The 144,179-nt window shown below is 33.4% G+C and overlaps 9 protein-coding genes and 1 pseudogene across 11 annotated transcripts; 5 read left to right on the forward strand and 5 right to left on the reverse strand.

The window, feature by feature from the left end:
• Positions 1 to 15,916: 15,916 nt before the first annotated feature.
• LOC108202604 (alpha,alpha-trehalose-phosphate synthase [UDP-forming] 6) lies at positions 15,917 to 21,351 on the reverse strand. The gene is made up of 4 exons (XM_017371077.2): positions 21,057 to 21,351; positions 18,514 to 20,675; positions 18,122 to 18,395; positions 15,917 to 16,343 (listed from the first exon to the last, which is right to left on the reverse strand). The coding sequence occupies exons 2-4, from the start codon at positions 20,520 to 20,522 to the stop codon at positions 16,047 to 16,049; spliced, it is 2,580 nt and encodes an 859-aa protein (XP_017226566.1). The 5' UTR covers positions 20,523 to 20,675; positions 21,057 to 21,351; the 3' UTR covers positions 15,917 to 16,046.
• A 9,309-nt stretch (positions 21,352 to 30,660) lies between these two features.
• Positions 30,661 to 32,263, reverse strand: LOC108201484 (caffeoyl-CoA O-methyltransferase). The gene is made up of 5 exons (XM_017369765.2): positions 32,182 to 32,263; positions 32,001 to 32,083; positions 31,647 to 31,791; positions 31,104 to 31,235; positions 30,661 to 31,026 (listed from the first exon to the last, which is right to left on the reverse strand). Exons 1-5 carry the CDS (start codon positions 32,218 to 32,220, stop codon positions 30,766 to 30,768), a joined length of 660 nt encoding a protein of 219 aa, XP_017225254.1. The 5' UTR covers positions 32,221 to 32,263; the 3' UTR covers positions 30,661 to 30,765.
• An 11,672-nt stretch (positions 32,264 to 43,935) lies between these two features.
• LOC108202076 (caffeoyl-CoA O-methyltransferase) lies at positions 43,936 to 45,792 on the reverse strand. The gene is made up of 5 exons (XM_017370452.2): positions 45,627 to 45,792; positions 45,446 to 45,531; positions 44,790 to 44,934; positions 44,531 to 44,662; positions 43,936 to 44,376 (listed from the first exon to the last, which is right to left on the reverse strand). Exons 1-5 carry the CDS (start codon positions 45,678 to 45,680, stop codon positions 44,086 to 44,088), a joined length of 708 nt encoding a protein of 235 aa, XP_017225941.1. The 5' UTR covers positions 45,681 to 45,792; the 3' UTR covers positions 43,936 to 44,085.
• Positions 45,793 to 50,935: 5,143 nt separating this feature from the next.
• Positions 50,936 to 54,092, forward strand: LOC108200934 (inactive TPR repeat-containing thioredoxin TTL3). 3 transcript variants are annotated; one of them, XR_010287326.1, is made up of 5 exons: positions 50,936 to 51,061; positions 52,286 to 52,444; positions 52,735 to 52,907; positions 53,023 to 53,454; positions 54,005 to 54,092. XR_010287326.1 is itself a non-coding variant. In XM_017369206.2 (4 exons), the coding sequence occupies exons 2-4, from the start codon at positions 52,340 to 52,342 to the stop codon at positions 53,261 to 53,263; spliced, it is 519 nt and encodes a 172-aa protein (XP_017224695.2). In that variant the 5' UTR covers positions 50,936 to 51,061; positions 52,286 to 52,339; the 3' UTR covers positions 53,264 to 53,623. The 3 variants fall into 3 exon arrangements, 1 of the variants encoding a protein (XP_017224695.2); XR_010287327.1 differs by having other exon boundaries at positions 54,038 to 54,080; XM_017369206.2 differs by lacking the exon at positions 54,005 to 54,092 and having other exon boundaries at positions 53,023 to 53,623.
• A 1,054-nt stretch (positions 54,093 to 55,146) lies between these two features.
• On the forward strand, positions 55,147 to 56,940 carry LOC108200935 (ubiquitin-conjugating enzyme E2 20-like; annotated as a pseudogene).
• A 2,104-nt stretch (positions 56,941 to 59,044) lies between these two features.
• LOC108202908 (WD repeat-containing protein 26 homolog) lies at positions 59,045 to 67,949 on the forward strand. The gene is made up of 5 exons (XM_017371515.2): positions 59,045 to 59,180; positions 61,055 to 61,957; positions 65,426 to 65,527; positions 65,943 to 66,572; positions 67,577 to 67,949. Exons 2-5 carry the CDS (start codon positions 61,163 to 61,165, stop codon positions 67,811 to 67,813), a joined length of 1,764 nt encoding a protein of 587 aa, XP_017227004.1. The 5' UTR covers positions 59,045 to 59,180; positions 61,055 to 61,162; the 3' UTR covers positions 67,814 to 67,949.
• A 2,411-nt stretch (positions 67,950 to 70,360) lies between these two features.
• Positions 70,361 to 73,736, forward strand: LOC108201485 (PHD finger protein At2g01810). Its single transcript, XM_064085395.1, has 3 exons — positions 70,361 to 70,643; positions 71,521 to 71,767; positions 71,897 to 73,736. Exons 1-3 carry the CDS (start codon positions 70,361 to 70,363, stop codon positions 73,578 to 73,580), a joined length of 2,214 nt encoding a protein of 737 aa, XP_063941465.1. The 3' UTR covers positions 73,581 to 73,736.
• A 2,361-nt stretch (positions 73,737 to 76,097) lies between these two features.
• LOC108202686 (protein RGF1 INDUCIBLE TRANSCRIPTION FACTOR 1) lies at positions 76,098 to 78,285 on the reverse strand. The gene is made up of 4 exons (XM_017371203.2): positions 78,136 to 78,285; positions 77,431 to 77,709; positions 76,764 to 76,919; positions 76,098 to 76,638 (listed from the first exon to the last, which is right to left on the reverse strand). Exons 1-4 carry the CDS (start codon positions 78,136 to 78,138, stop codon positions 76,387 to 76,389), a joined length of 690 nt encoding a protein of 229 aa, XP_017226692.1. The 5' UTR covers positions 78,139 to 78,285; the 3' UTR covers positions 76,098 to 76,386.
• A 1,554-nt stretch (positions 78,286 to 79,839) lies between these two features.
• LOC108202685 (protein POLLEN DEFECTIVE IN GUIDANCE 1-like) lies at positions 79,840 to 88,406 on the reverse strand. The gene is made up of 11 exons (XM_017371201.2): positions 87,272 to 88,406; positions 86,158 to 86,309; positions 85,581 to 85,684; positions 85,243 to 85,331; positions 85,022 to 85,095; positions 84,551 to 84,701; positions 84,293 to 84,460; positions 83,775 to 83,872; positions 83,525 to 83,647; positions 82,602 to 82,670; positions 79,840 to 80,528 (listed from the first exon to the last, which is right to left on the reverse strand). The coding sequence occupies exons 1-11, from the start codon at positions 88,221 to 88,223 to the stop codon at positions 80,328 to 80,330; spliced, it is 2,181 nt and encodes a 726-aa protein (XP_017226690.1). The 5' UTR covers positions 88,224 to 88,406; the 3' UTR covers positions 79,840 to 80,327.
• Positions 88,407 to 128,923: 40,517 nt separating this feature from the next.
• On the forward strand, positions 128,924 to 130,117 carry LOC135149631 (uncharacterized). The gene is made up of 2 exons (XM_064085396.1): positions 128,924 to 129,252; positions 129,376 to 130,117. Exons 1-2 carry the CDS (start codon positions 128,924 to 128,926, stop codon positions 130,115 to 130,117), a joined length of 1,071 nt encoding a protein of 356 aa, XP_063941466.1.
• Positions 130,118 to 144,179: the final 14,062 nt, after the last annotated feature.

The following is a 144,179-nucleotide window of genomic DNA, read 5'->3' on the forward strand; positions in this document are numbered from 1 at the left end:
TTTTGTGTCTGATTCTTTCTTCTTCTTTTTTCTTTCTTTCATCATCTTTTTCTCTCCCTCTCTATTTTCTTTTTTTTTACGAATTTTTGTCTTCTGAATTTTCTTTTCAGTCATACCTAAACAACTCACAACTCCATTAACTCAATCGTTCTCCTACAATTTGGGAATTATTCACCAAAATTTTATGGACACCCCACGTCGTCCTTCAATTGTGTACTTATCCGTCCTTTGTATTAAAATTTCTTTGTGATCTATGATAAATACATGATAATGTAATTTTGATGATTTTGTTTCGATCTTGGCATATTTTTTTGCGTCTGATTCTTTCTTTTCTCTTCTTTTCTCTCCCCCTTTATCTTCTTCTTTTTCACAGATTTTCTGTCTTTTATTTGGATTTTCTTTTCAATTATTAAAATTTTGGGTTTTATATCAAACTGGTCATCCGCCAAAATATTTCATTTAACCCACTCATCTCATCGGGACTCATTTAAATCGCTATAAATCAAATATATATCATTTTACCCACATCATTATTCATACCTCTTCAACTTTAAAAATCAACCGTTTGTTTTTTTTACTATGAAACCACTTCGAATACTTTCATAATTATCTCTAGTATTTATCAAAATGATTTGGAAATTCATCAAGCAACATATTTAGGTTGATCACATAAATATATATTTTTTAACTATATAGTTATGTTGCTTCATATAAAACCCTTAAAATTTTATATATTGTAAAATATATTGTTCACCGAAAATATTTGAATATCTTTTCAATCCAATTAACTTATCTATTATTTTTTAATACAAAATAAATTATACAGTTTAGTGATTATTATGATATTATATCATGATAATCATAATATAATATCACGCGAGCATTTTTCTTATTTGTGGTCATAATATCATGATTTACAACCATATATAAATATCACATCACATATGCTTGGGAGTGTGTAATAAGAATTGATATGTGTTTCTCAAAAAAATAAAAATTGATATCATTTACGACTGACTACATTAAATGCTTGATTGAAAATATTTTTTATTATTATAATATTTGATAACCTTTTTTGATGTCATTATAATTTAAATATGATATATTAAACCAGCTGCGTCATGCTAAAACTGAAAAAATACGAGAGGACTTATTTATTCCGAGAACTATTTGTCGGTTGAAAATCATTTTTTGATTAGTATTTGATACTCTCAGTGTTTTGATGATCACACTGCCAGCAAGCTAATAGCATAAAACTGGTGCTTGTTAGCGAGCTATAAATAATATATGCATGTGCTAAAAGCTTGATATTGCTTAGTATTATGTTTAGCTGTCAGCAAGCTTACAGGTTGTCATTCAGGCTTATCAGCAAGCTCACAGCGTGAACAGAATAGCAAATGGATAAAGATTGAAGTCGAAAAGCAGGGAGATTTATTAGGAATCGATTTGTAAGGACTTTAATATTTATATATGACTTATATAAATATTAGAGCTCAGTTTTAAATCAGAATTTCAAACAAAAACGATTTCCTAACTTGTAGGAGTGTTTATCTCTATCTCGATCTTATCTAAAACAACTCCTATCCTATTTCAAATTATAGTTTTTATATAAACGTTTTACTGAGTTTTCTTCACAACGTTTCTACGCTTTTTACTCAGTAAACTTCACAAGTTTAAACGTTCAAATTGAGAACAAATTATACGTGAGTTCGGTTGGAACAAGAACGTTGGAATTTGTTAGCAAATTGACCGTTGGATCTTTGTGTATATAAACTTGAGTGTGGTTTCCGTTTTGGTAGAGAACAAGAACACACATCAAGCTTCTGAAATACAACACACTTACATTGCAAAATCTTCACTTGAGCTCTAGTACTTATATTCGTATATATATCTATATTGAGAGTTCATAGTTTCGGTTGTATTACACTTATTCATTGTATTGTTCAAGGTGTAATGTTTTGTTGCTGTGTATCCAGCTTGTGAAACAAGGGAACAAGGGGACTAGTTAGCTTGGAGAATATACTTGGGAAGTATAGGTCTTAGTAGGCTTTTGGTTCGTGGTTCAGGGGTTTCAGCAGGCTGATAACAGGAACAAGGGTTAAAGGGAGTTATATTATTGAATCATTGTAATCTTTAACATTATTGATTAATAATATAATCTCTTACCAGTTGGTAGGGGACCAGGACGTAGACCATTAGGGTTAGGGGTCGAACCTGGCTAAAATTCTCTGTGTTGCTAGCTTACTGATTATATCTGTTTTGCATTGCATCTGCATTGTTAGCTAGCTGACTGTTTACTCTGAAAATTAACAGCAAGCTGTCTGTGACAGTATAACTATTCGGTAACATTAAAAATCGGGTATATTAGCCATAACACCTATTCACCCCCCTCTAGGTGTGTAATTTCAATTGGTATCAGAGCTGTGTTTGTACTAATACTTCTGTAACAGGAATAGTATCGATCGATATGGCTGATAACTTTCAGGGAAAGTCCGATTTTAGAGCTCCTCTCCTCACGGGTTCTGACAACTACAATTGGTGGAAAGGCCAAATGGAGGCTCATCTGTCCAGAGATCCCCTAATGCAAAGAGTTGTGCAAAGAGGTCCTTATGAATATCTTGATAAAGATGGCAAAGTCAAGGACGTTGATGTTCTCACAGCGGACGAGCTATCAAAGGTTGCTGCCAATGGAAAAGCAAGGAGTACATTGATCAATGGGCTGAATCAAGCTGAATATGACAAGGTCTCATCTCTCAAAACAGCAAAGGAAATTTGGGATGCATTGGAAACGTATCATGAAGGCTCACAAGGTCTAAAGAAGGTCAAGCTCGGAAAGCTCATGAAAGAATTTGGAAGCTTTGCTATCAAGAAGGGAGAATCCATTCGTGAAAGCCAAGCTAGATTCCAAGTCACTCTTAACAGCCTTGAAAGACTTGGCAAAAAGATTCCTCACTCGGAAATCAACATGAATATTCTTAATGCAGCTCCATTCGAATATGGTGCCAAGGTCACAGCATTGGAGTCAGCTCTCAACATTGATACTATGGATCACCTGGCTATATTTGCTGAGTTGGAACAATTTGAAGCTAAGATTGAAGCTAACAGCTCAGAAAGCAGCAAGCTGCCAACAGAGAAAATGAAGAATCTTGCACTGCACTCCTCTGTCAGCAAGCTGGAAACAGATGAGGAAACAGAATCAGATGAGGATCTAGCTCTTATGTCCAGAAAAATCAAGAGAATGATTGAAAAGAAAAACAAAATGAAACGAGAAAAGGGAAAAGCTTTTGGTGCAAAGAAAGATCCAAAGGATGATGCATGTTTTGAATGTGGCAAGAAAGGACATTTCAAAAGGGATTGCTACAAGCTGAAAAACAAGTCAAAGCCGCCTAGACAGCAAGCTGATTTCAAGAACAAAAAGAAATCAAAAGCACTTCTAACATGGAGTGATGATGAGGATGAATCAGCTTCTGATGATTCTAGTGATGAGATGGTGAACTTGGCTCTTGTTGGTCTCGATGGCTCAATTGATACAACGGATTCAGATACGGACACTAATAGTGAGGTAAACTCTATTAATTCTGAATTACATACTATTGATACAACTACTTGTGAACTAACCATGCAGGATAAGAGTTGTTCATCAATAATGGAACTCATTGATCTTAAGAATGAGAATTATGAGCTCGAGAAAGTAAATGTTCATTTGAAGAAAGTCATAGGTGATTTCTTGAATGAAAAGAGTGCCAAAGCTAGTAGTGGAATCATTGCTACCCTCAAGGAACAGATCTCACAACTTGAAGGAAACAACATGCAAATCCAAAGAAGGAATGATACACTCATGAAGGAACTCAGCTCGCTGAGAGCAGATCTTAAAGCTAAGGATGCAAGCTTGGAGGCATTCGAGTTAAGCAAAACTCAAAGCTTAGCCGAAATCTCTATTCAAGCTGAAAAGATCAAATCATTGGAGCAAGAAGTCAAAGATCTTCAGAAAGCCATGGGAAAGTTTGTTCAAGGAGAAGAAAGTCTCAAATCTATGATGAAACAAGCAAAAGGTTCTGATGACAAAGGAGGCATTGGTGCAGCTTCTACATCCACATCTGCGATGAAATATGAAGGGAAAAATGGCATTCCATACAATTATGCCATGCCTTGGGTGACTTGTCACAAGTGTGGAAAGAAGGGCCATCTTGATAATAATTGTCCAATGAAGAATACTCAATCAGCAAGCTGGAAAAGGAAGTCAGCTCACAGACAGTATGCTGACAACAGAAACAGACAGAAGACAGCTCCAAGACAGTATGCTGATAAGACCAGCAGAACATGGAAGAAGGCTTCTAAAGTGATCCAAATGTGGATCAAGAAATCTGATCTTAATGTTCTATATGTTTTATCATCTAACACTGCTGGACCCAATAATATATGGGTACCAAAACGTTGAGTGTCTTGTGTTTGTTTTGTAGGTTTGTCTCGTGTCTAAAGTAAAGCCAAATCAATGGATATTGGATAGTGGATGCACTAGGCACATGAGTGGAGACAAATCTCAGTTTCTAAGCTTAAAGATGAAGAAGGGTGGACGTGTCACAATTGGTGATAGCAAGACTCTTCCTATTCTTGGCAAGGGAACTATAGGTAATAGTATCATTTCTATTAACAAGGTACAATATGTCAAAGGTCTTACTTATAACTTGCTTAGTATAAGTCAGTTATTTGATGATGGTCATATTGTTAACTTTGGTAAGGATGAATGTACTATACTTGTTGGTGCTAACAAAACTCCTCTAGTTGCAAAACGAGAAGGAAATATATATGTTTTGAACTTTGAAGAACAGGAGGCAGGTGTCTGTTTAGCAGCTGTGGATAATAATCCAGAAATTTGGCATAGAAGGCTTGGACATGCTCATATGGATCATCTCAGCAAGCTATCAGCAAAGAAGCTTGTTCGAGGACTACCAAAGCTTAAGTATGTCAAGATGGAGACATGTTCTGCTTGTAAATTGGGAAAGCAAACAAGGACTCCACATAAGGCAAAGAAAATGGTATCTACTTCTAAACCTTTAGAGCTTCTTCACTTGGATCTTTTTGGTCCCGAAGCTTATAAGAGTATTGGAGGTAAACAATATGCCTTTGTTATTGTTGATGATTATTCTAGATTCACTTGGGTATTATTCTTGCGTACTAAAGATTGTGCTTTTAGTGAATTTGAGAAGCTAATCAAGTTGATTGAGAACAAACTAGATACAAGACTTGTAGGTATTCGAAGTGATCATGGTGGGGAATTCCAAAAAGACTTCATTACTTATTGTGAAGAAAGAGGAATCTCACATGAGTTCTCAGCACCTCGTACACCTCAGCAAAATGGAGTTGTAGAGCGTAAGAACAGGTCCTTACAAGAAACAACTAGGACATTGCTGCAGGAGAGCAGGCTGTCAAGAAGCTTTTGGGCAGAAGCTGTCAACACAGCAAGCTATGTTCTTAACAGAGTGCTTATCAGGCCAATTCTCAACAAGACTCCTTATGAATTGCTAAGGAAAAAGAAGCCTAACATCAGCTATTTCAAGGTTTTTGGATCTAAGTGCTTCGTACTCAAAACCATTGATAGGGATGGTAAATTCGACTCTAAATCTTATGAAGCTATATTTTTGGGTTATTCTTTAACAAGTCGTGCTTATAGAGTGTATAATCTTGCTAAACATACTGTTGAAGAGTCTATTGATGTTTCATTTCAAGAGTCTACTGATGATCTTGCAAGGGATGAGGAAGAATGTGCAGGTACAGGTACTAGCAGCAAGCTGACAGTGCAGGAAACTGGAAATCAGCAAGCTGACAAGTCAACTGCCACAACTTCAGAAGGCTATAAAGCTACTGAAACCACTCCATCTCTTGAAGAAACTTTGGATAAGATGTCAAAGCTCACATTGGATGAATCCAGAGGTCAAACTTCATCAGCAAGCCAAAATGTTGTTGATCAGACTCCTCCTAGGCAGACTACAAGGAATGAAGAGGTCATAGCTCAACATAATCTACCAAAATCAACTAGAACAGTGAAGAATCATCCTCCTCAGTTGATCATTGGAGATAAATCAGCTGTAATCAAGACAAGGAAAGCTCAAGCCAACATTTGTGCTTATGCTGCCTTCATAGCTCAAGAGGAACCAAAGAATGTTCAAGAAGCTTTACAAGATGAAAATTGGATCATGGCAATGCAAGAAGAACTCAACCAATTTGAAAGATGTGATGTTTGGGAACTTGTAGATCCACCAGAGGGTGCTTCAATTGTTGGAACCAAATGGGTATTCAAGAATAAAGTTGATGAATTTGGTACTATCACTCGAAACAAATCTAGACTTGTTGCACAAGGATACAATCAACAAGAAGGGATTGATTTTGATCAAACTTATGCTCCGGTTGCAAGATTGGAATCTATTAGGATGCTTTTGTCATTTGCATGCTACAAGAAGTTCAAGCTACATCAAATGGACGTCAAAAGTGCATTTTTAAATGGATATCTAAAGGAAGAAGTCTATGTCAAGCAACCACCAGGATTCGAGGATGAAAAATATCCAAACCGTGTCTACAAGCTCAAGAAGGCACTATATGGATTAAGGCAAGCACCTCGGTCATGGTATGAGAGGTTAAGTGAATTTTTGATCAAAAATGGTTTCATTAGAGGTAAAATTGATCCTACTTTGTTTACTATCTTTAAAGGTCAAGATATATTAGTTGTTCAAATATATGTTGATGATATTATGTTTGGATCTACTAATGATTCTTTGTGTAAGTGGTTTTCAAAGTGCATGCATAGTGAGTTTGACATGAGCATGATGGGAGAGCTCAATTATTTCTTGGGACTCCAAATTAAGCAAACTCCAGAAGGAATTTATGTGCATCAATCCAAGTATATCAAGAACTTACTCAAAAGATTTGGATATGAGAATATCAAGGCGAAATCAACACCGATGAGCGTTGTCAGCAAGCTGACAGCAGATGAAAATGGTAAAGATGTTGATATTCGAATGTATAGAGTGATGCAGATTATGCAGGTAGTCAAACTGATAGAAAAAGTACAAGTGGTGTTTGTGCATTTTTGGGTCAAAGCTTAGTTTCTTGGTTAAGCAAGAAGCAAACTTCAGTTGCTCTATCTACGGCTGAGGGGGAGTATATAGCAGCTGGTAGCTGTTGCTCTCAAATGCTATGGATGAGACATCAATTGAAGGACTTTGGAATCAAATGCAAGCAAACTCCTATCTTTTGTGACAACACAAGTACAATCAACATTTCAGAAAATCCAGTCAATCATTCAAGGACAAAGCATATTGATGTTCGACATCATTTTCTGAGAGACAATGTTGCAAAGGGTGCTGTCAAGCTGATTTTTGTGGCTACAGCAGATCAGCTAGCTGACATCTTCACAAAACCTCTTCCTGAAGAACGATATATCGTGCTGAGAAGGGAATTGGGCATGTGTGATGTGCAGTCAGCAAGCTAATACGCTTGGTCCGGGTACTATCAGCTTACTCTCTGTACTTTACATATTGTTAACTATTTTTGCATGAAGGTCAGTTCAAGAGTTTCTTGTTAATTTCACTTCATAAATTAACTATCCGTTATGTGAAGATTAACATGATTTTATGTGTTGAATATTGTCACGTGATTATGTGCTAATCTATGTGGTTTAATGATTAGGTTAAAATTTGAATTTCTATCTAATCACTATTTAAGTAGAATTGAGATTAGTCACGGTAACAAATTTTTGTTTAGATCACATTCGGATTAATATAATGAATTGTTTGAATAAAATAAATCTAACTAGATTTATTCCTAAAAACCCTCCCCCGAATATGATTCAAAAGTGTTTGAGATATATCCTATCTCCGAGTCTCTACAGCTACTTCTTTAAAAGCCCCCAACAACCAGTTAGGGTTTCATCTCTCATCTTCAATCGCTACACACTAATCACAATCGCGTCAATCGCATACCGAGTTGCAATGAGGCGAAAGACTAGAGCTGGCATCAAGATGGGTACTTCTACTTCAGGTCGCAAGTTAAGAGATGAAGAGGATTTGATCATCGCTACTGTGGATTCCGATAGTAGTGGTGAAGAGTCGGGTGTTCAGCGCTCCGAAAAGGATCTGAAGAGAGCAAAGGTTGATTCTAGTGAAAAAGAAAAGTCGGATAACAACATATCTACTCGCAAGATTATTCTTGGGAAGCCTCTCTCTGGTAAGGCATTCTTCAATTGCGGGGTTGTTAAGCTATTTTCTGCTTTAGGGTTCGAATCTTTGATTGTTGATTTACCAAAAATTTGCTATCCATCGCTTGTGCGTGAGTTTTATTTAAACTTGCATGTGAATCCATCTGGTCAAACTGTTTCGTTTGTTTCTGATACGAAAATTACTCTGTCGCCCATGTTCTTGAACGCTATTATTCAAGCTCCTCCTTCCCCTGTTTCGATTCACACTAAACGAGGGTTTAAACATTTTGATGATTTTCAAGTTAAAGACCAGTTTAAAATTTTGTTTGGGGTTGAGAGTTCTACTGAAACATTTCCCTCCACTACCCAAATACTGCCTTTAGCTCATGCTGTTTTCAAAGTGTCTATTGAAAATCTGTGTCCTCGCTTGGGTACTCGTTCAAATTTGTCTGCTCAGGATGTTATTGTGGTGTCTATGATCATGGCTGGGAAGCCATTTGATGTTGGGGATTTAATTTTGAATAATATGCTTGGGGTTCTTGAGGGGAAATCCTCTGCTGGGTTGCCCTATGGATTGCTTTTAACTTGAATTTTCGAGTGGTTTGGTGTCAGTTTTGATGGAGTTGAGTCGGTTGCTGCTAAAGAGTTTTTAGATGTTAAGTGTTTGAGTCAGTCAAACTTGAAAGTTGAAAAAGATGGTAGTCTGTCTGTGTTGGAGGTTCCTGTTGCTACTCCACTTCCTGCTGTTGCTCCTACTTGTGTGGATTTGGGTTTATCTGCTAAGGAGATTATGGAATTCATGGATGAACTCCGTGATAATCACAAGCAGTTGGTTGAGGGTCAGAAGCTGTTGTCTGAGCAAATGGATGATTTGGCCAACCAATTTCAGTTCTGGAAAGATATAGTTTTTGGGGGAAAGACAGGGAATACACCAGAGAAGGTTAGCTCTGGAAGTTTTGTTCATGAGCTTCAGAAGCGGATGTATGGGTCTGGTGGATCCTCTGATATGAAGTTCACTTTTACTTCTACGGATGATGCCACTGACAGTCCACGACCACGTACTGCAATGGATGCTCTTAAGGAGGCTGCAGGTACTGAATCTGTGTATGCTGCTGCTGGAAATTTGATGATGGAAGAGAATCGTGTTGCTGCGGAGCTGACCAAGAAGTTTGAACAGGAGAAGCCTGACAAGGATGATGAGGAGACCTAAATTTCAAACCTTTTCGATGATTAAGGGGGAGACAATTTAGGAATCTATATCTAAATAAGACTTGTGTGCTTAACTGGTTAAGTACTTTATGGCCCTATGTTTTTTATCTGCATTAAAGACTAAGTTGTTAAGTTGGTTTGAATTTGGTTGGATATCAGGTGGTTTATCCTGATTGAATTTGTTAAGTTTGTGTTGGATATATGTTGGATACCAGGTGGTTTATCCTGGTTTAGGATTTTATTTAAATTATCTATGCAAGTACTTTATTTGTTATCTGGTTGCATGAGTGTTATATTTGTTATATTGGATTTATATACTGATGTGATATATTTGTTAAGTTTTAGTGATATTAGATTGCTGTATTCAGGGGGAGTATTATTACTTTTCCTAAATATGGTGTAATCATCAAAAAGGGGGAGATTGATACTCTCAGTGTTTTGATGATCACACTGCCAGCAAGCTAATAGCATAAAACTGGTGCTTGTTAGCGAGCTATAAATAATATATGCATGTGCTAACAGCTTGATATTGCTTAGTATTATGTTTAGCTGTCAGCAAGCTTACAGGTTGTCATTCAGGCTTATCAGCAAGCTCACAGCGTGAACAGAATAGCAAATGGATAAAGATTGAAGTCGAAAAGTAAGGAGATTTATTAGGAATCGATTTGTAAGGACTTTAATATTTATATATGACTTATATAAATATTAGAGCTCAGTTTTAAATCAGAATTTCAAACAAAAACGATTTCCTAACTTGTAGGAGTGTTTATCTCTATCTCGATCTTATTTAAAACAACTCCTATCCTATTTCAAATTATAGTTTTTATATAAACGTTTTACTGAGTTTTCTTCACAACGTTTCTACGCTTTTTACTCAGTAAACTTCACAAGTTTAAACGTTCAAATTGAGAACAAATTATACGTGAGTTCGGTTGGAACAAGAACGTTGGAATTTGTTAGCAAATTGACCGTTGGATCTTTGTGTATATAAACTTGAGTGTGGTTTCCGTTTTGGTAGAGAACAAGAACACACATCAAGCTTCTGAAATACAACACACTTACATTGCAAAATCTTCACTTGAGCTCTAGTACTTATATTCGTATATATATCTATATTGAGAGTTCATAGTTTCGGTTGTATTACACTTATTCATTGTATTGTTCAAGGTGTAATGTTTTGTTGCTGTGTATCCAGCTTGTGAAACAAGGGAACAAGGGGACTAGTTAGCTTGGAGAATATACTTGGGAAGTATAGGTCTTAGTAGGCTTTTGGTTCGTGGTTCAGGGGTTTCAACAGGCTGATAACAGGAACAAGGGTTAAAAGGAGTTATATTATTGAATCATTGTAATCGTTAACATTATTGATTAATAATATAATCTCTTACCAGTTGGTAGGGGACCAGGACGTAGACCATTAGGGTTAGGGGTCGAACCTGGCTAAAATTCTCTGTGTTGCTAGCTTACTGATTATATCTGTTTTGCATTGCATCTGCATTGTTAGCTAGCTGACTATTTACTCTGAAAATTAACAGCAAGCTGTCTGTGACAGTATAACTATTCGGTAACATTAAAAATCGGGTATATTAGCCATAACACCTATTCACCCCCCCTCTAGGTGTGTAATTTCAGTATTGTTATTAAGTGAACATATATCTGTTTTTATGTGAAAGACAGTAACATAAATGAGAAACAAGCAAGTTTCAAATACTTGATTAGAGCCAGTTTTCTCACCTTATAACATGGAGAATAACCCTTGCACTCGAGATATTTACAGAAAAGTAAAATATTCCCGCTTGTAGTAAATACTAAATAATACTCCCTCCGTCCCTCTAAGTTGTTTACGTTCACTGTTTGCACGCATTTTGAGGCTCCCATAAAGTATAGTTCTATAATTTTTTTTCAAAATTTTCTTTTTTTAAATAAAAGTTTATATATCAAATTTTTATTCAGAGAAAAAAATTTAAAAAATATATTATGGAACTATACTTTAAATGAGTGTTGAAAAGCGTGCCAAAAAGTAACGTAAAGAAATGAGGGGGACAGAGGGAGTACTCCCTCCGTCCCATTCATTTCAATACGATTTTCTGTGGGATAAATATCAAGTAGGTCGCTCGTTTCATCCAAATGTATCAGCTGAGCCACTGATTCTCAAATTGACTCAAATGAGACACTCATTAGAAAAATTTGTATCAAAAATATCACTCTATTGTTAGTCGAAATTTTGAAAGTATTATATACTGAGTTTCGCACATTTTTTATGAATGATATTACATCCAAATAAAAGATTCTGAACTCTACTATTTTCGCTAATATTTTTAGATTTTTTAAAATTTAACTCCTATTTATTTTTATTTAAATCAAATAAAACAATCAAAAAATTAAAAATATATAGTTGATAAAATTGTAAAATTTTGAAAATATTAGCGAAAATAGTAGAACTCGGAATCTTTCATTTGGATGTAACACCATTCATAAAAAATGTGCGAAACTCAATATATAATACTTTCAAATTTTCGACTAACGATAGAGTGATATTTTTGATACAAATTTTTCTAATAAGTGTCTCATTTGAGTCAATTTAGGAATCAGTGACTCAATTGATAAATGTGGACGAAACGAGTGACCTACTTGATATTTATCCCAATTTTCTTTTTTAGATGTCCCATCATTTGTATACATTTTCAGAAATAGTATTCTAACTTTTAATAATAGTGTCATGTTCCTTACCAACCGGTTGCCGGAGAGAGTTATCTAACACACTATACGGGAGCCATTAGATCTATATTTTAAGGGCTCTGATTCAAAATTTTTTTTGATGTATCCGCGGAAGGGCGAACTCTCGATCCGCGGATATTATCCGCGGAAAGGGAAAACCCCGTTCCGCGGAAATTTATAGCGGATACTTAAGAAAACGAAGATTGAATCTGAGCTCTTAAAATATAGATCTAGCAGCCCCGTACAGTGTGTTAGATAACCTCGGCAACTGGTTAATAATGAACAGGATCCTTAATAATATAAAACACTATTCACCCATTACTTTCTTCTGCTATGTCCAATTTATAATAATAAAAACACTATCACACTCAATATTTTTCTCCACTATTTCAAATCTATCATTAAATACTCCTTCCGTCGGATAATTCTTGGCTTGTTTAATTTTTTATGATCAAATTGATCGAACTTTGACTACAAATTATATGTAATTCTCTTGTAATTTTAAAAATATAAAATATGCATAATAAAGTACGTAAAGTATATTTTTTTAATGATATAATTTTTATGATTGTTCTTAATCATATTATATATGTAATTTGTGGTCAAAGTTTGGTCAATTTGACCATCAAAATTTAAACAAGCCAAAAATTATGGGACAGATGGTGTATAAATGAATCCTACCACTTTACCACTTTTCATCTAATTTTAGTTATTTTGTACACTTTTTCTTAATCTCAATATCCATCCCAATGTATATAATTGATCGGGACGGAGGGAAGTATGAATTTTTATTTCTTCATCCCTCTTAATTAAATACATTGGTATATAATGATTGCCTACTCCTTGACCATGTCTTGGTCTTCATCCTTAATGAGATCGAAAGTACATCACATAACAATTCCAAATAATTGTTGTCGACTATATATGATCTTGCGGTTGAGCTCTAAATTCTGATCTACTATATACTTAGCAGATTAAAATTGAATAGCCAAGTGCATCCAAGCCTTGACAGTGATCACATATACTGTGCGAATATTCATTTTCAATATTTAATGTATAGAAAACAAAGAGCATCGATATCAAGTCATTAGTCACATGAAGAAACATGGTTAGCTAGTCCTACAAGCTAACGATACTATTTATAAATCTCCATGACTCCACGAGTAATGTAACATCATAGGACATAGTTTATTTGTAACTTATAAAGAAGTATAGTTCGTTTATATAATTAGGTGTAACATAAAATGAAGGGAATCTTCGTCATAGGTGTCCGGTCCTGGTGGGCTTCTTTTTTTCCAAGGTCCTGGCGGCCTTAACAAAGTTTACCCAGCATTGAGTGTATTTTTTTATAGGCTAGGGTATTGTTTTTTTTATCGAAAAGATTCCAGTAATTTTATTTTTGTTTTTGAAAGCAGATTCCAGTAATTCTTAAAAAGTATTTGATAAATTTATTAGTTAAATTTTGACTTGACTAAAAAATTCTGATTCATTAAAAATTTCTCTAACGAATATTCAATAATTCTTGAATCAATACTTCAGCCGGTAAGGTTCGAGTACCTAATTATACAACCATGTTCAAAATGGAATCATGTTGTGAATATTATCTTTATTCTTTCTTAAATATTCATTACTATTATAAGTCATGTGAAAAAATTTAAGAAAATATATTCTAGTTTTTTTTTTTGAAAAATAAAATATATTCTAGTTATTTAATTAGATTGCGTTTGAATTGAATTATAAATAATACGGCTTCAACTTTTATATTAGATTCTCAAATTTATATATCCTGAATTTCAAATTCCGTGTATCTAATATCACTAAATAAATTCAAATCCAGAAATATATTGCCAAAAAATATAAAAGTACGATCATAATGTTTTTCTCAAACATTACAAAACGTTTTTTCATTCGTACTCCTTTGGCAAAACGCATATTTAACACATCAATTTTCGGTATAAGAACATAAATTTCAAAAGCATAAATTGGTCTGCGTCTTTATTGTACCAACGAAGTTTTCTTGTCGAGGACATTGGGGCTGAGCGAACTTTATGCTCCAAACGACTGAACCTCCTAAAATTTTTGTGTTTACATTTACACATTCGAGACCGAAATAATTATGGCTCCATTTTCATTTACGTGAAACTTTTGAGACCATTCTCTACGTCGCATTTTCTGATCCATCCGTCCCCATGGCCCCGAATTATACGAGATTGCTCACCTAGTGTTTGAAGCTTCGAGTACACTGCTAATAACTCGTACTAATTAGTGACAATCATTGTGATTTGAGGACAAGGTGTCCATTCGGAGAAGCGTGTGGAATGATATAAAACAAAACATTCGGGGGTCCTGCTGACTTGGACTTATAACTTGAATGCCTTGCATACACACTTGATCACTTATCAACTCGTGCTTGCATTCACATGTACTTTTTTAGTCCAGAGATCTTTAGTTGAGATTCTATGATGCACAGACTGTTGGATGATCTTAAAATAAGTATTTCTTCTATAAAACAAATAAATGGAGTAAAAGTTAGAAGAATTAAGATTTATAAGTGATTGAAATGTTTGGAAAAGGAGTAGATTCTATGAAGAAAAGTTAGTATTTGCAATTTCTTATACGTATGAACAATACTTCTAACTTATAAACATAGAAGTCGGGTGTCAAACTCCATGACAAGATAAGAGTGGAATTCAGCTCACATACATTTCTATTCTGATTATAAAATTTTATTATATAAATCTTTAGAATAATATGTGTTTAAATAACTCTTGGCATGTGCGTGTGTAATCAATTAGCAAAAAGAAAATATATTTAAATAAAATTTGCTTAATAAACTCCCAAATATATCTTTGCCCGACTATGCACGCTCTACGACTATGTACACTCCGAGAGAAATAACAATAATATCAAATCACATAAAAATATATTTTGCATGATTATTTAAAAATTTTGAACCGTAAAATCATAAATTCATGAATTTAAGTTCAGGTATCTCGACTTTAGGCCGATGAAATTTATCAGTTGAAGGATTGTTTGCATTATTATTACAAGAGATTGGGAGCAGTGTGTGAAAATGACTCTAGCAAACATGAAAATTCTCAAATCAAACCAGTACTGTTCCTTGACTAAGTGTGAATCTTGTTATTTATTGATTATAGGGGCTTGCTTTCCGTCTGGGGTAGTCTGAAGTGGACACTTATGTCCAACACATAATAATGACAAAATTTTAATTGCCCTTAGTGAACCCCAAGGTTTGATTTCTGAGTGTATATACGTAATTTGTAGGTTTATATGTTCTTTTTTTACTTTTTGATTCCGTTTAAATTAATCTAGAAATTTAAAATATTTGTTCGAAGAATTTTGAATTATTAATAATTTATTGATATTAATAATATAATAAAAAAATAAAAAAAAATTGTTGTTAAACATTTTCTTAATTTTCCTTCCATAAATTTCTACATCATATAATTCTATGAGACATGTATTACTTATAATTAATTTCAAAAGTCTATTAATATTTTTATATTTAGAAAATTACATGAAGTTATTGGCACTGCTAATAGCTCTAGATCTCAATTTCAGTATGTTTCATGTTATTCAACATTTGCACGGGAATGCTGTATGCCTACCTGCATTGCTGGTTATGCTTGCATTTGCTTTTATCATTTCTTTGTCATTCTACTTTTTTTTTTATAAAATTTTCATTTCATTCCGTCCTCCATCCCATTCGGCCCTCCCGGACCGTATGAAACTGTACGGGGACTTCCTACACTTTGTGTCAAAGAACTGTAACTACCCATCTTCTGGGGATGAAAATAGCTAATAGCTATGCACATTTTTTGCTAGACCAAAACAAGAGTGTCACTGACTCGACTTTCTCATATTTCACAAATTTACAGCTGATATGGAAAGTAAGGAAAAGGAAAAAAGTCTAACGCGGCATCTCCAGTAGTGCTTGTTCTGAAACATAAGCTAATCCCTGCATCAGCCTGACAATTTCCATGGTATCATCAAGATAGTACTTGGCCTTGCTGGGTTTTTTACCGACAGTGCATTCAAATACTTCGGTCTTTGACGCTATCGTTTCACCTGCAATGGAACTGGTTATAACCTCGAACATATCTTCATCTGATCTGTCATCTCCTATGCACAGAACAAAATCTGGTATCATCCCTCTCTCTTGCATAGCAGATAGTAGGCGTTTTGCTACTAGCCCCTTGCTTACGCCCTGTACATTAAAAGCAGTCATTAGTCCAAGCAATTGCTCATCAGCTCAAACTTGGAATCTGTAAAAATTATTTAACGGATCTCCTCCTTATAATATATAGCGTTTGACCTCTACTTACCAAAAATAGACTGGTATGTACTAAAACTATATACCAGGAGGGTAATTTCATGAGACTAAAGCTCACAAGAAATAGCGACTACAAATATTAATCACCAGAAGTGAGAGCCACAGACTAACTTCCAGCAGGCTTGGTCTAATTTCAATATTCATACTATGGCTTTGAATCTAATTCACATTGATTCATAAGGTGCACATAATAGTACTTGATGATGACAGAATTTAAGTTCATTAGCAATTACTAAAATTCAATAGAACTATGGATCTTTATACAAAGGGTCAGTAATCACTCAAAAGAGAGACATCGCAGATAATATTTGAGAAGTTCAATCCATTAAACCCTAAACTTCTTCAGTTCTGTGAATCTGCTTACGATTATAATATGATCACCATTATCAAGCATGAAGTCAATATAAGTTTTCGACGAAAATTAGTTCCAACACGAGAATTATCTAAATTTAACTCAGTACACAAAAGCATATCATAAGAAGCTCAAATCAGTACAATCACAAGATAGTAGTCTTGGTCCAATAAAAGACTTATAGAAGTCGAGTAGAATTCAGGAACGCTTTACAGCTATTTTTTCAATATTTCTCTTGTTTTTTTCGAAGAACCAAATAGAATATAACTAACTCTGTTTAGTAGTATATTTTCTACTACTAGAACCATTAGAATTAAGACAAACATATTAGCTAATCATGACAGACTAATTTATAGGCACAGGGGTGTGTCAACTGCTACAAAAGCCCAACTTCAATATCCAAAAACGTAGTTCTAAAGATGCTTTGTTTAGTGATACAGCTATATCTGCTGCAATGGACAAATTGCACTCAATGCACCAAAAGGAGTTTCACTCTGGTGCAACACAGTTTCCATATTTGACAGACTAAACAAGATCATGCACATCTACCAAATAAATGCCTAAACATTAGTAGCAAGGGCAAGGAGTACCCAGTTTTCCACAAGCATTATTAACAACGATTTTGGTAATTTATCTGAACATGACCTGCATTCTGAATTTGGAACGAAGGGAATATGTTGCAGAGATATTTCAGATGATGCAAATATTAATGTTAATGTAATAAAGATAATTACCTGCGGCTTAACCTCACATGACCTAAATTCTGAATTTGGAACAACAGGCATATATTGCAGAGATATTTCAGATGATGCTATATTAATATTACCGTAAGAAAGATAAATTACCATCTTATCAAGACAACATAGTAGCAAATGTGACAACTTGCACGCCATCTGATCATGACAGACTAATCTCTATGCATGGTGATTTGTCAACTGCTACAAAAACCCAAACTAAATATCCAAACCCTAGTTCCGGAGGTGCTTTGTTTATTTATACAGCTATATTTGCCACATTAGATAAATTGCTCTCAACGCAGATTTTTGACTTTGAAGCAACACAGTTTCCATAAGTGGCAAACTAAACAAGATCATGCGCAATCTACTAATAGATGCCTAAGAATTAGTAGTGATGGCTGAGGAGTACCCAATTTCCCATAAGCATTATTATTTATTAACAACGATCTTAGGTAAATTAACTGACCATGACCTACATTCTAAAATTGGGAATGACGGGCATATATTTTGCAGAGATATTTCAGATGATGCAATATAATTATTACCGCCGGAAAGAAAATTACCTGGGGCTTAACCTCCACAACATTCTGCCCGCTTTTGACCGTCACTGGTTCATTGGCCAGTACGCTTTCAAGATGATCAAGTAGTTCTTTAGCTTGACAAGAACCAAAATCAGGATCTGCATCCTCATAACACCAGACTGCTGCAGTTTCCTTGTCTTCAATTGTTGATCCATCAGTTGTCTCAGTGTACAGCTTCATGACAGGTTCTGCTATCTGCTTCCAACTACAATCTACTACCGGTGCACATGTTTCCCATTCGGCATGTTTGTTTAGTCTGCAAAGAAACATAATTTTTATTTCAGAGTTGATCTGATTTGTCCAACTAATAAATTCTTAAGCTTCAAAAGCTATTGAATAACTAAAACAATGCAATCAACTTGTGCAATGCATACCTAAAGAAGAAACCATGTTCAGCTCCAATGCCCAAATTCTCACATTCAGAGAACCATTCACTTAAAGTATTTCGACTTCTAGCACTGACAATAAAGACCATATTGTTTTTATCCCTGCACAAATTGTTCAGGACTTCTATGGTTCTAGAGGTTGGGCTCTTGTCAATTGCACACTGAGGCATCAATGTGCCGTCATAATCCAAAAGGATTGCTCGAGTTGTAGTCCTCTTATAAGCTGAAACAATGTGCTCCATTGAGAGCTTTCTAAAATTTGGATCAAGTGCTACAACCCTGAAACTTAACCCAAATCCAATGCCCCAGCATCTTCGTCCCACATGATCTTTACACGTCCTCTCCAAATCTTGCAAGAAACTACGAGCCCAATACCCAACATCATGGGTGCTTACATATCTATAATGTTTCTCATGTCGTAGTTGTTTCTCTGGCTCTGCCATTTCCAAGGCACAATCCATAGCCTCTGCAACAATATCAATATTCCACGGGTTCACTCGAATAGCTCCACTTAAAGAAGGAGAGCACCCAATGAACTCTGACACTACCAGCATACTCTTTTTCAGAGTGTTAGAGGTCAGGCCAAGCACCTGGTCGAGCCTCTCATTCCCTTGGCGGCTAATTATGTACTCATATGGTATGAGATTCATTCCATCCCTTACTGCTGTAACCAAACAACACTCGGCAGCCACATAATACGCTATTCTCTCGCAAAATTTTAAAGGCTGATCAATTAAGATGACTGGCTCATATCCTGGTTTTCCAAATGTTTCATTGATTCTCTTTACTGTGGAATCAGTCTCGGCCTGAACTTCCTTCACATCTTTTCCACGACCTCTAGCTGGTAGTGCTATTTGAACCAAAACAGCCTTTCCCTGCCACTCTGGATGTTGAATAAGCAACTGTTCCATGGCCAACAACTTCAGGCTAATGCCCTTAAAAATGTCCATATCATCTACCCCAAGCAACATGATCTTACCTTGATCACGAAACTGTGTCATAAGATCAGCAACCTTTGCTTCAGTCTCTGGAAGGCTCAAAACAGATTGAAGTTGAGACATGTGAATACCAACAGGAAGTATCTTGATGCTAACAGTTCGGCCATAATACTCTAGGCCAATATAACCTCTCTTAGATTCATAAGATAGACCAAGCATGCGACTACAACACGAGAGAAAATGACGAGCATAATCAAATGTATGAAAACCAATCAGATCAGCATTCAATAATGCTCGGAGGAGTTCCTCTCTGATTGGTAAAGTCTTATAGATCTCTGATGATGGAAATGGACTATGAAGGAAAAACCCAAGTTTCACCCGGTTAAATCTCTTTCTCAGAAAGGTGGGCAATACCATGAGATGGTAGTCATGAATCCACACAAAATCATCTTCAGGATTAATCACCTCCATAATCCTATCTGCAAATATCTTATTAACTGAAACATAAGCCTGCCAAAGTGAGCGATTAAATCTACCACCAAGATCCGGTGATAAAGGTAACATGTAATGAAACAACGGCCACAACTGCTGCTTACAGAACCCATGGTAATATCTACTATAGAGATCAGGGGGTAGAAAGGTGGACACACAATTAAACGTCTCCAGGAGGATTTGAGAGGCCTCGTCCTGCTCATTTGGGGGGATTTCTTCTTTAAGTGTTCCCACATAAAAAACTTCAATATCATCATCACCCAACCCCTCTTTCAGCTGGAGGAGAAGTGAGGTCTCATCCCAACTAAAAGTCCAACCATTGCTACCATCTGTTTTACGTTGGGCCTTAATAGGCAGCTGATTAGCTACAATTATTAGTCTATCTGATTGAGCAACCGAAGATATATCATCAGAGCACACACTCTCAGATGGGTCACCATCAAGATCAGAGATTATGCCAGGAACAGTCATAACTCTTGGAATTCTCCGACTCATTCGCCCTAAAGATGGTGATGGACCCTCACCCGAGGCAAGCTCCAAGAGGTTTGAGTATGATCTTGACACCATTTTCACTCCTCAATCCCTCCCAAAACAAAATTTGCTTGCAAACTTAAAAACCACCACTTCCCCACAAAATCAAACAAAGATCACAAACCCAACAATAACCACTCCATACCAGGATCTCTCCATCTTCCAAGTTAGTGAGTACTAATCAAAACCCTAAAACAAAAAATATAGATAAAGATCATCAATAATTACAAGCCAAAACAAACCAAAAGTTATAAGATCCGGGTCAATCTTAACTTTGACAATAACAACATAAGTGTGGATAATACATGATGCTCCAGTCAGATAAATAGATAAAGACAGGAAATGAATAGATTCATAACATCATATAATTATACATATACTGTAGGCCTGTAGCAAACCACAAAATGACACTGATTGATTGTGAACATAGATAAAGATAAAGATAACTAAAACAATTAACCCTCATCAAGAAAGTAAAGATCTAACAAAAAGCTAGCATTTTTTTCATCCAATAAAAATAAAAAATAATAACAAATTCAAGAAATTCAAGAAAAGTTGAAGATCAATTACCAGAGCTTGAATAATTGAAGCCCAGAAAGTAAAATCACCCAAAAAGAGCTCCTGAGATTTATCTTTATGAACAGCTAAAGCTTGCTCAAGCAACTTATATATACACACAGATATACACACAAGTTACATAAATAAATGAACACTAGCACAGTGCACAGTGTAACATAACTGTTAAATACACCAATTAATGTTTTTACAGTTATAGATAAAGTAGTAAGAATTAGTGGCCGTTGATGAGAGATGATCTAACGGCTGGGAAGTAAAGATGGGGGAGATGGAGAGTTGACAATGGATGTAGATGTAGATAATGTTGTTGTTGCATGTAATAAAGCCTCGGTAAAGCCGCCACGAGGGAGGGTGTGGGACCCGGCTGGAGTTTTTGTCTTGGATTGTTGTTTGAAAGTTTACTGTACAACGTGGCTATTTATGCTTTTGTCTCCTGTTGAATTAGGAGCCACGTGGCGTGTTTTGAGGTCCTGCTTTGGTTGTTGTGTGGTGTTTGACTTTGACCCGTTTATTCTGTCCGGATAGATCCGGCTGGAGCCTCTTAAACTCGAGTATTTTCAAATTTCAGGATTAATCGGTGGAGTGCTGATTATAGATCAATAGTATTAGGGGCCGTTTGGTTGGGGGTAGTTAACAAAGGGAAAGGGAAACAATCAGTTTCATTCTTTTGTTGTTGTTTGTTTTACAAAAATCGTCATTCCTTTTCCTTTCTTTTAGTTTTAGGTTTACCCCAAATCCCTCCTTGTCCATTCCCCACCCTCCCTTGGGTATTTCTTTTCCCTTTCCTGATTCTTATTTTATTATCATTTATAATTTATTTCAGATGTCATTAACATCAAAAGTAATATGTAAAATATTTTTGAAAATCAAAAATAAATTTTAATTTAATTTTTATATATTAAAAATAATTTGAATATAAAATTAATAATATTTTTAAATAATTAAATATATCAAATTATGAAATGTAAATGAACTATATTATTATATATGTAAATATATTTGAAATTTTTGATATTAAAATATTTGAAAATTAAATATAGGGATAATCATATAATTTTCCATTCCGTTTCCGGATCAAAACCAAACAGGTAATACAATTCAGCATCATTCTTTTCCTTTCATTTCATTTCCCTTTCTGGATTCCATTCTGTTTCCCTCAGTCGAACCAAACGGCCCCTTAATATATATGCTCCTTCCGTCCCAAAATACATGTCATTTTGACTTTTTGTACGTAATTTGATATTCAAATGAAACATACTTCTATGTATTATTTTTCAAATTTTTTTTTCCTGAATAAAAGTATAACATCCATATTTTTATTCAGAAAAAAAAATTGAAAAATAATATATATACACATGTTTTATTTACACCTCAAATTACGTGAAAAAAAGTCAAAGTGACATGTATTGTGGGACGGAGGGAGTAATTGATATGATTTATAAATTGTATTCATAATAATTTTAATATATTAGTTTAATTTATTATATAACATATGAAGAATTTATAATTATTATTAAGCGGATTTTAAAAATCAAATCAGAAAGACATCTTGTTAGAAATTCATCAACTGAATTACAATTTTTTGAATGATATATACACATATATTAAACTAATTCAAAGTAATGGTTAAAAAAATTTGTATCTAGACATTTTTTTGGTGATAAAAAATCTATTCCAAATGAGAAATCAGTTTCAGTTTTCAGACTATATCTCAGTCATTCGTTTATAAGATAACTGATATATGAATTTGACAAAAGATGAAATAAATAAATATATGAATATATTTTATTATCGAAATGATTATCAATTAAGTATTTCATACCTGACTATATTACTCCCTCCGTTTCAATTTACATGTCCACTTTCAAAAAAAATATTTGTTTCAAATTATTTGTCCACGTCAACTTTCAATGCAAAATCATATTTCCAAAGTCAATTCTACTCCACATATCTCTTATTTATATATCCTAGATCAATCTCACTCCACATATTTTGATTTAAACTGTGTGATTTTTTAAAAATGGACATCTAATTTGAAACGGAGGTAGTACTATATTATGTGGGTGTTTGTGTACGGCTTAAAAGCTGAATAATCCAAGTGGTGGGCTTATCCTCTGTTGTCCCGGGAGACCCTTGTTCGACTCTGGCTCATCTCAAAAAGTATTAGAACAGATAATAATTTATAAGGCATATAAGCCTGCATTGTCAAAAAAAAAAAAGCCCAACTTCTGAATTTATAAGTTAGAAGCACTTATTCGTATCATTTGTGTAAAAAAATCAAAAAGCACTTATAAAAAGTTAAGAATGCTAACTTTTGTTTCAGGACTTCTACTTATCTCCCAAACACTTTAATCACTTATAAGTTTTAATTTGTTTCTAATTTCTACTCCACTTTTTTATTTTAAGCAAGAAACACTTATTTTAAGTTCACCCAAATTTTTCTTGTAATTTGCACACTATGATTATGTTTTCTTGACGAGCTGTGATGACAAGGAGTCGTTTACAATGTTTATTCGCCTTGGTAAGATTGACAAATTAATTAACTACGTAAGACAAGAATCAAGATGAAGAGAAGGAGATAAGGCACCTGTATTTTTACTCTTTTAAACAAAACACCAATTAGTTTATTACCGCTTACAATAAATAATATTATCTTGTTAACAACATTATCTTATCCTATAGCTTCTCCAGTTCTCGTGGGTGAACTATCATTGCTTGTTTTTACTTTTCCTTTAATATAAGAAAGCTCCGGTAAAACTTAGGATTCAAGTCGGAAAACATTTTACTGCATACGGAAAACACGCTACGATCTCGTTTAATTAATTTTATTATATTTAATTTATTATTTATTTAGCGAAATTCTGTGCATGTTTGGAAAACATCACTTCTCGCTTTTTAGAAAGTCAGAAATATTTATAGAAAATTGATAATGCTAATTTTTGTTTGAGGAATTCTATTTTTTTTCTCAAACAGTTTAATAACTTCTAGTCCACCTTTTTATTTTAAGCAATAATCACTTTTTTTAAGTTTGTCCAAACGATCCCAGTGTCTTTTCCTGAAATAAATACTTATTTTAAGGATATAATATATAATATAAACACTCTAAAAATATATATTTCAATAAAAAATACAAATATATACTTTTTCTGGATAAGTATAGCCAAAGAGGTTCAAGGCCTTTCTTTGAATTTATATATTATTTTAAGAATCCTAGATCAGCTGATTAATCCCCCTACCTATGGACTCGACTTTTAAAATTCGATTAATCACTATTATTTTTCTTAAATTATATGATTATAAAATTAAACTAATCATCAATTATTGTTATAATATTATAAAATATCTAATTTTTAATCCAATTAATCATTTATATTAATCTCAATTATTCAATTAATCCCTAATTCATTACGATCACGATTTTTCCAACAATAGTAACATGAATATAAATAATTTTATTAAAGAAATAGGGTTTTGAGAGCAAGACGTATATGTACTCCGGTAGATGAATGCCCCGGTAGAGACAGCTAAGTGAGCCAGCTAGCCAACAACGAAACAACCTTAACACAGCTGTATCTCACTTTCCCAAACTCTGTGCTTGCTGTCACTCTCTTTCCTCTCTTTCTTCAGGTGGGTCTCACCTACCCCACTATATCCTGTCCAATCCTCCAAGATCCTACAAGATCATGGTGGGCAAATGTTTCAGCCAACACATAAATTCAAATACAGAAAATATCATCCAATAGTAAAATTTTGAGAATATACAGTACTCCTTCCATCCCGGCCAATTCTTTAAGTTTGATTTGAATACAGAAATTAAGAAATATGTATAAAATAGTGAAAAAAGAAAAAAAAATGGGTGAATTGGTGGGACCACTAATTTTTAATGTATAAAAGGGAGATAGTGGAGTAAAAATTGTGTGAAAAGGAAGTAAAGGTAGTGTGAAAGGGAGGAAAAGTTTGGTAGTGGTGGAACCCATTGACTATTTTTAGTAAGTTTTGAAACGTAAGAAATTGGATAGGTAGTCTCAAAAAGGAAGCGGTAAAAAATCTGGTGGGACGGAGAGAGTACACATGAAGTTATATGAATTTAAAAAAAATTAATACTGATCAGTATAAATAAAATTAAAATGAAAAAGAAATTCCGACTTTCAGTAAGTTTGAACTGAGAGTTAAATATGAATGTAATGAAAGGGTCTTTCTAGTGTGTGCCCAAGGGCACACATTAAGCACTAAATTTGATGAGTTTAGTGGATTTTGATTGGTGGAGTTGGTGTAAATGCAAGGGGGGCCATCCATATTTATGATTACATGACCAATAAGAATGCACCAAACTCATAAAAATTAGTGCTTAGTGTGTGCCCTTGGGCACACCATAGAAAAACCGGTAATGAAATAGTATATTTGATGCTAAATACAGAATAAATTTTTATAATTTTTATAATTTCATTTCATCCGACTAAACATCAAATGGTTCATGTGGTTCATGTTCCTTATTTGTATCTTGATAACATTTGCTTCGAAAATTGAGCAATTGGAAACACAATACTCATATTTTCTCCGCGCTTTACTCTTATAAACTGTAGGAGGATCACGTAATAGAAATATGTTTTTAAAGAAAGGATGATATCATAGTTTACAAGCCACGACATGAAATGGGATCTTAATCGAATAATCGAACAAGGACTTTCGATTGGAGTAAATACATATATAAAAGATAAATATTAGAAGAGTTGAAATTTCATCTAATCCGGCAAGGATAATATTTTATATAATGATTAACGAGCAGGAGTGGATTAGCTTTGGGCTTTCAACGGAGCCCCACTTTCTATTGCCGGCCACAGGCTCATTGTGTAATGATGAAAAATTTACATATGATCGGGAGAAGCAATGGACAGGCGTATTTTCTATGCGAGCAAGTCGACAATCTATTCTATCGTCGAAAAAATAAAATTTTAGAGTAAATATCTAAGAGCAAGTCCAACAGCTGCCCTATTTATTGTCCTAAGTCATAATATAGGACATTTGATGAAAAAACTTGATCCAACAGTGTCCTAGTGATGCCTTATATCACTAGGACAACCCATTCAAGCCCTATTTTTGAGGCACTCTCTCTCCTTGCCCTATCCCATATTTTATAATAAATTCTTACAACACTCTCTTTCTCTCTCTATTTTATATTATGTTTTAACGATGAAAGTGAACTTTTAATAATAAAATATTGAACATATAATGAAAATAAAGCACATTGTTAGAGTTGAAGTTAATAGAATATGTCCTAAACTACTAGGACATAATTTTTTATATTATATTTAGGACTCCAACTAGGACACTGTTGGACTTGCTCTAAAGTCTAAATCGCTAAACCCGGAATGACGAATAGGATGATATATAGACCTTTACAAACAGCCGCAGAGGGAGTCATGACCAGAAAATGTATGGGTTTTTTTTGAAATCGGACTCTTTTCATTTTTCAATCAAAAAAGTCCAGTCCACAATAACACAAGACTAGCAAAATGAGAGAAGGGTTATCTAACGAAGAAATAAACAAAGAGCGTGTAGAGACTAAACTTCTTATTTCTCACATATCAAATGTCATACAAGCACCTCCTTATATAGGGTAAAGAACATGAGTTGCAGGTGAACTGAAAAATCAAAAGTTGAGAAAATCAAAGGTGAGTAAGTTTAATAGTTAGGTAATTAATAAGTTACAAGAAGGCATCTACATTATGTACATAACATTTCCCCTTGGATGACTTATACAAATAACATGCCTCGTTAAAACCTTACTGGGGAAAAAAAACCCTGTGGGAAAAAATTCCTAGTGAAAGTAGAAGAGTACATGTAATGTATAATGACTCCCCTCATATAAATATGACTATGAATATCATCTTATGCCTCGAAGTTGGCGCATCTCAATCTTGTGTATCAACTTTTCGAAGGAAGATGTAGGAAGTGCTTTTGTGAACAAGTATGCTGGATTTTCACATGATCGAATTTGACAAACATCAATTTCACCCCTTTGTTGAAGTTCACGGGTAAAGAAGAACCTTGGATCAATGTGCTTTGTCATATCACCTTTAATGTAACCTTCTCGAGTCTGAGTGATGCATGCTTCATTATCTTCGAATAAAATAGTAGGACTTCCTTTATTAACTAAAAAACCATATGATTCTCGAAAATGATGGACCAAAGACCTCTTATTATACAATCTCTTTGTTTATTTCTTTATTATATAACAGGAAGAGAGAAACAGAGAACGAACAGATACACCAAAAGAGACACGGTTATAATAAAAATCGTCTCGCAATTAAAAACCTCTTTTTGCTCTTTCGTTGTTTCAAAATTCTTTTACATAATTCTTAATTTTGAACAATTTTGATTTAAATTGAATATTATAATTTACATACATGTATGATGTATCATAAGTGATTGATGTATATTTGTGAACCTGTATTTAATTGAAAGATTATTTATTTTTTAAATTGTTGTTATTTGTACTATCATATTATAATATTTTTGACAGTCCATGTTGCAAGAGAGATTTTCTTTGCTATGGATATTGTCGAGACTCGGCTCCGTAACAAGATTAGGGACAAATTCAAGCGGATACATATAATATTTGTTTTGTTTCAAATATAGAAAATAACTGATATATTTTTGACATGATTATGGATATTTCGATAGGAAATGAGGGTCATGTTCAAGAGAGAACCATTAAAGAGAGAATCCATAGAACTGTTGCCTTATTTCTAATATTAGTTAGGGTTCTGCAGCTGAACTTCACATGCAAAAAATGTCAATATCTATGTATTATATTTTAAAATTATTTTTGAACACACACAACGATGAAAAAAACATGTATTTAGATTTAAATCCTAAAAAACTATTTAAAATTTAGGGTTCTGCAGCAGAACTTTAGTGGTTCTATGGTTTTATTTTAAGGACTGGTTCTCTCTTGAGCGCGACCCTTGGAAATGATGCTTGCAATTCAAATTTATCCCTTTGTATACAAATGACGTGACAAACAAATGATTGATTTTTGTCAGAGTTACCAGTTTTGTTTCCTGATCATTTAACACAGAGAATTACAAAATTCTTAAAACTAAAAATGAAATTAAAGATATTTCAAACAATTCAAATTGCACCAACATCCCACGAAGCAGCAACATCACAATTGACCTTATCACATAAAAACCATTGTTAGAACGGTGTTCAGAAACATAATCATATAAACTGAGATAGGAGGAGCAGCACCCCAACTATCTTCATGCCGGATATTAGCTATAAACATGCCGAAAGTGTAAACCTTAATGGATTAACAATATTTTTTTTTTTTTGCTAAGTAGATTAACAATATTTGGGCGTAAAAGGTGAATTTTTGCAATAATTATCACCACTAGCTCAGATTTGAAGCAGGTTTTCCAAATCCCAAAAACATCCATAAAATCATTCTCAACAGATGTAATATCAAACACTCCAAACATAATTAAATAAAAACATAACAAAAACTCCAACGCTCCAAAAAGAGAGTCATATGAACACCCAAAAAATTAGGTTTTATTCAAAAAAATTCGATGAAAACAAAAGAAAACAAGGGGTTGTGGCTTTTTACAGGAGAAGAAAGAGTGGAAACCCCTCGACTAACCTGGACAAAGACAAAGACAAAAGATAAAGAGCGATTCTTCAAATTCTAATTTTTGAAATTGATTTTAATTGGATAGTTTATGTACATAAAGATGATCCATTATTACTAGCACGAGTAATCAATCAAATATTACTAACGAGGATTTGGAAAAAAAATTGGAACAATTCTTGAAACTCACATTTTCCTCTGAACAGATATCAGATTATTCAAATTTTTAGACAGCCTACATTCAACTCAGATCAGCGATTTTTTGAAAATCAGATTTTCATTTTACCCGAATCAATATACTTATATAAAGGAGAAGCGAGGGGCGTGTATGTGGCGCCTCTTACATCGCTCCGCTCTATTTTTCTAATTTTCTGGAATTTTTGGATGAAAAATATCAAAAATTAAAATTACCTTTTTTAGTTTCGGGTATATTAGAAGGAAGTTTTACAATCTGATTTTGATTTAGATTATTTATGGAATATTATAAGGAAGTTTTAGAATCTGATTTTGTTTCAGATTATTTATGGAATATACTAGCTTAAAAATTTTAATCTGATTTTGTTTCAGATTATTTAATTATGAGAAAAAGTAGCACAAGTATCTCTGCACCTATAAATACCCCTATAGATTGTAAGGTTTTGGATCATCTAAACAAAACCTCCTCTCTCAATACCACAACCCTACCTCTCTCTGATGATAGTTCTCTTGCTCGATTTCCAACCCGGTGGTGCTGTTCTTCTGCAACAATAAGTGAAGGTCGAGACAGTATTAAAAAAATAAAGGTTCTTGCAAACAAAGGTAGTTATAAACCGCTATGTGGGAGTCGACAAATCCAAACACAGGGACAAAAATATAGTCTTGACATGATATTGATAGATGATATCAATAAATTAACTATCAGTAATGTATGTTTGCTGATTATTCTTTTATAATATTTGTTTTTTTCATTGGACATGTTTATTATTATTAATTTTTATATGATATACTTTGTATACAGGAAAAATTTATTGATGCATTATCTGTTTGCTCCGTTCAAGCAACTTTTAAGTGAAAGTTGTTTATATAGTATTAAAAAATAAAGGTTTTTCTAAGCCAGGGCAGTTATAGACCAATATCTCAGGGATTTAACTCAGATGTTTTTGTGCACAATCAATCCAAAAAAATTGGAGGAAGGTGACCATGTAAGAACATGATTACTTTAAAAAAAAATTAGGATTAAAAATTAAGATTCGTCGTACTTTAAATTGTTAATTGCATGTATAAATTTATTTTCATTTTTTCACCATTAATTATAGTCCAATTTTGCAATTTTTATAATATAAAATTTATTTTATCCTACAAATATTAATTTTGAACCATTAATATACTTTTTATAAACAACCAAAATTATTTTATTCTACAAATATTAATATTAAATTATTAATATTATTTTTATTGGTCGCCGCAACGCGCGGTTTATCAACTAGTTTATGTAAATTTGAAATATGTGATCCAAACAGTGAATTCAGACCAAATATTTAACTTGCTCAAATTTAGTAGGCCGTAGTGGGTTAATTTGTACCGTGGCATCGGGCTTTCTTTTGTGGAGCTGGAGCTGTGCAGGGCTGGAGGCCCTTTAATACAAAGTATGATATTATTTTCATCCGGTTTATTAACAACTTAAGATCACACCATGTCCCTCTCATTTCTCCACGATTTTTTCATTACTCAGACACGTATTTTAAGACGTGTATAAAATATAATTTTAGAACTCATTTTAAAAATCTCTTTTATGGATAAAAGTTTAAACACTAAACTTTTATTTAAAAGAAAAAAAATTTAAAATAATATATCAAACTATATTTTATGAATATAAATAATTGAAGGGGACGGAGAAGAAGATGAAGTATGAGTTGTCACAAAATACACAGGAAAGGTATTTGATCACACAATATTTATTTAATTAGTTATGTGGAAGATAATTAGGAAAGGTATGTGATCACAAACAATTTATTTAATTATTTAAGTGGAAGATAATAGTCTGGTTAATTAATAACAGTAAAGCAAAGAAAATAGCATATCGATAGATGATCAGATCATGCGCATGCACAAGGTGAGTCCATCGCCAATTGGGAGTTGAGAGATCTCGATTCTCTCATCAGAAGCTAGGCTGTTGTTGAAATCAACAATAGCTTCATCTGTTACTTCTTCCTCGGAGGCAACTGAACTGGAACACAATGTGTTTTGGTAGGAGATGATGCCTCCAAGCTTCACTATTTCTATCAGTTGCTCATGGTACTTCTTGTACTTGGTCTTGTCGGCATTCACAAACACAAAATCAAATTCCTCCCCCTGATCATGTTTAAGTGATTAGATGTATACGCGATCCAACAAATGGTCTACGAATTTATGTAGTGAGAAATTCTTACTTTTGTTAGCATCTCCTCTAGAGCAACAAAGGCGTCGGATTGAATGAAGTTTATTTTTTGTTCCACGCCAGCCTCGCGGATGAATGGCTGGCCAACTTCATATGCTTCTCGACTTGGATCTATAGCTATTATCTGTCAAAAATTTCTACCATCAATTTTAAGGATCGAAGTGTTGAAATACAATGGCCTTGGTAAGCCCTCTGCCTAACAGTTTGAGTTTTTGGCAGAATTTGTCCCTAACATGATATCAGAGTTTTGTCCAAAAGATGGGCGTCCGTGATCCCCTCTCAGCTCAAAAAATGGGCTTTTGACGGAGGAGAATGTTAGAATACAATGTAATAATATAATTCCGCTAAGCTTTTGGAGAATTGGTCACTTAACACAAGATATACAATTATCTTTTTATAGAAGGTTGTGAAGAGTTTATACAAGGTTGTGAAGAGTGCAGCTGCAGTTACAAAATTCAGCAGCCTTATAGAGGATCTCCTGACTCCTAGACTTATTAAAGTAAAAATTGGCTGGAATACACAATGAAGAACATACCTGGCCGGTATGCGGCAAAGCGAGGGCGGTGGTTAGTAGAGAATAACCTGTAAACACACCAATCTCTAATGTCCTCTTTGCGTCCATAGCTTTCAACAGAATGGACAAGAACAATCCTTCATCAAGAGGCACTCCCCATTCCGCGCTGTACACAATTGATTCTGATTAATTACACATCTTGTGCAATTTACATTTCATGAAATTTGATCTGATTTTTTCGACACATAATTTGGATGAATACATAATTTTACTATTCATGCATCCATGATTAAAAGTCTCATATACTTTAAATGAAATTCGGAAAATTCTGCAACACTGTGTGCAACATAGTGTCTAGGACTAGAGCCTCATCACCTGCCATATTTTTGGAAGGTGGCTTCTCTTAATTTCTTGAGTTGTTGATGCTCCCTTGGGTACGTGCTGGCATTTAAGATGCACTGCACACCAAGAAATTCAGCAGAATAGCATCTCAATTACGTACTTGGATTAAATTCCAACTAAATAAGTAGGTTAAAGATACTAAGCAAATCATCACCTTTTGAAGAGCCTCACTCTTGCGCACTGTGTTTCCCATCGGTGGTGGTTCTGCCACTGAGATCCTGCTTCACGTAATTTTGTGAGATCAGTTGCTATGCAGATCCATCATATACACAAATATTGGACTACTGGACTAGTGTAATAAAAAGTTACATAAAATATAATTTAGTCATTTACATTATTTTTTTCCTACGATATTTGTATACATCTGACAATTATGTTATACATCTTAAACGTAATCGAAAGTAGAACAATTGTTTTTATAATTCACAGACGATATAAATTAGGGCACTATGTTCTACAATATAAATTATAAGCAGAACAATAATAATATTAATACTTGTTAAAGTTGAAAGATATTAATGGCGAATTGATAATTATGTTTGGTACTATATAAATAATAAATTATATATAAATTTGGATAATCAAAGATATTATTTATGATTAAACTAAAAAATTATCACTACTCCAATATTTGTGTACTCCTTTGTCCTTATATATTGGGGTCGTTTGGTTCGACCTAAGAAAACAGAATGGAATACAGAAACAGAAACGAAGAGAAAGGAAAATAATGATGCTGAATTGTATTACCGGTTTGGTTTTGATCCGAAAACGGAATGAAAAATTATATGATTATCCCTATATTTGATTTTTAAATATTAAATAATTTCTCAAGAGTAAAATATATTTATGTTTATAATTTGACATATTTTATTATTTAAAAATTTCATTAATTTTATAAATATCATGACTTACAAATTATTTTTAATATGTAAAAACTATATTAAAATTTATTTTTGATCTTCAAAAATATTTTACATATTTTATTTAATATTAATGATTTCTAAAACAAATTATAAATGAAAATAAAAAAAAATCAGGAAAAGGAAAAGAAATCCTGATAAGGGTGGGGAATGGATTAGGATGCATTTGGGGTAAACCTAAAACCAAAAGAAAGAAAAGGGAATAAAAAATTTCATGAAACAAACAATAACAAAAAAAATGAAAGTGGTTGTTTATCTTTCCTTTTGTTAATTACCCTTAACCAAACGGACTCACTATCCAAATACTATGGTACTTGCATCTTGAAATTTTATTTATTACATCATATCGTAGCTCATTTGACATATCAAATTAATTAAATGCTATAAAAAATCAACTTTGAAGTTGATTCTTATCGCCTACTTAACCTCTTAATTAACCTCTAATTTTTTGCCGGGTGCATACCATGTTAAAGCCACTTAAAGCTGTTTCATTGTTTCATGAATATTACTCCCTCCGTCCCCCTCAATTGTTTACATTGGAAGGGGACATGGATACCAAGACAATGTATAAAAAATGAGTAAAGTTAGATGAAAAGTGGGTAAAGTAGTGTGACCTATCAATATTTAATAATAGATTTGAGATAGTGAAGGAAAGTAATGGGTGTAATAATAGTAGTTTTTATTGTTAAATATGAGATAATAAGAGAAGATAGTGGGTGTAATGATGGGAAAAACTTACTATTTATGATAATGTAAAGAAATGAGAAGGACATTTCAAAATAGTAAGTGTGAAGAAATGAGAGGGACAGAGGGAGTAGTTTTGTACTCCCTCTGTCCCATTTAATTCTATACGTTTCTTTTAAACTGCTCGACACGCATTTCAATGCTCTTATAAAATATAGTTCCGTAATTTATTTTTGAGATTTTTTTTTTCTGTATAAAAATATAACATCCAAACTTTAATTCAGAAAAGAAAAATTTTAAAAATAAATTGCACAAATACACTTTGCAGGAGCATTAAAGTCCGTGCCGCGTCCCCGTCCCCCAATGTATACTACTCAGGGGGACGGAGGGAGTATAAGATAGGCCGTCAACTATTGTGCAATGTGCATGTTTGAGTGCACTTATTTTCTCAGAATAGGAAATTATATTTTTACATTTTTTGGAAAAAGATAGTTTTTAAAAGATTTTCTATATTATATATTTTTATGAAATAAATATTAAAAAATGAAATAAACTTTAATTTTTATAAATAATAATTTATTTTTGAATAATTACATAACAAAAAATAGCTGATAGTTTGTACCATTACAGACAATTGCTGGACTAACCAGTTAATACGGGGAAGTTTGTAGCCTCCTGAGCAAATAAATTACCTAGCTCCGAACCTGAGCCTAACTCCGAACCTAACATCTTCTCATATATATATAAAAAAGATGTTATTCATGAGGCTTGAACTCGGGACCTCTCCAATAGAAATACATCACTCAAACCACTTGAGCTACACAAACAATTAGTTTATTATTCAAAAGCATTAATCACATACTTTAAAACTTTTGTATTTATATTCGTCTCAATATCTTATTTATTTGAGATGAGTTATTATTTCAGTTAAGTCTCATATATTGTTTACATGATAGATTAATATCTATAAATTAATTATTTACATAAATAAATTTAAAATTAAAAATAATATGAATAATCGGGTTCGTGCCATGATTCAGATTTCAAAAAATAGATATAATTCGTATTCGAATTCAAATCTAACTTAATAGTTTAAACGAGCACCGATACAATATTATAGAAATTTTAAGTCATGAATGTGAGAAATAAGCACAAAAACTGAGGTTTAAGCGAGCATCTTTGAAAGGAAAAATTGATGGGCTTTCAACATGGGCTATGTCATATTAATTTCTTTTATTATAAAAGGCAATTTATAAAGAGATTACAATATTTTGGAGAACACGAAATAAGGTGACTGAAAGAATATTCCTATGTAGAATATTTTTTTATTTTAAACTTATGAATTCAAAATTTGATGTGTAACCAAATCTTTTTTTAAAAAAATTATAGATATAAGGATAGTGACAATACATCAAATTTGGTGTCGGAAAATATATCTAAATGATATAATTTTGATGATATATGTATTTGAAATACTATAACTTGTGATATGAAGGTGAATTTAAGGAAATTTTATATTGTTAATCAAAAGTCAACCACATAATAATAAAACGCGTTTTCATCCAATATATAACATACCAGTTAAATAAAATGATTCAAACTACAGTTAAATTAATCATTTACAAATTAAACTAATAAAATATAATTAATTCTGAACCGGATAATCTGACGCGATACGGTGAAACTAATATCTGATTAAACGGGACTAGAACAAGAATAGTTTTTTCATGATTCAAAATATCGAATATATAACTTGATCTTTAACAATTGAACATGATATGCCATATTGATCACTCCTAATAAATACGAGTATCAAAATATTAAAAATGTGAGTTTGCACAAAGCTAAAAAAGTAACTACACGACTAATTGAACTAAATATTTTATGGTCTTATGAACTTCATGATGCCTAACTCATATCTACTCTTCTTTTGCTATTTGAAATTCCATAAAATCATTTGTTTGAGATCTGTTTTATAACGATTACATGAAAAATCATTAAAAGTCTTAATAGACAAGCTCAAAAAACTAATTATAGAAAATTAAAATTTTATAACGAGATAATGTTATAACATACTGTATCAAAGTAATATTCATCTAATATTTTTAAATTAACAATAAAAATATAATTCATTGAAGTACTATATAATTGATATGAAAAATAAAAGGATAAGACACATCAAAGGTGCCAGAATTTTTTGGGGTGCAATTATACGGTTAGTAGTTCAATTGATGCTTTTATAATAAAATAAGGTACGTGTCTTTTTACGTACAACATATGTTTCAATTTTTATTTATACAAAATGTGTGCAACATATGCTAAAAAGAATGTGTTGATGATCTGCTCCATCATGTATCACTTTAACAATTATGCAAACGTACGCTCAAAAAAAAAGAAATAAATGTAGGGCAACGCGGACCACACATCTTCATTTAATCATGATTTAGGATATCGTAATTCACATATCAAAAACAGGTTTTCATCAAAATCATGGTATATTAGTTGAAATAATTTAATAATTTCAACAATAAATTACAGATACTTTTAATGAGGTATAATATATTTAAAATTTAAAATTTCAGTATTAATTTCGAATATAATTTTGAACATAGATAATATGATAATGGTCTCTATATCCTAACGAATTTGAATATAGAAATATCAGTTCAAATGTAGTTTTTGATCTATAATTTTTTTTAAAAATATACTCCCTTCGTCCTAATTTAAGTGACCTTATTTGACTTTCACGGAGATTAAGAAAAAACTAGTAAAAAAGAGTAAATTTAGTTGGAAAGTGGGTAAAGTGGTGGAATATATCAAAATTTAATAATAGATTTGAGATAGTGGTGGTAAGTAGTGAGTGTAATAGTGTTTATTTAATATAAAAGAGTATAAAATAGAGATGTAGTGTGTGTAACAGTGATAAGTAGTGTTTAAAAATAGTAAGTATAATAAGTTCATTATTTTAGAGATTTCTCAAAAAAAAATAAGGATCATATAAAATGGAATGAAGGGAATAGTACTTATTATTACTATTAATGCTATTAGGTTGCATATATTACATTTTTCATGTTTACATATTTTGTCAAAAAGTAAAATATAATAGTTACGCTCGAAACAATATGATGACACACGGATATTATTTAAAACATAATACAAACTCAAGGTCCGTACAAGAACAATATAATGATATATGAGTATTATTTAAGATACAGCAAAAACTAGAGCCCCGTGCCTCGCACGGGCTTTTATGCTAGTTTATTCATGAATCTCTAGACAACGCTTTGTTTTCTGGTGAAAAATTGAAAAAGTAAATCAATATTTTAATAAGTAAAACTAGAGTAATTGTTTTGTTCAGTCTTGTCAAAAAGAAATTGTTTTGTGGCGTCAAGCCGTCAACATCGAAATTCGAAGCTCGCCTTCAAAATAAGAAAGCGCATTAAAATTGATGTCGCAGCTGGGATAAGTCTTTTCATTACAGTTTTACATATACCTTTTCAATCAGAGACAGGGTTCATTTTGAAAATAAATGAGTCAGTACTAACGATATGTATCGAGCTGAATTAAAACAGATTCAGGGAGTTGGTGAATGATAGACGATATGAGAATGGGTATCTTAAAATATGTAAAAGGAATGATTTATTTATGATCCTATCAGGTTTATAGTCTGCTCTTTGTAAGGGTTTCCAATATTTATATACTCCCTCTGTCCCATTTTAACTGATATTTGACTTTCTAGCACGTATATTGAGATGTAAAAAAACAATATCTACCCTTAATAAAATAATTCAATTCTTATACTATCAAATAAAAGTTTAGGTTCCAAACTTTTATTTGATATAAATTTTATAAAAAATTATTATGTTTAGATGTGATTTTTTTAACATCTTAAAATACGTATAAAAAAGTCAAAAGCAATTAAAATGGGACGGATGGAGTAATATTAAGCAGCTTATCAAAAGAAATAATCTTTCAACACGATCAAGAAATGATCTTATTACACAATATTCTTTATTGTAGCTTCATTTTTCCGTGATGAAAAATATATTGCAGTATGACTTCTACCTATTTCTACAAACTTCACTGCATAATACATTTTGCACTCAATTTATAAATAACTACTCCCTCCGTCCCATTTTAATTGCTTTTGACTTTTTTACACGTATTTTAAGATGTTAAAAAAATCACATCTAAACATAATAATTTTTTATAAAATTTATATCAAATAAAAGTTTGGAACCTAAACTTTTATTTGATATAAGAATTGAATTATTTTATTAAGGGTAGATATTGTTTTTTTACATCTCAATATACGTGCTAGAAAGTCAAACATCAGTTAAAATGGGATAGAGGGAGTAATTAATTCATGGGATTCAATGTGACAATTTGACAAAGACTTGTTAACACATTAGACATGAGTCGCATACTAGTAACCTTTCATGTTGTGTTTGAATAAAGTATATTTTTTATCCGTCTCCAAAATAATTATAATGTACCTTTAACTAAAGCTGGACAAAGAATAAAGTTAAAAAAACTGGGACAACTAATATGCTTACAATAAATCAGATTTGTAGTGTTATAAGGGCATCTCCAACCGTGATCCAAAAATCCAAATTTGGGGCAGAACTGCCCCAAACCACTCCAATTGTGGACTAAAAAGTGATCCAAATTTGGATCAGTGAATAGTACTGGTCCAAATTTGGAACACTATTATTCACTGATCCAAATCTTTTTAACATTAAAATATTATTACTTTTATTATTTGATGATTTTGTTAATGTTATTAAAGATAGATTAATTAAGATTAGAATATAATTAAAATAATGATTAATTATAAATTAAAATTTCAACAATTTATCAATCCCTACAGAAAAATCAAAGATAAATATTACCCATCTTGAACTTCGGAATACATTTATTGAGCATTTGTGGGAAAAATATACTAATTCTGAGAATTAGTATTTTAATATAATATTTTAATGCTTTTAATTTATTTTTATGTACTTTTTTAACTTTTTCGAATTATTTTGTAATATTTTATCTTTGTCTAGTCGTTAATTGTACTATTATAATTAATGATGAAATCAGTTAATTATTTTTTAAAATATTTAAAATGAAAGTATATGAATATTATAAGGATGAGTGAATTTGGATCTATATTTGGATCACATGGTTAGAATAGGATTTGGATCTCGTCCTAAATTTGGATCATTTGGTGATCCAAATTTGGATCTATGATTGGAGTTGGCCTAATACTCACAAAATTGCCTATATATAATTCGCATATTAGTCATACACATCAATGTATCACAGTTTCTCATTTAAAGTGTGAAATAGTTGAGTTAAAGTGGTTCCATAGGATGAACATGGGGAGAAACATGTTGATTTTCTTTATCGAGTTGGGCTCAACGGAGATCAATTTTGGAGTTTTTAGAGACTACAAGATCTATTATTAAAATAATCTGGCAATTAATGAACATGATTAAATATTCTTGTCCTGCATTCCTGGTAATATTCTTATCTAATATTTTTAGTAAACAACAATTGCAGAACATTGTAGTTTATATAATAGATCTTGCTTCAATTGCTGCAAAATCATCAACATGAGTTTAATTTTTTTCTAATAAGTATGAGTTTAAATTTTAATTCAAAACTATATCTACAATTTACACTATTCTTCACCTGCAAATCTAGTAATGTAATATTAATAATTTGTCCCGCATATCTGTGATATATTCAAATGTTATTTTGTCTTGCAACAAATTCAATTCGTTGCAGGACAATGACGATGAGTTCAGTGCCAATCATATCAATTTGCAACTACATCTTTGTTTTGCATGCAATTATTATTTTTATATGTTAGGATTTCGGTGATTGAACACCAATATTATGGAATTACTGCTTGTTGTTCACCGATTTAGAAGTGCAGGACATGATAGGGAGAGAAAACGAATGTCCTGGACAAATATCTGCAGCCCTTGGATGTGTAAAAAATGGATGATTGTGATTAAGTCTCTAAAGCCTCCAAAAATATAGTCTCTATAGAACTTTCTTCTTTCTTTATATCTATATATTATAGATGTGGCCCTTACACATAGGGGAGAGCAGGTGCGGTTTCGGGACGGATTTTGGATAAAACCGTAATCGGAACCGCATGCCTTCGGTTTTGAAAATCAAAAACGTCAACCTCATCGTCGGTTTCGATTTTAAAATCTCGGATTCGGTTTTATCGGTTCGGTTTCGGTTAAAAAACCGCATGAAATAAACATTGGATATAATATTGCAATGTCAGGAACATACCTGAGTGCTATAAAATTTCTTTATAGCGGAACTAAAATTTTCCACTGTTGTGGCCTTGACTTCGGTTCTTTTGCATTTCTAACCGACTTGAACGTAAATTTTTCAAAACTAACTAGCCTACGTTCAATTTTTCAAAACTAACCAGCCTAATTATACACAACTCTAAACTTTTGATTTCAAATGTAATATCCAAAATTAAATATTTATTAATTCGAAATTTTACGTAATTTATCAAAATACTTTTACATTATATATTTATTTGTTTTGTACTAATATAATAACTCATTACATTATTTTTCGAATAACTTTTTATATGTGTTCCAAATATATTTTTTTCTATACGAATATAAACTGTTATTAATTTTCTTTTCAATTATTATATTTATAGTTTCGAATTATAGTCATATTATTGCATTACTTTATTTTTTTACTAATATTTTTAGTTTCGAATTATACTAATATTTTTCTTCAATTATTATATTTTTTTCAATTATTATATCTAATATATTTTTACTTTCGAATTATACTAATATTTTTTCCAATTATTATATCTATTATATTTTTAGTTTCGAATTATTATGTTTTATTTTTTAGTAATTATTATACTAATTTTTTTTAGTTTCTACATTCATTTATTATATTTTTAGATTCGAATTATACTAATTTTTTAGTTTAGATTCGTGTTGAAAAAAATATATTTGGAACAAATATAAATGTTTATAAATTAAATTAAATATCCAAAATTAAATAACAGTTTATATTCGTGTTGAAAAAAATATAAAAAGATATTATTCGAAAAAAAATGTAATGAGTTATTATATTAGTACGAAACAAATAAATATATAATGTAAAAGTATTTTGATAAATTATGTAAAATTTTGAATTAATATATATTTAATTTTGGATATTACATTTGAAATCAAAAATTTAGAATCTGGTTAGAAATGCAAGGAGCCCTTTAACTTCATTCTATCATCAACATTTGTAGAATTGTCTCCAGAAGGAAACAAAATCTCTGCCTGATAGCATAGTTTTATTCAACAGTTGATGAATTCACAACCTTGATGAATTACAGGACTATGAACCTGGCAGTTTTTTAGTTTTTCGTTCAAGGAGAACCAGCTTTACATATTTATGTCTATTGTAATAGACCACGATAATTTAGATTATTTGGAATCCATGAATTTATTATAAATATATAAATAATATATAATATTTATTTTAAAAATCGGATCGGTTCGCTTTTTTCCAGATTGGTTCCTAGCTATAATCGAAACTGAACAATCAGTTTCGATTTCGGTTTCGGTTTATAAATTACCGATTTCGGTTTATAAATTACCGGTTTCGGTTTGGTTTTTAGCAGTTTCAGTTTCAGATTTATTCGATTTTTTGCTCACACCTGCTTACACATACAAGATTGTATGTAACAAATATCTATCCACCAAATCTTATTCGTTGATGGCATGAAATCTACGGTAGAGTAAAAGATCATCAATGACTTTAATGTCACGGAGTCAATGACTTAAATGTCTTGGAAGTGGTATTATTATTTCTTACCCATTCTACCTTTACCAATTAAATGGGGAGAAACGCCTACTACATCAGTGATCTGTGGACTGTGAATGACAATAATGTTATTTGCATTTTTTGTAAAACATCTGTTATTTGAACTCACACATGAGTGACTTCGTGTTACTAACATAATCATTTAATATATTATTCGTGTGATAGAAAGAGAGAGTGTTTGGCTCGGACTTTTAAACTCGGCTTTTGAAATTATAAATTAGAATTACTTATTCGTACTGTTTGTGTAAAAATTCAAGAATTACTTAGCTAAGAATATTAGCTTTTGTTTTATGGTTTCTACTTTTTCCTGAACATTTTAATCACTTATAAATCTTAACTTGCTTATAACTTTTATTTTAAGCTGGAAACACTTATTTTAAGTGCACCCAGACGATTTCTAAGTCACTGTTAAGCTACACTATTCGTGACATGAAGTCATTGAAAGTGTACATGTCATGTCACTAACAGTGTACATATGCTCTTTACATATGGCTGTATATGTTTTATTTTTCCCATTAAAAATAGAATAAAGTGCATTATGTGTACTCGCACTTTAAATGAGACACCACATGTAATATCACAGTTCATAACCCCATACAGTTAGGGATGTGCGTGGTGCGGTTTGGTGCGGTTTGCACCTAAAACCGCAACCGGAACCATGAAGGTGCGGTTTCTAAAATTGAAAACCGAAACCAAACCAAACACCATCGGTGCGGTTCGGTTTATAATATGAGCAGTTTCGGTTTCATATGGTGCGGTTCGGTTTTCAAACCGTGAAAAGTCCGAGAAACTAAAATTTATGATATGAACACTGAGGGTGAAAAACAAAACAGTGTAAAACAACAAAGCAGTGTAGCCTTGAAGTGTAGTAAAATGTGTACTTTTGTGAGAGCAGATAAAAACTCAGCAGAGTATAGGTACAGAAATCAATTACTATGAGTTGATGGTCATTTCCGGGAACATCTTTGTTTTAACTTTTGATTACAGGATGTAATATGAGCACAAGAAAATTTAAATATGCCAGAATACAAACTTATAACAAGCACTGTAGTTAATTAAAAGTATCAAACTAAACAAGATGGACTTGCTGCATATTGGAGTCACTAGGCAAGTGGGCAGTGTATTACAATTCCAAATCTAATTATATATTTTATAATAGATATAATTTATATTCTTAAATATAATATATAATATAAATAAATATTAATATTAATATTGCGGTGCGGTTCGGTTTGTATTCGGTTTTAAAATATATTAAAACCAAAACCAAAACCAAAGTATCGGTGCGGTTTTTATTCGATTCGGTTTTCATTCGGTGCGGTTTTCTTTGGTGCGGTTTCGTCCGGTTTTTGGGGTTTTTGGTTCGGTTTCGGTTTTCGGTTCGGTTTCTGCTCATCCCTACATACAGTTTATGCAGTCCTGTCAATAATTCTAACAGACAAAAGGGTATTTGTGTAATTTTACCTTTATAACGGCTCTTTTATGTTTCCTTTTGCTATTTAACGTAGCTGCAACCCCCCTTAAATCCCCACCGCATCACGCAACCCTAATTTTCCGGGTAGCATATGAGAGAACTATTTAAAAATTAGGGTTACGTGAGGCTGTAGAATGATTTAGGGGGGTTGCAACTTCGTTAAATAACAAAAGAAGCATAAAAGACCGATTATATAGATGAAATTACACAAATACCCTTTTGTCTGTTAACGGTGTTAAGAAGTACAGTATTGCATGTGATGGTTTTAGAAGTACAGTATTGTGAGTGGCGTCTTGCTGAAAATGCTGGTACACAAAATGCATTTTACTCTTAAAAATATATATATCTCTCCTATTCACCCACATCGCTTTATATGTAGTACAATCGATTTTCGAGCAACAAACTTTATATTTTATTTTGTAAGCATATGGTATACTAGTATTTATAATTTTGTAATTACACAGGCCCCCTTTAGCTATTCCACTTCCGATTTCTTTTAACATTTAAAGTTGCATCCCCTTCTAATGCACTGTTTGGCAAAAGAAGGAATGCTTCTTTTAGACTTTTGAAGCCACAAACTGGAAGTCTAAAATACTAATTTTTTTTAGATTTTTTTAGTGATTTACATTTTATTATGAAAATTTTAAATTTTTTAATGTGTAATAAATCTTATTTATTAATAAAATTTCTTATATTATAATAATTTGATTTTTTAATTTATAAATTTAAATTATCCGACACTCAATTGACTTATAATTAAAATTATTCAAACATTTTTAATAATTTTTAAATCAAGTTTACTTATTCTTTATAATCTTCTTGTTTACTTTATAAACTTTTAACATATGCAACGTTTATATACTCAAAACTTACTGCTGAGCGAACTTATTCGCTTTAAACTAAAATAACTTCCTAGCAATACATCCGTCCAGAAAAAAATTCCAGTCTTGTCGGACCCCCTTTGTAAAAACGGATAAATCTTATGACCATTTTTTTCAGTAAAAATATTCGAACTATCTATAATTCGAACATCATTGTTTGCTACATTAATACCATTTAATAAATCCTATCAATAAAGACATAAAAATGTTTAGACTAGCAAATCCACGGATGATCAGAGGATGCGCCTGCACAAGGTGACTCCATCACCAATCGAGATTTGCGAAATCTCGATTCTGGAGTCCAAAGCGAGGTTGCTGTTGAAATCAACAATATTGTCCCGGGTAACAAGAGCCCCCTGGCTAAGAGAGCCATGTCCATTTTCCTCACCAGCAACTGTTCCAAGCCATAATGTATTATCATAGGCGATAACACCTCCAACCTTCACCATTTTAATCACTTGATCATGGTACTTCTTGTAGTTATCCTTGTCTGCATCGACAAATATGAAATCAAATTGCTCCCCCTGCACAATTTTAGCGACTCTCAGCTTCATTATCCAGATTCGAGAGTCAAACTCCTGACCTCCCGCAAGGGGTACTAGAGCTCAACCACCGCACCAACACTTTATTAGCAATTACAAACATTTAAAAAAAATAAAAATTAACAAAATTACAAACATTTTTTTGCAGCTTAGCTAAAGCAGGAAAGGCTTCAGAATGAATGAAGTTTATTTTGTGCTCCACACCAGCCTCGCGAATGAATGGCAGACCAACCTCGTATGCCTCCCGATCCGGATCTATTGCCACAATCTGTCAAAATTCTCCATTAACCAGAAAAACTTAAATAAATGGAGACGACAAATTTACAGGGAAAATGCCTAGATTGAATTCAGCAAAAAATTTGTTAAACACGCGCAGAAATGCATAACAGAGATACCTGGCCATCGCGAGGCAATGCAAGGGCAGTAGTTAAAAGAGAATAACCGGTGAACACACCGATCTCTAAAGTCTTCTTTGCGTTCATTAGTTTTATAAGAATGGATAAAAACAATCCTTCATCAGGAGGCACTGCCATCACCAGTCTGCGCGCAAAAAAAAAAGTTCACACATTCATATTAGAGAATAAGGAACCTGAGATACATCTCGGTAACTTCCCTCGTATTGTTAATAAAACAATTGTTACTTTTTTAATTGACAAATATGGCTTATAGTCTTACAAATTAGTATCTGCTTTAAGAAATTCTCGTAAACTCTTAACCACTTGAGCTATCCAACCGTGCTCAAATAATTGTCTTTTTTTATTTGCACAATCTTTTCAAATCATGTTACTTGAAAACAGACCTACACATGCAATCCGAGGTTAGTCACGTGAGACGTATCTCAGGTTCCTTATTCTCTTCATATTATGTGCATTTAGCATATATGTTTTGATTTTTTTCATGTAATCGAATTACATGTATATTAATTTGATAATATTGTGCTCGAAAACATCCAATACATACACATGCCTACATGATTTCAATGTCTGGTCTGAATGCAATCAGGCAATTTTTGTAAAACTGTAAACAAAATATTCTCAGGCAGAGTGATCACCTGGTGCTATATTTTTTAAATGTGGCTTCTCTTATATTCTTGAGTTGCTCATGCTCCCTTCCTTTCGTACTGACATCAAAGATGTACTGCATGGAGGTCATTGTAAGCATTTTAGCATCTTTAGCATGTAAGATCATTATCGAAAATCATAAATGTAGCTAAGGACGAGACAATTTATTACCTTCTGAAGGGCCTCACTTTTGAGAAGAGTCTTGCCGACTAATGATTCTGCCATTGAGAGCTTGCTCAGTACTTGAGGTACTTCAGTTTTGTTGATGGCCAAGATCCAGTTTGTTGGACTTGATAAACCCTCCTCTCTGTATTTAATAAATGGACAAGAACAAATGTAGGAGCACCTTTGACTAGTAGTTTAGAATAGTACGCTCCCAAATTTACTAGCTAATAAAATGGTAACGGTATACTGGTTACTAACAACAAAAGTGGTTGACTAGGAGCCTGTTTGTTTCCACTAAAAGCTGGAGCTTAAAGCTATTTACGATTTTAAACTGAAAAATGTCTGTTTGTGTAATAAATCAGAAGTAACTTAAAATCAGGAATAAGTTAAAAGTGACTTAAAAGCCAAAAGTTAGTTTGATGTACTTTTTTGAGGGACTTCAATTTTTTACACTTTTTTTTTTATAAAAAATTAACATAACTCATAAAATTATCCATATATCACTTTTATATTTATTATTATAATTATAATAATCCATAAATCATTAATAAATCAAAATTACCCAACAAATATTTTAAACTCCTAACTTTTCAAATAAGTCACGTTAAATCATAAGTCACGTTAAGTCATAAGTCACGTTAAGCCATAAGCTAAGTCAAATCGGCTCTATATCATGAAAGATATTTTATAATACCTCTCTCCACCAGGTTCTAAACCTTATTTTTGGACACGTATTTTGAAACTTTTATAAAATATAATTTCATAATATTCTTTTAAAATATTTTTTCCTAGATAAAAGTTTGACGTTTAAACTTTTATTAAATAAAAAAATTAAAAAAATGTTATGAAACTATATACTTTATAGGAGTCTCAACATACGTGCAAACAATAAACGTAAACAACCTGCTGGGACGAAAGGAGTAAAATTTGTTTAATCTTGATTATATTAATGGATTATAGTTTAAAAATAATATATTATTTTCATTTTTGATTATAAAATATTCTTAGAATTTAATCCCCGTCAATTACTTTGAGTTTCATTCTTGCGAACGTTTTGTTCTTGGAGATAATCGCATTTTGATTGAGTTAATGATATTTAGAAAAATGAAGTCAAAGTAAGGTAATATATTAATAGATGATGTGGAATGATGCTAAATTCTGTATCGCTGGTGAACTTTATACGAGACCTGGCTGCTCCGAAACTACTAGTAGGGTTCTCATTCTATATCTTCTATTTTGAGAGTCGACTTCTCTAGTAGAGTTCTCATTCTATATCTTCTATTTTGAGAGTCGACTTCTCCATCACCTAGTTCATAATTCTCTCACCGATAAAGTACTATTCGCTCTCTCATCCTCTATTTTATATTTCAGTTTTCAATAAAATCAAGATTTTTTTTTTTGTGATCTTATTTATGCGTTGTTTTCAAGATTGTTAGTCGTGCCATATTTTTGGATGTTATGTTATATTTTGTTATTTTTTGCGTCTTCATACGGCCGGGTGTCGGTAATTTCTCAGAGAATTATTTATTTGATTTTTGGGTGATCAATGAGACCCACATCGATTTTGGGACGCTGATTGATACCACATAAGCTCAACGTTTCGTAACAAAAATTTGTTCATATTTTGAGATATTTGTTGCTCCAATTCGAGTTGAGGTAATTGATACTCCCTCCGTCCCTAAATACTTTTCCCGTTTGCCTTTGTCACGTTTGCCAACACACACTTTTGATCATTAATATCTTTAATTTTGTATTAGTATTAAATATAAAAGTTTCACTGTATTAAAGTACTCGTAAATATGAATCCAACGAGATCACTCATAATTATATTTAGTCTTATAAATTAGACGTAAACAAGTAATTTGTCTCGTGTCATGAACAGTGCCGACATTTGAAATGGGCAAAGTATAAAGAATCAGAGGGAGTAGTTTTAAGCGTTGTGCTACATATAATGTTTATCTAAGGGTCAGTTGCGATGCTACTAGGATCGGACTAGAGCTAGTGTAGATGAGATTGCTTGTGATGTCATTGCGATACTTTTAGATTAAGAAATTTGAATATTCAATGTGTTAAGTATTCGAAAATCAGATGGCTATTTGTTTAGCGTTTCACAACCAAGTTTTAGTTAACAGTTGAGGGTTTATCTCGACCGACTTCCCATGCTTGTTTTGTTTTTGTATTAATAGAATCATTTTTATTTACTTATATATTATGTTAAAATAATTATTATATCTTCCAGATCTTTTAAAACTCCGCGTTAGTAACTATTTCTGAGTCTTAGTAAAATTTAGTTACCATTATTTATATAATTTTATTTATTTGTTCAGAATATTAGTAAAACTATTAAATTTTCAACCCAAAATCGTTAAAGAACTCCTACTATTACTATTTTTTTATGTAATAATATTAGTAAAAGTAGTGTGAAAAGAGAGGTAAAGTATATTAGTAAAAGTAGTGTGACAAGGAGGTAAAGTGGTGAATTGGAGTGATCCATCGACTATATTTGAGAATTTGATGGGACACCAAAAAGGAAACGACTAAGAAATATTTGGGATAAATGAAGTATACTTCCTACTACCTCCGTCTCACAATTCATATCTGTTTTGGGAGAAATAATTGTCCATAATACTTGTCCACTTTTAGTTTCCAATGCAAATATATTGACTTATTCCAAAATTACTCTTCTTGAAAATTTTATAACAATTAATAAAGGTTGAATAAGAGTATACATTCATGCATTTATTAGGAGTACAAGCGAGAAAATTTTATCTAATTAATGTTTCCTTAGTACGCGTAATTTTTTCAAAAAAGTCATGTATGGTGGGATGGAGAGAGTATGGGTTTGTTTGGTTGAGAGAATCAGAAGCTGCTTCTGGCTTCTGCTTCTCTTGAGCCGTTTGTGTAAAGAAGTAGAAGCACATTCATACAGATAATATTAAAAAATTTATTAAAATATAATAATTAACGTGACCATATTGAAAGTTCTTTACTAGTGAACTTCTGATATTCATTTCCTTTATTTTGATATTTATATTTATATGTCTATTCAGTCTTATTTAATAGACTGTCGCATATTAATAGTAATATATGAATTTTAACGACAAATCTTTTCAAATCTTATTTATAAATTGGAGAAATTTATAAAATATAAAACACACTAGTAATATCTCAGAATCTATCATTTAAGAAAGATCTAAACAAATTCATTACTTTCCGGATATCATATAATTTTAACAGATACTAAAGAATCACAATTAAATAACACAAGATTTTCAATAATAAATTATTATTCTAATGAGATATATCATATTTTATAGAGAATTGAAAATTATAATTAAATATCAGCAGATCTCAATAAATTTTTTCAAATCCAAATTAAATATATGCAGATCTAATAAATAAAAAATGGTAGAATATCCAGATCTAATACAACTTCAATATCGCATTAACTTTTATTTGACATACTAAACACCAGCCTATAAAAGGGTGTGCAAAGTTAGGTATTTACAAAGCAATTGATCAACAATTTTATATATTTTCAAAAGTAATTCTGCTAAGCATCATCCCCAAAGCTGCACAATGGCTTTTACAAAGTATATCGTCGCATTTCTGATTCTCCTCCCTTTCATCGCTGCTCTCTCCAGGCCAGGACCCCGAACTCCAAACAGTCATATAGGTATTTTTTCTACAATATGCTAAATTAATAACATGTGTTGATACATTTTCTAATGGTAAAAAAAATTGCCTATCATTTATATGATGTGAATTTTTTTAAATGCTTTATTAGTACGGAATAATATCAGTACTCATTTTAAATCTTGTTTTCAATTTTTTTTTCAATGAAAGATAAATGACTATTATTAATGGGATGGTTTATACGCATACGGATCTCATTAATATTAGTATCACCGAAACCAATTATATATTTCCAATTGAATTTGGGGAAGAAATTATGAACACTTTTTGAAATCTTAACCATTTTCCGTACCGAATATATATACATATATTTTATAATTTGATAAAATATTATTCGTTACCCGCTTACATGTTTTTCTTTTTTGTCAGATGTCATACCAAGTAACTGTAACAGACCATGCAGTTTGGTATATACTTCGGGGGACTGCAACAGAGACTGCGTGGTTATTAAAAATCAAAGAAGTGGTGCTTGCGAGATGCATGATAATATCTTATATTGTTGTTGTAATAATTAATTAAAAATCTGAATAAGTCCTTGTAGCTGAGGATGGGATGGTCTAGGAGTAAAGATTTATCCCCATATTGTCGTTCTCAATATTTATTACAACGATTCAAATTTAGAAGGATATATGTCTATTTATCAGCAAAATCTAATTCTATATATTAAAAAGTAGGATAAAAAGAAATAAAATGACTTTGAATGTTCATAATGATCAATATTATAGTCTTATTTAATAAAAAACTAAAAAAGTGTCATGTTTTATAATAAAAACAAATATTAATAATTTTTATTATCGTAAAAATTGATGTCAACTATATTAATCGAACCATTCACGTAATCGGTTATCACAACAAAACTACATTATATATTTATATAACAATTTAAAATAATGATACCGAATCATTGAAAATATAACCAATTGTAATTAATTATTTTTCTAAGCCGATTATAATCTATACTATCCTATAAAAAGCCAACATAGGTATAATTTGTAGTCCTTGTTTTTATTCACATATTTTGATTTGGTCGTTTGTTTTTGGTCTTTTTTAACATTACTTCGTTACCAGCCGTAATAAACCTATTAGTAATAAACAACGGCTCCTATTAGGGGTCGTTTGGTTCAGCTGATTCTGGTATCAGGTATGGGTTTTGTTCATTTCAAACCCATACCTGGTGTTTGGTTGTCTATTTTTATAATCTGATACCCATACCTCAAACCCACCTGGAATCAGATTTGATACCCTAGGGGGGGTGGGTATGAGAGACGGGTATGAGGTATCAAATGAAAATTTTATTAATAATTTTTATTTATAGTTAAATACCATCTCAAAACACATAAATTAAATATGATATTTTTTAATTTGAATATACTTATTTTTATTTACTATTAATTAGTAATATTAGTAATTAGTAATTATTTATTTTCATTCCTGTACATAAATTATTTATTTTCATTCCAGTACTAAACCAAACACAAGATATCAAGAATGATTCCTCAACCCCATACCAGCTTAACCCGATTCCTGATTCCAAACCCATACGGTCTCGTGAACCAAACGACCCCGTAGAGTACTCCTTTTAGACTTCTATCTCCTGTTGGACGTTGGTTTTACAGACCCACTGCCCTCCGTCTTCCTCTCCTGTTTCTGAACCACCGCCCCCTGTCTTCCTCTTCGTCTCGGCGAACTCCGTAGCTGGACACTACTTATCATTCCATCTCTCAAGGACTTCATCTCCGCTGAAGGTTTGTTCTTCATACATATATATGGATATGAGTTGTCTCTCTTCTGAATATATATGGATATGATCTGTCTCTCTTCTGTTGTTTATTTATCTTAAATTCAGTAATTTAGTTGCTTATAAGAATTGATTAATTTGATCTTTGTTTTTAGCTGCCTCTGTTGTGCTCTTTCTTTCATTCCTGGTTGTGCTCTTTCTTTGCACGTAAAGTGTTTGATCTGAGATTTGTTTAAAAAATTAACTCAATGTGATTAAATGAATAATCACAGAATTAAAATCATTAGAATACCTCCAGTCCTATTTAGTGAAGTGAAGCAGAAATCATGTATTAGCTGTTGAGCGATTTGTAATGTGCAACGCAGTTGCATTCGGAGTTGTTTTTGACAAACAAGTTCTCCATAACTCAGCAGCTTTATGCCTAAAAACATAACAAGAAACAAGAACTATATGAATCTCTATATCGTAGGCGAATTCAGCATATAGAATTAGTGTTCTACACGTGTGTGCTTTGTAGGTGCTACCTAAATCAAGCACTACCACTTTTGTTTTGCAATGCACCTTAATATTTTATAAATGCTAGGCTGAATAACTTTGAGAATAGTCTGATAGAAAACATTAAGCCATAGCCCATTCTACAGGGATCATGTCTTGCACACCACAAGTTGGAGTTAGATACTAGTGCATTAATTGCTTGATCATTAAATTTATCAACTTAAGCAAGTTGGCATTTTTATTTTCAGGTAATTTCAAGTAAACCGGGTAACTTAGTCTAGGAAAAAAAGGTAATTCCTGTATGCTTACCCATAGAAGAGTAATATCAGTGTCATCACTTAGATCATACTGTTTTTGAAGAGTAAGCAAAGCATCAACAAAATATCTTTAGCACCACCAGTTTTGTTGTGTGCAAGAGTCTGTTCTGCCATAATTTGCTTCGTGAGGCGTGCCCGACGAGTTTACTAGCTTATATGCAGTGCGATGCACAAAGAATTTTTAATATTATTGTTATTGGCAAGAGTCATTTTAGTAGAGTTATCCAGTTTAATATGTGGAATACTTTTATACTGTCGAGTTTCAAATGACTTTGGTATGTTGGTTTATTCAGTAATTTCTGGCAGATCCTTTGATTTGCTGTTATTATATGCTATGGTTGTTTCATTTCAATCATAACTATGTTTCATTTCTTTTATTGGTATATAAGTCATCACCAATTTAGTGACTTCTACTATAGCTTTAAGATTCAAAGGCTGATGCAAGAGAAGTTTCACTAGCCGAAGCCCTTAAGATGCATCTGACCAAGAGCAAAGAAGCTAGAACAGTAAGAGACTGGGAATCAGTAGAAGAGGAGAGCCATTTGGCAATCTCATCTGGTGCAGATTCTTCTCCTCAGGTAACTAAATCGTATATTCACACTAATTTTTTGTTGCTTCTAGGTCTATTGATGTCCAAGACTTTGCCTATGCATCTGTTCACAAATATACAATTTGAATAATTATGTCATTCTATTTTCGATAGCGAAGATGCCATATATAAATACTTGCATGTTTTTGTTACCCCAATTTTAACAGTTGTTCTGTTCACAGATAATTTGAATAGATACCCTTTACAGTTATCATCTATGCATATACAGAAATCTGGATCTCTTATATTTGCTCATGACAAAAAAATTTCATTTTTTAGATATATGCTTTAAAAGCAGAGGCCTCGCTGAATCTCAGGAAACACCAAGAAGCCTATACCATAATTCAAAAAGGGCCAAACTATGACACAAATTTATGCATCCAGTTTTTGGGGGCTACTGCTTGTTCTGATCTATTAACAACCAAAGCACAAGTTTACATGGCAGCTAGCAGGTTAGTGAAAAACTCTATACAAATGATCATAATTTTTATTGTCGTCGAGTCTTAAACTTAAATTTGTGTTATATTACTATATTTTCGTGCTAACATGTAATATCATTTGTTTTAGATTTGAGGAGGCAGTGGCGGCTGCTCAATGTGCAGCGAAACTTGATCCAACCGAGGAGGCAAAAGCTACAGCAGAGAGGGCTCTGGCCTTGGCATCACCTCGATTAGAAGGCAACCAGCTGTTTAAAGCATTAAGATTCTCAGATGCCTTGAAAGTGTACACTGAAGGACTACAACATCAGGCACTTAATTCTATATTATTATGCAATCGTCATCAGCACACTTGTCAGCAAATTGTTTGAGATCAGAGTGCAAAGAGCAGGTGAGCCTGGAAGCAGAGGACTCCACTACAAAGGCTTTGGAAAGGCATTGAGAAGAAGGCTTGAGCTGCAATCCTGGTCGCCCCAGTTTGGTGAGCTGCATAAAAGTTGCAGCCTCTTAGCATATATGCAGTACCATCAACTTGTGGAAAGAGGCTACACACCACTAAGAGGTAGACCTCTTTCTGTGATTATGATCTAGAAATAAAATTACCTTTTCTTTTTATAATTAAAGACGCTAATAGCCACCAAGTCTTTGACAAGAATTGAACCTATGTTAAGTAGTTATTCTTATTATTCTGTATTGCACTATGCCTTTATGAAAATTCCTATTTGTCTTCGTATTCTGTATTGCACTATGCCTTTATTACAATTCCTGATTCTCTAGCTGTCTTGGAGCACTGCTCCACAAAACATATTGTTAAAGTAGTTAATAGTTTTCTCAACTGACTTTTACATTTTAAGCATATCATGGAACCATGAACTAGGTTGCATTAGTAAATCCAATATGATTAAATACCATTATATTAATTTAATAATAAAACACTAAAAAATAATATTAAGCTTACAAATAATAAAATAAAAATAATATGGTCGCCCGTGCTTCGCACATGGGTATAATTTGTAGTCCTATTTTTTCTTCACATTTTTTGGTTTCGTTACTTTTTCACGTTTTCTGATTTTGCCCCAATACTATAATACTTAGAAACCGACTCCTATTAGGACTCTCTCTCCCAACAAAAATTCACTTTGCAGACAAAATCAAATACTGCACAGCCCTCTAATTACAGCACCATAGCCACCATAGCCCGTTGTCTATCTCTTCATCTAGGCGCGAGCTCATGTGTTGCTTTTCATTCCATCTCTCAAGATCACTACTTAATTCATCTCCCCTGGAGGTATGTTGTGCATACATATATATATGAATATGAGTTCTCTATGTTCTAAATAACTAGCTTCCTTTGTCGTCCATTGTTTATTTATCTTAAGTTCAGTAATTTAGTTGCTTATAAGGATTGATAATTTCATCTTTGTTGTGTTGATATGCGAACTAGAGACATGTGTCAAATAGCAGAAAGATTATATTCAAACCTTCTGTGCCGATTGCCAGTAATTTAATTGTGGCTTAATCATATCAGACCATATGGATAACATAATGTTCGTCTTAAGGATCCAATTCTAATATAAGTTAAAATCCCAATCTGAGTTGATTTTATATTTGTGATAGTTAAGGTGTCTTGTTTTGTGCATAAGTGTGTATCAGTAACACTTTGACAACATAATGTAAAAAACACACAGGAGATAGAGTTTCTGCAGCAAGGTAATGTAATGTAATCAAGATTCCCACTGTTTAAATAATAAGACTTGCATTTGTCAATTTTGAAGTTAAATCTTCTGCCTGATAGTCTGATACACTTCAAGAACCAAGATTATCATCATTTTTTGCTAGATGATATTTGGCCTTTAGTCCTATTGTTTGTGTATGCAAATAATTAGTTATCTCCTAAGCTCTCACTTAGTAAAACTTTGAAAGCTATATACAAAATTGTAGACTGGTTTATGTTCCTTTGTTCTCCATGTACATATATTTTAAAACTTTGGAAGGTATATATATTCAGTTGGGTTGCTCTTAAAATAATTTTCTGGCATATTCCCTCATAGTCTCATGTGTTGATGACAGGATAAAATATCCGAAAATTTTGAATATAAATATATCAAAATCAGTCAAGAATGCAATAAAATGTGGAGTCTATAGGTTCAACATTTCACATTTTGTTTGATAGAAACCACTTTCATTCGTTATTCGTTGCATATAAACTATATGTTGCTCTACACTACTCTATATCGATCGGTTAAATATAACTATGACTCATAGGTATAGTATAGCACAACTGCGAACTATTCTTTAAAACATAAAGCATAGCTAATGACCAACTATTGAACTAATCTGACATTGCTCTTCTTCCCCGAGAATAAATGGCCCAGTGAGATAGCTAATGGCCAGCTTTCCCGATCATTTGTGTTTAATCATTATTAGTTCACTTATATTAAGGCTTATCAGATAATATTATAATCAAGTTTGGTAGCTAGGGTAGTTTAAGAACCAAGATTGAGTCAGATAAAGCATTGGTTCATGTACAGGCCTTGATGAGCATGCTCTGTGTTAATTATCATATTCTTTTTTTGTAAAGGTAATAATTTGATATGCAGTGGAATTACATATTGCAAGATCTCGGCTTATATGATCTCTTTATGGCAGGATTATCCTTTCAAGCCTCCAAAGGTTAAGTTTGAGACAGGGTGTTTCCATCCTAATGTGGATATCTATGGAACTATATGCCTAGACATTCTTCCGGTAGTTTTTGGTTATGCTTTGATATGTTTTTTTTTTAATTTTTTATTAATGATTATGTCGTTGTATTCTGACATGGTTGGTGATATATGTTTGAACAATTTGCAGGATAAATGGTCATCAGCTTATGATTTGAGCATTATACTGCTTTCTATACAGAGCCTTCTTGGAGGTACTTTTTGCTCAAGTTCAATTTACAATAGTTTGATCATCACTACATTAGAAACTTTGGCATACTTTATTTCTTTAAGCATTTACAAATCACTTTATGTATTCTCTTTTGTCATTTGACTTAGAACCAAACACGAGTTCCCCTTTGAACACCTAGGCAGCAGCACTGTGGGAAAATCAAGAAGGTATAGTTGGTGTTTCTTCTTTATTGTTGTCAGTTCTGCTTTGTGTGCTGTTCTCCTAGGAATAATATTCAATTTGTAGATTGTCTAATGCTCAAGCTGTTTTTTGCTCTTTTGCAGAATACAGGAAGATGGTGGAGAAATTGTACAAGCCTGCAGCTTAGCTTCTAACTTCTTTACATTTGGACAGCGTGAAAGGGGAGGATGAAGGAGATTATTATTATCATTCTTATAGTAATAGATCGCATATCATATTGCCTTTCCTCCTCTGTTCTATTCCTTTAATTCTGTCTTGCAGAGAGGGATTTCAATGGCATACCTAGCCAAAATTGTTATTGTACAACTATTGCATAATTCTGCATTTAGTTCTGGCTAAGAGAGGGATTATTATTGTTTCAAAAAAAAACCTCCTAAGTTCTTATAGAGGTTGCATTTCACTTGAATGGTCTTGGTTATTTTGCTTAAAAAAGGCTATCAGTGATCTTTTACACTCCTGGCTTCTACCCTGTCCATCCCCTTTTACTTGCCTACAAGACTAATCTGGTACATTTATTATGGAGCACAACTCAACTGTAGCCTGAATCTTTCATGAGAGTGTCGTACTTGTAATTATCTTTTAATTTCTAATTCTAATTCAGATAATATCTGAAAATAGGTAACAGATGCCTTGAAGATTTATAGCCTTTTCTTATAGGCTCTTATATAAATTCGTTACATCTTTATGGAAAATATATAGATCTTGATATGTAATTTTATTAGATGTTCAATTGATTATTTTTTATTGTGTGTATTATGTATATGCGGATCTAGAATTTTGTTAGTTGCTGAATTGATAAAACTTGATGTTCAATTGATTCATCGTATTGATTTTAATGCGAGAATAAGGTGTTTGATAAAATGTTTCAGCCAATCTATCTCCAAGTGTTTGTAGTTGACTAAGTTAGGACCTCTCCTGAGACCAAAAGAGGGATCCTATTTTATTTATCTTAAGCACCCATTCTCTCAAAATTGAGGAGTGTATGATTTGAGAGCCCATCTATGGCGCAATATTAAACTTAATGTCCAAGTTATATTTTGAATATATTTGGGTTTTAAGGTTGAAACTTTAGGCTGCTGGGTATACAATGCTTCGGTTAAGAAATGTTAATAGTATGTTTGGTCATATTTGTCACAATTTATAAAAGGCCATTGCTCTGTTCGGGAGTAGGGTTGTTAACGAAACGAATTCGAAACGAATATCTTAATTTTCATATTTGTATTCGGTTTAAATCCATATATTCGGATTTGTATTCGTTTATTATCCGAATAATTATTTGTTTTCGTATTCGGATTCGGTTAGATTCACGAACTATTCGTATTCGTTTAAGTTACTCATTTAAAATAAAATGGAACTAAATAATTGACGTGCTAGCCCGCGACAAAAGTTATAAACTCTCATATTTCACCAATTCAAGCAAACTATAAGGTACTAATTATACAATCATCCAATTCAAAGAAAATAAAATTCAAATTACAACCAAAGTGTAAAGTTTAATACGCCTTAACTAATTCCTAAATCTGCAACAGAACTTCCACTGGCTCAACCTTTTAGTATATGAACTGGGTTGGTTTAATTTAATATCTAGTCCCAAAATAATTCATAATCCTATTAAATAAGAAATATAATATTTTTCTATGTAATATATATATATATATATATATATATATATATATATATATATTATATTTAATTTCCGAATAATTAAGCGAATAACGAATACGAATATTTATCTATTCGAATTTGTATTTGTTAATGAACCGAATAATTTTTAAGATTTGAATTCGTATTTGTATTTGTTAATAAACGAACACGAATAATACTAAACGAATTCGAATACCGAATATTTCATTAAATATTCGTTTCGTTAACAGCCCTATTCGGGAGAGATCAGGTCAGAAGGAAAGTGTACTAAATTTTAGTCTTATGTACTATGCAATGAAATATGAAAAATATGAGGTAATATTAATCAAAAATCACATTATCATATATTAATATTAAGAAAACATTCATATATGAAAAAAAAATTGAGTGTTAAAATGATATTAAGTTTATAAATAATCAAATTAAAATTATATTAACAAAAAACACTAATAAAATGATATTAAGTTTATAAATAATCAAATTAAAATTATATGATCACCCGTGCTTCGCACGGGTTATAGGCTAGTATATATAAAGATTGAGACAAAGATGCAGCCCTGCATGCCAACAGGAAGGACCTAAGGTTTAAAACTGCACCTGTTGGGTCTTCACTTAAAATGCGGAATTCAGGAGTTAGACTTAGATTTTCGAAAAAACTTCGAGATTTGACCTGAATTGTATCATTTATAACATTCTAAGCACACAACTTGATGTATACCGGATCCAAGAACCTAGGTGGGCGCAAAAGAACTAGCAAATTAGTATACGTCTTGTATTTATGAAGAGCCCAAATACTCTTTTAACTAATCAACGTGAGATGTTATAAAAAATGTGTGCCTAAGGTTAAATCTCATATCTCACCTTAGTTAGCGTTTTCATTTGAGCGTATATATGGTATATGTGTGTTTATATATAGGCTAGGATCCAATACAAATCAACCTTTAAATAAAATTTAAAAAATAGTAATATATTTTAGTAATATTCATTTTAGAATTTAGTAATTTGTGTTGTAAAATTGGTGACAATTTTCAGATTTATTCGACTCGATTGTTTTTAGATGTTGTAGAATTAAATACTTTTTTCGGAAAGAAGTTTTTATTGGGATATAAAAAAGAAATTTGGAGACAATGTATTGAAATTCATAAAATTTTATTATTATATGACTAATTTTCATATTCAATAAGTTATAAAATGTTAAAAAATTTATTCATAAATAAAGATTTATTTTTCAGCTATCAGTAAATTTTCACTTATAAATAATAAATTTACTCAAAATATCAAAATTTATTTTTTCGAACAATTTACCAGAAATTCGAAGAAAATGGTGAAAAGTAAAAACTGAAAAATGAAATGTCGAAGTGAGAAATACAGAAATACAGAAATAGATAAACATATGATTGATTATGTGTGCATCAAACAGTCAACAATCTATCTATATATCTGGGCTAACACTCTTCAATCCTAGGGCTCCAGAGAAATCAAGATCCGGGTTAACCCGATTCAGGGATTCAGGTCCGCCCCAGTTAATCATCTTGTTAAAGTTTGCATCTTTAATTCTGTTTTTTTGTTGGGTTTGATTTGATTTGACAGACCCATAAGTATAATCATTAATCTGATCTATATCTAATTTGGGTTTTGATTCTTTTTGAAAATGAAGTGAAAATCTTGCATATTTGAATTATATGATTGCGTTATGTATGTATGTATGTGTTTGTGTTAGGTAAAATTCTTATTTTGATTGTAAAGTTGTTAGGATCATCCAATTTTTTGATGTGCCTTGTTTTCTGGAGAATTCGATATCTTGAAGTAGTAATTTTTTTGTGGAAAATTGTTTTCTGGTACTTGGAAATGAGGGAATATCACGGTAGGATGTGTATTGAGTGTTTTTATCGAAATGAGTGCTTCTACTTATTTTATTCGGTATATAATACTTGTAGTTGTGTGTGGATTAATGATTGAGGTCATTGTCAGTAGTTGCTGTTCATGTGTGGTAATTGGGGTCAAGTTTTTCTTGCTCATTGTGAATTGGAAGTGTAATAGAGATCAACTTTTCCTAGTTGCATTTCCATAATAGAATTCAAATTAAGCGCCGTTTACTCCCTTGCCTTGGGTTCATGGTATAAATATAGTATTTATATTAATTTGAAATATTTAATCCTAAAAGTGGTTGATATTCTCGAGTCCTCATTGATCAGTTTAGCGGCAATCTTGTAAATTTTTTAAATACTTGGTGGGAAATTAAGTAGTTTGACATACTAAACATATATCCAGTACGGTTGTGGGAAAAACTGTTTTTTAATAGACATACACAACAAATTGAAATCAGCAGTACTTGACTAATGAAACCTTGTACTTGCTTGATTGCTACCGTGTGACGTTATTCTGTCTAATTCAGAAGTAGTGCATATGAATTTTTCTGAGCAGATATTTTGTAGTCTAAAAACATGTTTTGACATTTAGGTATATGCAATAGAATATGTAGTTAGTGGTTGTAATATACAGTATCTTATAGTGGCTGATTATACTTGTTGCAGAATTTTATCTAATTGGTGTTATATCTTTTTTTTTTTTTTTTACATTACTGAGGGATTTCAAACCGTGGGTTATGGACTGCCCCCACCCTTAACCGGGTAAATCCGGACTCAACTATTAAGGACAAGCATTCCAAGCATCTCCCGAGGGAGTCGAACCTTGGTTTGCATGATAGCTGCCACTTGCTCTTACCAACTGAGCTAACCCGTGGAGCTCTATGTTATACCTGATTGTAGAGAACATAATCACTAAATATTTCTCGATAGCCTTAGGATTATTATGCAACTCTTCTCTGATCCCCTCTCTTGTCATGGGTGCTCTTGAAGGGCTTTTGACATGACAGGACTTGCAATGGTCATTTTGTTGCTCGACTATATCTTGATAATTTGAAACTGCATTTTAATAGATCTGTTGCAAGTACAAGGCCATAGCTGGCACTAGATTATGGGCTTCACTTTTCGACTTTACTTTATTGAAATTCTGTGCAAAACTATATGAATGTAGAAGACCAAATATTATGTTTATGATGTATACTTGATAATATAGTTGTTTGAGCCTTTGGATGACTTTATTCGGTCATGGTATGATAGAATTTATGATTGGCATCCTGTGCTTCACCAAAAATTACTGCCATATGGGACTTTTTTTTAATTAAGTTTCTTATTTTCTTTGGTCTTCTTTAGGATGTATTGCAGTTTTCTGTTTCCATGTAGAAGCCTATTATCTCACTAGTCTGGTGTTCTAAATATAATAAAATAATACTATAAAATGAAAGCACATGCTTGCTTGTAATTCCTTTCTAGTTTCTTAATTTTCTTCTAATTACTTTTTGCTTTCATAAATATGTTGTCCAGGAAAGTATTTGTAATTTAGAGGCATCAACGATATTCTAAGAATAAGATTTCATCCCTGGCTCCTCTGTGCTTTTTCCTGTTTGATATATGGCCTGAAGTGTACATTACATGGGAGGGGTAGAGGATGATCAACCACCCTTAAAACGCGTGAAAGTAGCGGCTAAACATTTGAGAGGATTTACAAACGGATATTCTACTAAGGAGTCTACGAGTTCATTGAGTTTGATGATGGCTCGGCCCCTGTCATCCCAAGGGGACGATGAGATTCTTGGTACGAAAGGAATTGTCAAGAAAGTGGAGCTGGTAAGAATTATAACTGAGGCACTGTATTCTCTTGGCTATGAGCGAACGGGTGCACATCTAGAAGAAGAGTCCGGAATTCATTTACAGTCATCTGTAGTAAAATTATTCATGCAGCACATTCTTGACGGGAATTGGGATAAAAGTATAAATACATTGCATAAATTTAGCCAACTAGATGAAACTACTATTAAGTCTGCATCCTTTATTATATTAGAGCAGAAATTTCTTGAACTTTTGGATGACGAAAAACTGATGGATGCTTTGAAAACATTGAGGACTGAGATTGCACCTCTTTGTATAAACAGTAATAGAATCCACAACCTTTCTGCTCGCATAGTATCCCCTTTCCAGCGTGATCAGACAGAAATTGTAGCTAACACTGCCATGAAGGCAAAATCTCGGTCCATGTTACTGGAGGAATTGCAACGAATATTTCCACCAACGGTAATTATTCCAGAACGAAGATTGGTCCATCTTGTTGAGCAGGCTCTTGAATTGCAACGAGATGCTTGCATTTTCCACAATTCTCTAGTTGGAGACATGTCATTATACACTGATCATCAGTGTGGACGGGATCAAATTCCTTCTCATACTTTGCAGGTAAAATCTTATTGATCAGCTTTCAGTTTAATAAAACAGGATTTTTGTAAACTAAAATTCTGTGGTGACCGTTAAGAAGAAAATTTTCAATGAAAGAAAGAACATAATCAAAGATAGAAAGTTATTTGAAAGTGGATGCCAGTCCTTCTCTTGCAACTTATTCTGCTGGAGGCAAATTCAGACGCTTAGTTCATATAAACTAGCATCATCTATGTTTTGGATAAAATTTCAGTCTCCATCTGATCGCAGTAGAGTTTTTTGAATTTATTTTTTTTTGACAAATATGGCTTTTAGCCTTACAAATGAGTATCTGTTCTATGAGTTTTTTGAATTTTAAATTTAAGAATTTTATTGAAGTATTTAGTTCTCTTCTATCTTGTCAAAAGTGTTCCAGTCATAAACTGAGCCAGTGTTTCGGCTGTCTTTTCATGTTTACTTGATACCAGGGGGCATAGGGTGAAGTCTATTGCCCCTTTCATCAGTATTGCTTGTTCCCCCTTGAACTAGCATGATTTGAGATTTTAATTTGTTCTTTGTGTGCTTAATGCCAGTAATTTGCTACTCCCTCCGTCCCATAATTCTTGGCTTGTTTAACTTTTTATGGTCAAATTGACCGAACTTTGACTACAAATTACATGTAATTCTCTTATAATTTTAAAAATATAAAATATGCATAATAAAGTACGTAAAGTATATTTTTTAATGATATAATTTTTATGATTGTTCTTAATCATATTATATATGTAATTTGTGGTCAAAGTTTGGTCAATTTGACCATCAAAAGTCAAACATGCCAAGAATTATGGGACGGAGGGAGTAAATAGCATGAGTTCCCTGGTCCTTGTCCTTTCATGCTTGTGGGATTGGTATACTTGCTAGCAAGAAGGTAACCAGTAAATTGCTAAATAGCATGAGTTCACTAGTTGTGGTAAATTTCTGTTCGGACCCGTGGCATATAGGGATGGGCATTAATCCCGACCCGCCCGATCCCGACCCGATCTCCGCACCGAATGGTGCGGGGATTTGGGGATTTTTTCGGGTACGGGTCGGGGAACGGGGACGACTTTGAAAAAAATTCGGGGATCGGGCCGGCTTCGGTTTTTTACATTCCCCCGGCCCGATCCCCGACCCGATTTTCCCCGATTGTTGGCCCGATCCCCGACCTGATTATTATATTAGATTATATATCATATATAAATTTATTATAATTATTTATCAATATGTTTATGTACCTCTTTAGGTGCAATTATAGTCGCGGATTTTCACATCACCTATTTATTGATTTGAGAAAAAATTATCTTGGTTGGAGTCGATCTGAGATCACCTCATTCAAAGGACAATTACTAAACCACCTTCACAAGCTTGAATATGTCGGTATGTGTTTTAATTAAATACAAATCATGCCACAATTTATAATAATTATTTTCATCTTCTGTGTTTATTAGTTTATTGATTATTGATATATTCAAAAACAAAAATTAAAAGGTTGTAAGTTCTATATTAAAATTAAAATAAATACTCTAATTACTTGTCTTAAATTACTACTGCAAAGTTACACGTGTTTCACTTTAAATACATATTATATAATATAATTAAATTTATAAAAATAAATTTTAATATTTAATTCTATTAATGTAAGTCTTAAAATTAAAAAGGTCATAATTAAATCATTGGATCTGTTTAAATTAAAATATTGAGATATTAATTAGACATAAATTAAAATTTAATCCTAATTAAGAATTCAAGTATTTAAATAGAAATTTTGGTTTAAATTAAAAATCCCCGATTTCCCGAGGGTATCCCCGAATCCCGATCGGGCCGGGATGGGGATCGAAAAATAATCCCCGATGGAGATCATGCCGGGGATGGGGATGGGGTTTGGATTCGGGGATCGAGGCCGGTTATAGCAATCCCCGACCCGAAGTGACCCGATGCCCATCCCTAGTGGCATATGATTTTTGACTTCCTTATATTGAGTCGGGATAAGCTTACAAGTAAAGAATTTCTTCTGTTCAAGTTTCTTTACATGGTTACAGAGTATAGAATGATTGTTTATACACTTATATTTTTCCCACGAGGTTTGTTTATTAGATTATGTAATAAATCATATTAATAATTTGGATGAGCTTGGATGTTAGATTTCATATATTAAGTTTAATTGGTGTTTAACTATATAAATGCAATTCTAACAAATCATTTTCTATGAAAAATGAATTATTAAAATGTCAATGTTCTTTGTTCTTTTTGAAGGTGTTTTTTTACGGAGTGCAACCACACACACACGCACATATAGAGTGTCTTATATACATAAATACATACATACATACATATATATATATAGAGAGAGAGTCTTATTCTACTACAAACTCCTTTATTCTACAAACTACAAACCCGTTCCCAGTCGAACCCACCAAGCTGCCATCCCCCCTCCGCACAACATTTTTATAATACACGTGCTATCCCCAACCCCTCTCTCGCACAACCTCACTCACCACAACCATGTCACCCCTTTTACTCTGTTTCCGTCCTGATCACAATTTTTTTTAAAAATCACTAAAGTTTGGAACACAAATCACTATTTATAAAGTGAATATCACTAAATTTTATTGGTTTTTAGTTTGTATTTGATCACTAGTCTACACACACACACACAGGCAAGTGATCAAATACAAACCAACTATTAAATACAAACTAAAAACCATTTTTCCTACCACTATTTATACTGTACAAATCACTGTTTTTACACAATATATAAACAATGATATTATTATTCAAAATTGAGAAAATCTACTTACCTATACTAGTGATGATCGATAATAGATGATCAATTTCAATCTTAGAAAGGTTCTTGACAGTAACACGCTGTAAGAAAAGTTGTATGATGGTGGTAAGTAGTTGCTAGTTTTGGTAAGTTATGATGGCAAGTGTCCATGACTATTGGTGATGGTAGACAATGGTGGCAAGTCATAAAAACGATTGGTAATGGTGATAAAAGGTCCATTATTACGGTTCGGGTGAAGATGATGGTCATATACGTTGTATATACATGTATGTATATATTTATATTTAAGAGATATGTTATATACAAAATAGTGATATGTGATGTACAAAATAGTGATCATTGCAGTTAAAAATAGTGATTAAAATTTGGGTTTTTAGTTTGTAGGCTAATTTGGTTTGTATTAGAGTAGGACTCTCTCTCTCTCTATATATATATATTAAATTCACCATTTGGGTGATATTTTGTTGTAACCTTTTACTTACACTTTGATGATAAATAATATCAATCTCATCACATTGTAATTCATGTTCCATGTTTAAGGATGTCACAAGTTTTTTTTTTAACTTAATTTATGTTTTTAGTGAAATTTTAGAGATACTCAGTTCTATAGAGCTCAGTACTATAAGTCTGTTCCTTTCTTGCTTCCAGTTACGGTGACTAAATGTTGTAGAATTAAAATTTTGCAGATTCTACAAGAACACTCCGATGAAGTTTGGTTCTTGCAATTTTCACACAATGGAAAATACTTGGCTTCAGCATCGGGTGATCACATAGTAATCATTTGGGAGGTACTATGTTACACTAATATATTAGACACTATATGTTCTACTCAAGTTTGTATACTTGTGCTTGTCAGTAGTAGATTACTTTTTAGAAACTAAATTTGTGATTAGTACCACTAAAATTTATCACAAATTTATGTTGTTCATACCCGCAAGGAAGAATTTTAGTATTCGTGCATTCGTGCTTGATGGTGCTTTCCTTAATTGCCTGTAGACTTATTCCATAGCCAAACAATAAATACTCAATACAATAACAGCTAAGCACTAATTGCCAAACAGGTTCTTGGAGCTCAGTAACCCAATGGGTTTGAGTTCAATTATGATTAAGCCATTTAACCCTTAGTAGATAAGGGTTAGGAATACTGAGGTTCTTTTCTTAGATATTTTTCTTAGCTTATTTACTATGACTCGCTCTGCACAGGTGAATTCGGATGGTAGATTTACCTTAAAGAATAGGTTATCTGGTCATCAGAAATCTATCTTTCATGTATCGTGGAGTCCTGATGACCTTCAGCTTCTCACCTGTGGTGTCCAGGAGACTGCTAGACGTTGGGATGTTTCTTCTGGTGAATGCCTTCATGTTTATGAAAAAAATGGTGTTAGTATAGTTTCTTGTGAATGGGCTCCGGGTGGTAAAGAGATATACTTCGGTTTTACTGATAAAAGCATAAGCATGTGGGATTTGGAAGGGAAGGAGGTGGAATGTTGGAAAGGTCAGCGAATTGTTAGCATCTCAGATCTGGGAGTAACAAGTGATGGTAAAAAGATCATTACAATTTGCAAGAACTCTGTTATACTACTATTTGACAAAGAATTGAATGTCGAAAAATTTATTGAGGAAGATGAGACTATAACTTCGTTTTCATTATCAAGTGACAATAAGTTCCTCCTGGTTAGTCTTGTAAACAAAGAAATTCATCTCTGGAAAATTGAGGGGCACACAAAGCTTGTTGGCAAATACAAAGGTCACAAACGTACTAGATATGTACTTAAAGCCTGCTTCGGTGGATTTGAACAATCATTTATTGCTTGTGGAAGTGAGGATGCACAGGTATGACTCTTTCTACCATGTACTGTCATTGTAAACCTAGACTTATACTTGATTATAATGAATGACCCTTTAACTTATTAAAGTTTGTGTGTGAATTCTGTTTTTTTATTATGCGTAAAACACCTGTGGGGCAAGCCGAATTCCTTTTAATCTTAAAGAGCTCTATATTGGCTTGATTTAATCATAAATAATTCGTTTCTCCAAAAGTTGACAAGCTAGGCAAATACGTAAAGAGATTCTTTCTTTTCCATCACTTTGGCATGTATAAAAAAAATATTGTGACATTTATTTTCTTGTAGTCCTTTCAAATCTATTATTTTTTATGTATCGTAATGGACACATTTTTAACTGTTTTGTTGCTTTTATGGTCTTTTGGCATCAAAGAAGACTGTGATCTGCATTGGTGTTAGTTGGGTGGTTCTTTCAGGTTTAATTTGTATTCTCTCCATCATCAGTAGTCGTATACTTGGCTAGTTTCTTTAATTCTCTATCTGATTATACATATCATATAATGCATATTTTTTGCCCACATATCCACTTAACATTTTAGTTTGTAATTAATGTGACTCGCACATGGCTAGATGATTTTACTTTGTTTTTAATATTAAGTATATAAAGCTTTTAGTCTCTAATGTTGTGTTTGGTTGGGATAAATGGAATGGAATGAGTGATAATAAAAGGAAATAATAGAGGGTAGAAGGAAGGACTTGATGAAAATGGAGTTGATGCAAATTTTGTATGATGTGATTTCGATAGAAACTAAGTATGATAAGGAATGTAGCATTCCTTCACAACGTGGAGGGTTTGAGCTCTACTTAAGGATGATAGGAATGGAATAGTAGGAGGAATGAAATTACTAAACATTCAGCTAAATTATAGTTCAAATTTCATTCCTTTCCCTCCATTTTTTATTCACAACAACCAAACACAACATAAATGTTACTGTATCATCTTTTACTTTATGTTATGGACCTTATGTTAATATGCTCTTGTGGTCTATTCAGGTATATATATGGCACCGGGGTTCAGGGAAGCTTATTGAAACTTTACCTGGCCATTCTGGAGCTGTTAACAGTGTAAGCTGGAATCCTACGAATCCTCACATGTTGGCATCAGCCAGTGACGATGGCACAATACGGATTTGGGGTTTGAATCAGGTTAAGATGAAACCCAAAGGGTGTCAAAGCAACGGTGTTCATTATATCAATGGAGGTACTCCTGGCGAAAACAAGGGTTCTTGAGTAACTAATGTTTTTTTAGCTGACCACCCCTTCCATGTAAATCCTTTGCTTTCTGTTCTAGTTGACGTTTATCACAAATGACAATCAAAAAATGTGAATTAAATCTGCCAATAAAATGTTGTATGTGTTTCAAGTTTGTTCCTGCTTGTGCCTACATTGATTCTCCTGTTGGTTGATTTGCTAGAACTAGTGGCGAATGAGGCGGCCTCTTTAGGACCAATCTTGTTTTGCCTCTATCAAGACCTACTAGTTTCTTATGTTTTCCTAGATAAATACCCTTTATTGTACAAGGGTGAAATAAGAGTGCCTCCGGCTTTGTGGCAACTTAAGCCCGGTACTTGAACACAGGTTTTACCGACATGGATGAACTTTACTGTTTCTAATCTACGTTCTTACTCGTTTGAACTAGAGAAGTCCTGTGAAGTATCTCAGTGCAGATAGAATCGGAGAAAAATAAATGGAACCTGAACCTCTAGATAGTGGAGTGATGCTACAGCCTCTCTTAACCTAGATCTAATTATACAGTAGTAAATAGTTGGAACCTGAGAACCATTAGATAGTTGTCTGATGCTCCAGTAGGACGTGGTAAAAGTTTGCATAATCAAATATGCAAATAGTATGAAGCTAACGAACCTTTTGATGGTTGCTTGATATACTAAAAAATTTTCGGAAAATATTTTCCGAAAACGAGCTGTTTTATGGTAGACAAGGGTTTTGATAAAAAATGCAAAGATTTTGATTCCTTTGACTCTCACATCAGCACAGGCACAGCAGATTGGTTCGAGTGGAGATTAGGAAAAAAGAAAAGAATTGAACTAAAAATAATGTTTGGAGATATCTATTTTTCCGAAGAGACAGATATTAGATATCTCAATATAGTGGTATCTTAATATCATCCGTTTTTCTAATATCTCAACATAGGAATATAATAATATAACAATATAACACACTACCATGTAAACTAAATATATTGTCAAAAATCCAAAACGGCTCTAACCCATTTTATTTACCTGAATTCAATCCAGATTTTAAGTCAATTTCAACTTTAAACTAAATAATATAAGACTGAAAATGAATTCAATTAATAGGGTTCAAACCGAAATTTCACTTGATTAGGATTATACATGAACAAATTTATTTTTAGACGACTTTCTAATAAATGATTAACAAGCTGTTGTTAACATTACTTTTCATTTGTGAAACTTGAATTGGTTCCAGAAATATTAAACTCAACTTTGTTCGTACAAAATTGACGTCAATTTTTTATTTTTCTTTTGATGGAATATTTGCAGCGCTGGTGGCAAGTGCAAGTAGAAAATATGAAAGGAACGTAGGCGGTTATAAACGAAATATGCAGAGACGCGGCAAGTTGCTTTAAAGTCATGTGCACACATTAAGCACCAAAATTTATGAAATTGGAGGGTTTTTATTGGCTTACCTTCTTTAATAATGGTGGACCCCCTGCAGTTACAACAACCACACCAATCAAAACCCTCCATTTTTATTAATGTTAGTGCTTAGCATGTGCCCATGGGCACATGCTAGCCAAACCGTAAAGTTTAAACTCACGTGCATTGTACTTGCTTACATCATCTCTCGGAGCACGTCATCCTCGTTTACATCCATTTCAAATAATCCCTTCCGCTCCCTCTCATTTGTAGGATGGGTCTCGACACATATTTTGATAGTGTGATTTTTTTTATGCATCTTAATATGCTGGAAGACACTTGTAAATATAAATTTTCAATTTTTATTGTTTAAAATTATGGATTTTATATTTTTATACAAAATATTATTTATAAGTATATGACAAAAAGAAGCGAAGGAATGAGTTTTTATCGACCGAATTAAGATGTGTGCAAAAAGAAGCGACAGAATGAGTATATGGCAATATATGGCAAAATATATTTTCATGGTTTCTGATTTATTTAAATTTTTTGATTAATATTTAAAATATATCTTAATAATTTATCGAGTATATTCAATTAAAAACTTTAAATTTATCAAAAAATATGTAATAAATCTTAAATCGACTTTTTACAACACGAATTTACATATCCCAAATTGAAAGTAAAAAATCCAAAACAATCTTATAATTCACAAATACTTGGGTACTCAATTATAGAGTAAAATAAATTAGAAAGAATATCACTCAAGAACTGGAAAATATAAATTTCTCGACACGAAACCTTATTAATCGATCTAAAAAAAGCATAATAAAATATAGTTTAGATTTTAAAATTTTAAAGTTGGGTCTATATACACATTAAAAATATATATACACAAGATACAAATCAAATATGTTAACCTCACAACCATATCACCCAACACAATCATGAACACAAAATATTCTGTACCCACTAAAATCACCAAACTACCCTTCAAAAATACATGTTTTATTTACCCCATAAGGGCGAAAATGGTAATTTCCTATCACCCTGCACAAACAAGCGCCAACAAAACTGATTCTCCCCCTTCACTCCCTCCATAATTACACACACACAAACGCACTCTGTATCTACACACACATACACACATTCTGCTCTAATGGCGCCAAATGTGATGGAGCCATGTAGGACTAGGAAGAGGAAGAGGGTCTGGTGGGTTAGGGAATCCGGGTCGGGTTTAAATGGCCCGTTTAGGGAGAATGTGAGGCTGTTTTTGCAGGAGTTTGGGGAGGTTGAGAAGGGTGGTGGAGCAAGTGGAATGGATGTTTGGTGTGTTTATGTTGGTGGTGGTGAGAGGAGTGAAGTTGGTTTGAAGCTTTTTGTTGTGGAGGAGTGTGTGGAGAGCTCCTTGTTGCCTTTCTGTAATCACTGTAAATTCATTGGTGAGTTGGCTATGGTGATGTGATTGTGTTGTTTGGGGTTTTTGAGGTGTTTTGTGAGATGGGGTTTTGATGATCGTGTGTTTTGGTGCATTTTAAGTGATGTTTGTATGTAAACTGTGTGTGTGATTGTGGTTGGAATTTGAATTTTGGTGGGGTTTTTGAGGTTGTGGAGGAGTTTAGTGAGTTGGAGTTTTTTTTTTTTTTGAATTGTTGGTGTGATCATGTGGTTGAATGCATTTTTCGAGTGATTTTTGTGTGTAAATGTATTGCTGTGTGTGTTTGAATTTTGAATTTGAGTGGGTTTTTGATGTTTTTAAGTGGTTTAATGAGATGGGTTTTTGATGTTGTGGTTCTGATGGGGTTTTGAAATTGGGATGATCATGTGTTTATAACGATTTGGAGTGATTAAGTGTGTTTGATTTTGATGTTATTAAGTGGTCTACTGGGATGGTTTTGTTTCGAATTGTTAATATGATCATGTTTTTATGCATTTTAAGTGATATCTCTATGCAAATGAATTTATCTGAGTCTGGCTTTTTGAATTTCAAATTTGTGTGGATTTTTTTATCTTGTCAGGTGGTTTACTGAGATGGGCTTTTGAATTTATTGATCATTCGATATGATTCTTTGTTTTTATGCATGCAAAGTGAGATATATTCCTGTGATTTTGAGTTTCTGTGGCTTTTTGATGTAGCAAGTGCTGCATTCAGATGGGTTTTTTCATTTCTCTGCATTTATCTAATCTAATTATCTGGTTTCGCAAGATTTTTTTTGAAGATATGCTCATCTTATATGCATGCAAAGTGATGTAAATGTTTGTCTGTGTTTGATTTTTGGTGTCAGGTAATTACTGACATTTTTATATTGATTTTTGAAGGATGGGGGCATCATTTTGTGTCGAAGAGGAGGTATCATATCATTGTTCCATCCGATGATAATTTAAATAAGCCATTGAACGGGGATTTTCTTCAAAATCGGAACCATTTGTTACATGGTTTGATCCACTGCAATGGATATGGTCACCTTCTAGCTATCAACTTGTTGGATGATGATGATTCGAGTTCACTTCATGGGAATGATATTATGGAGCTTTGGGACCGTTTATGCACAACTCTTCAAATTAGGTATGTTTGATGTTCGATTAGCATGTGATCTGCATAGATGCACATTGTAATGGAAATGTTTGATTTGGTTTGATTCAGTGAACTTATCTCATATTTTTAACAGTTTTGATGTTTTATGTGGGATTGCAGGAAGGTGTCTTTGCATGATTATTCAAGGAAGAAAGCATTGGAACTTCGATTGCTTCATGGGGTTTCGTATGGAACTACTTGGTTCGGGAAATGGGGATACAAATTTGGTCATGGAAGTTTTGGAGTCACTGAAGAAAAGTATGACAGAGCACTTCAGTTCTTTAGTACATTAAGATTGGACAAGATTATCAGCGATTTCAAGAACACTGTCCGAGGCAGAAAGATTGAACAGATTGTGAGGAGTTATAGGGAAGTGAATGAAGTTCCTCTGGTTACAATCAGTGATCTGTTGCAGTTTGTACTTAGTTTCGTGTCTAAAACCTCGATTGAGAGGAAAGTTGCTTTGCCTTCACCAAGAAGAGTCTATCAAAGTGATGGTAAAAAGATTGACAAGCCTCTCATCTTGTCGACTTTTGTTTCTCTTGCAAACATTGATTGCAGATGGCCTGCTAAGAGAGTAGAATATACTGTTCACGTAATTGTGAATCTCTTGAATCAGAACAGGGCAATTGCTGGTGGCAAGAGTTCTATGACTAGGCAAGAACTCCGAGCAGGGGCACGAGGATATGTTGGCGACACTGGACTTATTGATTTTGTGCTGAAATCTATAAGTTGTATTTCTGTGGATAATCAAATTGTTTCACGCTCTATAAATTCTCTAACCAAACTGTATGAGTTTGAAATCCATGACAATGTTGAGGAACAAGAAGATTCAGCTAATGAACCAAGTACGTTTGCTTCTTCACTTGCTAGACTCGACTCAAGATGGCCTAAGCAGAGACTAGAGCATGCTGCAGATGTGATCGTGAACATTCTTAAAGTTAACAAAGCAATGCTGATAGGCAGTGGCGCAATGTCAAGACAAGAGTTACGTGATGAGGCTACGCAGGACATCGCTGACACTGGCCTAATTGATTTTGTGCTAAAATCAATAAACAATTATTCCATGATAGGAAATGAGATAATCTCTCGTGTCAAGAATCCATCAACAAGATTGATTGAATTTGCCATCCGCGATGAGAATGCTACTGTGGTTGCTCATCAGCCAGGACTCAATGTGTATGCAGATGTTCTATTCTTGTACAGAAATGTGCTGCTAGGCTACCCCGAGTGGGACCCCGTGAGTATCGCGACTCGGGTAATCTTGGACAGCAAGCAATTTGTGAAGGAATGGTTGCATGATCAAGAGGAGATCAGTGATCAGTTTATGACCCTAACGTGTCGTGTACTTCCGCGTTTCGATGAGCTGGAAACCGAGCTGACTAGGCCTTTATGTCCTGGTGAGGTAGTTATGGTCCCCTCAGGAATGACAGTTGGGGAGCTAAAGCTTGAGGCACAATGTGCACTGAGGGACACATACTGCTTGATGAAAGATTTTGTTGTGACACAAATAGGTGGTTTGAAAGGAATAGAAGAGGGCTTAATGGTAAGTTATGCATTGGATCATGGTGCAGAGGTTTGGGTCAGAGGCATTGGGCTGGACTTGGAGACAGGCCTGAGATATCAAGGTGGGCCAGATGATGGAAAAGTGGATTGTGTTTGTGGGACCAGGTCTGATGATGGGGAGAGAATGGTGGCTTGTGATGGGTGCCATGTGTGGCAACATACAAGATGCAGAGGCATTGATGATGATGAGAGTTCACCTGCACTTTTTCTGTGTTACAAGTGTGTGGTGCATGGGTAATTTGAAAGATGGATTTTACCACTTATTTATTAGTTTATTTAATTTATTAATTTATAGAGGATTTCAAGGCCAAGTTTGTAGAGGCAAAGGAAGATATGAGTGAAATTGCTGATCTATGAATATGATCAACAAGTTGATATTATTGGAGTGACATGAGTGACAATGACTTGCTTTGTGTTGCTTTGCAAGAGTACAATGATATGGAACTGGGATCTTTACTCTTGCATCTCTGATTACGAACTCGGAATCACGGCATTGCTCGGCCATCGCCCATTAAAGAAATAACAAGTAGTAATTCGTTCATCAGAATCCAAGTAAAACGAATATGAACGGGTTTCTTTGTTCTCGATATGGCTGATCATCCTCTTGAACCAGTTACTATTTACTATAATTCAAGTTCTGATATATAAATATTTGAATCGATGTGTAATTATGTATGCAATAAGCGGAAACTAGATTTTGAAGTCGTCCGAGAGAACTTAAAATTATGACTTATGACTTAATATATGATTATGTGATAAATGGGAATTTAAAATGTCTATTCGAATAATTTTGACTTGTTAATGACTCATGAATTATTAAAAAGATAAAAATAAGAATAAAAATGATTTATGAGTAATTTATGATTTATGGATAACTTTTATCAAATTTTAAAAAAAACTAAAATCACTGAAAAAATATGTCAAACTAACTTCTAACTTAAAATAAGTTTCTACCTTTTTTAGATTTTAATTCAGATTCTGACTTACAGTTTTAAATTCTCAATTTAAAATCCAGACAAATAGGCTCCTATAAAAATTGAAATAAAAATTAATTAAATTAATTAAATAAGCAAACGCATTTACAATCACAAAAGTTTATACTATTTTTATTATTATAAAATTTAAACTCGACTCGATTTAGATCCGGTTTGGCTGAGTTTATGACTACGATTTGACATGACTTACAACTTAACGTGATTTATGTAATAAGGTGGGAGTTTAAAAGTATGTTTGAATAATTTTGATTTACTAATGACTTAAAGGTTATTAAAAATATAACATAAAAATAAAATTGATTTATGAGTAATTTATGACTTAGGGGTAATTTTGATAAAAAAAAATTAAAAAAAATTAAGTCACTGAAAAAGTACCTTAAATTAACTTCTGACTTATTTCAGACTTTAAGCCAACTTATTACACAAACATACATTTTTCAGCTTAAAGTTGAATATAACTTTGAGTTCCGTCTTACCGAGCCAAACATGCTCTTAATTATGACATGATCAGGAGATAAACTACCTTCCCCGAAGATACATCGCAATACAAGAAGTAGGGGAGCACATGTACAACACATGTAAAAGTAAGCAGATGCAAATATGTATGAGCATCTGGATGTTATCTTTGAATTACTTTAGGCGGCTTTTGTGTCTGCCACCTTGATAATACACTCAAAAACTTTATAAAAAAGCCACAATATTGAAATTATATTGGCTTAATGCATGGGATGAGAGGGTCCCCAGCAAAACCAACTACTGCATAACAGACAAATCAAGACTCCATCACGTACTCAATCTGACAAAGATTGCGACAAACTTCTTGTTACACCACATTCTCATTCATAAACAAATCAGACTAAAGGCTGTATTTTCATACTCCCTCCGATCGCTTTAGTTTGTTTACTTTTATGTTTACACGAATTTTGAAACTTTCATAAAATATAATTTCATAATATTTTTTTTCAAATTTTTTTATAAATAAAATGCATATATCAAATTTCTTTTTCAGAATTTTTTTTAAAAAAATATATTATGAAACTATACTTTAAATAAATATTCAAAAACATGTCAAAAAATAATATAAGAGAAATAATGGGACGGAGGGAATACATGTATAGAGATTAAAAAACTAGTTTTTCGACCCAACACTGAAAACAATTACTCCCGGGTGTACTGTTTATAGGTCGTTTTACCATTTACATCTACTTTTAGGTGAGTTATTCATATATCAAATTTGTAAAACATTATGCTCCCATGGTTCCAGCTATTGATTAGTTACATTTTAAAAATGGAATGAAATTATTATTAATATTATTAAGATGAAGCGAAACCTTGTTGATCGAATATAAAAAAAATTAGGAGGTTAAATATAATTATACGCTAAAATATTTTTTATTTATATTTTTTTATACAAAACATGTATTAATGACTTTTAGCTAATAATTTATAAGTTTGGAGATGCTCTGAAGCCCATCTAAAAAACAACCACTTTATTTATGAATTAAAATAATATATAACCATCTTATTGCAAATTTGAAATTCTAATCACTAAAATATATGAAAAATATAATAAAATTCGGCGACAAATTTATACCTACCATTACCAGATTTTATAGGAACAGGCGAATAAAAATCAAACTCAAACTCAAACTCAAGTCCCGTGATTTAAACAGTTTTATGGCAGTACAGTTGTTTTAATCTTTAATGTGAACATTTGTCAAAAAAAAAAAATCTTTGATGTGAACAAGAATCAAACAATATCACAGAAACAAGAATTCTGCAGCCAATACCAATACCCAAATGCTATACAATCACACTGGGGTGGGGAGCACACTTCAACTAACCCAACTTAATCCCAAAAAATGTGGCCTACTTTGAGAATGAATTGACTTCATTAAACATTTCATTTGTATATACTACTATAGTTGTATAGCAAAAACTTACAAATTTTACTTTTGACCTTTTCTTTACCTTTTCTTTTATTGTAATATACCTCAATGTAGCCAAATATAGAAGATCACAATCCTAGGAAAATGACCCTTTTAGGCACTAAGAGAGGGGAGCTCTTCTGGGAACACCTTTCCTTTTGTGCACTAGTTTCTTAGGCTTTGATGCTGAGCTTAACCAGCTGCATTGTATTACCTCAGATGACTGATCTGTTGGGGAAAGAGACGATTCATTGTCGTCTCTATACTCGCTCTGATCATAGTTGTCTTTCCAAGAAACAGCGTCGAATTCATCAAGGGGTATGGAAATCATATCATGTTCCTCGCCTTCAGACATTCTGTTCAAAATATTTACCTGAAATTTGATCATATTAGTAGACAATAGGTTCATAACCTACAATTGAAGGAGATCGAGTTCTTTTTTATAAAGATATCCGCAATTAATTAAATGGTATGAAAAAAATACACATTGTTTCATACTTTGCAGGCAATAGAGCAGAACTGATTAGGGAAGTCATGAATGTGCCTTCCACATCCTTGACATTGAGCACCATTCCTTAATTTTGCTGCTTTCACATCTTTCAATTGAGGGCGCGGATTCAAGTGTATAGCCATTTCACCGTTGATTTTATACGTCTGCAGACATATGTTCTTGCCAGTTAATTTCAGAAGAACAAAAACAAAGGAACAGTTCACTCCAAATGCAAAAGACTTTAAAGCAACTGATCCAGTAGTATGCATAACATATTTTATCTGAAATTCATAAGGCTTACAAAGCAACTCCAAATTCATCAACAGATGTACCATGCCATCCGAAAATTTACTAACTAATCAAATTAGTTACTAGAACAATAAATTTGGTGGGCAGCAGGTACCATCACCGCAAAATTCATAACATATTTTTAGAAAAACAAGAAATGTGGGTACCATACTGAAATGGTTAAATTTTGAGACTAGTTCGTATCCTAATTGAATTATACTAATATCAAATTTGAATTATATCAAGAAAACGACTAACATTGACCACACTAGTACGATGATATTCAACTCGTTTTCACCCCTACATATACCAATCAATCAATAGCAAGAATTAGGTAAACCGTCAAGTATGAACATACTAATTCAAAGTTGAATTACGAGAACTAACTTGGATCTTGGAACAATCAAAAAATTTCTGAATTTCTTGGAGACGAACAACATCATGATAAACATATCTGCAGATTTGGAGACGTCGATGAAAGCTGCTGCAGTGAGAGCTAGTACAGACACAGTGCTTGCAGAAACACATATTGCAATCAATACAAAACAAATTCTTCTCATTCTTCCTGAGATCCTTATGATCATCACAAATTGTAAAGAATTTTACGCGTAATAAGCTTCTCAACCACTCCACTTTCCTCTTCTGCAAACGTTTTGTACATCCAACCTACATAAATTTCAAGTTTCAGTACAAATTTAGTAATCATGAGCACAACAAATATATAAATTACTTGCTTAATCCAGAATTACTCATAATTTGGCTCATCGTCATAGTAAACATATAAATTCCCGGATGCTATACATATATATAAACCAAACCAAACATATTCAGTATATTCTATCACTTTTGATCCAAATTACTCATAATTTGGCTCATCATCGTAGTAAACATATAAATTTTCGGATCCTACACAGATATAAACCAAACCAAACATACTCGGTATATTCCATCACTTAATTGATCCAAATTACTCATAATTTGGCTCTTGATCATAATAAACATATAAATTTCCTGATAAATATAATTAAAACCAAACTTAGACCAAACAAACTCAGTATATCCCGTTACGAACGAGAAAAGACGGAAACTAACCATGTTGGAGAATTGGGATGGAGGTGAAACTGATGGAGAGGAGAGGCTGAGGAATGGAGAAAGAAGATATTATATAGGAGATTTCATGGGAAGGGTGGTAGAATTTGTAGTGGCAAGTGAAAAGGAAAGGACAGTGTAGATAAAAATGGTGCAACAAGTAACAAAATCTTTTGATAATATAGTCAACATTTTATTCCACCACACTACATAACTTTACAGACATGTAGGTGGGGCCTACGTTTAATTAGCGGCAAAAGCCATCCTTAAGATACGGACACAAATTAATTCTTTTAATTAATCAATAATTAACTCGATAAGCAGCTCTTGAACGACGCAACAGTTTTGCTTTCCTTTCACATTGAATTTGTATGATAAAATAATTATAGCTAGTATAAAAACAATTGCAATTTATTTTCTTACGTTAGGAAAATCTAACTTTTAGGATGAAATACACACAATCTGATCTACAAACATACTACTTCCCTTTAATTTTCTTGATTTTTTATAAAATCAGGACAAGTAAATATATATGATCGAGAATGTATATACTGATAACTTAACGCGAAACTTTTAACAAAAATAATCATAATTACAAACGAGATGTAGGGACTGATACTAACATTTATTTGTGATGATAATTTTTTTTTTTTTTTGACAGAAGTGATGATAATAAATTTTAAGACAATGATTTATGCTCAGAACATTTTGTTAAATACTCCCTCCATCTCATTTTAAGTGTCCTGTTTTAACTTTCAACGGTCAAATTGACCAATTTTTGACCAAACATAAAGAAAAATTCAATATTATTTTAAAAAACTAAAAATTACATTTTATAGTATATTGTATGTACTTTATAATGACATAACTTTTTTACTTTTAAAAATTATATAATATGTATAACTTTCGGTCAAAATTTGGTCAATTTGACCATTCAAAAGTCAAACAGGACACTTGAAATGGGATGGAGGGAGTATTGAATATCTTTTATCGATCTAGCAAGATTTAACTGGATATCAAAGTAGATAAATTATTTTTTTCTTTCGGTCAGGATTACAAATAATTTACATATTGTTTGGTAGTCGTATCTAACGGCCATGCTATATTTACTCTTCTAAGACCTTTTGTCACATTTCCTTGCTAAACGTCTTTCATTTTTCTTCAAAGTTTCACCATATCGGTTGCAATTTTGGCAAATGTTGTATGCTCAACCATCCCTATAGAGAAGATACAATTATTATGAAAAACTTTACAACAGTTATACTCAGAACCCTAATGATAAATTATGAGTTATGGAATATAATCAATTATAGCAATGATAATTAGCCAGAGCTAAGTGATGATTATGGGGAAGGTTTAATGTATTATATTAACTATACTGTATAAGTTTCAGATAATATATCAGAATTTTCAAGGGCCCCTATCGTAATCAGAAATTATTTCATTCTCCTGCTTTTCTCAGCTCATGGATTGATGGACCTGAACTTTGCTCTATGGTGTCTAATCAATTTTCAGAATAATCTTCATTGCAACTACGTTTCTATATATATTAATACATATTGAGACATAATTACGACACCAATGGGCCATATAACTTTGGTACCTCGGGCCTAGTTCGATTGGTCGACATAATTTTAAATGAACGGTGAATGAAATTCGATTAAGAAGAAAAAGTTGCGTACACCAACCGAAGGTAATGGTTGAACATATACTGCATTGCAAAATCTATTAATTCAATAATTATATATTTATTCATATGATATATCTATATAAGCGGATATATTTCCTATAAAACTATATGATACATTGACTGGATGGAAAAGGTAAAGTTAGTTTAAGATCTATACAGTAAATTTGTGATCCAAAAAGACTAGCTTGAGGAAGTTCTCAAGCTAGGTCCTGCATATATCCACAGGTAAGTATACTATTATATAATATAAATAACCTTGAGAACAAGAGTCACTTGGAAGTTCGTATCCAGTCACTCACCACTTCCTATCGGGAAGAAAATTCACCAAGCGAAATCATGCATGATTTTTGAAATCAACAGCTGCTTGGCAGATCCCGAGGATAAGTCCTGCCTGCATTTTGCAGGTCCAATACAATCCCAGTGCTGATTGGATATCTTACATTGTGGAGCAATAAGATTTTGATCTTCAGATTCCTCTGGAGCAACTAAAATTCTTACAGCTCATTTAATCATTGTGCAGTTTCCTGTTCTGGCATCGTTTGACATACCAAGTTGCATGTTTTTGAAGTCCCATGCCAACCATTACTTTAAGGCTTGTAAGCATCACAAAAGTCATGGCTGATAATATGCAAATCCAGAAGAGTCTCCACAACAAAGGGCTATGAGGAAGATGAGCTGCATATATTGGACTCAATACTCTGATTACCTGAAAATAAGAAGCAACGTATTAACATTTAGGAGTCAATGGTAACCAGTGAATAAATCAGCATACATTTTTGAATTTGCAATTTTAGTTGGGGTATACGGAAACTTTAATATAATGAAGACTATTCTAAGCATCTTTTCTTTGTTTGCCAAATAGGATATTTTTAATAAATACCTACTGTTAAGAGCTACCACAAATGGCTTCTGTATGCTATCAGATCCCCAATACCATATAATGTCCATATTACCACATGTAATTCTTCAGTAGATTTTCTAGAGATGAGTGTAGGAGTGTTCGAAATAATTTATGCTAACAGTATATTCATTTGAACGTATATATATAATACTACTATATAGTCTATCCATTCATTTAGTCTCCCATAATGATCTACAGTTCATAAGGGTATTGTTATAGTGCATATAATCTTTAATTTATTTGTTTTTTTTCACATTTATATTTTGATGTACAATATCTCGGTATTCATACTGTTCTTTTTCAATTTTTTATACAGCCCTTTATTCTGCATCAAACATCATTAATGTTTTCCTGATGTTGCATTATATCATTCATACTGTATATCAACAAAGGCGATACTCATCTACAAAGATTAACAACTGTTTTTGGTTATGTGAATATCACAGATTTTAATCCCTCATCAAGGGAGGAACGTGTAGTCCAAACCCAAATCAAAACCATTTTGAAAACTCTGACATCGTGTTCAACTAAATTTGAGATTTTGGTTTGGTTCCAATTGGCTTTATGGTTTTGTTCCCATTTTGCCACCTCTAATTTCAATGTAATGTATAGCGCAGGTTTCTACTTATAGCACACAGCTATGTCAACTGACAAACTGTCGATTCCAGTTTCAATGTATGTATAGTGTAGGTTTCGACTTATAGCATGCAGCTGTGTCAACTGATAAACTGTCGATTCCAGAGTGAAATGAAAAGCTATACATTACATTGAAATTACTAGGCCGTAAAAAACTCATAATAAAAATAGGGGTAGGCTTTGTATTGACAAATTTACCCTAAAAATTTGTACTGAAGTTTTAACTAACATCAGGTAAGTTTCCCGAGACCACCCTCACGCCCATTATCCTCTAATATATATACATATGACATGTAATAAATTTTGTAATATTATGAACTCTTATAAAGAGTAAAAGAAATTATCAAAAATATTACTTTTCTGTTTTTTTTGGGATTTTACTATTTTGTTTTGGAGGTTGATTTGGGTTCAATCCGGTTGTATTTGGTTGCAAAATCGTATTTTTTACGAAAAAGTTTTTCCAACTTCTTTTCTTTAAAAGTTGTATATTTGTCAAAAAACCCCCAAATAAATTGCTATAATCATATAACTTTATTGAATCTATACATAAGATATTAAATATAAAAGTTAAATTTGAATGAATGAAATAAATATATTTTTGAAATAAAAAACTATTAAAATTACATGATAATGACATCATTATATCATTTCATGTTATAAAAAAGTTTTAAAAAAATAAATACTATCTTAAATTGATTTTAAAGAATTAAAAAAAATATTATTTCAGAATATAACTTTGCATCTGAAGATCTATTGGTGAGAATGTCATTCTTAACACTTTTATTACACTCAAAAACTCAATCATGAATTTTCCTAATTTCCTTCTCTTGGTCTTTTATGACATCAATAATAATCCCCGAGTTTTTAAAGGACTATAATTGATAATGTAATATTGCATTCATATTAAATCAAATTAGTACGTAAAGACAAATAAAATTTGATAACCAAATTATAGTATTAATAGTTAATTATTAATAATAAATAGAATATTTGGAGTACTAGTAGTTGTAAGAGTTCTTAAAAAAACTGTAGTAGAAGATGTAATACACCAAGTACTTGTATAAATATGAGCTTCTTAAAGTAGTAGAAGATAACAAGTGTACTAATATAAAAATAAATATATTGTGATAACAAAATTTTGGTACTGTGCACGTTCCACTGAAAGTAAGTTTCGCTTATTAATAAAGAGTATAGATAGCAGAGTGTTTGTAAAACTCACAATATATATTATGTAAAGCTTACCACACAAGCAGGAGCTAAAGGAACAAATGTAAGGTTTCTCTTCCCATTCTCCATTTGCAAATTCAGTCTCTGTAAAAAAGCTTTATGATCAATAAGAGAAGACGTCCCGTGAAGATACAGACACACACAGAGACAGATACATACATATATATATATATATATGTGTGTATGTATGTATGTATGTATGTATGTATGTATGTATATATGCGCAAACTTGGCTATGCATATAACTATGCACATGTTAATCATCTCCACCAAGTAAGAAGTGATACTTTCAGTACTCTGAAAATAATCTATAGAAATAAAGCACTTGAGAAGCATTAATTATCAAAGGATTCATTAAGATCTTTCTCTATTTGCCGTACAAGGAATTTAGCTTTCTCTGTAATGCAAGGTCTCTTGAACTAGATAATATGACAGTAACCCTCCTAATTAGTTATGATGTCGATGTTGTAGATTAACTCAAATCGTGCATATTACAATATATGAAACAGAAGATGGAAAAGTGGACAGAGTTGGACCCTTATGGTATAATTTAAGCAGTACTATGGCTCCAACAGGGCAGAAAGCCAACATAAGATCTAAATCCTTGAGTTTGTAGCAAAGGAAATATAATTAACAAGCGCAAGTTTAGGTACTTCCATGGAAGTTTTTGTCATCAAGGTCATGAATTTGTATAATGGTTACTTAAATATAGTATTTCTACAATATAGACTTATATTCTCTTTAAATAGAGTATTTCACACATGCCATACTATAAACATATATGAAGTAAGATATATATTGCAGAAGGGCATTTATCCTTATAGACGAGAAAAAGGTTACTGCAATTCATAATTAAAGGGAGACAACAAAACCACAATCCAGGCAAAAAATCAAATATATTACAAGATCACGATACATATATGTGTGTATGGTATTACCTGTCTACAAAGGTCTTCGAGGAACTCAGAGAATACGATGGGCTTTATGTCATTAAATTTCGCAATGAAAGAATGTTTGATTATATCAATCATAACTTCACATATAAAAACCATAGAAGCATTCTGAAAAATTTAGGCAGAAAATAGTCAGAGAATGATAAACATTCATTTCAATTTCGAATTTCCCATTACATAATTTAATAGGTTTAATTGGAAAATGTACTCTGAGCCAGTGACATATTAAACTCACACAAAGAAAATTCTCGAACCAAGGAGACTCTGCTTCCAGAATGTTCTGAGCTAAGATGAACAATATAAAGGCCGATATGTGGAACCTCTCCACTGAATCTGGTCACCGAAATATAAACAAGAGAAATAAGACCAAATGAGACCATGATTCAATAAATATCTAAAAAAAGTTACAAAACTGTATGCATTTCCAAGAAAACATTGACATTTTATTAATTTTGGCGCAGAAGTAGACATCAATACAATTCTGTTAATGTAGTAATTATAATGTTCTTTGCTAGCAATGCTTGAAATTGTATGCCAATATACAAGATATGCGCATCTTTTTAAACAAAAATATTGCAGCAAAATCAATCTCTATTTACAACCCTGTCCTCACCCTGAGGAACGAGCACATACAAAAAATATACTGATGATAGTTATGCTAAACTACAAAGATATGTCAATTACTAAATGGCAGAACAGTACTATGAAATATATAAAAATTTAAGGGGCAACAAATCCGAAGAAGGCACATACCATAGTATACCATACTTTGTACGTTATCCTTACTAAAACGCTTGAAAACATTGCTTTTAATCTCGGCAAAATTGTTGGATACCAGCAAAGCTGGCAACGCATTATTGTGAGCGACTATACAGGTTGACAGAGTAATGGCCTGAGCTAATAAGATGAATGAATGAATGAGTAAAAGAAGTTAAGGAATCCTACTTCATATGGTGTAAATAGCAAGTTAAGCACTTTAATAAAACACTTAATGTCAGAGCAAAAGGATATTTGATGAAGTCACTGTTAAAGCTTCATCAGATATAAATCTCCATAACCAATATGTCCTGGATTCTGGGGAACAATTTGCCAATCCATCTGCGGAATTGAATAAGGTCTGCAGAACATCCCCACCAAAACTTTGGCATAATTTGTCAAATATCTGTTGGGGAATATATCAGTGAATAGGAATTGCAATGACACGTAATAACCAACATAATAGGTGAGATATTATAAGCATAAAAATGGGGCATCAGCAATTTACTAGCATACTAGTTCTTGTTAAGATATCAGTATCTCTGTTAAAAATGATTCCAGCAATAGTTGCTAATATAACTGTTTCTACAAGTGATTATCCATAATGTATACAACAAGTCAGAAAGGGATAGTCCATTTGAGTATAAATACTCACTGGAAGAATGTCCAGCCAAATATATATAATAAACTTGAACTTTTCATCAATTACAAACTAATTTCCCTCACCTCTAGGACATTGTACACCACATAAAGTTTGATTGTCCCTTGACCACGAATCATGTGATATATCAGGCTAATATCTGAAAATGAAAAAAATAACAAAATAGCAAAATTTAGTATACAGCCAACCAAGACGAAAAAAGAACCTTGTTTGTTACCTCCACCTAGATATAATATAGCAAATGCAAAAGGAAAAAAGGGTAAAAAGCCAAACTTCCTTACAAAACCTGTTTGTTGTAAGAGAATGACACCACAAACCAGCGCAAGAAAACAACCAAAATCCGACAGCTCTGCTGCTGAAAGCCTCCTGAACTGCCTGCATAACAATTGCTAGGGACTTAAATATATTAACTAATGCTTAATGCCACCTAATGTTTCCTGGCCCACATATGCAAACAACAGGAATAGATGGTAAAAGTGAGGGTGAGAGAGAGAGGCAACGAAACAAGAGAAAAAAAAATCCCTTGTAAAAAAAGGGTAAGTTAAGAGTCATTGATCATTAATCTTCACAGACCAAACATACTTATGCTTAAGTTTTAAAAAAATTACTTGAGAGAGAACTAACCTTGCTTGTAGATGCTTCCAAGTTGTGACGAGAAGTCTTGTTGGCATGATAGTTACCAGTGATAGAAACGAATCCAAGCAAACAAAAAAGCCAACATTTATGAGCTGCAAAAGAAAAGTGATCTTCAAATCTAACTCGAAAACTAATACACTGATAACTAGCTATAGTTAATATACTATGTTACAAGTATATAATAACTATGATAGACTCGCTATATGATATGATGATAAAATGAAAAGAATGACCAGTATCTGGGGGAATATTGAAAGAGAGCTCCAACCACATGACTCCAAAGTAGAGCTAGTACATTAAGAGGGAGAAACATACAAATTGCACCAGTTGGCACTGATAACAAATAAGATGTGAATATAGAAGGTTGAAAAAGCAGATACAGTATATGTATTTATAATTTAACTAACTAAAAAACAATTATTACTATTGCGAGTCGCGACAGCTAGATAATAAAGCCATTAATTTACATATATGTAGATGCATTTGTAAAGTGCATTAACAACTGTAAATGAGCCACGCATCAACAAACTACAAAAAAGAATGAATTTATGATAAAGATAAGTACCAGTTCACAACGCCATGGCAAGCGGAATATAGTATCATATACTCTTTCTCGATCTTTCTCATTGGCAGTAATTGTTGTATTCCGCAGCGAATTACCATCGTACATTTCTTCAATAAAATATTTTAATGGAGATTTCTCTAATGGTAAATTGTCTGACACAAAAAATCAAATTCAAAAGTCAGCAAAGGAAATAAGTATGTATGTTGATTCATCAGAAGAAAACACTGAAAGGCCAAAGCGCAAATTTGCATAGATTTAGACTTCGTTTTCTTTCCATTACTTGTCCAACTGTAGCAAGTTAACAAAGTTCTAGAGATCTCCTAGGATACATAGTAAGTTCTACACAATAGTTATCAAAGTGCTTGAAGATAGAGAAATTGTCAAAACCAGGGAGTAGTATAAGACTTATATCTCTTTCCCCTTTAGTACAACATTATGCATTGATATTTTTTAAAAGAAACAAAAGGCTATTTTTTTGTTACTAGCATGTTATATTCAATAAGCAGAATTTTTTTTTACTTAATTTACTAGCTACTTTGTATAAAGTCTTCGATTATGGATTGCTTTTCAGAAGAACCACCACAATTAGGACTTGAAATCGCAACACCCACAATCCCATGCAGACACCATGAAGCCAAACCATAACATACCACATAGTTTTCTAGTCCAACAAATGACAAGTATGATGGTACTGCTACGGTACCTCATAAATTAAGCTTTAAGCTTATGTAGCTTTGTTATGGTTTCAAATTGCTGAACTAGACAAGTATAATCCATGTCTGCTACATATTGCAATATAGTTTGTCTACGGTAAAATGTTATGACTTAACATCACGTAAAGTCGGGACTATTAGTCCACTAAAATAACATAATATTCATATACGATATATACAAAACAATTATGACTCATTCACATTAAAACAGTTCCAAATTCACACAATTAAAAAATCGCAATGCATGATAAAAGATAATATAATAAGCAATCAAAATTACGGTCATCGACATTAAAACCTACTACCAATTAATTCTCACTTAATTTAGATTTAGATAGATCCAAAGTCATCCAAAAATAAAAGAAAACAAAGCATTAACAAAACTTAAATAGATAACTCACAGTTAGGATCTTCGGCCATAAGTTTCTTCCAATCCAACCATGTCTCACTCTCCAATTTCCTCATAACATTTCCGTTAACCTCCCTGACATTACTATCCCCAAACCTCTCAGTTGCTTTAACATCTTCCACAACCACCTTTTCCTCATCACTGCCATTCACACTACCTCGTTGCCTCAATTCTCCACCTTTTACATCCTCACACACAATCCTCTCCTCCTCCTTACCTCCATTCACATTCCGCTGCCTCAATTCTCCGCCTTTCAAGCTCACATACTCCGAACTATTCACACCGCCATTCACCACATCATCACGATTCACATTCCGCTGCCTCAATTCTCCGTCTTTCAAACTCACATGCTCAAGTTCACCGCCATTCACCACATTACCGCCATGATTCACATTCCGCTGCCTCAATTCTCCGTCTTTCGAACTCACACACTCCAATTCACCGTCATTTGCCACATTATCACCTCCACAACTCACATTCCTATGCCTCAAATCTCCATCCTTCGAACTTACACACTCCAATTCACCGCCATTCGCTATATCATCACCAGAATTCACATTCCTCTGCCTCAATCCACCTCCTTTCAAGCTTTTCAACCCCAAAAACTCCGAGCTACCCGCCCGATCACCGCCATTCGACTCCGAAACACCATCAAACACAACAGTCTGAGTGACACAACTACTACTACAACTCTTGCTACCAAAATCAACCGTCTCCTCCGCAATCACGCAATCAAGCAACGACTTTTTGCCCTTACCGCCGCGATTGCGCCGTTTTTTTCGCCGCTTCGCCGATTTCAACACCTCCGCATCATCGCCTTGCAGCGGATCGGAGGTAGATCTGTAGAAATTGTTGTTCTCGGGAGCGATGTGATCGTCGTTGTCGTCTAGTCCGGTGGAGAGGAGTTCGAATGAAAGATTACGACGTCGTAATCGCGACGCCATTGAAGGTGAAAAACGAGCTAGCTAAGCAAGCTAGGGTTTGATGATTAGTGAAAGTAAATGTTACGGGAAGGGTGACTTAAGAGGCCCCTGTAGTTTTGCTTTGCGTGTTTGCTCCGGTGGTGACCTGGATTTTTCTTTTTTTTACTATTTCTATGAATTTCTACATAAACTTCATCAGTACTCATAGTGTATGTGATTTTGCACCTCTATTCGTATATCAGTAAACTAGCTTATAACCCGTGCAATGCACGGGCGGTTAACATATTTGTTATTTTATTTTATATATCTTAAATTTATCTAATTTTATTGTAAAAATAAAATTATTATAGAATAATGTGGTTAAATAAATATTTTATTTAGCAGTTGGATAAATTCTTCATAGTTAAGTCCGTCAAATGGCTAATTAAATATTAGGTCGAACATATATATTTTAATGAGAATGTTAAATTTTTTTTTTTTTGCATGTTATAATTTAAGAAGGCCTATAAACTCATATATAAACTAACCAATCAACCTTTTTAATATTTCGTTATTAATAATTCATAATATGGTATAAAACATATTATAGTTTAAAGAGACGCATGAAACCAAATACCGACCGTCCGACCCATCATACTAATTTGAATTTAATGTTTTGGTTTAATAAATGATAAAAAAAATATAGTATAACATGTTATAAATTCAAGAGCTCCGTGGGTCGAATACCAACCCATTCACCAACTTTACTAACTGACCGACCAAGTGAACTTTTTATTTCGGCTTTATTAATATTGTAATAATATATAGTATATGATAGATTTGTAATATTTTTTTTAATGTGAGATCATTAGAGTATTTAAAAATAATGTTATTAATGTATTTTTGGTTTAATAATATCACATGTTATTTATTAATAATTATATTTTTAATATATATGACGTCCGTGTTAATTGTAAAAACTTGATTTTTTAGTTAGAAAATCTAAAAATGATAACCCGTTTTAATTAAAAAGACAATTACTATGTTGCTCGATATTATTTTAGAAGATCGAGTTCTTTTAGCTAATAAATATATAAAGATAATTTATTTTAGTTAAAAAGAATAATTGGTTTTATATATAGATAGGCCCGTACTTCGGTGCAAGTACCGACCGCCCGACAATATAATAATACTCTCTCTATTTTTTATTATTTGACGTTTAGACTTTTGGCTCACATCTTTACGTATAAATATGTCGCCCATGTTCGTATTAATTGTAAAAGATTAATTTTTTAGTTAGAAAATTTATGAAAAGATAATATATTTTAGTTAAAAAAAGTAATTACCATGTTTCTTAATGTTATTTTAGAAGATTAAGTTTTTTAGTCAAAAATATAAAAAAGGTAATATATTTCAACTAAAAGGATTAATTGGTTATATCGATAGGCCCGTACTTTAGCCCAAATTAAAAAAGATAATTGGTTATATAGATAGGTCCAGAATAATTGGTTATATAGATAGGCCCGTATTTTGGCCCAAGTACTGACCTACCAAACTTTTATTGTTTCGATTTTAAAAGAATTGTTAATTGGTTATATAGATAGGCCCGTAATTTGACCCAAATTAAAAAGAATAATTAGTTATATAGATAGGCCCGTATTTTGACCCAAGTACCGACGATTTTAAAAGAATTATTAATTGATTATATAGATAGGCCCGTAATTTGGTCCAAATTAAAAAGAATAATTAGTTATATAGATAGGCCCGTATTTTGGCCCAAGTACCGACCGACCAAACTTTTAATCTTTCGGCTTTAATAGTATAGTATAAATATGAAATTAAACCAATAAGAATAACAGGTTTTTTTTCTTTTTTTATACTAATATGGGTTATATAACCTTACAAATGAGCGTCTCTTCTCAGATATTCTCGATATAAGTTAGAATCGAATCATGACCAGGACAACAGAGGATAAGCCTCTAGGGCTGTAATTCGAGCTGAGCCTAATTCGAGCCAAGTTTAATCGAGTCGAGCCTAAATCTTTGCCCGAACACGACTCGGTTAATTTTACGAGTCGAGTCGAGCCGGCTCATTTAGCTAAGCGAGCCGGTTTTCACGGATCGAGCGAGCCAACTCGTACAATTTTACACTTAATCGAGCCCAAACCTCTACCCGAACTCGGCTCGTTTAATTTCATGAGTCGAGTTGAGCCGGCTCGTTTAATTAAACGAGCCGAAACCTTTACCCGAACCCGGCTTGTTTAACGAGTCGAGCGAGCCGAACACACTTAAACGAGTTCGAGCCGGGCGAGCTCGCGAGCCGCCCGACTCGAATTACAGCTCTATAAGCCTTTATCACTAGGCTATCCAATCTATAAATTAAATTTTAAATTGAATGATGAGATACAAAATCTGTAAATCTAGATTAGTACTCTCTCCATCTCATATTATGTGTCTTGTTTTGACTATTAAAAAGTCAATTTGACTAAATTTTGATCACGATTCCACATACTATCTAACTTAAAAAGATTAAAAAAATTATTTTATTAAAAAGTATATCTAATCCCCTTTCATATCCATTTTTTAGAATTTTAAAATGATTAATAATTTTTTTAATTAATGGTCAAAATTTGGTCAAATTAACCCTCTAATAATCAAAACAAGACACATAATATGAGATGGAGAGAGTATTAGACAATTTTCGAACACTTACGTCATTAGTGTATTGGATAAATATTGAGATACTAAGTTCTACAACAATAGTAGTTGGCTAATAAAATATAACGTCACTAAAACATTCGGTCAAGTTTCATGTAGATTACCAAATACGAAATCAAGAATATCTTTTCAAATTATATATTTCAGTCGGATAATTGAACTTTAACTTTCATGACCGTAAATCCTCTTTCACGAAGAATGTTAAAATTGGTTGGTTCCACACACGAATTCATGTATTAAAATGATCTAGTTCGACCTGTTATAATACTTAAAATAATAGATGAAGTATAAATAACTCAATCTATCTCATATTCATATCATCAATTACACTCTTTTACATTATCATTATCGAAAAGAGGGAGCTAGGGTTCTTCAACATCAACGCTAGACTACATTAATTAAGTAAATCGTTAATCGTCATGTAATGTGTTCTCTTTCATTCTTTTATATTTGTTTTTGTTAGAAAATTAAGATTTATATGACTGTGAATGATTTATGCTTTAAGTGCATGATCAACTATTTAGTGTTCAAATTTTGGGCATTATTAAACAATTGTGTATTATGTAATTTTTTACAACAATAAGCGATATGCATTGTTTGCTTATTATGGGGTCTATTTGTTCATGTGATAGTATTTAGTCGCACTTCAATTTGCACAAGACATATAAAAATGTTGATTTAGAAAATATGACTACATAAGAATTAAAGTTAAGTCTTGGTGAGGTCGTTGATAAATTAAAGTTAAATTTTGTAACAGCTATCATCCCAAAAAAAAACTGTTACCGAGATCGCTAGTTCCTTCTTCTGTAATTCTTGACAAGGGATGGAAGATTGCACATATATTTTACGTCACTGAAAGGATATTTTAAAATTTAAGTTGTATTAATTCTAGATTTGAAAAGTAATAATGATGATCGTATGTGATTCTAACTGAGCAGCTCGGACTTTGCAAAAAAAAAAACATAAGGAAAAAAGAAGTAAAGATTAAAAATGTGTAAGTAAGAAGATGAAACGAGGATTTTCACAGGATATACATGAGTTTTAATTATAATTATCAATCGTAAAAATAAATATATGATATGTTTATGTCATGTCATACATGTTCTTCTTTTGACAAACATGTCAAACAAATTATAACATTATCAACACTACATATTAGATAATCCATTTTATTCCAAACAATGCCATCATGTAAGACTTGCTCATAGATAGAATTTGGTTCTTCAATATTACAATTTTTCTTATATTTTAACATTAGTCTCCTAATATTAGTTATGTTTGGGATTGAATATTTGTTCTCCAATTATATATTTTGTGTCTATATTTTTATCAAATTTTTGATAATTCTCTATATGATTTGTTTCAAATCTCAATGTACAGATTTTAGGAAATTTGGTATTACTTTTAATAATAAATTTATTATTTATAAAATTTTACTTGTAGATCCTATCGTTGATAATGTATTTGAAAATATGGTTTTTATGTGTTTCACGATTTTGACAATTTTGAATAATATTACTCCCTTCGTTCCTAAATCATAGTCGTTTTGACTTTGCGCACATAATAATTTGAGGTGTACGAAAAATATACTTCTACGTATTATTTTTCAAATTTTCTTTTTCTGAATAAAAGTTTAACATCTATATTTTTATTCAAAAAAAGAAAATTTTAAAAATATCGTGTAGAAATACGTTTTTATTGCTCCTCAAAATACGTGCAAAAAGTCAAAACAAAAATAAAAAGGAACGGAGGGAGTAATAAATTAAAATTTTTAAGATTGAAACATGATTTTAAAGTTTATGTAAATACTATTTTATATTATTTTTCTAATGCTAAAAATGTTCATGTTATTAACTCGCCTCATTTATTAGTTACTTGAAAAAATTACATTTGATATCCTGTAGTTTTTTTTTTTTTTTGAAAAGGAAAATAAATTTTCATTGATACTAAGTATCGAAGATATAATGTCCGACGGAACAGAGTTTCTTTCATCCACAAAAGTATACCATCTAACCGAAAAGTAAGCTAGTACAACTACAGGATAATTTGATATCATGTAGTTGTACTAACTAATTTTGTCACATAATTTTGATTTTTAAATAATACCATCCTATTTCGAATTCAAACATAAAACATCCCTTCTTCATTAAACTGGAAACAAATTGAATAGTAGATGAAGACTCTTCAACCCCTCTTTATCTTTGTTATCCTTTTTCTTATGACAACTATTTTGCAACAAATTATTTTAATTGCTTATCAATAATAGTTTTTAACCCGTGCGAAGCACGGGCAGGTATATAGTTCGTAATTTATTATTTATAATTTAAATTTTAACATCATTTTGTTAGTATTTTAATATTAATGAATTGAATTTTAATTAAATTATATTATTCAATTGACTATATTTTCTCCTGATTACTTGAAAATGAACAAACCCAAATATATATATATATATATATATATATATATATATATATATATATATACACACATTTGATCAAATACAAACCAATCTTAAAATAAAAACTAAAAACCACTATTAAAACTCTTCTAATCTATTATATATATAATACTACAACATGAGTTTTGGTGAGCCAATTTAATCATTAATATCCTCATTAATATCTACACTAATAATTATTTCATTTAATTTATTACACATTATTAATTACTAATAATTAAATATCTAATATCTGTCATTGATTATATCTAATTATTATGTCTTAATTAATACACCCATGTTTATTTTCAACTGCTTGACACGCATTTCAATATTCTTGTAAAATATAATTTCATAACTTATTTTTTAGGATTTTTTTCCTAAATAAAATCACACAACTACATCTTGCATGAGAATTAAAGGCCATGCCAAGTTCACGTCCGCGTCCCTCAGTTTGTACTATCCAGGGGACGGACGGAGTATCTCGCAAATACTAATAATCTCTCTGTTTGTTTTTTTTTTGACTTTTGGCACACTTCTTTAGATGATTGACCGGGTAGTAGAAATTATTATTCTTATGAGTTTTGGTGAGCCAATTTAATCATTAATATCCTCATTAATATCTACACTAATAATTATTTCATTTAATTTATTACACATTATTAATTACTAATAACTAAATATCTAATATCTATCATTGATTATATCTAATTATTATGTCTTAATTAATACACCCATGTTTATTTTCAACTGCTTGACACGCATTTCAATACTCTTGTAAAATATAGTTTCATAACTTATTTTTTAGGATTTTTTTCCTAAATAAAATCACACAACTACATCTTGCATGAGAATTAAAGGCCATGCCAAGTTCACGTCCGCGTCCCTCAGTTTGTACTATCCAGGGGGACGGACGGAGTATCTCGCAAATACTAATAATCTCTCTGTTTTTTTTTTTTTTTACTTTCTGCACACTTCTTTAGATGATTGACCGGGTAGTAAAAATTATTATTCTTAAGTTATTTTTTTGTGAACAAAAGTTTTAGTTATATATTTTTATTCAAAGAAAGAAAACTTTAAAAAAATATTTCTAACTACTGGGTCAAAGCACTTAAAAGTATACCCAAAGTCAAAGCGTCAAATAAAAAAAGTAGAGGGAGTAATTTATTTATCATACATATTTAATATATGTTATTAATTATATCCCAAATTTTAATTCAGAAAAAGAAAATTTATAAATTTTTTTTACACAACTACATTTTGCAGGAGCATTAAAGTCCGTGCCGCGTCCCTCAATATATATACCGTCAGGGGGACGGAGGGAGTATGTAGCAAATACTAATGATCCCTCTGGTTTTTCTATTTGACGTGTTGATTTTAGGCACACTTCTTTAGATGAGTTGACCGGGTAGCAAAAGTTATTATTTTTAATTTATTTTTTTGGTGAATAAAAGTTTTAGTTATATATTTTTATTTAGAGAAAGAAAATTTAAAAAATAATATTTCTAACTATCTGGTCAAAGAACTTAAAAGTGTGTGCTCAAAGTCAAAGCGTCGAATAAAAAAAAACAGAGGGAGTAATTTATTTATTATTAGATCATCTCATAAATCATTATACATTATTAACTACTAATAACAACATATTTAATATATGTTATTAATTATTACAAATACTAACAATAGTAATTCAGTTAACATTAGATCAATTCATCAATTATTATACATTGGTAATTACTAATAAATACATGAATAATATTTATTAATAATAATATCTAATACATTATTGTAAAATAATACTTTTGAATGAATGTGTCCTTAAAATATTTGTAAAATACTCATAAATATCATTCATTTCATCAATCATTATACATTATTAATTACGAATAACTACATATTCAAAATAAAAATATTCTTTGCGAGGAATTCACCAAGTTAGTGCATTCAAAGCAAAGAGTGAACCAATATACGGTTAGGCAACTCAAGTTATAGGTTATGATTAGTAAAGAATTGATTTTAGACAACTCGAGTTATATGTTATGATTAGTTAGAATTTATCTAATTCATCAAACTAATGCACTCAGAACAAAGAGTGAACCACTATACGGTAGTTACAGACAACTCGAGTTATATGTTATGATTTATAAAGAATTGATCTAATGAGTTAAACAACTCGAGTTATATTTTATGATTAGTAAAGAATTTATCTAATGTAGTTATCGTATTTCTGAATAAATTAAGTTACTGTGTCTTGTCAAAAAGACTATGCACACATAATATTACAATAATGACTAATTGTTTTATGAATTTCCATATGCATGAATGTTAAGGGTTTCATGCATGAATGTTAAAAGTTCTGATCATGCTAATTTGATTTAGTTAAGATTAAGGCAACATGAATTATATGTTATGAGTAGTAAAGAATTGATCTAATGTAGTTAGGCAACTCAAGTGATATGTTATGATTACTAAAGAATTTATCTAATTCATTAAGTTAATGCACTGAAACCAAAGAATGAACAAAGAATTGATATGATGTAGTTAAGCAACTGTAATTATATGTTATGATTAGTAAAGAATTTATATAAAGTAGTTATCATATATCTTAATAGATTAAACAACTTATTTTGTCAAAAAGACTATGCACACATAATTACAATAATGAGTAGCTGTTCCATAAATTTTCATATGCATGTATTACAATAATGAGTAGCTGTTCCATGAATTTTTATATGCATGAATGTGTAGTTGGAGTTTAATTGTCAATAAGTTTATTTCATAGTATAGTATATTGTGACAACCGGGTCAAATCCCGAATCTTTTTCGAAAATCAGGTCAAGTCCCGAAATCCGAATCCAAATCCAAAAATAAGCCGAAATAAACTGGCCCAATTGCAACAACTTGGGTAATTTACAAGCCCACCACAGACCCCCAGAAGATCATGATTTGTTGGTGCAATTAGTAGTAATACTTATGCTTATAAACTGAACAAATATTCCCACTCTTCTCGATGTGGGACTGGAGTGTTACATATATAATATCATCAGTTCTCCGCTTATTTTCTTTTTGGAGGCATCATCCAGGCAAATGGTTTGTGGTGATCCTTTTTAATCCACTTTGATAGATGTTTTTTTGCCTGTTTCATCATTACATTTTCAAAACATACAAAAACACCGCATAAACTTAAATATAGAAATGTTTAGAGCATGCCCGTGCCTCGCACGGGCTATAAAGCTAGTTACTAAAAGCACTCAACTAAAACACACCCACACACACTTGCCATTAATAAAACGCAGCACAACAACTGCCCCATCCATCCAGATCTTCCACGACCAACTCTCACAGTACCCCACCCACCCCTCCCTCCCTCCACCCGTGACCCAGCTTCCCTGCCCACAACCTCCCGTCCAATCTCCCGCCACCGCTGGTATAATATATTCTTGACAATGTCGTCAAGAAATAAAGGAGGAAGATGAGCTTACTCTACATATACACACAGTATATATAGGTTTAGCCGTATGTATTTATGTGTGTTTATTGATTCCGGATTTATTTGTTCTAGTGATTTCATTTGGTACTCAATATGCAAATATATCGAAAAGAGCGCTTCTGAGTGATGGTTGTGGGTCGGTGGTGGTGGTTAGGCGGTGAAATTGGTGGCAGAAGTGACGATCTCTCTCTCAATCTCGTGAACGACTAGGCTCTGTTATGGATTATAATGTTGTTAAAATTTTGATATTCTTGGTGATATATTTACAGAAATCGATGATTTTTGCTGTACAAATTAGTGATTTTTGCTTCTGAAATTAGTGATTTTCGCTTCATAAATTAGTGATATGCACTTCAGAAATTATTGATATGCGCTTCACAGATTAGTGATTCATTCAAAACACATAGTAATTACTCATAACTCCATGGAAAAACTTTTAATTAGCAGATTTTGAGATCGAAGAAGACGATTACGAAAGAGAGAGATGGTTTGGCTGCGTGTGTTAATTATTTTGTATGGACTCTGCGTGTATATCTAAGCAGCGTGTATATCTGAGCAGAGTGTTTATAAAGTGGACATGTCGAAACTATTGGGTTGGGCTGACATTTGATTGGGTTGGGCTGTGGTTTTTAGTTTGTAGAATTAGAGGGTTTGTAGTAGAATAAGACCACACACACATATATATATATATATATATATATATATATATATATATATATATATAATGAGTGAGGTTCCAGAGAAAATCTCACTATCAAGAAAATCGAGAAAACTCATTAGATGCCGTTGATTAATCAAATAGGATATATTTATTACCTTTTATAAGTTCAATCAAAATATATGCAAATTTAATGTCGAACAGGGTCAATTTCGGAAAGAATCTTCTTGAAGATATTTACGTATCTTTTATTTTTGGTATTTCCCACTTTTCTATTTACCAATCAAATAACCTTTTCTTATATCAAAGCCAAGGATTTTATGATGGATTCGTGAAGATAATTTATCGAATCTATAAATATTTCTAAAAGAATTTTTATGAAATATTTAAAAGAATCTCCACTACATTTCACAAGTCAATTTCTTAACAAAATATTTTACAATATCTCGAAGTATGAATATAAACACTTGAAGGAATTCAATTACAATTAAACTTCCTACAGTTAAATGTAAAAATATTTTATCGGATTCCGTTGAAAGATCTCCTACCTACGACAAAAAAATCTTGTCTAAAGATTTTTTAATATACTATCTTAAATAATACATATCAAAAGATTCTCTAAAATATTTTTTTATGATTAATAATAAATATTTGTGTCATGTGAGATTCTTTTAAAATTTGAGATTTTTCTTGTATAAATTTTTTACCTTATGATATTCTTTTGATTGTTCTAATATTTTTAATAATTTCATTGAGTGATATTCTTTTAACCGAATTTCATTGAGTGATTTCCTACATGCAAAAAATATAATTCATATCAATGAGCATTTAGACCTTATTAAGTTTAAAAATTTTAAATATTTATTTTGAGAAAATCAATTAGTAGAACAATACGAGTGAAATTTTTTAATTTTTATATATAATTTTATTAAAAGAATCTGCATAAAAATATGCATCAAATCACATAATGAAATCTGGTTCGTATGAATATAAACACTTGAAGGAATCCAATTACACTTAAACTGAAATACCTCTCCTATAATTAAATGAGAAAATATTTTTTCGGATTCCGTTAAGAGATCTCCTACCTACAACAAAAAAAAATTTCTCTTAAGATTCTTTAAAATACTATCTTAAATAATAAATATCGAAAGATTTTCAAAGATATTTTTTATCATTAATAATATATATTTGTGCAATGTAAGATTCTTTTAAAATTTGAGATTTTTCTTGTATAAATTATTTACCTTATGATTTTTTTTGACTGTTCTAATATTTTTAATAATTGCATTGTGTGATATTATTTTGACCGAATTCCATTGAGTGATTTCCTACATATGAAAAATATAATTCATATCAATAAGTATTAAGACCTTATTTAGTTTAAAATTTTTAAATATTTATCTTCAGAGTAACACTTAATAGAACAATACGAGTGAAAGACTTTAATTTTTGTATATAATTTTCATCAAAAGAATCTGCATAAAAATATGCATTAAAACACATAATGAAATCTGGTTAAATCTTATTAGTATGAATATAAACACTTGAAGGAATCCAATTATATTTAAACTGAAATACCTCTCCTATAGTTAAAAGAGAAAATATTTTTTCAGATTCCGTTGAGAGATTCTCCTACCTACGACAAAAAAAATCTTATCTAAAAATTCTTTAAAATACTATCTTAAATAATAAACATCAAAAGATTTTCTAAGATATTTTTTTATGGTTAATAAGAAATATTTGTACCATGTAAGAATTTTTTAAAATTTGAGATTTTTCTTGTATAAATTATTTACCTTATAATATTCTTTTGATTGTTCTAATATTTTTAATAATTTCTTAGAGTCAGGCAAAAAAAAATAAAAATTCTTAGAGTGATATTCTTTGACCGAATTCCATTAAGTGATTTCCTACATGTGAAAAATATAATTCATATCGATGAGTATTAAGACCTTGTTAAGCTTAAAATTTTTAAATATATATTTTCCAAGAAAAACATTTGATACAACAATACGAGTGAAAGATTTTAATTTTTATATATAATTTTCATCAAAAGAATCTGCATAAAAATATGCATCAAAACATTTAATGAAATCTTGTTAAATCTTATTCTTATCTATATACTTTTTAGAGCATGAGTCATTTTTTAAGGCTGATATGGTAATTTCACATGCTCTTGGATCAACCCATTAAGCTCTGGATCGACCCAGCATCTTCCTCATTCAAATTAACACTATGAAAAGATATTTCGGATCTTTATGTGACCCGACCCGGATAATACTGGATATGCACCATGTTCTTACCATATCAGTAGCGCAGCATTGAATGCAATCCCTTCGATCAAGCCACTCATTACGAGCTCATTCAAATCATATTAAAATCAGAATTTAAAAATAGCATTAATCACACATCCTTGAATCGTGCCACTAATCACGACGTCAGTTAGATTTAAGCTTTGCTACTTATTTGCATACGATATTCTTATTAGATCAAAGCAAATAAGTTGGATTTCACATTCGAAATCATTCTTTCTTCCACGCCTGTAATCGCGACGAGTATGTTTTTTTGCTTGGCTTCCGAACTGATTTGTGTTCTCGGACGGATTTTGGTGCAGTACTACTGATCTTGGCTTTCTTTACACATTAATTTCTCTATCCACGGATTTTGCTTTGCGCTTATTTTCTATATTGTATAATCAAATTGTACTTATCTTGCACAAATCACGTTGATCCGTGTATGCATCAGGTAGTATCCGTCTTAATTTACAATATTTGCTACATTGTGTATATTTGTTCATTCTATTAATTTTGAACGGGTTCTGAAGTTTGTTGTTTGAACGCTGCAGGTACCATAATCAGTACATAATTTTGTATTTAACGTGTTTGTTAGGTCCAATCAGACGTAGAAGGGGGGGGTTGAATACGTCGTACCAATTTCTTCGATTTAATTTAATTGCGGATAATCTGTTTCAGTCCATGTTAAATCAATCGTAAATAAATAACTCCAGCAAGTCGGGGAATATTCTTGTATTAGAAATAATCCTCGGGTGCTACAGATTCCAACACAAGTGTCGGCTGCAGAGACTACAATCACTCTATTACAAACTCTCGATAAATATGATCTTCTAATTTAACTCTCGAGAATGTGTATAGTGTGTGCACTTACAAAGTGTGTAGTTAGTTTCAAATGAAACTATCAACCTCTATTTATAGGCTTTCCAACAACTAACCATGGTTAACGAGTTCGTCCTGGACGACTTGAGTTCGTCCTGGACGGATTCGATTAATCAAAATAATTCTAACTCAAATGTATGCATGAAGGAAGCGCAGGTTCTATATACATATATATATATATATAACAAAGTTGCGCTTTGAACATATATATATATGTATATAGAAAGTCAAACCATGCGACAGTCAATTCTTGCGCCTCACAATGTCTTCATAGCAGCCACTGTAGTTATAGTACTTGGAGAAAATCCAAGTAACCAAGGTTGCGCCTGGGAGAGTATATGTGTGGCGCCAACTTTGACTTCGAGTCAAAAGTTGCGCCTCACAGGGCATCAGTATGTTACTTAGAGTATAAATCCAAGTAAGTGAATTGTCGCAACTGTTGACCAGTCAAAGGTTGCGCCTTTGACTTTGGTCAAAGGTTGCGCCTTTGAAGTTCCACTGTATCCACTGTGTAGTAATTTTACTTAGAAAACTTCTTGACACAAATACCTTCAGCCTTTGACTTAGTCAAATATGGCGCCCAATACTCCTTGTGTTCCCCTGTGTAAGTGTTGAGCACTTAGACAAAATTGCATTATTATATATATATATTATTAATTGTTTATTAATTACCTGAATTAATTAAATTCAGGTAATTCACAATTAACATATATATATATATAATAGTGAGTTCCTTGGCAGCATATTCTGGAGAGCTCGATTGACTTGATCAATTAATTCGTTGATCGAATCCACTGAATGCTTTCGTACGTCCTGACGTCCTGTGCACTGGTCTGGTTCACGAACGACTCGAACTGAAATAATCCCTTGAATTCTTTGCTTGATAATATACTTGATCAGTCATTCCGGGTTAGATGTTGCTTCGATAAATTTGATTATTAATAATCAAATTAAAATGTACTGGAATCTTCTGGTCTTTGATACTTGATCTTCAGGCAATCTTGATAGCAGACACATTGAACTTTATTCTTCACTGAGGCTTGAACATATTAATGAACTTCTTTCAGTGGACGGATGCTTGTCTCAGATATCTGGATTGTCTTTGTCTGTTCGTATCGAATCTCCAACCTGTAGATTCCTGTATAATACTTACGTATTGTTTCCTGTCTTTTGTTGTGTTGAGTTATCGTAATTACAGTTACGTTACATTATGCTTTACAATCTCCCCCTATTTGATTGTTAGAGTTCGACAAGCAAATCCTTTAAGAGGATAACTCAACTGACACAATGAAAAAGCATACTAATTTAAACAGGAAATAATACTAAGTACAGTCTGGATTATATCTTACAATTTCCAGAATTCAAAAGTAAATACAAGTAGCCATTTGTTCCTCTAGCCTGAACTAATCTTTCCTTGGTTTCTTGGCTCTTGCATTAATCAGCTTCTGCTCAGCTTTTCTCTTTGCAGCTTCTTCTACTCTCTTCTGAGTAAGCTTGTTTTCAATCTCTTCAATCCTTGCTGTAATGGTACTCAGTGCCACTTGCTCCAGTGTATTCTCAGGTGGAGGTTGCTCTAGATTTTTCTTCATCTTCTCTAAAGTTTGCAGGTGAACCATCTTCTTCAACTTCTTGAAAGTGACATTCATCTCCATTCCTTCAATTTTCATAATGATCCTTGATGGATGAGCACGAACTCTAGAAGTGTTGTGGACAGTCTCTACAGCTTTTCTTATCTCCAGAAGATCAACCAAATCTTTGAGCACACTCTTGTCTTCCTTTACCACTGACCACTTAACAGCTGCAACTGCACGAGTGATTCTTTTGGAATTGAGTTTCCCAATCTCTGTGAGTGGTATAGCAGTGACTTCAGAGTCTTTCTTCTTCTTGAATATTACAGATGTAGGATTGTAAGTAACAACAGGTGCATTTGGATTTTCAGGAACTTCAGGGTCTAGTGGAGGCAGTGGATATGGTGGTTGACGATTGATGGCTGATAAGTCTAATTCTCTCAGAGCAGCAAAGTTCAGACGATAGGCATATAGCAGTTCAGCAGTTAGTCTTCCCTTGCTAGTCCTTGAGCACTTCTCCCTGACTTGAGCTTCCAGATATTTCAGTATACGAGGATTGTATGTTGATAGTGCTTCATCAGTGAGTCCAATACTCTGAATCATACCATCCTTGAAGTACTTAATAACTGAGGGCTTGTCATGAATTTCAACTCCAATATCAGTGATCCATTCTTCCACCATATCTCTGAATACTTCATTATGCTTTCTGCCGGTAGAGATGATCTTGTTTCTTACCACAAACAGCTCAGTTAAAGAAAGATCTCTGAGAAACTGACTTGACACATGCTTGAGTCCATGGCCTTCTCTTTGTAGCTCAAATGATATGTTAACCATCCATCCTCTTCTGGGAAGAACAGCAACAGACACAGTAGAAATGATATCATTCAACACCTCGTGATAATCATGTAAATCTTTGTAGTTGTTCCTGAAGGAGTCAAAGATATCTTTTACTTCGTCATCATCATTATCTTGAGTGACCTCTGGAAAGTCAAACACAGATCTAGCAACATCCCATTCAGCTCCATCTTTATGTAAGTTGGCAAGTCTCCTTTCCCGTCGAATCCGTCTTTGGTTTTCTAACTTCTCCCTTGCTCTCTTTTGCTCAGCATAATCCCTAGCAACATTAGCAATGTCTTGTGGATTTGCAATTTCAAATTCTTCAGCAGGAAAGATGTCATTGTGATATGCAAGTTCATCAGCAAAGACTTCAGCATCTGGGATTTCTCCTTCTTCAAGATCTTCATTCTCAGCACCAACCATCCTAATCACCCTGTCATCCACAAACTCAGGGATGTATTCATCATGAGTGTAACTGAATTGATGCCTAAGAGCAGAATCAATCAGTTCTTCAGACACCCCTGTTATCACCCTTTTTCCTTTAGCTTTTTCTGCTGCTCTCTCCCCCTCAGTTGAGTAATCCTCTCTGGAGGGTTGAGATGCCAGCAATTTAGCCTCCAGGGCAGCCAACCTTTGCTCCATAGTAGACTTAATCTCCACCAACTCCTCCCGTAGAACAAGATTTTCAGCTTCAAGATGTTGAACTTTGAATTTCAGAGCTTCAAATTCTGTCACAGATACAGTTGGAAGTGGTGTAGGTTGGGCAGTTGGGTTCTCACTAGTGCGTTCTGTAGGTGTTTCTCTCGTTTCACTCAAAGCTAGAGCACTCAGTGGGTCAGAGGGTTTCTGTATATCAAGTTCTGTTGGTGTTTCCCTCTCACTCAAAGACATTCCAGCATCCTTAGATGTACCTGCAGAAGAAATCTTCTTAGCCTCTTCTAGAGAGGTCACAGAAGGTGCAATGAAGGTTCGTGAGCCTTCGTCCTCAGTTTCCTCGTCAGATGAATCTGAGTCATAAGAAACAAGTTGCCAACTACTCGAAGGTAGTGAGTCCTTAGTTGGATCCTGAGTTGGAATCTCAGGGTGGGTAGACACAGGGCTCGAAGGATTTGATCCTTGAATTGGCGAAGGACCCTGGTTTCCCACAACTGCCTTTGACGGCGAATGACTTTGTGACAAGTCCTCTATAACTGGCACACTTCCTGATACGAAGGGCTCAGAAACAGATTGCCGTTCACCTTCGAGAGGTGAAGAGTCCTGTGAAGGATCTGGGAATGTTCCTCCCAGGGGGGTAGACAAGGATGTAGAATGTGGCAATTCATCCAAGTTTCCCCCAGAAGCCTGTGAAGGCAATTGACCCTGAAAAGGATCAGAAACAACAGTGTCTATCCCTGACATGGACGACAAAGTGTTCGCAACCGTCAATTCTTCAACTGTGTGTGCAACCTCACTGTGCATTGGAATAGTATTTGGCTGAGGTGGTGAAGAAATAGACATATCTGCAGTTGTCTCAGGTTCTATTCTCCTTTCTTGACTAGGAGACAGAGCTGCAGTTTCAGAAACAATCTTCTTATGTGGTGCAGCTAAGGCACTTTCTCCCTCGCTCTCAATTATTTGAAGTGGTTGGCTGAGGGGTTGAGATATTTCTGCTTCAAGTGTTTGGGAAGTGGTGCCTTGGTTATGAATTTGGGGGATTTCAAATTCACTGGCACGTGTGAGAGGTGGTGAAAGCTGATTGGAATCCAAAAGATTATGAACCCAATCAGGTGCATCAAAGGACAAGTTATCAGAGTCAGAAGGAATACCTGACTGTAGCAGTGGATTGTAAGTGTTAGAGAAAAGTTCATCAACATCCACCATTACATCAGCTGCAGTGGTTTGAATAGGAGTATTCACTTCATCTTCTGAATCAGTGGAGTTGTCTTGCAGTGAATCCTCTCCTTCAGATTGAGCATTGTCATCTGAGGATGTCTGTGCATCTTCCACTATCACCTCTTCTTGAATTTGAGAAGTTTGAGTCTCAGGAATGTCAGCTTGATGAGATGACTCAGGAACTTCTGCACTTTGTGTTTCAGAGACCTCCTCTTCCTGAACCACAGGATCAGCAACATTTTGAATGTGTGGTGGAGGCAAGTTCTGGTTGTTTAAGAATTCTTGCATTGCCTCCGGAAGAACCACATCCTCATTGTTAGTGTAGTTCTGGTGACTCTCCAGCATAGATATCACCCTTGTGGTCATGAAGGAGCATATGACATTGTCTATATTAGGATAGACAGCCCTTTCAGCAGGAGTCAGCAACTGGTTGAGCACAATCTGGAAAAACCTAGGATAGAGTAGTATGTTTCTGTTTTTCCTTAGGGAGTCCTGAAAAGCTCCCATGATCATGTGTCCTAGATTTATTCTTGTATTCTGAGCTATTGCAATTCCAATCTCTTGGTTGAAGATGGTAATCCCATGGAACCCTCCAGTTTTTGGTGCAAATACATGAGAGATGGAATTAAAGAAGAAATTCCATTCTCGAGGTAGATGCTTGACATACATCTTCCCTGGAAGATCACCATTCTCCCTCTGGCAGTGAATAGCAAAGAAAAAATTTGTCCTTTCAGCCCTATCTGGAACAGCTTCAAAGTCCTCTGTTGGAAGTTGCAGAGCAGTATTCAGGGTATTTTCAGTAATTGATAGTGTTCGTCCCTGAATTTGACAAGTAATACCAAGTACCTGTCCTGTATTCACAACAGAAATAGAAGACAAGAAATCTCGCAGAAGAGATTTGTTAAGATATACTGACTCGGTCATAGCAAATCTAGCAAATGAATATTCAGACATATATCTTACCCAACGTCGATAATTCGCTTGCGTAATTAAATTATTATTCTCAACAATTGTGAAATTTGTTTTCGGAATCTCAAAATTTGCAGCCATTTTTAATTGGAATTAAAAATGATTATAAATTTCGTTTCACGAATATAATGAACAAATTTCAACTTATGTCACGAAAATAATTAAATAATAACGCTCCGAAAAACCCTAATTCCAAGAATTTTAGAGTTTGGTAAAATACAAGTATGTTGTACTTCTTGAAATTCTAAGGATTATGGGATCGGTTTCGCAAATTTTCGACACTAAAAACTCGAACAAAACAAGCCTAGAAGTTCTAAGGTCTCGAAAAATCTCTTCGAAAAATAACGGTGGATCGTAACAAGATTTACATGAAACTAAAGAGCTTGTAAAGGGGATCCTAAATCTGGTCTTAGAAATCCAAATGGACGGAGTTTCGTCTGAGTTTAGAGTGATTAAAAGCTTCGAGTTCTCGATGGTTTTCAAAAGTAGCAGAGGGTTTGCGTATGTGTGTATAGGCTGTGTATATGCGAGATAAATAAAAGAAAAGACTAAGTGTCTGCATATATACACAGAGATAACTCGAGGCGCAAGTTGGTTAAAGACCAACTTGCCCTCCATTGTATACACAGACGGAAAACAAAGGCGCAACAACTGATATTACCATAATGCCCTCTATACATAACAGTATAGAGGCGCGAACTCGTGACTTAGGCAAAAACTTAAGTCGAGAAGTTGAGTATACAGTATATCAGGGGCGCAACATTTGACTTTAGTCAAATGTTGCGCTCAGTTGCAACAAGTCTCGTGTACTTGGAAAAATAATTCAAGGGCAACAGCTAAGACCTATAACTGACCCTGGGCGCAAGTTTTGACTTAGTCAAACCTTGCGCTTGGGTTCAGTACACACCCACAATTCAAATTTGTTTGACTGAATTATTTTGTTCGAAACAAAATAATTTAACAAACAACTTGAATAAATCACAATTAAACTAAATAAAGTTGAACTAAATTAAAATTAGTCAACCACTATTTAGTCAATTATGCTGCAAGTATTTTAATTACAATTCAATTAATGGTTAACTTAAAATAATTTGAATTGCTCCAAATCCATTAATCAAATATAATTAAAATATGAATTAAATGAACACTAATATTCATTAATTGAATATAAGCACTTAAATAATTCAAGAAAATTGATTCTAAATATCTACCACTTAGCAATTAATCACATAATCACATAAATCATGCAAATCATATAAATTATGGCAAATAATTAAAACTAATTGTCAGATTAATATGTAAAATACTGGATGCACTTTGTAAATTCACAAGTCCTGAAAATATGTACATTTTAAAACTTGTGAACTTACGAACAAATTGCAGTTATTTCTTGTCTAATTAATTAGACATATTTAACATCCCAAGTTCACCAACCAGTCTAGAGAAAGTGGATTCGTCTAGTGGTTTAGTGAAGATGTCTGCAATTTGTTGATCAGTAGGTACGAAGTGTAACTCTACTGTTCCATTCATGACATGCTCGCGAAGGAAATGATACCTGATATCAATATGCTTTGTCCGGGAGTGTTGAACAGGATTGTTGGCAATGGCAATGGCACTCGTGTTATCACACAGAATCGGAATTTTATCCAACATGAGTCCATAATCTTGTAGTTGACTCCTCATCCACAAGATTTGAGCACAGCAACTTCCAGCAGCTATGTATTCAGCTTCCGCTGTAGACGTAGACACGGAGTGTTGCTTCTTGCTATACCATGACACCAACCTTCGTCCAAGAAACTGACAGCTTCCTGAAGTACTTTTCCTATCAATCTTACATCCTGCAAAGTCGGAATCTGTATAGCCAACTAGATTAAAACCTGTATCTTTAGGGTACCAAATCCCTAGATTGGGGGTTCCCTTAAGATACCTAAAAATACGCTTAACAGCTATAAGATGTGACTCTTTAGGATCAGCCTGGAATCTAGCACATAAACAAGTTGCGAACATGATATCTGGTCTACTAGCAGTTAAGTATAAGAGAGAGCCAATCATACCTCGATACTTAGTGATGTCAACTGACTTACCAGATTTGTCCTGATCAAGTTTGACAGCAGTTGGCATAGGGGTTTTGGCAGTAGATGCTTCTTCCATTCCATATTTCTTCAGAAGATCCTTGATGTATTTAGATTGGCAGATAAAAATACCGTCAGGCTTCTGAATGACTTGAAGTCCTAGGAAGAAGGACAATTCTCCCATCATGCTCATCTCATACTTGCTCTGCATTAACTTAGCAAATCTCTCGCACAAAAGATCATTAGTAGAACCAAATATAATGTCATCGACATATACTTGTACAAGAATTATATCATCCTTATGCTTTTTATGGAAAAGAGTTTTATCGATGATACCTCTGGTGAAACCATTTTCAAGTAAGAACTTGGAAAGAGTGTCATACCAGGTTCGAGGGGCTTGCTTCAGGCCATAGAGTGCTTTGAAGAGAAAGTATACGAAGTCTTCAAATTCTTTGTCTTCAAACCCAGGGGGTTGTTCAACATAGACTTCCTCTTCCAGATCACCATTCAGGAATGCACTTTTCACATCCATCTGATATACTTTGAAGTTGGAGTGTGCTGCAAATGCTAAGAACATCCTGATTGCTTCAAGCCTAGCAACTGGAGCGTAGGTTTCATCATAATCAATTCCTTCTTGTTGTGAATAACCCTTTGCAACCAGTCTTGCCTTATTCCTCGTAACAATACCATCTTCATCCAGTTTGTTTCTAAAAACCCATCTAGTGTCAACTATAGATTTTCCTTTAGGTCTTGGCACTAGCTTCCAAACTTTCTGCCTTTCGAATTGATTGAGTTCTTCCTGCATTGCAGATACCCAATCTGGATCATTTAGAGCCTCTTCAACTTTCTTTGGTTCTGTCTGAGACAAGAATCCAGCAAAGTTGCATTCATTCTGAGTTGCTCTTCTAGTCTGCACTCCTGTGTCTGGATCACCAATGATTTGTTCAACAGGATGATCTCTACTCCATACCCTTTGTCTTGGCAGATTCAATCTTGATGATTCACCAAAATCATAGTTGTGTTGAGTGTGATGACTAGTAGATCCACTTTGACTTACTCCCCCTGAGCTGATGTATATCCTATTTGATGATCCTCCACTTTGACCACTGTGACCATGATGATCATTTGTATTGTTGCCAATACTTCCTCCAGATGGTTCAGGATCAGCATTCTCTTCATTTGCATTAGGATCTCTTATATCAGCTTCAGGTTCATCTTCTCCTAAGTAGATGTCTTCTAAATTCTCAAATTCCAGAGAATCAGATTCATTTTCCTTTGAAGACTTGGGAGTCTGGTATCATCAAATCTTACATTGATGCTTTCAATCAGCTTGTCGTCATTGATCAGATAAACCCTGTAGGCCTTAGACTCCAAAGAATAACCCAGAAATATGCCTTCTTCAGCTTTGGCATCAAACTTTCCCAAATGCTCTTCTTTTAACACAAAGCATTTTGCACCAAACACATGAAAGTAACTCAGTGATGGTTTTCTGTTGGCCATTACTTCATAAGGAGTCTTATCCAAATCCTTGTTAATCAGGGTACGATTTTGAGTGTAGCAAGCAGTACTCACAGCTTCAGCCCAGAAATAGATTGGAAGTCTTGATTGACTAATCATTGTCCTTGCAGCTTCAATCAAGGTTCTGTTCTTCCTTTCCACGACACCATTTTGTTGTGGAGTCCTTGGAGCTGAATACTGACGAGAGATGCCCTTATCAGTACAGAAGTCATTAAGAACAGCATTACGAAATTCTGTTCCATTATCTGATCTGATTGCCCTTACTGGCAGATCTGCTTCCTTTTCAATCTTCTTGATATGATCAATGATGACGAGTGCTGCTTCATCCTTCGAATGTAAGAATAATACCCATGTGTATTTTGAGTAGTCATCGACGATCACAAGAGCATATCTTTTCCTTGATATAGAAGGAATGTTGACTGGTCCAAACAGATCCATATGAATCAGTTGAAGGGGTGAACCAATGTCAGACATGCCTTTGCTCCTGTGTGATGCTTTCTTTGACTTCCCTTTTTCACATGCATCACAGAGTCCTTCTTGACAGAATTCTTTCTGTGGCAATCCTCTCACAAGTTCCCTTTTGACTAAAGAATTCATAGTCTTAAAGTTCAAGTGTGAGAGCTTCCGATGCCATAACCAACTATCATCAGCAGAGGCCTTGGTGTAGAAACACTTGACCTCCCCCTTACTTGCTGAGTCTATGTCGGCTATAAACAAACTTGATTTTCTTACACCACGGAGTGTAAGATCCTTGTTCTTCCGGTTCTGGATTAAGCAAACTTCCTTCTGAAAGATTACGTCGTATCCTTTGTCACAGAACTGACTGATACTTAGTAAATTATGCTTGAGTCCTTCCACCAGAGAGATATCTTCAATTATGACATTTCCAACTTTCAGCTTACCATATCCCGTTGTAAAACCTTTGCTGTCATCTCCAAAGATTACAATTGGGCCGGTTCTCATCACCACATCTGTGAGCAGGGACTTTTCACCAGTCATGTGTCTTGAACAACCACTATCAAGAACCCACACAACTTTTCTTTTCCTTCCTGTGCCCTGCATTCACAAATGGATTAAACTTTCTTTGGTACCCAGACGTTCTTGGGTCCAGGTGATTTAGTAGAAACAGGATTATCAACAGAAACTGGTTTAACATGTGCTTGTTCAGGGGTGACTGGACTCTTCTCCTTTTTAGTCTTAGCAGAAGTGCTTTTAGACTTGGAGTTGGGAGTTTCCTTCTTCTTAGAAGGACTAGCAGTCTTTGCCACAGGGGCAACAGAAGGTGCAGGCATATTCATATTTATGGTAGATGGTGCAAAAACAGATGCATTCAACATGGTAAAGCATGCAGACATCATATTCATAGCACATAACATGCAACCTACTCTACCACATGGCAAATGAACAGCATTCATGTTAACAGTATTAGGCATGCTAGAAACAGAATTATCTACTTAATCACTTTACATGCATGAGTAAGATGATTAGTAGAATTGCAATTATTACAAACCTTTCTAGCATTAGAATTCCTAGAGTTGGTGTTCTTAGGATCTAACTTGCCATTCCTGTTGTTCTTCTTTTTGTTGGAACTAGTACTTCCTAATCCAGTTTTATCTGAGTCATCTCTGACATGGGGATTAGAAGGTACATCTTGTGATTCCTGTTTTACTTGAGGCTTAACAACTTCCTCATTTTTCAACTCTTCCTTGATGACAAGGTCTTCTTCTATCAGAGGTTCTGTTTGAGCCATTCTAAAGATAGGGGTCTTGGTGTTCTTCAGAATTTAGGTATATTTGTTCCTTCAGGAGCATTCTCAGTTCCTGCTGAAACAAATATGCCTTCATTCTCTTTTCTCTTCTTTCTTTAGCTCTTTCCAAAGAACTATAGTCAAGGCCAATAGCAACCTTCTTATCAACCCTTTGACTATCCAAGATCTCTTTCTGTAGAAAGGCAGAATTCTGATAGGCCCCTAAGCTTAGTTTCTAGGTCAGCAACCTGAGACCTAAGGGACTCCTCAATTTCTGTACTACACTTCTCCTTATTCTCTAGATAAGCAATTCTATCTTTAAGGTTAGTGTACATGAGTTTCTCTAAAGCCAATTCATCTACTTTTTCTTCAAGTTTAGCTATTTTTAGAGAGAGACTACTGTTATCTGATTCTGAAGCTAACAAACTAGTGTGCAAGTTATACATCTCTTGACCTAGTTCATTTATAGTCTTTTATAATCAGCAGTAGTCATGTCATCAACAGAAATTTCAGGAGATACCTGAGATGGAGATTCCTCGACAGTGTCAGCCATTAATGCAAATGCATAATTGCTCTGGACAGGTTCATCATCAGAATCTGTGTCATCCCAGCTTTTTCCCTCAGCAATGTAAGCCTTTCCTTTGTGCTTGGCCACCATTGCTTCCAACTTAGCTTTCAGCTTCTCATTCTCTTTCTTCAGATCCTCATAAGAATTCTTCTTCTCATATGAGTTGCTTCTGACAGGAGCTGCTTTGGGTTTCCTGCACTCTGTTGCAAAGTGCCCTAAGTCATTGCAGTTGTAGCATCTGACCTTGCTCTTGTCATACATGTTTGGTTTGAAACTGCCAGTAGTTTTTGACCCTGAGCCTGAGTATCCTCCTTTACCCTGAAACTTGTTCCCTGAAGTTTTCTTGTACCGGGGGTTCTTCCTGAACTTGATATGCTTGAACCTTGCAGCCATATAAGCCATTGACTTATCTTCCAGCTGCTCCAGCTCTTCTTGAGTGTAGAACTCATCCTCCGGTTCTTCAGAAACTTCATCAACTTCAGCTTCTACAATCTCAGTAATGGTAGAAGGATAGTCAGCTTTGATGGATGAACAATCACTCTGAGCAACAGTGTGATCATTGATACCATATTCAACTAATTGTTGATAACCAAAGTATGGTTGATCAGCAATCAGTGCAGTGGTCTTCTGTAAGGCCATACTCTTGGATTCTGTTGATCCACCACCATATATGATCTTTCTCTGTTCAAGTTCCATCTCAAACGTCTTCAGTTTTCAAACAGCTTTTCCAAGTCATAGTCCTGAAGTCGCTTCTTTCCCGGATGGTCTCTGTCTTTACAACTAGATGGGGTGGCATCACAAATGAGAACTTTCTGTTTATCTCTTTCTGTGGATAAGTCTTTCCATGCAGGGTGAGTTCATTCAACAACAACATGAACCTCTCGTAGATTTGAGAAATGTTCTCTCCAGGTATTGCCTGAAATGCTTCATATCTGGCAATTAGCATATCGTATCTGTTTTCCCTGACTTCTTCAGATCCCTCCATCAATGCCTCAATAGTGTCCCACATCTGCTTGAAGTTTTCAGACTTAGTATCAGATGTGTCATTGTCTTGGTCATTGATTCAACAATTATGAGTTGCAGATTATGATCCTGTGCAACATATTCCTTATCAGTGTCAGTGTATTCACTTTTCTCTTTGGGAACAGACTTCTGTGGAATACGAACACCATTTTCAACAGATTCAGGAATAATCTTCATAGGCACAAATGGACCATTTTCCAGAATCCAATGAACATGGATTAGCAACTCTGATGTACAGCAACATCTTCATCTTCAGTTGTTGTAGTCATCCTTGTCAAATGGAGGTACTTTGATTCCTACTTGTTGGGTCGACATTGTTATCAGATAAAATTACGATGTACGGACAGCTAGCTTTGCAGATTGGTTACGGATCTCAGATCTGTATATCGATCAGCCTGGCTCTGATACAATTGTTAGGTCCAATCAGACGTAGAAGGGGGGGGGTTAATCGTCGTATACCATTCTCTCTTCTTTCTTCGATTTAATTAATTGCGGATAATCTGTTTCAGTCCATGTTAAATCAATCGTTAAATAAATAACTCCAAGCAAGTCGGGGAATATTCTTGTATTAGAAATAATCCTCGGGTGCTAACAGATTCCAACACAAGTGTCGGCTGCAGAGACTACAACACTCTATTACAAACTCTCGATAAATATGATCTTCTAATTTAAACTCTCGAGAATGTGTATAGTGTGTGCACTTACAAAGTGTGTAGTTAAGTTTCAAATGAAACTATCAACCTCATTTATAGGCTTTCCAACAACTAACCAGGTTAACGAGTTCGTCCTGGACGACTTGAGTTGGTCCGGGACGGATTCGATTAATCAAAATAATTCTAACTCAAATGTATGCATGAAGGAAGCGCAGGTTCTATATACATAATATATATATATAACAAAGTGGTCGCTTTGAACATATATATATAGTATATAGAAAGTCAAACCATGCGACAGTCAATTCTTTGCGCCTCACAATGTCTTCATAGCAGCCACTGTAGTAATAGTACTTGGAGAAAATCCAAGTAACCAAGGTTGGGCCTGGGAGAGTATATGTGTGGCGCCAACTTTGACTTCGAGTCAAAAGTTGCGCCTCACAGGATCAGTATGTTACTTAGAGTATAAATCCAAGTAAGTTGAATTTGTCGCAACTGTTGACCAGTCAAAGGTTGCGCCTTGACTTTGGTCAAGGTTGCGCCTTTGAAGTTCCACTGTATCCACTGTGTAGTAATTTTACTTAGAAAAACTTCTTGACAACAATACCTCAGCCTTTGACTTAGTCAAATAGGGCGCCAAATACTCCTTGTGTTCCCCTGTGAAGTGTTGAGCACTTAGACAAATGCATTATTATATATATATTATTAATTGTTATAATTACCTGAATTAATTAAATTCAGGTAATTCACAATTAACATATATAATATATATATAAGTGAGTTCCTTGGCAGCATTTTGGAGAGCTCGATTGACTTGATCAATTAATTCGTTGATCGAATCCACTGAATGCTTTCGTACGTCCTGACGTCCTGTGCACTGGTCGGGTTTCACGAACGACTCGAACTGAAATAATCCCTTGAATTCTTTTGCTTGATAATATACTTGATCAGTCATTCCGGGTTAGATGTTGCTTCATAAATTTGATTATTAATAATCAAATTAAAATGTACTGGAATCTTCTGGTCTTTGATACTTGTCTTCAGGCAATCTTGATAGCAACACATTGAACTTATTCTCACTGAGGCTTGAACATATAATGAACTTCTTTCAGTGGACGGATGCTTGTCTCAGATATCTGGATTGTCTTTGTCTGTTTCGTATCGAATCTCAACCTGTAGATCCTGTATAATCCTTACGTATTGTTTTCCTGTCTTTGTTGTGTGTTGAGTTACGTTAATACAGTTACGTTACATTATGCTTTACGATGTTTTGATAATTTGCTACAGAGAAAAGCTGAGAGATCCGTCATCACGATTCTATGATTCATGTTCTAGGAATTTGAGAAAAGGTTCGAACACTTTAGTGCAAATGAAAGATTTGTGTTGTGATATAGAAATTGGGATATTTTTGAACATCATTTTTACATCTTCGGTGTTGGGATTTTGTGTTGTTCAAAAAGTAATCTTAGTGTTTTGTTTTTTAATTCTTCGGGATTCAATTTATTTTGATTTTGTAAGATGACATGATAATTTGGTATAATTTTTTTAATTTTTTTTGCATATTTCCTTTCGTATTGATAGTGATTATGATGATGCATATATGTCCCCACTGGTATTTATTGAGCCTCTTTTTGTTAGAGTTTTCCTTAAAACTGTTGAACAGAGATGATTTCGCGCGTCCTGGCCCACCATCGGATGCTCATCGTGTGAAGATTTGTATTCACTTTTCCTCAACATCTGCTTTATTGATCTAGACTTTTTTGTTAACTTTTATACTGTTGCCATTGTTTTTGACAGAGACACTGAGAATGAATATGACGCAATTCCGTCCAGATACTGAATCTAGCATGCTACAACTCATGTGTAAATAGGGAAAAGTAGTCAAATATATTTGATTTTCAATGATTTTGGCATTTTATAAACTTTTTTTTGTTATAATAGTAGTGGTTTTCGATATTCTGTATTCAATTTTCAAATCTTGACTTTTGTTATAATTTCGACATTAATGGAGTCTTTTTTCACTCCACAATTTTAGCTCTTATAAAGAAGTTTTTAATATAGTAGATTTTTAGATATCGGATACATGGACTAGACTGTTATAGCTCATAGCAAACAGGGAAGTCAAGCTTTATTGATTTCCACTGATATTGACATTAATTACTAAAAAGCTTTTTCATTTAATTTTGCGGGTTTCCATGTCATTATATCAACTAGCTTTTTGGCCCGTGCTACGAACGGTATTAATTCTTTGATTTTATCGACTTAATCTATACTTTGCTTTAAAAAAAAAAACTTAATCTATACTTTATGTCGTGATTAACCCCAAATCTGGGCGGGTAATCAGCGCAGTCAAATTATTTATTATGAGTTTTAAATATAGAATTTTAAATGTTTTTAGCATTTTGTCTCGTGCTACGCACACGTGTATGTTTTTTTGTTTTTTTTTTATCGAGTTAACCTAACATTTTATTAACAAACAGTATGATATGAGATATAGTTATGAAAGCAACGTACGAAGAGTCAAAATACTCGAGTTTTGTTATTAGCGCAAGTACGTTGTAGAGTTAAAAATAATATATACAAATGTCGATTGAAAAAAAAATTAAGCAACAAAAATTAAGACGCGGACAATAAATCTTTGTATTTAGAAATATAATAATTATTAACTTAACCCGATTATGCAGATTACAGAGCTTCCATCCATTCCTCATTATAAAATTAAGGTGAAATGCTGATGATAGAGTTTCCTCCCGTCCTTAATAAAATTGATAAATATGTTAAGAAATAATTAACCTTAAAGTAATACATCAATTAGAGAATACATATGTATTCATAATTTAGTTACATTACTAAAATTATATAATGCTATAATTATTGCCTATATTGAAAATTGATACTAAGAGATATACGTGATAAATATCTATAATGGAATAGATTCTGTATTGATTTTTAAACGGAAAGATTTTTCATTAATATCATTACAAACCAATATTTAATATAATAATATTTCATGTTTGGAATAAAAATTTATATGTTCATGAATCTATGATCAAATCATTATTTGTATAGTTAAAATAATAAAAAAAATTCGATAATTGTTTCTAAAACATTTATAAACGATATGAAAAATAGTAATGACTATATAATTAAAATTTCTCGGCGTCGCCTAACGGCGACGCCTCGAATCTTAAATAAAAACAACAAACTATAATAAACTATATATGTAAAAATTTTATTGTTTAGTTATTTAAATGAAAATTTTCTCATTTATGAAAATTTATTAATAAAAATATACAGTAGCATTTTCGCCTGTGCGACGCACACGGGTATGATTTTTTTTTATCTAGTTAAACTATAAATTTTTTATTAACAAACAGTATGATAGAGATATAAGTTATGAAAACTAACGTATGTAACATTCAAAATACTCGAGTTAGTTATTGCGATCATACGTGCAAATGTTAAAAATAATATTACGAATGCATTTAAAAAAAAAATCACACAAGGAAATAGACGACACGGACTATATAAATCTTTGAATTTAGAAACATAAATAATATAAACTTAACCTGATATACGTATTATAAAACTTCCATCCATTCCTTAATATAGAATAAGGTGATAGTTGAGAAATAATTAGCCTTAAAGTAATACATCAATAAAGGAATACATAGTAGTCATAATTCAGTTACATACTAAAACTATACATATGCTATATATTGCCTATTGAAAATTGATAATAAGAGGATATACACATAAATATCTACAATGGAATAGATTCTGCATTGATTTTATAACGGAATAGATTTTTCATTAGTATCATATATAACCAAATATTTAATATAATAATATTTCGTGTTTGGAATAAAATTTATATCTTCATGGATCTATTATCAAATCATTATTGTATAGTTAAAATAAAATAAAAAAATATTCGGTAATTGTTTCTAAAAATTTATAAAAGACATAAAAATAGTAAGGACTATAAAATTAAAATTCTTGGCGATGCCTCGAATCTTAAATAAAATAACAAAAAATATAATAAATTAATGTAAAAATTTATTGTTAAGTTATTTAAATGAAAATTTGCTCATTATGAAAATTATAAATAAAAATATACTCGTAGCATTTTGGCCCTTGCTACGCGCACGAGTATATTTTTTGTTTTTTTATCAGTTGAACTATACATTTTTTATTAACAAACAGTATAATATGAGATATAAGTTATGAAAGGCAATGTATGTAAGAGTCAAAATACTCGAGTTATGTTATTGACGATCAGTACGTTGTAGATGTTAAAGATAATATACAAATATCGTGAAAAAAAATAAACTCATGCAACAGAAATTATGAGGACGCGGACTATATAAATCTTTGTATTTAGAACAAAATAATTAAAACACTTAACTGATTATGCGTATTATAATTCTTCCATCCATACTTCATTATAAAATTAAGGTGAATATGCAAATGATAGAGTATTCTCCCTTCCTTAATAAAAATTGATAAATAAGTTAAGAATAATAACCTTAAGGTAATACATCAATAAAGAAATACATATGTAGTCATAATCAGTTACATATACTAAATTAATATACTACGATTATGCCTGTAGTGAAAATTGATAAGAAGAGATATATGCGATAAACATCTATAATGGAATAGATTCAGTATTGATTTTATACCGGAATAGATTTTTAATTAGTGTCATTAATATAAATAAATATTTAATATAATAATAATAATTCATGTTGGAATAAAAATTTATAATTTTATGGATCTATTATCGAATCATTATTTGTATAGTTAAATAATCAAAATATTAGGTAATATGTTACAAAATTTATAAAAGATGAAAATAGTAATGATTGTATAATTAAAATTTCTTGGCGTCGTCTAAAGGCGACGCCTCGAATGTTAAATAAAAAACAAAAAATATAATAAACTATATGTAAAATTTTTATTATGAAGTTATTTAAATGAAAATATGCTCATTATGAAATTTTATTTAAATAAAAAATACTCGTAGCATTTTGGCCCGTGCTACGCACACGGGTATAATTTTTTGTTTTTTTAATCTAGTTAAACTATACATTTTTTATTAATAAACAGTAGATATAAGATATAAGTTATGAAAGACAACGTATGTAAGAGTCAAAATACTCGAGTTATGTTATTGACGATCAGTGCGTTGTAGATGTTAAGCATAATATACGAATGTCGATTGAAAAAAAATAAAACACGCAACAAAATTATAATACGCGGACGATATAAATCTTTGTGTTTAGAAACATAAATGATATAAACTTAACCTGATATGCGTACATAAAGCTTCCATCCATACCTTAATTATAAAATTAAGGTGAATATGCAAATGATAGAGTTTCTCCCCTTCCTTAATAAAAATTGATAAATAGGTTAAGAAATAAATAACCTTAAGGTAATACATCAAAAAGAAATACATATATAGTCATCATTTAGTTAGATTACTACAATTATATGCTACGATTATTGCTTATTTGAAAATTGATAAAAAAAGATATACGTGATAAATATTTATAATGGAAAGATTCTGTATTGATTTTATAACGGAATAGATTTTTAATTAGTATCATTAATATAATCAAATATTTAATATAATAATAATATTTCATGTTTGGAATAAAAATTTATAACTTTAGGACTATTATCAAATCATTAATGTATGTTAAATAATCAAAAATATCAGGTATATTTTCTAAAATATTTTAAAAGACACCAAAATAATAACGACTATAGAATTAAAATTTCTCGGCGTCGCCTAACAGCGACTCCTCGAATCTTAAATAAAAAACAAAAAATTATAGTACACCGTATGTAAAATTTTTTATTGTCAAGTTATTTAAATAAAAATATGCTCCTTTATCAAATTTTTTTTCAATAAAAATATGCTCATAGCATTTTGGCCCGTGCTAGTGATACTCCCAAGGTTTTGATGATCACACTGCCAGCAAGCTAATAGCAATAAACTGGTGCTTGTTAGCGAGCTATCAAAGTTATATATGAATGTGCTAACAGCTTGATAAGTTTCAGTGTTATGTTCAACTGTCAGCAAGCTTACAGGATATATTCAGGCTTATCAGCAAGCTCACAGCGTGAACAGAATAACAAATGGATAAGGATCAAAGTCGAAAAGCAAGGAGATTATTAGGAATCGATTTGTAAGGACTTTAATATTTATATATGACTTATATAAAATTAGAGCTCAGTTTTTAAATCAGTATTTCAAACGAAAACGATTTCCTAACTTATAGGAGTTTTTATCTCTTATTCGATCTTATCTAAAACACTCCTATCCTATTTCAAATTATGGTTTTCATATAAACGTTTTACTGAGATACTTCACAACGTTTCTACGCTTTTTACTCAGTAAACTTCACAAGTTTAAACGTTCAAATGAGAACAAATTATACGTGAGTTCGGTTGGAACAAGAACGTTGGAATTTGTTAGCAATTGACCGTTGGATCTTTGTGTATATAAACTTGAGTGTGGTTTCCGTTTCGGTAGAGAACAAGAACACACTTCAAGCTTTTGAAATACAACACACTTACATTGCAAAATCTTTACTTGAGCTCTAGTGCTATATTTGATTATATACTATATTGAGTTCATAGTTCGGTTGTATTACACCACACTTGTATTGTTCAAAGTGTAAAGGTTGTTGCTGTGTATCGAGCTTGTGAAACAAGGGAACAAGGGGACTAGTTAGCTAGAAGAGTATACTTGGGAAGTATAGGTCTTGGAGAGCTTTTGGTTCGTGGTTCAGGGGTTTCAGCAAGCTGATAACGGGAACAAGGGTTAAAGGGAGTTACATTATGAATCATTGTAACGTTAACATTATTGATTAATAATATAATCTCTTACCAGTTGGTAGGGGACCAGGACGTAGACCTAGGGTTAGGGGTCGAACCTGGCTAAAATTCTCTGTGTTGCTAGCTTACTGATATATCTGTTTTGCATTGCATCTGGATTGTTAGCTAGCTGACTGTTTACTCTGAAATTAACAGCAAGCTGTCTGTGACAGTATAATTATTCGGTAACATTAAAAATCGGTCATATAGCCATAACACCTATTCACCCCCCTCTAGGTGTGTAATTTCACTATGCACACGGGTATGATTTTTGATTTTTTTATGTAGTTAAACTATACATTTTTTTATTGACAAACGGAGGATATGAGATATAAGTTCAGAAAAGCAGCGTAGGTAACAGTCAAAAACCCGAGTTATGTTATGGGCGATCAATACGCTGTAGATGTTAAAGGTAATATATGCGAATGTCGAATGAAAAAAATAAAGTCACACAACAGAAATTATAACGACGCGTACTAAAAATTTTTGTATTTGAAACATAAATAACAATAAACTTAACCCAGTTATGCAAGTATAAAGCTTCCTTCCATTCCTTAATTATAAAATATGGTGATATGCTGCTGATAGAGTTTCCTCCCGTCCTTAATAAAAATGGATAAATATTAAACAGGATATATTTTCATTAATATCATAATAAAATCAAATATTTGATATAATAATAGTATTCATGTTTGGAATAAAATAATAAGTTTATGGATATATTATTAATCATTATTTGTATAGTAAAAATAAAAAAAATATTAAGTAATTTTTATCTAAAATATTTATAAAAAAACATGAAAATAGTAATGATTATATAATAAAATTTCTCGGCGTCGCCTAACGGAGATGCCCCATACTTAAATAAATAGCAAAAAATAATAATAAACTGTATGCAAAGAATTTATTGTTAAGTTATTGAATAAAACGATGCTCATCTATCAAATTTTAATTCAAATAAAAAATGCTCATAGCATTTTAGCCCATGCTACGTACACAGATAGGATTTTTTTGTTTTTTTTCCAGTTAAGCTATACATTTTTTTATTAACAAACAGTATGATATGAATATAAGTTATGAAAGACAACGTAATAGATTTTTCATTAGTATCATTAATTAAAGTGAATATGCTGATGATAGAGTTCCCTCCCGTCCTTAGTAAAAATTGATAAACATGTTAAAAAATAACTAACCTGAAGGAAAATCAATAAAGAATACATGTGTGATTTAAAAAGAAAAAGAAATACATATGTAGTCATAATTGAGTTACATTACCAAAATTATATGCTACAATTATCGTCTATAAGAAATTGACAATAAGAATATATACGTCATAAATCAATAATGGAATAGATCTGTACGATTTTATAACGGAACAGATTTTTCATTAGTATCATTAATATAACCAAATTTTAATATATAATAATAATTTTTGTTTGAAATAAGTTTATGGATCTATTATTAAATCATTAATTGTATAGTTAATAATTAAAAACTAAATTTTTTTCAAAATATTTATAAAAAACATGAAAATAGTAATGACTATGTAATTAAAATTTATCGTTGTCGCCTAATGGCAACACCTCGATCTGAAAAAATAACAAAAAATATAAAAAACGCATGTAAAAAATTTTATTGTTAATTTATTTAAATAAAAATATGCTCATTATTACCACATGAAATTTTTTAAGCATTTTGGCCCGTGCTACACACAGGTATGATACAGGTATGAAAAAAAAATGCTCTATTAGTAAGGAAATTATAAAAAAATTCTTGATCTGGAAATTGAATGTAATGAACATGAAAACTGTATAAATTAAACGAAAAAGTATGTTTGTAGTAATAAATGTCAAAAAAGTATGTTGTAGTAATAAATGTCAAAAAGTATTCGCATATAAGCTATTACAGTCCAGATCATGTATCGAAAATTTGTAAAACCGAGTGTATGAATACTCCTCTATATATCAAGAGCTGAAATTATGGAATGAGAAAAGACTCCATTAATTTGAATTTATAACAAAAAGTTTGATTTGAAAATTAAATATAGGTATATGTAAACCACCACATTTTAACAAAATGGATTGAATAAAAATGCCAAAATTATTGAAAATCAAATAAAATTTGACTATTTTTCCTTATTTACATAAAGTTATAGCAGGCTAGATTCATGTACTGAAAATTTAAAAGTCAATATATAGAAACTTCTTTATCAAGAGTTAAAATTGTGAAGTGAAAAAAAAAATACTCCATAATCGGAAATTAAAACAAAAAGTCCAATGAAAATTGAATATAGTAAATATGAAACCTGCACAAATTATACGAAAAAGTTTTGTAATATAAATGCTAAAAAAAGTGGAAATCAAATTATTTTTGACTACGTTCCTTTTTGCTATGAATTAAGCAGTCATATCCAGGTATCAAAAATATTCAAAAATAATAATTAATATATAAAAATATCAAAAGTCTTGATTTGAAAATCAAATGTATTGAATATGGAAACCAATATATATTATACAAAAAAGGATTATAAAATAACGGCCAAAACAGTTAAATAAAATAAAATTCGACTATTTTCCTTATACATATGGGTTATAGCATGATAGACTCATGTATCCAAAAATTTAAAAGGTCAAATATTTAAAAACTTTCTTATCAAGATAAAAATTATGGAGTGAAAAAAACTCTATTAATTTGAAATATAAACAAAAAGTCTTGATTTGAAAATTTAAATATAAGGAACGTGGAAACCACAAACATTAAATATAAATAGTATTTTAGTAATTAATGTCAACATCAATGAAAATCAAAAAAGTTGGACTTCCCATGGCAATGAGCATAACAGTCAGACATGTACCGAATAAAAAATCTAATATAAAAACTTTCTTACGAGAGCTAAAATGTGAAGTGAAAAAGTACTCCATAATTTGAAATTATAACAAAAGGTCTAGATTGGAAATTGAATAAGTGAATAGGGAAACCACACATATATACAAAAAAGAATTAAGCCAAAATCATCGAAAATCAAATATGTTTTGACTACATTTCCTTATAACAAATAGGTTATAGTAGGCTAGATTCATGACTGGACGGAAATTAGGTCAATTCATTCTCGGTGTCTTTTGTCAAAATACAATGACACACGCAAAGAAGTAAACAAAAAGCCTTGATCAGATGTTGAGAAAAAGTGAATATAAATCTTCACACGGTGAGCATCCGATAGTGGCCTGGACGAATCACTCTTTCAGCAGCTGCAAAGAAAACTCAATCATAAAAAAGGATCAATAAATGCATTAGTGGACATATATGCATCATAACACTACAATACAAAAGGAAATTATGCAAAAATAATGTCAAAAAATTAATTACAAAATCATGTCATCTATACAATATAAAAAACTAAAAACTGGAACAAAAATACAAAAAAATAGACATACACCAAGGCAAGCCACAACCCATATGTGGAGGTCGTATACTTTCAAAAAAGGCCTCTCCAGCTTTCCAAACTTTCACCCAATAACTACCTTAATCCATATTAGGTGAATCATATGAGCTCCCCACATGAGAATACCTATTAATTAATAACAGACACAAACTTATTACAAATTATGTATATCAAACTAATGATTCACAGGAAGACGTTAACGACAATACGATCGCGTCTAAGACTTTTGAGGAACCAAGACCAAGAGTACGTATCTTGAAAATGAATGCGATGAAAACTTACTCTAGTGCGGAAATCAATTACCTGAGCATGTGCTTCTTTTTTCTTGGAAATTGTCTCAACACTTTACCACGATCCACGTCCATTTCTTTTCACACCTGCAGAAAACAAAATTTTACGATTATAATCGAGGATTCGATACTGCAACTTATCATAAAAAGGATTGCAAAACCTTTGACGACGTTGAATCCGTCTTCATGCTAAAAAACACGACCACCGTTATCACTGCAATATAAAATAAATGTTACTACCATACACTCTACAAATCGAGAGAGAAAAAAATGATCAAATGATTACAGATGCAAGTAGATAATAAGAATTTCAAATTTAAATAAAAAAGAAGAGAGCATAATGGAGGAGGAAGAGATTGATTTAGATAAATAAGCACGGATTTGTTGATTAATATCATGTTTGAATTTGAAATCAATTAGACGTAGTAAGGAGTGCCATGATTGGAGGAACCAAATTCAATGCCTTTTTCAAACTCTCATAGGGTTGGAAGATGCTATGAGATCCAAAAAGCTCAAAGAGTGCTTGATCAATGGAACAGCAATAAATGCCACGCTCCTGATATGGCAGGAACTTGCTGCATGCCCAGTGGAAATCGGGTGGGTCGCATAAAAACCCGGAATATTCTTTCATAGTGTTAAGTTGAATGAGAAAGCTGCCGGGTCGATCCGAAGCTTAATGGGTTGATCCAAGAGAAAGTGAAATTACCAAAGCAGCCTTAAAAAATGACTCATGCTTTAAGAATTATATAGATTTTCAAATCAAGACTTTTTGTCATAAATCAAATTAATAGAGTATTTTTTCATTTCATAATTTTAGCTCTGATAAGGAAGTTTTATATATTCGAATTTTTAATGTTTGGATGCATGGGTCCCTGCTATAACCCATATTTAAATAAGGAAAAATAGTCAAAGTTTATCTGATTTAACTGATTTTGGCCGTTATTATTACACTCCTTTTTTGTATAATATATACTGGTTTCCATTTTTAATACATTCAATTTCCAAATCAATACTTTTAGTTATATTCCTAATCAACGGAACACTTTTTAACACCACAATTTTAGCTCTTGATAAAAAGTTTTTATGTATTATTTTTTTTTATATTTTCCGATACATGCGTAACACTGCTATAACTCATAGCAAAGAAAACAAGTCAAATATAATTTGATTTCCACTTATTTAGCATTTATTGCTACAATATTTTCTCGTATAATTGTGCAGTTTTCTTTTCACTATATCAATTTCAAATCGACCTTTTGTTATAATTTCCGATTAACGAAGTATTTCTTCACTCTACAATTTAACTCTTGATAAAGAAGTTTCTATATATTAGACTTTTTAAATTTTCAGATACAGAATTCTAGCCTGCTATAACTTATATGTAAATAAGGAAACATAATCAAAATTTATTCGATTTTCAAGATTGGCATTTATTATTACAATCCATTTTGTATAAAATAGTGGCTCCATATACATTATATTCAATAAGCAAATCAATACTTTTTGTTATAATTCAAATTGATTGAGTCTTTTTCTCACTCCATAATTTCAGCTCTTGATAAGGAAGTTTTCATATACAAGATTTTTCAAACTTTCGATACATGGATCTGGATTGCTAAGCTTATATGCGAATAGAGAAGTCAAACTTCATTTGATTTCCACTGATATGACATTTATATACAATACGTTTCGTTTTAATTGCGGTGTCCATGTTCATTAATTCAATTTTAAAATCAAGATTTTTTTGTTATAATTGCATTATTAATAGAGTATCTTTTCATTCCACAATTTTAGCTCTTGATAAGTAAGTTTTTATATATTTGACTTTTTAAATTTTCGAATAAATAGGTCTAGCCTGCTATAACTCATATGTAAATAAAGAAAGGCACTCAATGTTTATTTGCTTTTCGCTGATTTTGACATTTATATTACAATCCTTTTTTCTAATATATTTACTGGTTTCCATATTCACCACATTCAATTTTCAAATCTAGACTTTTTTTTTTATAAATTTCATATCAATGCAACATTTTTAGCTCCACAATTTTAGTTCTTGATGAGTGGTTTATTATTAGATTTTTAAAATTTCCAAATATATGAATCTAGCAAGCTAAATTCATATGCAAATAAGAAAACGTAATCAAACTTAATTAATTTTCACAAATTTTAGCATATATTACTACAATGTTTTTTCGTATAATCTGTGTAGTTTCCATTTCACCACATTCAATTTTCAAATTAAGACTTTCAGTTATGGTTTTCGAATAAAAAAAAAAATTCATTCAACAATTTTAACTTTTAATTAGGAAGTTTTTCTATTAGATAAAAAAAAATAAAATCATACTCGCGTTCGTAGCACGGGCCAAAATGATATGAGTATATATTATTTAAATAAAAATCTGATAAATGAACATATTAGAAGTTTAAATAACTTAACAATAAAAATTTTACATACAGTAAATTATATAAATATTATTTAAAAATAAATCTATAAAACTTATAAATTTTTAACTATACAAATAATGATTTAATAATAAATCTATAAACTTATAAATTTTTATTCCAAACATAAAAATTTATTATTATATTAAATCTTAGTTATATTAATGATACTAATGAAAAGTATATTCCGTTATAAAAACAATACAAAATCTATTCCATTATAAATATTTATCACATATATCTTCTTATTATAAATTTTAAATATAGACAATAATTGTAGCATATAATTTTAGTATTGTAACTGAATTATGATCACATATGTATTCTTTTATTGATGTATTTGTGACGCCCCAGGAATCCGGGGGCCTGGATCCTGACGTCACCACACAAAATCTTTTAAAACACTTTTGAAAAACCAAATAATTTAAAACCAGAAAGCATTAATAAAAGATTTAAAAGAGAACATTTTGACCCCCCTAAAACAATAGGATCGCATCCAGGTTACAGTATTGAAATTAGAATAAACTACTACCATTATCGGATCAACTTCGACAAGAAGAATCACTGTTAATCTACTACAACTATAGTTTACAACTGAATCTCAATTACACAATTCCATCTAAGACCAACCTTGAACATTTTCCTGAATATCTCTCTTGACTATTGGATACTCAACAGCTCACACTCTTCAGCCTTAATATCCTTCTCCGAAATTCTTCCCTGTAAAGTTAGTACATAAAAAGGGATGAGTTTATAAAGCTCAGTAAGCATTGATATGGGTCTGAAACTGGCCCTAAAAATTATTGGGTTATTTTGAGCCCGGGTCTGATTAAAGGCCAGAATATAAGGTCCGGATTCTGGGTTTATCACCCAAAATTCGTGGCTAGCAGATTGAGGTTATAAAAAGCCCGTTGGGCATCCATGTTTGAAAAACATGGGCTGCCCAAACTCAAGGCACGAGCCCCATGCCCGGTCAGGGCCCAGAACTCGAATCCTAGTCCTACTAGGAGTCTGACTGACGAGTCCAGGACTTCGAGAGTCCTACAAGAACTCTGAATTTCGTGGATAACTATCTAGAGTCCTAGATAACCTCCAGTAGCTCAAGATAAGGATCAGAGATCAGTCCTATCCTATCTCTGACTCATACACCTATTTCTACTAGGACTCTAACACCAGGGATCCTACTTCTAATCAGTCTCTAACCCTGAGACATCTATATAAAGGGCTCTACCCCTCCAAAATAGAACTACGTTTTTTGACTTGATTCTTCACCCCGCTGAAGATACGTAGGCACCTCGTGAGGACCCGTCTGAGTTCCGACTCGCGAGATCAGTCAAAAAGCACGAAGCTCACCCCTCGATTTTTGATCCATAACATTTGGCGCCGTCTGTGGGAAGAAGACAACAACCATGGTGTCCACCAGATTGCGCTCAGAAATTCATGCACCTTCAAACGGAGACAACACCGCAACCCAGGATCCACCCTTGTCTCAGGTCACCGCTGGAACCTCGAATCCCGTCACCACCACACCACCAGTCACGTTGACCCTTGCTAGCAGTGGCACAACCACCGCTGCTCAAACCTCGATTCCTATGATTTTTGGCACGCTGCCCCTTATGACTAATGTTGTGGCCACAGCCACTGATCATGGGACTCATTACTCAACCGTTGTGACGACCACAAGAGGACCAACAGATGAGTATGTAGTTTATACGGACGACTCTTCTGAAGATTCGGAGAGGGACTATGATATTCCCCCACGAAGGAGGAGAGACGGAAACCAGAGCCGAGGCTCCCAGCACAACACCGGGCCGAATAACCCCGAGTCCCGTCGACCCACGGACCAGGAGTACGAAGCCAGGATTCGAGCTTATGAACAGGAGATAGCTCAGTTGAGAAGAGACAGGGCGGCACACCAGACCAGGCAGCCACCACCCGAACCTCGGCAAAAAACTGAAAACCCTCCAAACACAGGTATGAATAGAATTCACTTGTTGGCTACAGGTGATCCAGATAACCCGATCCCCCCATTCACCGAGGAGATCATGGCAGCAAGGATTTCTCGAAAGTTCAAGTTGCCCACAATTAAGGCGTATGATGGAACGGGTGACCCCGCGAATCATGTACGAACTTTCATGAATGCATTGCTGTTGCAACCAGTCACGGAGGCCATTAAGTGTCGAGCCTTTCCCCAAACTTTGAGTGGGATGGCACAACACTGGTATAGTCGACTACCCCCTAACTCTATATCCTCGTTTGGAGATTTGAGCCGAGCTTTCATAGGCCAGTTTATTGGGAGCAAGACCCACGCTAAGAGTTCAGCCTCGTTGATGAACCTTCATCAAGGCAGGAACGAATCCCTCAGAGACTATATGAATAGGTTCACTAAGGAGGCGCTCAAGGTCCCGGATTTAGACCAGAAAGTAGCCATGATTGCCCTACAGCAAGGGACCACGGATGATAATTTCCGCCGATCACTAGCCAAGAGGGCCCCTGAAAATATGAATGAGCTCCAGGAGAGGGCCGGGAAATATATCAAGGCTGAGGAAAGCCTGAAGAAATCTCAGAATAATCAGGGATCGACCTTGAACCCAAAGAAACGTGGAAACAACACCGAGTACAACGCGGATAGTAAGTATTCAAAGACAGGGGATGGTGATAAGTCCCCCACCAAAAAGAAAGCAGGACCGAGGTTCACTGAGTATGCAAGGCTGAATGCCCCTAGGAGTCAGATCCAGATGGAAATTGAGAAAGATGAAAGTGTCCGATGGCCGAAGCCTATCAGGACTGACCCCGAAAAGAGAAACAAGGACTTGTACTGCAGGTTTCATAAGGATACAGGACATAAGACCGATGATTGTCGGCAGTTGAAGGATGAGATCGAGTTTTTGATCCGAAAAGGCAAGTTGTCCAGGAATACTAGGGATACGGACAAGAATCCCCGTGACAATGACAACCGTGGAAGAGACAACGATGATAGGAATAAGAGAAACCAGCCTAGAGGGCCTGTGATCAATGTAATCTCTGGAGGACCGACCGCAGCAGGCCTATCTAGTAACTCACGAAAAGCTTATGCTCGTGAAGTGATGTACATTGTTGGAGAGCCCCCGAAGAGGGCAAAAATTGAGTTTGCTCTAGCATTCGACAATTTAGATCTTGACAGAGTTAAATTTCCCCATGATGATCCTTTGGTAATCACCCCGGTGATTGGAAACTCTTCTGTAAAAAGGGTACTCGTTGACAGTGGAGCCTCAGTAGATATCTTATTTCATGATGCATATGAGAAGATGGGATATTCTGATTCGCAATTGACACCTTCAGATATGCCTATATACGGCTTTAATAACGTGGAGACAAAGATTGAAGGTATGATCCAACTACCCGTGACAATGGGCATCGAGCCTAGACAGGCCACATGTATGCTGAATTTTTTGGTCGTTAAGGCTTCATCAACCTACAATGTTATCCTTGAGAGGACTGGGATACATGCTTTTAAAGCAATCTCATCCACCTACCACTTGAAGATCAAATTCCCTACCAAGAATGGGGTGGGAGAAGAGATATGAGATCAAAAAATGGCTAGAAGTTGTTATGTGGGGGCTCTGAAATCTGGAGGGACCGGGGGGCAAGTTCTCCCAATTGAGGACTTGGATGTCCGAGAGGAAGAGGAAAGGAGAGGAAAGCCTGCTGAGGACTTGGTTCCCTTCTCCCTATATCCAGATGAGCCCGAGAAGGTGACCTATGTAGGGGCGTCGCTCCCCGAAGATATGAAATCCGAATTTGTGAAATTCTTGAGGAACAACCGGGATGTGTTTGCTTGGACCGCAGCCGATATGCCAGGGATTGATCCCTTCTTTACGACACATACGCTTCACGTAAGCCCAGATAGAAAACCCGTGAAACAAAAGAAGAGAAGTTTTGCCCCTGAGAGGCAGGAAGCCATAAAACAGGAGGTCGATAAGCTTTTGGAAGCAAGTTTTATAGAGGAAATCCAATTCCCAGAATGGCTAGCCAACCCAGTCATGGTCAAGAAAGCTAATGGAAAGTGGAGGATGTGTGTAGACTTCACAGATTTGAATGATGCTTGTCCTAAGGACTGTTTTCTTCTCCCAAGAATAGATACTCTGATCGATGCTACAGCTGGGCACGAGATGTTGAGCTTTATGGATGGCTTTAGTGGATACAACCAGATCCGAATGAATAAGGACGACATTCCTAAGGTATCATTCATCACTGATTTTGGTATCTTTTGTTATTTGGTTATGGCGTTTGGTTTAAAGAATGCAGGAGCCACATATCAACGCCTGGCAAATAAGATGTTTAAACATCTGATTGGAAAAACCATGGAGGTCTATGTTGATGATATGCTAGTGAAGAGCTTGAACAAAGCTGATCACCTTGAACACCTGAGAGAGGCTTTTGAAGTCCTGAGGACACATAAGATGATGTTGAATCCAGCCAAGTGTGCCTTTGGAGTTGGGTCTGGAAAATTTTTGGGTCTGATGGTCTCAAAACGTGGGATTGAGGCCAACCCCGACAAGATAAAGGCCATCCTTGATATGGAGCCGCCTAAGTCTATAAAGGATGTTCAAAAGCTAACAGGAAGAATCGCGGCACTAGGACGTTTCATCTCGAAGTCCGGGGATAAGTGCTTGCCCTTCTTTAAGGCTTTGAAGAAAGTTAAAGATTTTGAATGGACAAGTGAGAGCCAAGAGGCCTTTGAGCAGTTGAAGAAGTATATGGCAGAGCCACCACTCTTATCAAAGCCCGTGGATGGAGAAACATTATATGTCTACTTGGCTGTCTCTGAGAAAGCACTGAGTGCGGTCTTGGTTCGTGAGGATCGAAAAATCCAGAAACCCGTCTACTATGTTAGTAAGATTTTGCATGGAGCGGAGCTCAACTATTCTGTGATTGAGAAGTTTGCCTTAGCCATGATTACAGCTTCAAGAAAGCTGAGGCCTTATTTTCAGGCTCACAAAATTGAAGTCTTGACAGACCAGCCCCTTAGGAACATAATGCATAGCCCGAAGGCTAGTGGGAGATTAATCAAATGGGCAGTAGAGCTTGGGGAATTTGAAATTCGATACAAACCACGGGTGGCAATCAAGGCTTAAGCTCTAGCTGACTTCCTTGTTGAATGCACCATTGACAACAAGGAAGTCGGGGGGCAGGAGAGTATGGTAGAGGAACCCAAAGAAGAGGAGAAACCTAAAGAGTATTGGTTACTATTTTTTGACGGAGCTTCAAAAACAAAAAATAGTGGGGCAGGGCTGGTGCTCCGAAGCCCGGATGGCTTCACGGTCGAGTACGCGATCAAGTTAGACTTTCCAACTACCAACAATGAAGCTGAGTATGAGGCCCTTATAGCTGGATTGGGATTGGCGAGAACCCTGAGGGTCACAGGTTAATGGAGAATTTGAGGCACGAGAAGAAACAATGCTGAAATACTTAAGGATTGTGAAAGCCCAGATGATGCAATTTAAAGAATGTTTGGTAGAACATATACCTAGGGAAGAGAATACAAAGGCTGATGCCTTATCCCAGTTTGCATCCTCAGAGAATGAGGTGTGCTCGGGAAGTGTTTACTATCAGGTTTTAAAAACCCCAAGTATCAATGCCAAGCTGGTAGCCCCAATTGACACGGGGCCACTTGGATCGATGAGGTCAAAACGTATCTCGAGACTGGACATCTACCACCTGATGCTGGGGAAGCACGAAAACTACAAGTAAGAGCTTTAAAGTATGCACTCATTGAAGGGATTCTCTATAAGAAATCTTGTGTTATACCTTATTTGAAGTGTTTACGGCCGGATGAGGCCCGGGAAGCCCTGAAAGAGGTCCATGAAGGAATCTGTGGCCAGCACCTAGGCGGGAGAGCCTTGGCTCACAAAATTACTCGCCTTGGGTTCTTTTGGCCAAATATGCTGAAGGATGCGAAGGATTATGTTAAGAGATGCGATCGTTGTCAGAGATTTGCACCTGTTGTGCGCTAGCCCCCAGAGATGCTGACATCCATTAACTCCCCGATTCCCTTTGCTATGTGGGGGATGGACATCCTAGGGCCGTTTCCACTCGCCAGTGCTCAAAGGAAGTTTTTGATAGTGGCTATTGACTACTTTACCAAGTGGATTGAGGCCAAACCCCTGGCCAAGATAACCACCAAGAAAGTTGCTCAGTTCTTCTGGGAAAACATCATATGCAGGTATGGCATACCCCGAGTCTTGGTTACTGACAATGGAGCCCAGTTCAACAATCCAGAGTTTGTGGGATATTGTAACGACTATATCATTGAGCTACGATTCACTTTGGTTGCCCATCCACAAGCCAATGGGCAAGCTGAAGTAGCCAACAGGATAATCCTTGATGGGCTAAAGAAAAGAGTCGAGAAAGCGCATGGGTCTTGGGCTGAAGAGATTCTCCCTATACTATGGGCATATCGAACAACCTGCAAGGTCTCCACCGGAGCAACCCCGTTCCAGTTAGCTTACGGGGCTGAAGCCGTGGTGCCACTTGAGATAACTCATACCTCCCCCAGGGTCCAGCAGTATGAGCCCGAAGCCAATGAGGAAGGAATGAGACTCGCACTCGACATGATCGATGAGGTCCTTGATGAGGCTAACGCCAGGATCGTTGAGAGCCAAAAACGAGCTTCCTATTACTATAATCTCCGAGTCAAGGAACGATTCTTCAGAAAAGGGGATTTAGTCCTAAGGAAAGCTGAGGCCTCAGGAGTTGGTCCCAAGGGAAAGATGGCCCCAAACTGGGAAGGTCCGTATCAGGTGAAGGATGTTATTGGTCGCGGCTCATACAAGCTTCAGACCCTGGATGGAGTTGAGTTTCCAAGGAGTTGGCATGCCACCAACTTGAAGATTTATTATATTTGATTATCTTAGCAAGTAGATGACCATTGAATAAGGTCAGATAGACCACTGCCAGTTAGTTTATAACTTAGTTAATTTTAGTTGTTTATCTCTTCTACTATAGTTTCAATAAAATTTCTTTTGGATTGCTCCATATCTCATGTTTCTAATGTTTTCCTTGAGTTTTTGTTTACCTACCGTGAACGGATCAACCCGGAACATGAATTCAACCATAAATAAGTTACGATTAACATTGATTGAGTGAAAATTACAAGCTAAGGCTTGATAAGTCTGATACTACGAGTTAAGGCTAAACAAGTCTAATACTACAAGTTAAGGCTAGATAAGTCTAAATAAGAAGACCACGCAGGGTCCTTAATAAATCCTACTCATCAGACTCGGAATCAGCCTCCGAGCTATCTGCAGACCCAGACTCCCCAGCCGGATGCTTTTCAATGACATCCAAATCTTCGACTTCCTCTTCAACAGGACTAGGAGAGTCAAGAACAATCCACATGGGACAGAGATAATCCCATTTAGGGTGGAACATGTCTGGATGATCCTCATGAATGGTCTGAATAGCCTCATTCCACCCGTTACTGTAATCCTCTGCAGAGGTGATCTCATTGTGCTTCTCCATCAGATTCTTGAACTCATCAGAGTCCATATAGTCGTCAATGATAGCATCCTTTCCCTTTCGAGCCTCGACTAGCTCGCTTCGAGCTTCCACTAGCTCCGATTGAGTCTTAGCCACAATCTCGTCTTTTTCCGCATCCTTGATTCGAAGGGCCTCCATGCCCTCCTCCAAGGATTCCTTAGCCTTCTTGTGGCTCTCAGCTTGTTTTTTCCAAGCTTTAGCCTGATGGAGGGCAGCCTCGAATTGAGCATTGGCCTGAGACAAGTAGATAAACGGGTTAAGGAAGACTCGGAGAACCTAAACAATAAGTTTGTAAGAACACTCACACTAGCAAGGGCTTGAGAGCCAAAGCCATCAATCCCCTCGATCTCCGACTGTAGCACCACATCCTGGTAGTCGGCAGGGGTAATAGAGTGAAGGGACCAATCAGAAGCATGAACAGTCGATCCCAGCACCGAATCAGTCCTTCGAAAACCCCAGGCCGGTTTAAAGGCTTCAGACTTGGAAGCCCGAGGCTGACTAGATGATCCTCCCTCTGCCGAATGGGGTTGAAGGAAGGCGGGCAACTCCCGAGGGACCCGAGGGTCTTTAGCCAACCTATGCCGCTTCATCCGACCCATCTCCTCTTGGAGAGGCGCATTCTGCTCATTGATTTTTGTGGCAGCTGCAAAACAAAAACAAGAAATAAGTTAAGTCGTGAATAATGGGGTAGACCCGAGAAAAGTCCTAGGTGTAAAAAAAAAGGTTTATACCTTCATCACTAACCCTTGAAAGACCAAGCTTTCTAAGATTGAATTCATCAAGGAGATCCCAGCATTCGGATTGGCCATTGTCTTTGACCAATTCAGCATAGGCTGCCTTCTCGACATCCGATAGGTGGATGGAGTCGACACTCCCAGCAACGACCTTACAAAACTTGGATCTAAATAGAGTTCCCCAATCTCCCCCTTCCCAGTGTAGCTTGAAGAACTCTTTCTTCCAACGAGAGTTGTTATCCGGAATAGAGGAATTGTTGAAAATATGAGGCTGGTCAGGCCGATGACTAATAAGAACCCAACCCGTGGAGCTCACCGGGTAGTTCTTGAATTGGAAAATTTTACGAAACAATGAGACAGACATTGAAAGGCCTTTAGATAGGCACTGAACCATGAAACAATGGATTATGCGCCAAGCATCGGGCGCCAATTGGCAAGGATTTAGTCCCACATCAGCTAAGAGCTTAGGGATGAAGGGATGCAGGGGAAACCTAAGTCCGGCTAGTAGAGCATGCTTGTATACAAACAAGTGCTGAGGATCCCAATGACAGATCCTATCCCCGGGTTCGGCACGGACCAGGGAATAAGCCTTGGGAAAGTTAAGCAATCTATGATAGGCCTTGGCCAACGAAGGCGAACAATCGGCAGCGTAGCCATAAGAACCTAGCTCAGCTAGGGAGGGGTATTCATCCCGCATAATATTGATCAAATCAAGTAAAGATGAACAAGAAGAGTTTATAATTATAGGAGTACCTCTCTTGGACTTGGAGGAGGTGCCCTTGGCCTTGGAAATCTTGGCCAAGCGTGATGCTTCCCGATCAGCCATTTGAGCTCGAAAGAACCTTGGTGGTGAAAGCTTGAGGCTTGAGAGAATTCTAGAGAGATGTAGTAAACTTGTAGAGTGAGAAGTGAGAAGTGAGAAGTGAGAAATGAGGATGTTCACTTATTTATAGGATGGCCAACAGGTCATCTAACAGGTCAACAGGCCAAGTGACCTGCTATTACAGGTCAACTAGCCCAAGCCCAAGAAAAAGCCCATAATCTAGAAGGTTTTAGAATGATCTAGATTTTCTACTAGGACTCTAACACCAGGGATCCTACTTCTAATCAGCCTCTAACCCTGAGACATCTATATAAAGGGCTCTACCCCTCCAAAATAGAACTACGTTTTTTGACTTGATTCTTCACCCCGCTGAAGATACGTAGGCACCTCGTGAGGACCCGTCTGAGTTCCGACTCGCGAGATCAGTCAAAAAGCACGAAGCTCACCCCTCGATTTTTGATCCATAACAAGCATATACGTACATTTCAACTGAAGTTTATTCACAAAACTTGGTGAACCAAATCAATATTTCATCAGTCATCAAAACATTTTCACACATCAAGATGAGTATGAGTATTCAAACACGTTCACAAGTTCACACGTTCTACTGTTGGGGATCCCGGCCAGCTAAACAATTGGTTTAGCTTTCCTTCCCGAAAGAAGTATCACACTACTTCACAAAGGAAGCATCACACACAGAACAAATGTAAGAATACTCATTTCTCATCAGAAAATCATCAACAAAATGTTTACCAAAACATCATAAATCATCAACAGTGAAGGGTACAGTATATACTTACAGTGCACAACGTTCTCGAGTCCTACAACTTCATTCCCTAGAATGTTCACACATTTATTAATCATAAGTCACACCTATATTAATTCTATAATCACAGCTAAACTAATAACTGAGCTAACAAAACTATAAAAATAAATCATTAATTAGGAATAAATAAGTAGACGTACCAAATTTAGCAGCGGCGCTTCCTAATTTTAGTAAGCTAACATGTGTTGTGTATATATAAGGAAAGGAGTGACCCTCTTTTTACTCCTTCTCGATGTGGCACGAAGAAATTGGTTTAAGAAAATAACATTTTGGTGGGCGACAGGGGTGACGCCAAGGGGTTGGCGACAGGGCAGGGCGGCGCCTAGGGCTGGCGACAGTGCAACGCCTGCCTCGATTAACATATTCTTAACTCAATAGCTAAGCTCTTGCTTATATTCCTGAGAATATAAAATCAAGTTCTCGATGTGGTACAAAGATGGTTGTAAGGAAATAAGTTTTGAATTGGCGACAGGATGGCGCTTGCACCACGACGACAAGGGTGGCGCTTGCACCTAAGCGACAGGGTGGGCGCTTGACTTACATATTTTGTTGAATAATTAGATCACTGGTTATATTCATAAGAATATACCATTATGTTCTCGATGTGGTACAAAGATGGTTCAAAGAAAATAGAATTGAACTGGCGACGGGGTGGCGCCAAGACACGGGGAGCGACGGGGGTGGCGCCAAGACAAGGGGAAGCGACAGGGTGGCGCCAACCTGGCTTATATTCACAAACTCATAAACCAAGTCATTGCTTATATACATAATAGTATAACATATTGTAATCGATGTGGTACAAAAATAGGGCAAGGCGCTCCAAGGGCGCTAGCAAGGCGCTCCAGGGCGCTGCTGTCTTACGGGCGCTGTCAAGGCGCTCCCAGGGCGCTAGCAAGGCGCTCCTGGGCGCTGCTGGCTTACGGGCGCTGTCAAGGCGCTCCCAGGGCGCTAGCAAGGCGCTCCAGGGTGCTACTAGCTTAAGGGCGCTGTCAAGGCGCTCCTAGGGCGCTAGCAAGGCGCTCTAGGGTGCATGGCCAAAATCAACAAGTTTTTGTTAAACCTTGCCTCGACTCTTGCTATATATTCTAATTCTTGCTCTTTTATTTTAGCAATGTCAGTTGGGAGTTTTCTATTCAATATAGAAGTTGTACTACACCACATTAAAATACAAATTATGTATTATTCAAATAAAATGGATTCGGGGTATTACATTCTACCCCCCTTATAAAGATTCCGTCCTCGGAATCCGTGAAGAGAACAAAAACGCACACGCTTCGTAATATCGTATCGTCATCCATCCTTTGATCAACCTTGGCTTACCTTCAACTTTAAAGATATATGAATATCAAAACTTTCACAATTGCAAAATTCACTTCTCTGAATCAATCTTTGAGAATTTAGAATAGAACGGGATGTTTTCAAAACAGGTCATATTTGAATAAGAGAGTGACCGGGAGATCAATATGATCAAATGAACTTGGTGTTGCGTGTCCATATTAGACACTACTGAAGGTTGTTAACCTTCTTGTAATCACAACATACACAAGTGATGGCGTCCCATCCAACTCCTATCACACAGACAGGTATACCTTGTGTCCTCTATAAATAGGGTTGTTCATCACAATCATATGGAAAGAATATCGAGGAATATCAAAGAGTATCAAGAAATATCAAAGAATATCACTGTCTTTTCAAAATAACCTTTATCACACACTTAGAATCAATACTAACTCACACCGATAATCAATTTCAATGTCATCAAAAAATTTTTGAGAAGTTGAAGGTCTCATTATTGGAACTTTTGTGGAAAAGGTATCATAAACTCACTAATAAGGAAACAACAAAATAATCTTTAGTTGAAGAAGGGTACATCCAAGGTCTTCTCAGATTCCCGCTCTGCTTCAATAAATCTTCTTCTAAACATTCTCGATAATCGATCAACGTTGACTCGTAACAGCCTCATAAGATGTCATCATAGACGTCGTCGTTAACTCGTAATAGCCTCGTACAATATCATCATAGACGTTATCGTTCGTAATAAGTATGGCCGAAGTAGTTTACGTTCTCCCACTTCAACCCAGTTGCCTTTGAAGTCGAGAGCAAAAACACATAGCATAACTTTTATTGTCTGAATTGTTAACCTGTGGGTTATGGGCCCACATTGTCATTTGAAGTCCCAACTAGCTTGAAGCATCATCACTGAGGACGAACGTTCTAACTTACTTGCAGATATCACCTCTAATAACTGGACTCACTATACAGGTTCTCTACCATTCGTTCCCCCTCTATCTAACATCTATTTACAAAATTCTCATCATAATCCAGCACAACTCATTTCTTACACTGTCTCTCTTCATATCTCAACTCAAACAATATACAACTTTCAAATGTGCATCATAGTCAGAATACTCTAAACCATGCATCTTTACCATTCTCAACTCAATCATTCACTATCAAAATTCTTCTGTCTAGGTCTATTTCTGACCTTTATCACAATCCACCATTCACATTTAGTGAACATTTGAATCCAAGTGTCTAGACTTAGAGATCATCATCTCTTTAAACATATACACTTAACTTAATCGGCTAACTAGATTCCACTCCTCTTTCACATCTTTAGACTATTCCCAAATAGTCTCACAATACATCTATATATGAGGTCACACAACATTCTCCTCTAGAAAACTGGTAACTATAATTTCTATATTCTAATTTCAATAACTTATAACCTGTTGCTCTGATACCACCTGTGACGCCCCAGGAATCCAGGGGCCTGGATCCTGACGTCACCACACAAAATCTTTTAAAACACTTTTGAAAAACTGTATTTTTGAAAACCAAATAATTTAAAACCTGAAAGCATTAATAAAAGATTTAAAAGAGAACATTTTGACCCCCCTAAAACAACAGGATCGCATCCAGGTTACAGTATTGAAATTAGGATCAACTACTACCATTATCGGATCAACTTCGACAAGAAGAATCACTGTTAATCTACTACAACTATAGTTTACAACTGAATCTCAATTACACAATTCCATCTAAGACCAACCTTGAACATTTTCCTGAATATCTCTCTTGACTATTGGATACTTAACAGCTCACACTCTTCACCTAGCATTAGCCTTAATATCCTTCTCCGAAATTCTTCCCTGTAAAGTTAATACATAAAAAGGGATGAGCTTATAAAGCTCAGTAAGCATATACGTACGTTTCAACTGAGTTTTATTCACAAAACTTGGTGAACCAAATCAATATTTCATCAGAGTCATCAAAACAGTTTCACACATCAAGATGAGTATGAGTATTCAAGCACGATTAGTTCATCAATTCATCAAGTTGGGATCCCGGCCAGCTAAACAATTGGTTTAGCTTTACTTCCAATAAGGAAGCATCATCATCAGTTCATCAAGTATCAATGCAAGAATACTCATTTCTCATCAGAAAATCATCAATAAAATATTCACCAAAACGTCACAAAATATCAACAACGAAAGGTACAGTATATACTTACAGTGCACAACGTTCTCGAGTCCTACAACTTCATTCCCTAGAATGTTCACACATTTATTAATTTAAGTCACACCTATATTAATTCTATAATCACAGCTAAAGTAATAACTGAGCTAACAAAACTATAAAAATAAATTATTAATTAGGAATAAATAAGTAAACGTACCAAATTTAGCAGCTATGCTTCGCTTCCTAATTTTAGTAAGTCACCATGGGTTGTGTATATATAAAGAAAGGAAAGACTGTCCTTCTTATTCTTCTCGATGTGGTACGGTGAGTATGGTTTTATTAAAATATCATTTGGCTGGGCGACAGGGGTGATGCCAAGGGGTTGGCGACATGGCTACAGGGCGCCGCCTAGGGCTGGCGACAGGGCGGCGCCTACCTCAGCTAATATATTTTTAACTCAATAGCTAAGCTCTTCCTTATATTCCTGAGAATATATTATCAAGTTCTCGATGTGGTACAAAGATGGTTGTAAGGAAATAAGTTTTGAATTGGCGACAAGATGGCGCTTGCACCACGACGACAAGGGTGGCGCTTGCACCTAAGCGACAGGGTGGGCGCTTGACTTACATATTTTGTTGAATAATTAGATCACTGGTTATATTCATAAGAATATACCATTATGTTCTCGATGTGGTACAAAGATGGTTCAAAGAAAATAGAATTGAACTGGCGATGGGGTGGCGCCAAGACACGGGGAGCGACGGGGGTGGCGCCAAGACAAGGGGAAGCGACGGGGTGGCGCCAACCTGGCTTATATTCACAAACTCATAAACCAAGTCATTGCTTATATACATAATAGTATAACATATTGTAATCGATGTGGTACAAAAATAGGGCAAGGCGCTCCAAGGGCGCTAGCAAGGCACTCCAGGGCGCTGCTGTCTTACGGGCGCTGTCAAGGCGCTCCCAGGGCGCTGTCAAGGCGCTCCTGGGCGCTTCTGGCTTACGGGCGCTGTCAAGGCGCTCCCAGGGCGCTAGCAAGGCGCTCCAGGGTGCTACTAGCTTAAGGGCGCTAGCAAGGCGCTCCTAGGGCGCTAGCAAGGCGCTCTAGGGTGCATGGCCAAAATCAACAAGTTTTTGTTAAACCTTGCCTCGACTCTTGCTATATATTCTAATTCTTGCTCTTTTATTTTAGCAATGTCAGTTGGGAGTTTTCTATTCAATATAGAAGTTGTACTACACCACATTAAAATACAAATTATGTATTATTCAAATAAAATGGATTCGGGGTATTACAGTATTCCTTCAAGGTTAGCTTTTAATTCCCTAACTTATATCTATCAATTTTTATTAAGGACGGGAGGAAACTCTTTTATCAGCATATTCAACTTGATTTTATAATTAAGGAATGGATGGAAGCTTTATAATCTGCATAATCAGGTTAAGTTTAAAATTATTTCTATTTCTAAATACAAAGATTTATATAGTCTGCGTCGTTATAATTTCTGTTGCGTGATTTTATTTTTTTTCAATCGAATCGTATATATTATCTTTAACATTTACAGCGTACTGATCGCCAATAACATAACACGATTATTTTGACTCTTACATGTGTTGCCTTTCATAACTCATATCATATTGTTTGTTAATAAAAAATTTATATCTTAACTATATAAAAAAAACAAAAAATCATACCCATGTGCATAACACGGGCCAAAATACTATGAGCATATTTTTATTTAAATAACTTAACAATAAATTTTTTTACGTACAATTAATTATAATTTTTGTTATTTTATTTAAGATACGAGGGGTCGCCGCTAGGCGACCTCGAGAATTTTTAATTATATAGTCATTACTCTTTTCATGTCTTTTATAAATATTTTAGTAAAATTTACCAAATATTTTTAATTATTTTAACTATATAAATAATAATTTAATAATAGATCTATGAACTTATAAATTTCTATTCCAAACATCAAAAATTTATTATTATATTAAATATTTTGTTATATTAATGATACTAATGCAAAGTATATTCCGTTATAAAAATAATACAGAATCTATTTCATTATAAATATTTATCACGTTTATATTCTTATTATAAATTTTAAATATAGGCAATAATTGTAGCATATAATTTCAGTAATGTAACTGAATTATGATCACATATGTATTCCTTTATTGATGTATTCCTTCAAGGTTAGTTAATCCTTAACTTATTTATCAAATTTTATCAAGGAAGGGAGGTAACTTTTTTATCAGCATTTTCACCTTAATTTTATAATTAAGGAATGGATGGGAACTTTATAATCTGCATAATCAGGTTAAGTTTAACATTATTTCTATTTCTAAATACAAAGATATATATAGTCTGCGTCGTTATAATTTCTATTGCGTAATTTTATTTTTTTTCAATCGAATCATATATATATATATTATCTTTAACATTTACAGCGTACTGATCGCCAATAATATAAAACGATTATTTTGACTCTTACATACGTTGTCTTTCATAATTTATATCTCATATCATATTGTTTGTTAATAAAAAATGTATAGCTTGACTATATATATAAAAAAATCATACCTATTTGCGTAGCACGGGCCAAAAATGCTATGAGGATATTTTCATTTAAATAACTTAACAATAAACTTTTTTATATACAATTAATTATAATTTTTTGTTATTTTATATAAAATACGAGGGGTCGCCGTTAGGCGACCTCGAGAAATTTTAATTATATAGTCATTACTATTTTCATGTCTTTTATGAATATTTTATTAAAAATTACCAAATATTTTTAAGTATTTTAACTATATAAATAATAATTTAATAATAGATCTATAAACTTATAAATTTCTATTCCAAACATCAAAAATTTATTATTATATTAAATATTTGGTTATATTAATGATACTAATGCAAAGTATATTCCGTTATAAAAACAATACAGAATCTATTTCATTATAAATATTTATCACGTATATATTTTTATTATAAATTTTAAATATAGGCAATAATTGTAGCATAGTATTCCTTTATTGATGTATTCCTTCAAAGTTGGTTATTCCTTAACTTATTTATCAATTTTTTTTTAAGGAAGGTAGGAAACTCTTTTATCAGCATATTCACTTTAATTTTATAATTAAGGAATGGATGGAAGGTTTATAATCTGCATAATAGGGTTAAGTTTAAAATTCTGCGTCTTTATAATTCATGTTGCGTGATTTTTTTGTTTTTCAATCGAATCATATATATTATCTTTAACATTTACAGCGTACTGATCGCCAATAACATAACACGATTATTTTGACTCTTATATGCGTTGCCTTTCATAACTTATATCTCATATTATATTGTTTGTTAATAAAAAATGTACAACTTACCTAGATAAAAAAAACAAAAAATCATACCCATGTGCATAGCACGGGCCAAAATAATATGAGCATATTTTCATTTAAATAAATTAATAATAATTTTTTTTACATACAATTAATTATAATTCTTTGTTATTTTATTTAAGATACGAGGGGTCGCCGTTAGGCGACCCCGAGAAATTTTAATTATATAGTCATTACTATTTTCATGTCTTTTATATATATTTTAGAAAAAATTACTTAATATATTTTTTTTATTTTATCTATACAAATAATGATTTAATAATAGATCTATAAACTTATAAACTTTTATTCAAAATATTATAAATTATCATTATATTAAATATTTGGTTATATTAATGATACTAATGAAAATCTATTCCGTTATAAAAACAATACCGAAACTGTTTTATTAAAAATATTTATCACGTATATCTGCTTATTATCAATTATAAATATAGTCAATAATTGTAGCATATAATTTTAGTAATGTAACTGAATTATAACTACATATGTATTTCTTTATTGATGTATTCGTTTAAGGTTAATTATTTCTTAATCAATTTATTAATATTAATTAAGGAAGGAGGAGACTCTAACGTCATCATATTCACCTTAATTTTATAATTAAAGAATGAATGGAAGCTTTATAATCTGTATAATCAGGTTAAATTAAGAATTATTTATGTTCCTAAATACAAAGATTTATATAGTCCGCGTCGTTATAATTTGTTAGGTCCAATCAGACGTAGAAGGGGGGGGTTGAATACGTCGTACCAATTTCTTCGATTTAATTTAATTGCGGATAATCTTGTTTCAGTCCATGTTAAATCAATCGTAAATAAATAACTCCAGCAAGTCGGGGAATATTCTTTGTATTA

Source organism: Daucus carota, chromosome 9, assembly GCF_001625215.2.
Source record: "Daucus carota subsp. sativus chromosome 9, DH1 v3.0, whole genome shotgun sequence".
NCBI classification, from domain to species: Eukaryota; Viridiplantae; Streptophyta; class Magnoliopsida; order Apiales; family Apiaceae; genus Daucus; species Daucus carota.

Excerpts from the sequence above, each read along its gene's own strand:
- LOC108202604 (XM_017371077.2), bottom strand. The coding sequence starts at position 20,522 with ATGGTGTCAAGATCATACTCAAACCTCTTGGAGCTTGCCTCGGGTGAG. Across the intron at positions 18,396-18,513 it reads GAACATGGTTTCTTCTTTAG|ACTAAACAAACATGCCGAAT; the intron begins GTATGCATTGCA and ends GTTTCTTTGCAG. Across the intron at positions 16,344-18,121 it reads TTGTGGAGGTTAAGCCCCAG|GGCGTAAGCAAGGGGCTAGT; the intron begins GTAATTTTCTTT and ends TTTAATGTACAG.
- LOC108201484 (XM_017369765.2), bottom strand. The coding sequence starts at position 32,220 with ATGGGAAACACAGTGCGCAAGAGTGAGGCTCTTCAAAAG. Across the intron at positions 32,084-32,181 it reads AGAGTGAGGCTCTTCAAAAG|TGCATCTTAAATGCCAGCAC; the intron begins GTGATGATTTGC and ends CTTGGTGTGCAG. Across the intron at positions 31,027-31,103 it reads TAGAGGAGATGCTAACAAAA|GGGGAGGAATTTGATTTTGT; the intron begins GTAAGAATTTCT and ends AAACATGATCAG.
- LOC108202076 (XM_017370452.2), bottom strand. The coding sequence starts at position 45,680 with ATGGCAGAATCATTAGTCGGCAAGACTCTTCTCAAAAGTGAGGCCCTT. Across the intron at positions 44,935-45,445 it reads TTTAAAAAATATAGCACCAG|ACTGGTGATGGCAGTGCCTC; the intron begins GTGATCACTCTG and ends TTTTGCGCGCAG. Across the intron at positions 44,663-44,789 it reads CATTGCCTCGCGATGGCCAG|ATTGTGGCAATAGATCCGGA; the intron begins GTATCTCTGTTA and ends GAATTTTGACAG.
- LOC108200934 (XM_017369206.2), top strand. The coding sequence starts at position 52,340 with ATGCATCTGACCAAGAGCAAAGAAGCTAGAACAGTAAGAGACTGGGAA. Across the intron at positions 52,445-52,734 it reads GTGCAGATTCTTCTCCTCAG|ATATATGCTTTAAAAGCAGA; the intron begins GTAACTAAATCG and ends TTCATTTTTTAG. Across the intron at positions 52,908-53,022 it reads GTTTACATGGCAGCTAGCAG|ATTTGAGGAGGCAGTGGCGG; the intron begins GTTAGTGAAAAA and ends CATTTGTTTTAG.
- LOC108202908 (XM_017371515.2), top strand. The coding sequence starts at position 61,163 with ATGGGAGGGGTAGAGGATGATCAACCACCCTTAAAACGCGTGAAAGTA. Across the intron at positions 65,528-65,942 it reads ACATAGTAATCATTTGGGAG|GTGAATTCGGATGGTAGATT; the intron begins GTACTATGTTAC and ends CGCTCTGCACAG. Across the intron at positions 66,573-67,576 it reads GTGGAAGTGAGGATGCACAG|GTATATATATGGCACCGGGG; the intron begins GTATGACTCTTT and ends TGGTCTATTCAG.
- LOC108201485 (XM_064085395.1), top strand. The coding sequence starts at position 70,361 with ATGGCGCCAAATGTGATGGAGCCATGTAGGACTAGGAAGAGGAAGAGG. Across the intron at positions 70,644-71,520 it reads TAATCACTGTAAATTCATTG|GATGGGGGCATCATTTTGTG; the intron begins GTGAGTTGGCTA and ends TGATTTTTGAAG. Across the intron at positions 71,768-71,896 it reads TGCACAACTCTTCAAATTAG|GAAGGTGTCTTTGCATGATT; the intron begins GTATGTTTGATG and ends GTGGGATTGCAG.
- LOC108202686 (XM_017371203.2), bottom strand. Across the intron at positions 76,920-77,430 it reads TTGATTGTTCCAAGATCCAA|ACGTATAAAATCAACGGTGA; the intron begins GTTAGTTCTCGT and ends ATATGTCTGCAG. Across the intron at positions 76,639-76,763 it reads TCTGCTCTATTGCCTGCAAA|GTAAATATTTTGAACAGAAT; the intron begins GTATGAAACAAT and ends ATCAAATTTCAG.
- LOC108202685 (XM_017371201.2), bottom strand. The coding sequence starts at position 88,223 with ATGGCGTCGCGATTACGACGTCGTAATCTTTCATTCGAACTCCTCTCC. Across the intron at positions 85,685-86,157 it reads TGCCATGGCGTTGTGAACTG|CTCATAAATGTTGGCTTTTT; the intron begins GTACTTATCTTT and ends TTTCTTTTGCAG. Across the intron at positions 83,873-84,292 it reads ACAAAGTATGGTATACTATG|ATTCAGTGGAGAGGTTCCAC; the intron begins GTATGTGCCTTC and ends TTCGGTGACCAG.
- LOC135149631 (XM_064085396.1), top strand. The coding sequence starts at position 128,924 with ATGAATAGGTTCACTAAGGAGGCGCTCAAGGTCCCGGATTTAGACCAG. Across the intron at positions 129,253-129,375 it reads GCAGGACCGAGGTTCACTGA|GTTTCATAAGGATACAGGAC; the intron begins GTATGCAAGGCT and ends CTTGTACTGCAG.